Source organism: Phoenix dactylifera, chromosome 1, assembly GCF_009389715.1.
Source record: "Phoenix dactylifera cultivar Barhee BC4 chromosome 1, palm_55x_up_171113_PBpolish2nd_filt_p, whole genome shotgun sequence".
Lineage (NCBI taxonomy): Eukaryota > Viridiplantae > Streptophyta > Magnoliopsida > Arecales > Arecaceae > Phoenix > Phoenix dactylifera.
Window position 1 is genome coordinate 22079356 of NC_052392.1, and position 139559 is coordinate 22218914.

Below are 139559 nucleotides of genomic sequence, written 5' to 3' on the forward strand. Positions count from 1 at the left end.
GATCTTTGTTATCCCTGTGCTGATTGGCCTTCTTTTTGAGCTTCTGGTGATTGTACCAATGAGGGTGCCTGTGGATGAAAGCCCAGTCTTCCTGCTATACCAGGATTGGGCTTTGGGTCTGATATTTCTCAAGATATGGACTAGACTGGTACGCTTACTACTATCTTTATCTATTTGTTGAGTTTCGCTTGTACCTGCAGCTTCATGTTTGATAGCTTTATCATATTCTTTATGTTTTTTCTTTTTTCTCTTTTTTGGTGTGGGTCATGTGTTTAAAGTCTCAATTAAACAAATTGATTTGCACCGTAAACCACTTGGGCAGAGAGATCACATTCCTCTAGCATTTTTAGCATATTGAATGTACTCTGTTGTTATAGGTCATGCTGGAGCAGATGGCACCATTGGTAGATGAAAGCTGGCGTAGAAAGTTTGAAAGGGTGAGAGAGGATGGGTTCTTCCGGCTGAGGGGCCTTTGGGTCCTGCGTGAGATTGTGATACCAATTGTCTCAAAGCTGTTGACTGCTCTCTGTGTGCCTTACGTGTTTTCCAAGGGCATTTTCCCAGTCTTGGGCTACCCATTAATAGTGAACTCTGCTGTGTACCGGTTTGCCTGGCTGGGCTGTCTCCTTGTCAGTATGGTGTGCTTCTGTGCCAGGCGGTTCCACGTTTGGTTCACCAACCTCCACAATTCCATAAGGGATGACCGCTATCTGATAGGCCGGAGGTTGCATGACTATGGGGAGGAAACTCCAGAGGAAAGCAGTGAGTCAGAGATCATTCCACATAACCGAGACATTATCCCAGCTGATGCTGCTCTGATACAGCATGAACGAGAAGCAGATGGGCTTAGGCATCGACGACTTAATCAGCGCCCTAACCACCAACAGAGGTTGGCCATATAAGAGTTTCTCCAGAGGATTTTGCTGCTGCTGCTGTTTGAATTTGTTATTGTATTTCATCCTTGTCGCTAGATAAAAAGTGCTATTTGTAAATGTGAATAGGCTCTGCACCCAAGTATTCATGGACTTTAGTCGTGTGATGTGAGACTTTGGAGGCACTGAGTTTTTAACACATTAGCATTTAGATGGTTTCAGTTAGGAAACTGGTCTGTTAGAACGCTAAATATGAGTTATGTTTTAGCTATGTAAATGTTAGTGTGCAATATTTCTATTATGGGGAATGCTGTGTGTCACTGAATTAGTTTGATATGCTATCGGCCAAGTGTCAAGGCTTCCAGTGCAAGCCAGTTGCAAGCCCAGGATACATGTAGTTTGGGAAACAGGGAAGATCAAATTAACTTGGGCAAAACCTTCAAGAAATAAAGAAATGTAAAGATTATATAGTCATAATTTGTGTCGCATGTAACTCTGCATCCATCTTTTTAAGAAAATGAAAAGACTAAGAAGACAAGAAATTGTCATAATTTATGTCATAATATCATCTAAGCAAGAGTAAAACGGTAACAATATGGGGTTCCCGCTCTGCTTGGATGAATGGTTCTCTTGCTGCAATGCATAAGGGCACTAATGCAAATCCCATGATTTGTTATCTCAAATCACCCCAAAGTATTTTTCCTTCATAAAAGCATTAGTATAGTATATAATTATAGTAAACTTATGTAGCAATAATGTAATGCATGTCTAACATGGCCAAAATATTTATATAGCCATGCACTTAAATTTTTAGAAAATGGAGCTTTTTGAAACATTTGATACGGATGACTTCAGTGACATCAAATTGGGTGTCATTCGAACAAAGAAATTAAACAAAGGTAATAAGACACATTTATAAGGGAGCGAAGTCTGTGTTTATTAGGATTAGAATGAGGGCTGTGTGCAGCTAAATCAACATTTTGAACTGAACAAAACTTTCCAACGGATTAGCAGGCTTGATAGAGTGGGTTTGCGAAATTATTGTTATCTAGTAACAGGTGTCGGATTTTTCATATCAAGAGGACAGCCTTGTCATTACTTTGTATGGACGGGGAGCGTAACAGAGATGCATGTGCTTATTTTGTCTCGAAATGAAAGCAAATGAGTTTGGTGCCAGTATCTTATTAAAAAAAAAAAACCCGAGAGAGAGCAAGTGAGCCAGGTGCCAATAGATGATGCTGTTACTTACACACTGTTTTCAAAGACTAGTCGTGCATGACACTTTCCATGCACAAGGTGGCAAAACCTTCGTTTGTTTTATGGGAGGAGGAAGGTGGGAGCGCCACCATTCCAAGTCAAAGGTGGGAGAACTCGGTGGGGTTAACTTTAAATTCGGCTTTGGAGACGTAATGTTTATCATGGATCCATTGTGTACTAAAGTTATATGTCACAACCATCACGATATATTAATATGTCCAATCAAGCACTGTCTGAAGTCGAATATGTACAAAGGAACGGTTGAGAGATCTTATTTGACATTTTAATTAATGAAAGTGCAAGTCTCGAAACATCACCAAATAGCTGAAGAGGTACGAAAGGAAGGCGATGGACAAATCAAAACGACTGCCAATGTCGCAAAATGAGCCAAAAATATCTGGTTTCTCTCGGCAATTCTAGCCTTTAAAGCAATGCTTGTGCTCATCCTATAGAGGATAGGTTGAGGGATCAGGGGAAATCCATTTCCTGCCGGGAGTATTCTCAGTCTGGCTCTTACTCCTGAGACTTGGCTAGATAACAGTACCCAATCCCATATAACCCATTCCTTCACAATAGGCAGATTAAAGACTCTGCAGCATAATTCAGCTGTTGGAGAAATGCATGTTTTCGGTTAAAATAAACTTTGTAGCATTTATTTCAGTTTCCAAAGGTCAGTACCAGACTTCTACAAAATGCTGTCAGTAACTCACTAGTTTTTTTTAAGTGACTCCGGAGATATTGGCCCCGAACTCCAGAAGACCACCTCATCATCAGTAATTTCAGCTTGATTTCAATCACAAATCTAACGCTGACAAACTATGAAATCAATAAACCTGAGTAGAATATATAAGAGGTGCTGTGTCTCTATAAACTGAGCTTTTATTATTTTATATGGAATGAATCCGAGCTGCATTCACAGTGTCATATGCTTAGCAAAACACGTTATTTCATTCGTCATGGCTTAGAACAGGGGGGTCAATCAAAGCCCATCTTAATTCACAAAAGGAACAACAAAAAGAAAAATATTTATCACATGTTCCTGCGATACAAACAATTAAAAGAGATGGATGGGGAGCAAAGCCTTTCAACGTGGACAATCGAAAAAGGTAGTTAATACACAGATCACAAAAATAGCTTCCCACCCTCAGAAGAATAGACAAGCGTTACAAAAAACTCAAAACAAGCCATAATGGCCAAAATATTTAAGTATTCAAATTTCTTTGATTCAGTAATAGAATAACTGGGGAAATAATAAGCAATGACACCTCCTCCAATTGTAAATTGCTAGATCCATCAATCCCTTTGGCTCAACTTAACAATTCTTTGAGGAAGGTGGCAGCACCAGAATCACTTTACAAGATGCTTCCATGCATTCAAACTAAGACACCAAGCAAGCGAACTAAGTTTCCACTTTTCTCACCAACGAGCAAAACTCTTTACATTCCAAATGGACTTTTTGGCATCTCGTCTTCGATGGAGACTGAAACATAAGCATGTGGCTGAGCATTTGATTGTTTTCATGGATATGTATGGTCGGAATTTACATCTAAAGCAAAACCCTATAAACATGTACAAGTTGATTGCTTCACTAAGTAAAGAGCTTGAAGAAGGGGTTTTTGTCAGAGCTTACTTGCACTCAGCTGTGTTGTTACCCTATAAAAGAAGTTAGCTGTATGGGTCGAGAACTGATGTGTGACAAAGAAAGAATAAGTCATATCACATCCTGTCTCTAGGAGGCTGCGGTCTAGCCCTGGCCCTCATTATTGTTTCATCACTATGCCGGATCCATGCAGACAATTTCCATGGTTTCTGCCACTTCCACTTGAACTGTAGGAGCCACTGATGATGGCTCCTTTTCCATCTCCAAAGCTTTCCAGCTTTTCCTACTACTGCCGTTTTCTTTCCCATTGATAAATGCCCAATTGGGACCATCTGCAGTCAAAGAATTTCTCAACCATTCTGCAAGAAAACTGAGTTTGACATAGCAAGAGCAGGAATCAAACCTTCAGTGGCTGCTTGTTGAATGTTGCAGTCCCTTTGCTTGGGCTATTGGCAATGCCAGCGGTGTATTTTAGTTGCTTCTGTGCAGGAAGTGCAACTGGAGATAGTGGGGTGCTGGATTCATCAGCACAATGCTTCAGTGAACCATTTGAGTTCCCCTGAAAATAATCATATCAAAGTTCAAGGGAATGATCAAAACTCAAATCCAAGACTGCTTGATTTGGAATCAAACAGACTTATCATGAGGACTACATACCTGTTTGTACTTCAAAAAAAAAAAGAAAACTCAGTCCAATAGTGTGTTTTATCCCTCCAGCCACTCAAAAGGTGTAAGTCCTGGACTGTTTATTACCAGATTATCAAACCTTTGATTTGACACCCAAATAACAGGCATTTTTCAGAAAGTCTCCACCCATGGACAATGCTACGCCCCTCTAATCTATAGGTCCAAGTTTCTAGTTGAATAGGGAAGATGATGTCACAACGAAGACGGAAAAAGAAAAAAACACGAGGAATCAAGAAATGCCAGTTTAGGAAAGGCACAATCCAATTGTAAAAATCTTCTGCAGAAGTATTCAAGGCGCAATTTATTACTGTCTTCATTATTTGTATTAAGAAAATGTTCTAATCTCAGCAATCCCTGATGCTTCATCAACACCAAACAACCAATTAATAGAAAAATACAAAAAATAAAATAAAAATGCCAAACAGCCTTTCCTCAAAAAGAGAGGGGAAAAGCCAACAGCCTTCTAAATTCTTGCACATTACGGAAGCCTCGAGTTATGAACTTGTTGATATGACACTAGCAGGCATCTGTTAACTTGCCTCATAATTTAGCATCAAGTACACTAAACTTAATACATAGGATTCCATGAGTGAATTCAAATGCGGGAATGACATGGTCTTTCTATTCTTGCTCAAATAGTTTCTTGGTTTTTAGTAGCCTTAGTTGAATCGCAATAGTTTTCCATTAATTTTGAAAATGAAAATGATGAAAAAGTTACAAAGAATTTTCTCTTGAAATTATGCAACAGCTTCCAGCTTCCAGTCTACGGTAATATGAGATAGTCACAAGACCAAGCCTACAAAACTCTAGGTGTGCATCATTTTCTTAAGCCGGAATCACACTTTGTCTCGTGCTCATTTTCATGATTCAAGCTCCCAATCTAAGTTTCAGATTCCAAATTATATATGACTGCAGGACTTTGGCTGCAGAAGTTTAACCTTCATGGTTACAGTGAGAGATGAAGCATTAATTCTGCCTTGATCTAATCTATGGAATAGTAAGTTTATCCAAGAGTATGCATATAGGCTCACCAAAGATGATGTGGCTAATGCAACTGCAACAGCTTGCTCTCTCAGCTTTTGCTGCTTCTCCATTTCCCTTCTCCGCGCTTCACTCTGGCGGAGGATACCAGAAAGTTCATTCAGCTGCTCTTTCAATTCCTTGATCTCAATTTCCTTCTCCCTCAACTGGCACCTGTTACCAAAGATAAATTCACTATATCACAGACTGACAAGATAATGAAGAAGCAGTCAACAACAAAGAAATGGATATTTATAGATGAGTATCAAATATTGCAAAAAAGAAAAAGACTGCTTACGTTATAATACATAAGATAGAAATGAGGACTTTGAAACAATCAAATTGGCATGGTGAATATAGGAAATTTTCTAATTTCCTAATTTAACTGTAGAATAATTTTAAATATTTTTCCCAAAGTTCTTACTCACTTTTCTGCATGTGCATGCTGTAAATATGGTGGCTCTGTGATGATGAAATTCTAATATTAGTTTTTAATTGAGTAGTAAGTCACCCTCATCAAACCACAATTCAAAAAGTACTACATCAGCAATCCCTGTTCTCAAATTAAGATTATTATAAAACATGTCCAACATGGCAAAAATTCAAAACACGGAATAACATTTTTCTCTCTCCTGATTCTTTTTTTGCTAGAACTTCTGACATTCTGGTTATTTTTGTTGATATTCAGATGAGTCGACCTAATTAAGTCTTCACAGATTCAACTTACCAAACACAAAACCAGCAAATAGTTAATTTATTTTGATTAAGAAACCAACAAGATGACTAGAAATTCTCCACATGACTGGTTTAATACTTGAAGTTGGACCTTGCATCTGCTGCAACATTAAACATGTATTGAAGCAAGCTCTTTGCATCTCCCATTGATCGCAACTGATTCCATCTCCCTCGACCAGTAAATGAACGTTCTCGTTCCTCTGCCTCTGAAAGTTGGGAAGCCATTGCTACAAGGGTGTTTGATGAAATGCTCAGCATATTCTCGAGTGATGATATTCTTGCTAACCTTGCAGTAGATGGCATATTGGATATCCTGAACAAGAACAAGAATATTAAATAAAAAACAGCAAGTTAACCTTTAAAGACACTAGCTTGAAACCCTAGTTTCCTCAAATACTATTATGACTACCACAAGACTCTGTCCCAGATTACTCAATCTTAAAATGTAAATTCAAATATATAAGAAAACAATAACAAAAATACTGAAAAAAATTGGACCCTATGGTTTATAATGTTAGTTACCGAGAATTTCCATTCTTTCCTCTTGGGGGACTAGGCCCCCCAGATAATGCCTCCTCTTGTTTCAAAAAGGCAAACTCTTCTGCTAATGCAGCTCGTCTAATGGAAAAGCATAAATATCATCAGGATAGCCATAAATGAAACCGGCCAACAATATGATTGGAGAAAGAAAAAAAATTGCATACACTTGACTTTGCTTCTCATATTCTGCACGAACTTCATGCACATGCACCATGACTTCAAGCTCATGATCTAACCACCGTTGCAAGGACTTCTCATTGATCTGTATTTGAAGATTAAAATTAATATATATTAAGTATGCTTTCTGTCCGACACTAGACATCTTAATATAAACAACTATATGGATCAGTAGTTCAGTACCTGATTGGCTGGAGAATTACCATTTCCAGTGACTGGAAAAAATAAAAGAAACAATATTAGAATTGGACGCTCCACAGGCTAAATAGTCTACTCGGAACTTTTCTTTTATGTCTAGAAATACCAGAGTTGTCACGTGCTGAGGATTTGCGTGCTTCTAGCAACTCTTTCAACTTCTTGGTAGCCATAGCAGCCTCTTCTGTCTTTCTCTGAAGAACCTGTAAATGGATTCTAGAGACTTGATTAACTTCAATAATAAATTGCTGTTAAAGGTCAGGAGAGACCTATGACACAGCATTCACTTTAATATGTTTTTATTGCACAGACACAGATGCACGTGTGCATGCATGCACAAACATGGACCTCCTACAAGTCTACACTTATGTATGCAAGTCAAAACATACTCTCGTCTTGTGATATTCTGATATTTTAGGAATATTCTAACGTTGAATCACTTTATGTTATTCTTATCTTACCGATCTACAACCATTCAGCAACATTCCAAGATCATCCATTTGCCCCCTACTGCACATTGCATTAGTCTCTTCAAACCAATTATGTGACAATAATGCCTTTACAGTGTCTTTTCTTTTACATGTTTAAATCCTTATTATACTTAATTACATAGTCCAGCATCCTTGCTCCTTTCTTTCCAATATTAATTCAGCTACAAAACTAGTCAGACAGAAGACAAGACACTAAGCTGCCTCGATCGTTAAAAACCACCTATCATTAACTTTCCAGCATAAGGGTCACCCATCAACCAGTTGCTATTACAGGCAAATAAAACATTTAGTAAGCTATATAATCATGTAGAACAATAAGGCAATAACGACCAAGGACTGTTAAATGTACACACCCCCAATAAGCTGACAGAGATGGCGTTTTTGTTCTCTTATACACCATGCCGGTGCTGTATAATAAAAATTATATGATTCATGCACAGCGCATGGATGAGCTGGTTGGAATTTCTAGCTGAAAATTGCAGGTTCAAATCCTCATAGTCGCATATATTTGAAGATGAGGGTTGGGGAATGGCTTGGTTAGTGGGCTCTTGGCCCATCCTAGTCGCGCAAAGTCTCTAAAGGATGCGCTAAATCAAGATTTGCCGTCTCGGTATCGGAGCCTATACTGGTGCCACACTAGCACAGTATCGATATGGTACGATATGAAGATTTTTTACATACTGAGTATCGGAACGTCATCTGTACCAGGTACCGATACCGAACCGGCATGGTACGGTATGCTTCCCACCGCCCGGTTCAGGCCGGTATAGCGTACCTTGGGCAAGTACTTTTGTCTCTGCTGTATGAACTTATGAGCTCAAATAGAATGACAGGTTTTAGTATGAAAAATTAAAAATTAAGGCTTTTCAGTTCTTGTGTTTCTATCAAGCTAATCCAGTGTTCAATATAGCATACATTAGCATCTATAGCAAAAATGTTAGTCCAATTAATCTCTGCTTCTATTCATAAATGAACGCAGACTTTGAAGGAATATATCACCTATCAGCTGCTGGATCATCTTCTAGAGTAAAAACAAATTAAGATAATCGAAAGCCCGGAAACCAAAAAAATCACGAATTTAGCAACTGATTTTTGGAGGGCATCAAAAGAAACTTACATAATATTGTTTTCATTAATCATAAAATGCTTTCAGCAAAATAACAAGAGTATAATATAGATATATGTACCAATTTCTGTCGCTGATTCAATGCCTGAAGTTTATGTCGTTCATACTCATTTCTCCTCCCCTCTTTCCTTAACTGCATGAGGAAAAGAATCAAAATCAAACTGTCACAAGATCCAAAGAAATCTGAAAATTTCACTGAAAATAAACAATAAGCAAGAGGGTTAAAATTGCTAGTTTTCATAACAGAAACAATGGTAGAAGTTGAAAACAAAGATGGTAAGCCACATGATATGCTGCTGAAATGAATTTAAGAATAACATGCCAATTGTCAACCACACAATAGTAACTATATGATACAGTTTCAACAAAATAATGCTAACACACATAAATCATTAGAAACACTAGATAACTTAGGCTTCTGTTTGGTATGTTTCTTGTTTTCTGCTTTTGAAACAGAAAAAGTGCAAACCAAGTCACAGACTGCTCATTGTAATGTTCTTTCAAGAAAAGTCCCTGCAATTTCTGAAATTTCTGAATGATTTTTTATTTTTGCTTTTAAAAACAAAACCCCCATACAACAACCTCCTCTGCCACCACTATCACCATCACCACCACTACTCCACTGGCACTGCCATCACCCACCAGCTCTACCGCCATCACTGATACCACCGCGACAACTAGCACCATGTTTACAATCACCACCAACACCATCAGCACCATTCGACTGGCACTTCTGGCCATCGCCGCCGCCATCTACCACAAATGCCCATCATTATGACAACAACCACCACTGCCACTGCTAGTACTACCATGATCATTACTACCACCATCAATGCAGCCACTGCACCACCACCAGCAATGCCACAGGAATCGATTACCACCACTACGATCAACAAAATTATTTTATTGTTTTCTGCTAAAAAAGGGAAAAATATCTGTCACTACCTAGCATGTTTTTGTTTTCAAAATATCAAAAATAAAAATAACAAAAAACTAGAAAACTGGCAACAATGCCAATGCAACTCCTTATTTCCCACTTGAGCTTCAGTCTCATTATCAATTCTCACTTCATTGCAAAAAGGGAATATCGTCAAAGAAATAGTATGATATAAATGGACTGAAGGTGGCAACACCAACCATCCAGCCAATTGAGTGGTGTTCTAAGTACCAATAATAATACAACACCAAACTAACAAAAAGCTGTAATAGGGCATCATAGCAAATTTGGACCTTCTAATGATAACACCGAGCTGAGTATGGGATTTAGAAGTCTAATTAGCTGAATGAGCAGTAACCAAGTAAACTCTCCGGATAGCTATGAAAATTTATGGTAAAGAGAGTGTGCAACCAGGGTTCTTCACATATATATGAAGATGTTACTCCTTCAGATGAATACATGGAAACTTTAAGCATAAGTTCTCATGCCATCACAATATAAGAAAACAAGAATTCATCCGCCTGGAGCGAACTTGTGGACTCATTCCCATTTTCAACAAATTTAATTAAAATGTGGCAGGATTGGAAAGTCTACCTCAAGAACTTGCAGATTTATTGAAAATATAAAAAGGTGTGGCAATGATAGTAGAGATGATGAGGTGGAAAAAAAAAGAATTATAAATCAAATATCTTTGATACACTCTTGACGAAAGGCTATCACCACAATACAAACATGCAATAAAATGTTAACAACGATAATATGACTAATGCAACTTTTGAATCAGAAAACATGCAAGTAGGTGGCATCATGGTGATGCCAAAAATCATGAACATCCACAAACGTAAGACAATGTATTAGAGCATATAGCATAATTTTTCCAACCAACAATGAATAGAATACATAACGGATACAACATAAGTTTTGTATAATAAAAGTAATATAAATTGCTTGTTTTCCTCATTAAATCTAAAACATTAAGATATTCGTCAAAAAGTTCAACAATGTTCGATCAATAGAATATCATCGTCCAGGTCCTTCCCGTAAAAAAGAAAAAAGTATATATTTATACAAGATGGTAGTTCCAGATGAAAATGCTTAGTAGCTTCAAATCAAAACCACCCATCAACATGTGAGAAAAATCTGATGCAGGTTCTATTGGTTCATATTTCAATAACTATTGCTTGATGAAATGCTTCATGATGCTGTACATAATCCAAGAAGTACAACTAATGAAAGAAATGAAACACCTGCAGAAGTTCCTTTTCCCGAGAAGCCTTCCACAGACGAAACTGTTCTGCCTCTTGTTTTATCTTGTGTTGTAATTGAACCTGAAAGTATTAGAAACAATAAGCAGCAGCTAAACAGAACGCCAATAAGTTAGAATAATATGGATGAGAATGACAATGATATAAGATGAATGGTTGAAGCAACAACCTTTTGTGCCTTAATAAATTGAATTTCATCTTGGAGCTTCTTTGCTGCTTCATCACTCTTTTGCTTTTGCTTTAAAAGCTGAACTTGGTTTTCTTGTTTCTTCTTAAGTTCTGAAATCTGGGAAAAGGAAAAAAAAAAAAAAAAACCCTGGGGATCATTTAGTGCGCAAAGGAGTGTTAAACCTTTCAGCCATAAAATGCCCACTATGTTCACCTGTGCTTCAAGGGACTTTAACTTCTGTAGGTGGATATCTGGCAACTTGTGTGCTTGCCCATCAGAGGAAGCAGCAAGGCTTTCTACTTCAGCCAATAATCTATCCCTCTCTTGCTGAAATTATGCCCCCCAAGTTTAGACATAACAGGAAAAGAAAGAAAAATAAATGACTTAAAACCAAATACTAATCAACCTGCACTATCCTCTTCTCCTCTTCAAGCTCCATGAGCTTCTTCCCAAAATGATGCTTAAGAGCAAGAGTGTCAAATCCTCCAACCATTCTCATCTCCGACTGCAGAATGAGACAAAATATTGGCAATGAGAAAAAAGAAAAGGAGCTGAAAATATTAGTAATTCATTTAATTGAATTTCTTTGGACAACATCTGGTCAGAAGTTGCATAAATATACGTCTGATAGGAAGAGCAAAATGTCTTTGCTAGCATAGCAGAGTATAAAAATTGAATGGAAAACAACACAGGAACAAGAGAAGATTGTAAATAATCTAATAGATAATGGAAGGGTTTGCAGGTTTAAGAGTTAGTTTTTTTTTTGTCGTTGTACCTTTAATTGATGGGGAAAACTAACAGAACTTCAATCTCAAACTGCAGATAGATATGTTACTTTCTAAAGTACACAAGATTTTCTTAACTTCTCTTATTTTATATCACAGAAAACTTCCTGCCTATTTCCAGCTTAAGTTACCTGAAAGTCTGTTATGCTTGCTAGCAACGCTTACTAGAGCCATCTTGGTATCATTCATTACTTCATGAGATCATGGAAACCCAGGAAAGCAGGATAAGCCCTCTAGAGTTTTACTCCTTATGTCTGCGCGACATATAACCTGAAATCTGGTACCTTACAAATCTTCTCACAAATCCAAGTTTTATTAAGTAACTTAATAATCCAAGATTTTTTTATTTTACTTAGCAATGCAGATCTCTTCGACTTGATCCTAATACAGAAACTTGCAATCATTTGTCCATCAGAACTTTTTATCAATCCTTCTGTATCAACAGAAGTATCAGTCTAGGAAACATCTATGTTACCTCCAAAACTGTGCTTGATTATGCATACATTTGAATAGAGAACTAACAAACCCTATGACGAGTGAGAAATTTGATGGGGACATCAGAGCCCTTCATCCAGATAATCCTGAGCCCCCGGATTGAGTCAGACCCGTTTATTTGCATATTTATTTTATTTTTATTTCTGGGCTTGTTTGCATTTTAGGGCTTATTTGTGTTATTTGTGGGCTTATTAGGAGTTATTTTTGTGTAAGGGGGTTTTATGTTAATTGCGTTTATTTGGCCCTATATATAGGGGACTATTTTCATGATTAGGGTTTTAATGAAGGATTAAGAATTTTCCCTCACGTCTTTCCCTCCTTTCTTCCTCCTTCCCTTCTCCTCTTCTTCCTCCTTCTCTTCTCCCTCTTGTTCTGTTTCCATTTTAAAGTTACAACACACGGTAGTCATCCCAGGAGTGCATTGTCGCCGCTGCAGCCGTTGTTCCTGGATTTGGTTCGGCATCAAAATTGGAAGATGATCTAGAGCTTGTTATATTCAGAAATAGAAGTCAAACAGAGTGCTTAAAACTTTCGTTACTCTTCCTATTTATGCCACTTGTGTAATATGCTATTACAAGTATCCTTTAGCATTTTTTTTAGAAAAAGAGGAGAGTGGGGAGGACATCCAGCTAAAGTTATCCAACTCCAAATACATGGGGTTCACCTCCCAAGTTTCAAAAGTAGGATATCTTGCATTGGAGGGGTGCGTCCATGGGGGTATCTCCCAGATCACATATTTTATTGAAAGGTATAGTAAATAAATATCATATTTTTAACTTGATAAATAGCTGATCAAAATATAAATGCAAGGCTTCATCTTCAACGGGCAGATATAAACTTACAGAGATCAAAATATACATCAGAAAAAGAAGATGTTTCATATTTGGATTGCACTATTATATCGTTTCAATTGGCATGACACTTTATAATATCAATTTATCTGTTTAATTAGTGCATGCAACTGTGGCAGTTTTATCCAAACATCACGCCAGCCCCCCATCTGCAAAGTATGTGTTTGCAAATATATCCATCATAGGACCTGGCAGTTTCTACAACTTTGCTTGCCATATGTATATTCCAGAACATTTCACATCAAAACATCTATGCTTGGAATTGCTAGGCAGTCATTTAGTATCCAAGCAACCATATAGAAGCCATTGGGAACTCAAAAGATTGTTGCATTCATCTGATTCATATATATCTTGAGGCTAGGGTACAACTCTCACTTTCATATTATTAGATGTGGGACTTCAAAAAAGTCTGTTAGTTTATGGATCATTTGAAAATCTACCATTTAAGTAGAGCATCAAGACCAAATTTCCCTTCAGACTATCATAATTGTCAATATAAAACATAAAAATTGTAAAGCAAAAAAATAATTCTTGTACCCATAATATGGAGGCAGACAAGCAAAAAGAAAAATAACAAATGCATACATGAGTGCAAATTGTTATGCTGGTGCCTGGTAATGCAATTCTATAATCAGTAATATGTCGGGAGATAGTGTAAACTCTGAAGTATAAACCTTATCAATCTTAAACAATGTCATAATTTTATCTAAGAAGACCTTAAGGTTCTTAGCGACAGTAAAGTTTTCCTATCATTTTATTTCAAAACATAACATCTTCAGTAAAATGCTGATTTATTTGGCTGTATACCGTAGAATAATATAGAGTGAACTTCTATTCGAACTAAACACTAGAAATTTTCTAAATGGATTTAAAAATAGGAATGAAATGCCATGCACAAGACATGTCGGACTTGGAATGCTAAAGGTTTCGCACCATATATGGAAATTTTTTCGTGAAATCATCAAATGTGCATTATCATAGCATTTGCCTAATGAAATTCACATCCAAACAAGAATATGGCATTCCATTTCATATTTCAAAATCTTTGCACGAAATTTACTCCATGAATTGTAACCAAAATCATACCTGAACATTTTAAGACATGACTTTAACTAGTTCATGCACTTCGAAGGTTTTTTAACAAAAAAAAAAACAGCATAAATAATCCAGATGTTTGCTGGAATTCTTAAATCACCTCTTTCTGTTCCAATCGCCTATTTAGCTCATTCAATTCCTTGCCCATAGTGTCTTGCAACATTGTATGTTCCCATTCTTTCGCTGCTTCTTCATCAATTTCCTTGGAATTATCGCCTGATGATTAGCAGAAATTTGCATACCAAGTTATGAACTGAAAACCATCAATTTGCAGCAACACAAAAAGAATGTACTTGCACTGAATTCCACATATCTCCAATGAATACAGACTTAGAAAACCAAACACAAGATAAGTGATAGCCTGTTTAACATGTCAAGTGCAACCAGATAATTGCCTCTTAGGGTTTCATCCATTTGGTAGTCAAATGAGTCCATACTCTTCAGGCTCCTCTTCAGCCCTTCTGCTTTCACAAAACAGTTTCCACCTTTCTGAAATATTAAGCATAAAGCAGAATTTTAAGCCATCTATACAATTAATGAAGCTCCTCTATATTATGAACATACATAGAAGAGTCATTAACTTGATTGAAATGGGTAATTAAATAAAATAAATATGTCAAAGCTTGAGAAATTCAGATTAGAAAAAATAAATAAACAGAAAGTACTAAGTACTGTACTTGAACATCTGTTTCACAATGTTCGGTGTGAGCAAAATGACTGCGATACTCATAGAGTTCCCTACAAAGATTATCATTGGTAGATTCCAGCCAAGAAATTCTTTCCTTCAGAGCCTACATATATAAATACACTAAAAAGTTAATACATGCAAAAGAATTCTTAGAATATACATATACATGTACATGCATGCATACATATACATATGCATGCATGAGCATATATTTATATGAAGGGTTGCCTCATTGGTAGCATGAGCTTAGTCTGCAACCTACAAAATAGACATCCTACTCTCCAACTGGTCTTCAAGGTTCCACAGACCCTCTCCTGCCAAAAACTACCCTGACCAGGAATTTGGCAATGATCCTTAGAGTTGTGCTGCTGTAGAAAAAAATTGTTACCTGAATTCCATCAGATGCGGCTCCTCCCCCACGAGCACAAAGTAGCTCTGCCTGCAAATATTCAATTTGCTGACGCATCCTTTGCATTTCATCTGATATTGGATTTCTGTTAACCTGGAAAAGGAAACTAATATAAGCAGATATGCGCATGCATAAGAGAAAACAAGAACATCAATTTCTGCAAGCAAGGTAGCAATTGCTTCATTAGATATATTGTCCTTTATAGACTCACAATGGGCTTATTTTGAATGTTGCGAGCACGATTAGCGTATTTCAGTGTGTTAAGGGTTTCCTCTGCATTAATATCTGCGGGGCTGATACAGGCTGGAAGAAGATGGGATAACACAGTTAGACAGTAGATGGAAGGAAAACAAAGAGAAGCTTTTTATAGCATTTTTTTCATAATATAGTTCATGCAGCAGCCAACATACCTATACTTACAATACAAACAATAATTGGCTGATTAACATCATTAATTAGTACAGCAGCTTCTAGCTACAACTGGAAAGCACTAAAGAGCAGAGGAAAAAGGGGATACAGTTGAAACTGTGGTTCTCTTTGGCCATTCGGCAAAGACAGAACAATCATATTATCATGATTATATATCAATAAAATATATCAATCAAAATAACATGAAAAAATTGTCATTGAACCTGCCTTTTCCAAATCATGAGATGAATGAGGGAGCCATAAGTTTGCACGGCTTTCAAAGGCACAGTTAAAGATAATAAATATAACCATTAAGAACACTTGGTGGCAAAATGTGTTACCTATCATGACAGTCCTGCTGTTTCCACCAAGTGAGTCCTGCCAAAAAGGTAGATAAATAATTAGACAGAAGAAATATGATTCTTTTTACTTAGGCATTCTAATTATCAAAAGAACTTCAGCTGGAGAAGGATGAGGTCATTCTTTTCTCCCTTCATTGTTTTTCTTTTCTTTTCTTTTTTCTTCAATTTATTTTTTTCTTTTTTTATTTTTACAGATATGTCTATATTCACTATAGTCATCCTGTTAGACTAAGTACTCCAATTTTAGCCACCTAGAAAACACACCAACATTATATGCTGTATGCTTGGTGTGGAAACAGACTGATGCAAGGTATATCAGACAGCAACAATTAATCAGGATACAGATGAGCCCAAATCCATGCAGAAAATGTGACCTGGAAATCTGATGTGTAATCATTATAGCCTACAAAAGAGAGCTGCTGCTAGAACGAAGGCACCACTCTATCAGGCTGTGTACGTTTATCGTACAGTCAAGCAGCACGGGATACTTATGAACAGAAACAAGAGTAATCAATTAGTGCTGAGCTGCTGGAAGTCCAAATGTTGCTGGGTTTTTATTTTAAAATTCATGACTAAAGAGTATGTTTGGGGTTGTAATCACTGGAGAGATGTTGGACCATGTCAAGATTTTTTACTTTAGATTCAAGATTTAAAGATGATAAAGGTAATCAGAGTTTTGAGTTCAGATATGAATGCCAATCGACTGTAGTCAACTCCCTGGACTCCTCTTCTTCCTCCCCCTCCCCAGTCTTCAGACACTATTCATGGATTATGGATCAATGACCCATCTACCTTTTGCAATCTTACCCGTTATAAGATTCAGATCAACAATCCCTTGGTCTGTGTGACTAGGCGGGGAAAAATATGTGAGGACCCGTGCGGGCGTGTCTTTAGTCCTACATTGGTTATTCGCTAGGTAGATCTTAGATACTTATACAGGATCAAGGAACCCAAATAATACCTTCCGGCTAGCCATTTTGGGTGAGGTCCTGGATTGTTACAAAAAGTGTACTAGTTTCTTTGTTCGAAGGTTACAACTATGTTTTAGTGAATTCACAAAAAAATGAGCCAAACTATCCAATTCTCCATTTTACACAATCCTTAAATCATATTTTTTTAGTTTCTAAACATGGGGAAGTCATAAAAGCACCCTGTGCCGTGATCCATGGCATGCCCAGCCATCTTGATACTGCATTATGATTAGTCTAAGGAAAAACATTCTCTGCCATTACTACAAATAAGAGTCTGATAAGTGATAGCTCAGCAATGTAAACATAACAATTAAATGCCAAGGTTGCTTCTTCCTGATTGTGCTAGTGGATAGACTTAATAAAATTCAAATTTCGCCGATACAATTGTATTGTCCCTTAAAAACGTACACCCCTCTGCAATCATTTCTTTGTTTCAAACTCCAAATTGTCTCAAACTAGAGTATATATAGTTCAGCACCCTGATAATTATCCATGTGTTATAACAAACATTCACTAGTTGTTATCCTATTAAAATAATAGGCCACAGGCCCACACATCAATCATCATGATTATAATTTAAATAGAATATGATTCAACCTGCAAGAGTCGAGTAAGTTTGCTGTCACGATAAGGAACATGGGCTCCTTCTTTCCTCTTTTTCTCATCCCCGAGAGCACTTATGACATTTCCAAGAGCTAGAAGCCCTCTGTTAATATGAACCCCTGAAATAAGAAAGCAGATGTCATTAAGTGAATTTTCTTAAATTTAAGCAGTGGTTTAAACAAATGAAGGAAAGAATAAACTACCTTCCTTGAATCGAAGACCATCTGAACCTGTTCGCTTAGCCCGCTCTGATCCAGCAAGATCTACTAGATGGAGCTTTGCACATAGAAAATCTTCAGACATATCCTCAATTGGGACACCATCAGCAGTAATAATAGGATCAAGTTTCCGCATCTGCTCCAATGTGATAGTGAAGATGGCATGGGAACGACTATCACAGAATAGATATCCAAAACAAGACATTAAAAGCAGTAGTGAAGTGGAGCACAACCATACATTTTAAAATGGGAAAATAAAATCTATTTAACAGCTTTGACAACAAGGATCTTCTAATCTTGTTAGCTGACTTGAAAAATACATTTCCATATAGATGGAAATTAAATTAAATTATTTTCATTATAACAAAAGATTGTTTGCTGTATTTTTGTCACCAATTTGTACTATCAAGCGTTTTAGGTACCATAATCTTTTATGGTGCCTTTAGGCCTACTTTGTTTCCTTTCCACTCATGTACACGATAAAAATATGATAATCAACTGCATATGAAGAAAAGGAATACTGGAGTTGGATTGATAGCCATTTGTAATGAAAAGTTAACTTATTGTAGTAATCATGATTAAGTTTCAACATATACAACAGATTATGGATACAATCTATTGATTCTAGTATTATATTCTATTATTCAGATTTAGTTCTTGAAATGCAAAAGTAAGAAGTTCGGATACAAAGAAATGGCACCGATGCTTTTATCATCTAAAAGGCAAAATCAACAGGGTGGAGGGAAAAGGCCATTCCTTAAGAAGTGGTAATTGTTAAGAACTGAAAAGAGTTCAAAGGCTATGACAATTTACACAGTAACATGAATTCAGTTGATGAAAAAGGGATCTACAACATAGCATATAATAGGAGTCAGGAAATAAAAGAGATAGAGCACCATATATGCATTATTAAGTGTGAGGACGACTTTCCTATTGAAAGGTGATAATGAAAAGGATATTTCCAGAAGTTGTTGAACAAGGACTTGATCTCTCACTTATGCAGTGAATTGAAAGAAGACCCACAAAGGTTTAGGAGAGAATGTGTAGACATAGAACGTTGAACTTCATATGAATACTCTGAACTTAAAAAAAGAGGATATTAAAGTGTAAGAGTGGTGTAATGGTGCTCTACAAAAAATAAGTGAAGCCTGAGGGTAAAGTAATATTGACAATAAAAAGAGGTCCATTTATATGGTAGTTTTAAATTTTTTTTATATGTGAATATAATGCTTGTAATTTAAGAACACATCATGTATGGTTTTGGAGGTTGACTGAAGAAGTAAGTTGTACTAAGTCATTCTTGAATGTAAATGATAGCAATAAAAGATACTTGATCACAATGAGTCAGAAGCAACAAAACAAAAGCATCAAAGTACACTCCAGATATGACGTATGTGTTTTACTCTTAGTATGCCAAACATAATACGAAATCAGGCATGGTGTTAACCTTGATTGGTTGTTCATGTTTGTACTTCCAGTTGCACGATTTAGTGAACCTTGCTCTAGACAAGCAGCCATTTCCTTTTGGGAATGGACATCAACTTCAGTAGATCCTGCAAGTGTTATGACCCCATTTGATGCCTCACGGATTTGTACTGGAGGTTTCCCAGGTACTGTTACCTTCCCCGCATGTCCATTGCCAGCCTCAAGTTTGCCAGGAGATGCAGGATCCAACAAATCCCTCACTTCTTCTTTTAAAATCTTCACAATCAAAAGTTTTGGTTAACATTCTTGGTATGAGAAGATAAAGTCTGTGCAGTAAAGATAGCCGTAGGTTTATATTTATCAAACTGTTATCACTAAAAAAAAATTAAAAAAGGAAATGTGTGTATAGTGTCTCATTAAGTAAATTATATCAGAGGCCAACAGAGGAACATGAAATCTGGGTGCCAGTAATATAAATTTAAATACTTGCAATACAAAGCCAGGTCCGGAAAGTGTCATAAAGTGCTAAATATGTATGGTTAGATAACACCATAGGCACAACAACCTATATCTATACTATACGTGGCAAACGCATATCTAATGAATAATTAAACATAAAAGGAAATGAGGCCATATATGGGCAACAAAGTGAACTTGTCTCGTGGCATCCTCCAAAGCAAGAAAGGCTGCAAAATAATTGCAACAATTCCCAGAATCACATCAGAATTCATTAATTAATCAAGCTTTCAAGGGATTCTTTTACCATCACAATGACACAACACAAATTGTCTTAGGTAATAATCTCAATGTGGATGTTCTAGATCATGATAAAAAGGTTTGCTTAAACTGCCCCAGCAGTCTGCTTTAGCCATAAATATAATAAAGGAGATGCGAAGTATGAATCACCCAAAAATTTCATTATCAGAAATTACTTTTGTAGGTGGATCAAAATGAAGTCTCTCTCTTTCCAATTTGCACATCATGAAGTTTATGAACAAGCTCATGCAAAGGCCCAGTAGAAATCAAGCTGTCAAATAGAGCTTTCCTGCCTGATAATCTCAAAGAAAAGGCATGGTACCTAATGAGATTACTGCATTGAAACCATCCAGCTCTTACTCTGCCTAACTAGATCCACAAGTAATCCAACTAACTCAAAGAATGAAGAATATGGATATTATTATCATAATATCCTGCAGGCTAGAGCATACCATAAACACAAAGCAAAAACACAAAAGAAGTAAAGATAGCATGACTTATTCTTTTTTTTAATTGAACCTTGGCATACATAATTACGATGGAGGAGTTTTGGTCCCTAATCTTATACCTGAAATGCAAAGATTGAGTTCACCCCTAATAAATATTTTTTGCATCATGTTCTTCATGTTACTACACTACACCAAGAAATGATCAGAACAGATGGCCTGGAATAATCACATAATTCCTTTTGCAGCCAATGTTGTTTCATAGTTGTGATTAGAACAAAGTTTTAAGTGCCACATGTTAGTCCCATTCTGACTGGGCATTGGCATGGTGTGTCTTCTTGTGCCAGTACTTGGCACACACATGCATGCACCAGTACACCTGCACTGGCATAGAGCCATGCCATATGCCAGAACAGGCCTGACAAAGTACATGCCCATCAGCACTGATGGTAGTTAATATTTGGAGGTGAGTCCAAGTACAGCTAATTCACTTATGTCTGTTCAATTGGCTGCAGCAGAACCACCACCACTCCCCTTCAACCATGCCCAGAAAGAGAAAAAAGAAAATGAAAGATAAATTATGATTTAGCCTTCTGTGAGCTATTAGATATATGGAAATAGTTGTGCGCTGTAAGATTTTTAAAGAACACCCAAATGTTGTCTAGAATGGTAAATAATATAAAAATATGATTAACAACAAGAGAAAAAGCCAAACCTGTTCGTTCCAAAAGCTCAGACCATTAAATTAAAATTTGTTTCCCACTCAATATGTTGAGCATTAAACAATCATTTTAAGATAGACATCTGAGGATACATTTTAAGTTTTCCAGCTCATTAAAGACATGAATGCTTAGCCCTGATAAAATGACATTCCATATTTTATTTAGGAAGGACAAAATATCACAAATGTGAGAACATAATATGTACCTGGAATATATATATATATATATAAAATATAGAGAGAGAGCAACTGAGAAAACACATAGAAGACAAAAGTGGGAGAGGTACAGCAAGGAGCAATTTTTATACCTCAATGAATGACACACGCAATTGGAATTCTGCTTGATGTTTCAAGGTCTCCATCTTGTTGAACAATGCATTCATAACTTGAGGGATAAGTCCAGTTTGAGAACCATCCCTACATGCAGTTCCCATGGTGTATGTTTTCCCTGAACCCGTCTGTTACATTACAAAAATCAGATGTTTCAAGGCATCAGGGTACATGCAACAGACATATTACAGTTCATATTGAATGAACCGGCAGGGAGCATGAGATATTGCACTACTTGACCTGACCATATGCGAGAACAGTAGCATTGTATCCTTGGAACAAACCATCAACAAGTGGGGCGATGCATTCTTCAAACATCACAGATGATGGAGAACCTGTACTACCATATACATGATCGAAAGTAAAAGAATGAGTGCCAATTTGGACCTGCACATCAGGAGTTTTTGGTGGAAATCTATTAATAGTGATTTCAATATCTGATAAATTCTAGTAGAATAATTGATAACAGTGGGAGCAGTCTGTCATAAATAACACAAGACATTTGAAACTCTTATAAAAAAAAATATGGCAATAAACCAACTGAAACTGTCCAACTTCAAACCTACAATACTTGCAGAAGGTAACAGAGTATTAACTGTATAACTTCACCATCTTCTACTCTTGACACCCATTTTTAATGCTATAACAGTATAAGCCAGATTTACAAGCATCTCATTTGAGTTTTATTTTTGGGAAAACTTAATTCTGGTGTGCCTGAAACTGATGCAAAAGGTTGAGCACTTGAGCTTAAAGGAAGATTGCATCAGGTTTCACAAGTGGTCGACAGAGATGTTGCAACTTTAACACAAGAAATTCATGGGAAAAAAGAAACAGAAAACAGCTTTAGAAAATGTACTGAGATCATTCATCTAGGCACATGTAAGGCTAAAAAAATATAATCTGCTTTGACATCCAAACCATGCCACCAAGTATGCATCTCCAGTCAGAAAGACACCCTTTTGTTAGATTTGTGACTAACAAGATTTCTAAATGAAATGGCCATGATCAGCGGACCAACAGTAGACATCAGTCTCTTTTAGCCAAACAATGTATTGATATAAGAAAAGACAATAGGCATGGGGGGAACACATTTCTTTTAAAAAAACAAGATCATCATTTGCAACTTCAAGAGCATAGATACATTGCCTTAAACAGATTCACGTGCAAAAGAGTAAATGGCATGAATTTGAATTCTTAAGACTGAACTCTACATGATTGTTGCATTGATGGAGGAGCAGAATCCTGGAAATATGCCATGTAAATGTGAGCTCAATCTTCTGACATATGCAGAGAAAATATTCAAGCAGTAAACAGAGTTTTCTCAGTAAATGTTAGCCTTTATATCATATATTTAACATTTGTAAGTTTAGAAAATTCTGTAAATCTTATTTTGATGAAATATATAAGAAAGAGTCCGACACAAGATCCTTATTAGAGTGGCTATGATTCGATAACATGAGGATCAGGCCTAAAGTGCAGTTCTGGTCTTTTATATATTGGCCCATGTATACTTCTATACATCGGTCTATGTAGGGCAACAAATTTAGAGAGGCATGATACTAATAACTATTTTTCCTTTAATTTATATTATTTGTTGAAACATGCCACAACAAATCTTATCTACCTATCTCTTTCTTATTATCACTATTATCTTCTAATTTATCTGTCATTTTTTCTAATGCATACACATGATTTATTATGGACAATGTGACTATGATACAAAATGTATAATCCATCTTCCTTGCTTTTCGTTTTGCACCTAAGGAGTATCAAAAATTACTTGAGCATAGGAAGCAAACACTAAGATAATTACAATAGGAAGAAAAGATGAGCACACTGCAGAAGGAGGAAGTAGAAGATGTGGCTTGCAAATAATGATGAATATGACGTTGAAATTTTTTCAATCATCGTTCCTAATTTGCAAAGCCATTGAACTCGCGACCATCTATCTTAAGACATTCATAATCTCACCAGATAAACCTAAAAGAACTCTGGGAACGAAATCTTGCACTCATCGCCATAAAGTGCATAACTTAAATAGGTTATCAGGAGTGCAGAAGAGAAGAAAGTTTTGAGTGAGCTGAGAAATCCACAGAATGATTGAAGTTTGAACAATGATTACGAGATTAAAATCTATACGAAATCGAATTTTTCCCTTACTTACCACAAAAAAAAAAAGATCAGAAAAGAATATTAGAATAGATTTTAACAATTCAGAGCACAGAGGGGGAATACAAAAATACAGAAATATAACCAAATCACTGCTCTAACTTTCATGATTAAATGAATCAGAAACAGGCATTGCAGAGCAACCCCCTCCCCCCCAACACGCAAAAAGAAAAAAAGCAAACAAGAAAATAAATAAATAAATCTAAAAGAAGCCAATTCTAGTGGGAATCGCAGCGAATTCATGTCAAATGAGAAGCCATGAACAAATCTATTGACAAAAGGGGAAAAAAAACTATTTGCAAAACAACTGTCCATTCATATTTATCATATTTTCTTTTTAAACAAAGTTAGTTTGCCACTAATTTACCACTTAACACCACAGATCTCCAGCACAATTCGCACAAAAGAGCCACTAATTAATATCAAAAAGCAATGCAAAGGAAAAAAAAACAGATCTTTTTTTTAAAAAAATCAAGAAGACCTCGTCCAAACAAAATAAATGCGATCTGAAATGGATAGGGAAAGCACACAAGAAAAATTCACCAAGAAAAGGTAAAAAAAGTAGAAACCTGCGGCTTCCCGGGGACAACGGCGACACAATCCTTGCAGCCCTGCAGCCGCTCGTCCCCGATGAGCGGCCTAATGTGGACCGCCACCTTGACGCAGCAATCCTCCCCGTGCTCCATCGTCATCTTTACCAAGAACGACCAGAATTACCCTCTCACAACCATAAACCTCCGTATATATTTATATTTACAGAAACGACAACTCGAAGTTTGTTTTCCTAGAAGAAGACTCGTCCCTCGTTTCCAAGGAGCTCCAGATATCTATGAAGGTCGAAGCAAATCGGGCAAGAACTAGATGGAGTGGGACAAATGGGGGATAGGATGGGTTGGGATAGGATGGTTTGTTGGAGAAGAAAAGGATGGAAGACAATAAGAGAGAGAGAGAGAGAGAGAGAGAGAGAGAGAGAGAGAGTGAGAGGATGTCAGTCAGGAGGAGGTGGTGGTAACAGCCGAGACAGCAACCGCAGAGGCAACAACCGCCATCATTCTTTCTTGGACTCCACTGCAAGTCCCCCAAGAAAAGAAAAACTAAGGGAAGGTAGAAGACGAGGTGGTGGTGGTGGTGGTGGTCGTGGTCGTGGTGGTGGTGGGAGGAGGAGGAGACTTCAAGGGTACTCTTTTCCAAAATGCCCTCCTCTGCCTTCTGCTGAGAAGAGAAAACCAGGAAAAAAATGGAGGATTTGGTGCGGTGATGATGAAGGTGGTGGTGAGCGCTTAGGAAGAGAGAGCATGGGGGAAGGTATGCGGTGCTCTTCTCTTTTACCGCAGTCACTGCTACACAACGACATGGCATCTCCCTCGCTTTATCACCAACCGGTGAAAATGATAGCTATTGTTTCTTTGATCTTTAACGTAATATCTTGCTTTAGAATTACTTGATTCATCATTATAAATATTTTGTTTGCTCCAGCTGTGCTGGGCGCGGTCAAGGGTCTACGGTTCTAGACTCTATGGTTTTGGTACCAGATCTGCCTCTGAAATCTCTCATGGGATCCAAGTTGGGGATTTTAAATCTCCATCCACCATGAAATATTTCTCAATTGGGGAAGTTGGATGTAGTTACAAAGATATAAATATTTCTCAATGACATTGGATTTGGCTTGGCCCTCAACAACAATTTCATCAACACCAAATAACTTTGTTTCAATTTGGTGGAAAATCTGAACTTCTCAGCGCCAGTATGACCACGTACCATCCCATGGTATGTTACTATATTATGGAGACGTCATCAAGTTGAGCTTTCTTGTGGTACGATCGATAGGACTGGAAAAATTAATAATAATAAAGTTATTGGTTAAGCTAATAAAATAGAAGATTTAAAGTTGTCGCTGATTTCACCTTTCAACTAATTAATTTCCAATAGACGAGGTGGTTACTGTGACTTATCTACCACTCCATGCACACCGAGAAGGGCGATGACAAGTGGCAAAGGTTATTCCTTCTTTCTTTATTCCGTGGGACAGCTGCGATGCAAGGGCTTTGAGACGCCCCTCAGTCCCCTAGTCCTCCAGGTTCGAGTACAGCTGTGCAAGCGATTCGCCCCTACGCCACATGCCGGTGGGTCTAAAAGAAGGGGAACGGTTGGCAAAGTGGGTAGTGGCAGAACATGCTTTGGAAGTAGGGAGGAACGTCAGCATAGTTATATTATTGTCGATCCTGTCATTATTTGAAGGCTTCCTCAATTTCTTGAGCAAGAAACGAGAAAAGTGAAAAATACGAGGAATATATATATATATATATATATATATATATATATATATATATATATATATATATATATATATATATATATATATATATATATATATATATATATATATATAGGTGAAAGGTGAGGGATATCTAACCACAAGGTGGTAGTCTAGTGGTACTGGGCAGCAATTCTAACCACAAGGTCCCAAGTTCGAATCGCTGCGGCGACGATTAAATTGTGGACCGGAGCTCACTACTTTGGCCACTGCTTGGACTTGTGGTGTAGGACCGCTCTTGAACCGCTAGTAGCCGGTATGAGTAAAACCGGTCGGGGTGCCCAACACACGGCCATTTCTGCCCGCATCGAACATTCTCCTGGCGGGGCGGGGGCCCGGTGGGGCTGCTACGCGGGGGTGGGCTTGTCCCTTCCTCCCCCTACCCCTTTTCTTTAGCAAAAAAAAAAAAAAAAAGGTAAGGGATATCTCGAGATTTGGACTTTGTAATTAGAGACCATTTCGGCAGGTAAATTGCAGCTGGAGGTTGGCGCACCTCCGAGCTGGCAGTTGTTGGGGCAGAGCTTCGGACAGCTTGAGAGGGTATTTCTTATGCGAGACGAATATTTGGTGTCGATAGTGTGTGCTTTGAAGGAGACTCCTCCACGATGATTGATTGAATTCGGAGAGTGGATAGGTACGGAAATGGTCACACGTTGATTCGTGAGACCCGTAGATCGGCCCGGAAGTTGGGCTCTTTTCAGGCAACTCACGTGTTTCGGAAGGCGAGCAGAATAGTAAACTGGATTGCCTCCTTTGTTGCCTGGCACTCTGCAGACTTCATCTGGACGATTATATCAGATATACCCTTTTTCTTATACTCTTTACTTTTTTTTTTGATTTGGCGGGTTGTACCCATGTTAGACTTATATGAAATGCCGTTTTTATTATAAAAAAAAAAAAGAAAAAAAAAGTGAGGGGTGATTTGGCATAACAAAGTGGGTTTTCTCTTTATGGTGTCTATTTTGTAAGCAAAGGGGCACATCCCTGCTGAATGTGCACATGGTTGCCCTGATAAAGGATTGAGTGGAGCCCCATCAAGCTCAATGACATCACTATTGGCTTCAGGGAGCATTCTCCTTCTAAAAAGTTCTTGATCTCGGGTCTTCCATCACTAGCAGTGGCTAATAGAGGATTCCTCTAAAGAGCTAGGTTAAATAGTTTAGCAGTGATCACAACTAAATAAATATCTTGAAAGCATGTGTTATAGCTTGTTGCCTTCACTTTTACAATCCCATATATCTGCAAATAGTTCAGAGCTGCAAACGGGTCATTTTCAATCAGATCTAGCACGTAGCCAACTATATCGATCATATCATTGCCTTTTTTTTGGCTGGATGGCATCTATACATAACATGACTGAAAAGTACCAAAATGTGTGTCAATTGCCTCAAATATATATATATTTATTAGGTGTCTCTAATTTTATTATACGCACACGCATATATATATATATATATATATATATATATATATATATATATATATATAAAATCTCTAATGAATTGCTTATGAATGGAATGGAAATTCTATTTTCTTTTATCTTCAGAAAAAAAACCTAATAAGACAAGAGATGCATTATATTATGTTCAAAAGATCCGTACTTTGATCCAACATAATTAATCAAGCGAAGAAGACCACTAGAAGCCAAGATATGTGGTACTTCCTTTTGTTGCTGATATCATTGGCCAACCAGCTAATTCCTTTACAGATTTAGGAGAACAAGCGACTCCAATAAGTATATTTGAGCAGATTAATTTGGACGTAACTCCATTCCCTCCAGTAAGCATATGAAGCATTTTTTATGAAATTCACAAGCACACGCATAATGCAACCGCTCTGGCTCCCATGAAATGATTTAAATACCATGCAGGAAACAAGAAGGCAACAACCAAACAATTCAGTTTTCCTCCGCATTTCCATTTTTCGATTTCTTGTACTCATTCCACCTTCCATGTCCAAAGGACAACTGTAATCCTCGTGCCAATACTTACACAAACAGAGACCGAGAGAGAGAGAGAGAGAGAGAGAGGCACGTGATTTGGAATCTAGGTGGAGATAATAGATGCAAGATAGGAAGCTAAGGTGGGTCTCATCATCTTCTTTTCCAATATAGATAGATATAGATGAGAAGAGGTGAGAGGCAGCCCACCACTAAAAGAATGAGGAAGAATGGAAGCTCTCTTTTTGCACGAGGCCCTGTAATCCCATGATTCCTCTTTAACAATCTTTCTCTATTATTTCCCTCAGCTTTTTCTTGGAACTTATCGGGCATCTAGGCATGGGCGCTTTGCACATGGATTCCTAACGAACCCAGCCGGGCTCATCATATACGTTGGCGAATGGGAGGGGCGAGGGCTCAAAAGATGTCAGTGACAGGGACGGACCAAATATAGGAGCAGCAACACATGATACACCCAGTTTTCGAGACCCTACGGCGGCTCACACCCTACGGTAACCAAAAACAGCAAAATAGATAAAGAATCCGGCACTATGTCACACTTTCTTCAAATAAAATCTTCAAATTGATGAGCCGCATAGGAAGCAATCCAGTCAACTGCACAATTTGCTTTTCTGTGTGGCCTGATGAGCACCACACTTTTATAGTAGTCCGTACATGTTAAGTCGCAACGGTCTGCCCGTCCCTGCTCGATTTGATGGTGTGGTCCATGCAGCAGAAGGGTGTGGGATTGGGTGTCTCAAAAGTTGGCCGATGAAATGTTTCCGAGTGGCGAGCGGATCGACGGCAAGCGTGGCCCGCCCTCACGTGGCTTCGTCGTTGGCTTTGAACTGGGCTGCCACCTTTGGTCCCCCCAGGAAGCTTTCTCGCAGTTATTATCAAGTAAAAATAGAATGGTTATTTCTTTTTATTTTATATATTGTATGTGGTGGTATTAATTCCACGGTATCGTAATTGTGGTACGTAGCTAAGCTTAACATATTATATTTTGTGGATTTCGTACTGGGGTCGCACATGATTTGGTGGGGGTGTCTCCGAGGTGAGATTCTCGTGTTATATTCTAAGGTCGAAACAGCAAAGGTATAGTTTAATTGCTCGATGCTCGTGTCCTGAAAACTTGCATAGAAATTCTCACGTATGTCGGTATGTGCCAGTTGGCTGGCTATGTATTATGCTTGATTTTTTAATCATCTCAGTTATATATTAATGGAGGCATGGAAGAAGAAAGTGGTGTTGTGTACCAGGCCTAGAATTGTCCATCAAATATATATATATAGGCAGGGGCATATAAGAAATTAATTCAACACTCTTTAAAAAAAAAAAGCAAATAAGATGCCAAAAAAATATTCTTTATTTTTTTTAATCTTAAAAATAGTGGTTTGCTTTATTAAAAATAGCTCTTTTTACTTTATTTAACTTTGCCCAGAAAACTAATGATTCTATCTCTGATCCGCTAGCTTAGTGTACGAAAAGAAAGGAAGAAGAGACTACTTCTCCACCTTAGGGGTGAATCAACCTTTCCTTAGCCTAAAGCCTCTTTTACCTTAACAAAACTAACGATATATATATATATATATATATATATATACACACACACACACACATTAAATATCGTAGAAAGAGCAAAAATTATCATTTGTTGTCATAAATCGAAAAAAACAAACAAAAAGCATATATATAGATATATATATCATTATTGTATTTATTTTAACCTTGATGCTTAGATCGAGATATCGAATATGAAATGCTAAGTTTTAAGATTAAAAAAAAAAATTTAACTGTGTCATGCTTACTTAAAAGATTCTTTTGTAGTTAATCATCAATCAAAAAAAAATTATATATATATATATATATATATATATATATATATATATATATATATATATATATATATATTATGACCAATCCTGTTAGTGATATCACAACCTTTCCCAATTTTGTCTTTTAATATTTATCAAAATTTCCTCCAACAAATCAGCAATGTTTTTATTGAATGATGTTTCATTTAAAACAAAAACGAATCTTTCTTTTTCTGAGGAAAGAAAAGAAACAATCCTCGGGATTAATGAGTAATGTTTTTAGTGAATGATATAATACATTACCTCTTCTTCCATGTTGTCCTTATTAGATGACTTTAGAAAAATAAGAGTTCAACAATGTGTGTATAGCTCCCATAAGTCCCATGGGTGCAGAGGTGGCTAGCCGTTTCTCTTCCTTCCTAGTGGTTGACTGGCTTATCAATAATTTATTATAAAAATTGTTCAAACAACATTAAAATCGACATTCCATACGACCAGACCATACCCATTTATCATGATCTACGACACTTAAATTTCTTTTAGAGAAGATGCTAGATGTTTCAAAGATTGTTTTCAACCACAAAATGATTCGTTTTGCGATTCAATAATAGATTTACCCTGACCTGCAGTTCAATATTTTCCTTTAATTTTTCTGCAAAAAGGAAAATGCAGTGGAAACAATTGCATGCGCAAAAAGAAACATTAAATACGAAAAAAATGATGGAGATCACCAACATGGGCAGCGTATCATATATTTTTGCACCGGGCACAGCCAATATAGTCTGCGTAGGGGGCTTTTTTTTTGATAAACCAGCAACTCATTACACACGAATATAAGTACGCCTCGAGCTGTCAGAATACAGAACATGAGCTAGGCCTCATGGAATAGAATCAATGTCATCTCATAGGAAAGCCCCAGAGTGATGAGCTACGAAGGAGGCGATCCAGTCCGCCTCCTCATTCGTCTTCTGAAACACATGTGCGACCTAGAAGGAGTCGAGACTCTCCAGAAGGTGGCATACATCTCTGACTAGTGGGTGTAGATTTGGTCAGAGAGCATTAAAGCCGTTCCAATGGACAAGTATCAGAGCCTTCCCTCTCCTACAAGAAAGTATATCCAGATCAAGCTGGAAGCATCAAGAACTGAGGGTATTCCATGGAAAACTATAAGCCTTGACACGAGCATATATACAGGGAAAAGCATGCAGGAAAAGGCGTGAAGAATATGTGTATACTGTATACATATGAGCTTTCCTTCCACTGGAAAAAGTTTCAAGAACCGGGAAACATCAAGAACAAAGGGTACTCAATGGAAGCATTGAGAACCACGTGTGATCTAGATTATAAATTTACCGTATACACCAAATATTTTGACCACATCTATCTAGCTTTACTCAAAGCAAGCATCAAAGAAACAATACAGCCTCACACTTTGTCGGGCAATAGTTTTATCATTTCAGTTTCTGCAACTAGTGCCGTTGTGTGAGGATCTATGTGGACGTGTATTTAGTTCCATATCAGCTATGCACCGAATAGTTCTTGGATGCTTATATATATAAGACCTTCTTAGGTAAAATTTTAGGTTGTAATAAATAGTATTAGAATGAATCCGGCCCACGATCTATATGCATTAGGAGATAATACAGCATGGGCTAACTATGGTGGTCATGATTAGATTTAATGAATTTGAACCTTGGCGGATAGTTCAAGGCATAAATGAAAGTGTTTTTGGCCCTACATCAGCCTAGATAGATATTAGATTTTTTTTTTTTTACTTAGTCTGGTTCTAACCCTATCTAACCTTCAGCAGATCACACCTCGAAAAACGTGGCACAGTAATTAAAAAGTAACGCACAGTGGCTGAAAGGAATGTCGATGCATGTAGCCTAGAGGACATCAAAACTTGTTCATGTCTCATAACACCAAAATCCTAGACTTCAGCTTCCGAATGGTGGCCACACATGTTGTGTCCATGATTGGCCAACGGATAAGGGCCACGAAGCAACAGCACCATGCGAGCTTGCTATCGAATGGACACAAAAGAGACCACACAAGAAATTGGCCTCGGAGATATATGCCACACTAGAAAAAAAGACCACCTTTTTAATCCCATGATGGGCCCAAGGGCTCAGCCTTTTTGTCAGCCTCCACGCCTTGCACCTGTGCAGATGAACCAGAAGTCATGATGAAAGTTGGCGGAGCAAAGTGCATGAGCAAAGGCATGCCTGCCTCCAACGTTGCATCCTAATTCCTAAGCTAATTGAACAATGAAAGCACCATAAAGTAATAAATTTACAGGGCCAAAACATAGAAAATGAGATTAAGCCAACTGAAGTTTCAAGTATTAGGAAAAGTGTGGTGCAAGCAATTATACAGCAGTCCATGTCGAGTTTAGGTATGACTTCTGAGGATCCGTGCAGGCGTGTGTTTAGTCCCACATCGGTTATTCATTGGGTAGATCTTGGGTACTTATACAGGATCAAGAAACCCAAATAATACCTTCCGGCTAGCCATTTTGGGTAAGATCCTGAGTTGTTACAAATGGTATCAGAGCGGACCCGGCCCATAATCTATGTGGACTAGGGGACACTGCAGTACGGATCTATTGGGGCTAACCTTGAGCCGATCACGATATTTGTAATTAGATTTGAATGAATTTGAACCCTTAGCCTGACGAGGACGTCGGAACTTGAACAGGGAGAGAATGTGAGGATCCGTGCGGGCGTGTGTTTAGTCCTACATCGATTATTCGTTGGGTAGATCTTGGGTATTTATACAGGATCAAGGAACCCAAATAATACCTTCTGGCTAGCCATTTTGGGTGAGGTCCTGGGTTGTTACATGACTAGGGTAAGATGATCCAGCTGCTGAGGGAAACACACGCTTGAGCATCTGAAAGACGGCATTTGCCTGGAAAGTCCAGCTAGCTCAAAATGTCTTTCAATTTATTTGATATGGCAGGCCGGTCCGATGATCTAAGAAACAAAAGTTCATGATAAATGATGATCGAAAAGTTTTCTTGAGATACCAGCGAAGAATGATCCATAAGTTGGGACATATTATAACAAGGAAACCAAATGTAGGACGAGTTGACACACTAAGCCCTAGGATATTGGAGGATGATCGAACAACATGATTTTTTGTAATGTGTTTTCGGATAGGTAAAAAGGCACCTAGATTCTCTCTACCTTATAAACTATCAAACTTTAATTTGTTAATCTTAGGCCTAGCTAGTTTGAAAACAAAATAAAAACTATGGCATACTTTTATACTTAACTGGTGAAGTAAATTCCATAATGAGGTGAAATAAGTCTTGTAATTTATATTTGGATAGTGTTTCTATCTGCATCTAATAGTTACATGGTAGTATGCTGCAATGGTACGCATGAGAACACTGTAGTTATCTTTTGGTTGTGATGAATATATTTAATTGAGTACTCTAGGCATGAAAGTTTTTTCGGATATATACGACATATACATAAATAGGTGATTGAATGAGACTTTATGAAACTGGACCCGAGCTGCTTGCAGGCCGGTGAGGAAGAAGGCTCGGTGCCCACCATGAGCTTCCAAACTATCAACGCATTTAAAGAACTGTTGAAGTAATTATGCGTTCCAGACTTCACTTTGATTCTGTATACAATGCGATTCCTTATAGAATTTCCTAACCAGTGCTAATAATTAATTTGTTTGGTCTATTGGGAATTAACTTATAGGAACACTCGTTGGAGAGGATACAGATCCAAACAACACTAGGCTTAATGAATCCTTAAATTACGTGATATATCAGTTGATCTGCATGCCAACTGCATGGTCATTGTGTAACAGTTAATTTGCTTACTGTAGTTGGCCAACCTTCACTTCGGATTTGGCAGGAAGCCATCTAGTGGCACCAGGAAATGTAGAGGTGCTAACAGTTGAAGTGACCTGAAATCCAATCGAACCCAATGTAAAAGCGGGTTGGAGTTGTATCTTTTTTGTGCGAAAGAATGATTGTTCTTTCTTTCGCAATACTAACCATTGGATCGCATCCTATATAGATCTCGAAGCACTCCAAACTTTTTAGATCATCTTCTTCATGGGTCTTGAAGCGGTCATTTGCACTATCCGACTGTGGATTGTGGATTTGCAGGCAAGGTGAATTCTTCCTCCGTGGGAAAGATACAACCCTTGGCCTGTATAAGCAAGTGTTTTTTTTTTTTATTTTATACTTTGGTCTGGATAGAATATGAATGGTATGGGCCTAGACCTTGATCTCCCTGGGATCGTGGAAGTAGAGTTCTAACGAGATAAGTTTGAATATATCTAGACCTTGGATGAGGATTTTGACAGTGGCCACTCCCTTTTTCTAATACCAATAATTTCTCAAGTTTACTTTGAAGTTGAGGCATTAAGGTGCATTTGGTTCATGACCGGGATCAAAATCGGAATGATTCTATTTTCCGATGCATTTAGTTTGTAACTAGAATCGAAATAAGAATATGATTTGAATACCATGAGAGAGTTAGAATTGAATTTTAGGGGATCGGGGCATATTCCCATTTCTCCCTGAAATTGGAATGGGAATGAGAGTCCCTCATTCCCGTTCCTATTCTAAAGCCCAACTCCCTCCAACCAAACATATCCTAAGAGTATTTAAGGTTGTGTTAGATCGGTTAAGTTGGATTAACTTAGATTTAGCTCGTGCAAGGTGCAGTAGGTTACGGGTTTGTTGGGTTAGCCAGGTTATGAGGGTTAACATGTTGGTGGATATGGGTTGAAAGATCCTAATATGATGTTAGTTGACGTTAGATATGGATCAAGTTTGATATGTTAGTGGCGTAACTTGATCCATCTTGAACCCAACAGGATCAGTCCCATGGTGCCCCGCTACAAAAAACTACTAGATCTCTATCAGCTTCTTTTTAACCATTAGATCAAGCTTATCTCTATGACCTCCCCTTTAAAGGACAAGGTCAAAGTGGGGGCTCTTTGTACCTTTTTTGTGATGCAAATCATCAAGGAAAAGGGAACACCACACGACTCCAATAAGACTAATATCTTGGGTGAAGTACAAAATTTCTTGAATGAGAGACTTCAGAATTTTGAAGTTTTTGCAAAATTTGGATCTTTGCCCTTTCTACTCCACCTCAAGGGCCATATCAGTTGAGAAGATCTGACCAACAAACTCCATGAGTACAAAAGCCAGTCATTTGCTAATTGCGCAAGCAACCAAAATTCCAAAAAAAAAAAAGACACTTTGTTGAAAAAAAAGATTGAGGCTTCTGAATGGAACATCACATGTCACATGACCCTTAATTTGGCCATAATCAATGATTAGTCCTTGGGCAATGTCGATGTGGTGACATCAGCCATTTTAATTGGTTCATTTAGTTAATGGATGTATAAAGTATTGTTAAGTAATCCTACCTAATGTTAGGGGTCCACCATTTGATAGCTTGTCAATGTTCTCAAAGTGATAGCTTCTTGATGTTTCCACCATTTCTTGTTTCTCTCGAAGATGATTGCTTTCAATTTATGCAACAATTCTTCGAGACTATGTGTCACGTGATATGCACAACACCATGATCGATCTTGTCCTCCATAGAATATTTTCTTTCTGCCTCATCACCTAAATTCTTAATAATATTTCTTGATCCCTAGGTTTAGGGAATTTTACACCTTTTTCATTTTTTTGGTGTCTTTCTTAAGTTCATTGCCCACTACAAAGAGGACTTCCTTGACAAAACGGTTGCGATGTTGTCACCACACCGGCTCACCAATTACCAACCATGATCAATAGCTGCAATTTAACTAGATTTTAATCCATTTAGAAGAGTTTCTGGTAGGCTTTAATCATTAGATCAACTTGTGGGGGCGTCTAGTTTGATTCAGGTTTATGAGCCGACCCTCGCACGCTAGACGTGTGCAATGGACCATTGCAATATAAACAAAACCATGGAGTCTTTATCTCCTTGAATTTGTCCTTGAATTGCTAAAACCAAATGGATTCCTCTAAATAATGTTTCTCTTGCAAAGAAATGCAACAAGAATCTTGAGCTAAAGCATTAAGGGCTTCATTTACAAGTAACATGATGCCTGAGAACAAGCACAAGTTTTATTTATTTCTTTATCAATTCCTCCAAAAATAAAAATCAGAAATCCATATCCATTGGAAATTTCTATACCTAAGTACTTAGAGAAACACCTTCCTATTTTTAAATATTGAATCTCCTCCAGCTAGGGAGGAGATAAGACCACTAAACTGTTGTATAGTTGACATGAGCAACTTCAAGACATGTACTTTGAACTCTGCATGTAAGTCTGAAGTGGCATGAGAATTGCACTTGATATAGCATGTTTCACGCTCCTTCCTTCTCACCAAAAAAAAAAAAAAAATCAACATGCCAATTGGGGAAAGCATGCATGAGGCTAAAATGCTGAATCACTTTCAGCATGAGACACCAATAGGTGCAAAAGACACCTTAGCAAGGATGTTATAAACCTATGGCTGCTTATATAGCCAATCATTCCGGTAATACTCTGTGGGCTGGTGATGAGGAGTTGTTCTTGATACTCTGAGATATTTTGTTTTTTGATTTTATTGGGTGCATCCATACTCGTTAGGTATGATCCATCCGTCTTAGAAAAAAAAAAAAAAAGAAGAAAAAAAAGAGAGGATGCTATAAACCTTGCCACATCATAGTGATGTAGCTACTCCGCATACACCATATCATAATACGAGGGGAACGAAGTACATGCTACACTGGCCAACTAATGAACAAAGTTGCCCCTACATGCTCCCCAAGATATATAACTTGCTCCGCTTTCTGTTCCCAAAGAAGTGTATATAGTACTTCACATGTATTAGCTCCAATGGCACCCACCGGCAGCTCCTAGTGCCTCACATGCACTTACCTTTATTCTTCTTGACATTTTATCCAGTTTGGGGCAAGAGAGAACTTTTGCCTCCCAACCCTCATGCATCCCACATGCTCTATCTCTCTCTTTTAACAAACAATCGTGCCATCATTGTTTATCTCACGCCCGAACTTAGAGCGTAACAGATGCCGTATACTCGCAGAATGAATCATACAAACATACAAGGCTACAGATCATATTATAATAATCTCAAAACAACAATAATAATTTTTTGATTCTCAAAAATTTATTTAATCAAGATCTAAATAAATTTTTCTCATAATTAATTGTCCCAAAATAGCATAAGTCAAAATATGCTAACCACTATTATGATTCAAATCAAATAAAATGTTCAAACTAAACTAGTCTAACTAGTCTAAACCTAAAGTCCAATAATTGTGAATATCTTTTTAGCGCACTCGCCCAAGTTCTGAGCAATTATTTATCATGATCTGAAAAATAGAGAGAAAAATGAATAATTAGCTACTTCAGCCCAATAACCTACATAACACAATAAAGTGGGGTCTAAGTATGCCAAATAAATAATAAATAAATAACATGATACTAACTAGAAATAAATCAAATCTTAAATAATATATATATATATCTCTTTTGAAATTTATTATTTTAATTTTTCTAAATTGCTACTAAATCCAATATCAAGCTATGGCCACATAACCAAGTGGCATCGATCATATAGCAGATACAAGGTGCACAAAGTACTTGATAATAGATACCACTATTTTAATTACCGGTGGCTCAATATCGAAACCAGTTTCTTAGATTACAAATCGATAAGGCCAACAAATAATTTTCATTAGCGGAGCCCGATTATAGCCGTATTAAGAATACATATATAAATTTTTTTTATAATTTACCCAGTCATAATTTTCAAATTACAAGAGTATTAAAATACATATTTTAGAATAATTAGGACAATAATAATAATAACATGCCTAACCTGTTTAATTAAATATCAAATAGAGATTATAATCAAATTTAATAAACTAATCTTAATTTTTCTAAAGATAAGAAAACATACTTTGAAGCGTTAGATACTTATCTCTTTTCACTTCAAAATCTCACTTCAGTTATACGAGTTAGGTTCGTCTGTTTTAATATTATTAAAATATAATTAATTTTATCATTATCTTAGAAGCTAAGCAAAGTTAAAAATTAAGATATTATTGGAGGTACAACCTCATGCTCAAATTAGGGTAAAGGAAAGGCACGATCAGTTAGGCGGTGGTACTCGACTTCATAGATCAGTCTGAACAAGGTGAACTGAACTGGTTAAGATTAGATATGATTTAAGTAACCCAATGAAGGTCAATAATGATCAAATTCTAAAGAGATTTGACAAGAGCCGAGGTAACAGACCGGCCTATCGCCCATATACTGGGGTGATTCAGGGCCTCCACTTAGAAGTCAACTTGGATCTGAGCAAAGAAAGACATGATCTTAAACCAAAATCCCTAGGTGAGCTTAGAGAGAGAAGAAGAGAGAGAAATAATGAAAAAAATATGAAGAAGATAAGAAGAGGAAAGAGAGGATGAAGAAGAAGAAAGAGGAAGAGGCCATGGTGAGGTGCTCGTGGTGGTCGACAGCCAGAAGACAGGCGATAAAGAGGCAACCGGCGGCGATGACAGGGTAGCCGACGACAAAAAGAAAATGAAGAAAGGGCCAAAAATGGCGGTTTCGTCCCCCTCCCCCTCTTCTCTTCCTTCATGATCCTCGATGGTGGGGCTCTGATAACGGCCTAGAGCAATATAAGGGACAAGTCCCCATCTCCGGCAACAAGCACCAACTGCGAAGGAGGCCGAAAAAAAAGGAGTTTCAGATCGAAAAATAAGGGTTTGTCGGATCTAAAAATAGAGCCTCTTTTTTTAACAAGAACTCGATCGAAAGTGAAGCTTATGAACAAGGAAACAAGCCGTATTGAAGCGAAAGGAGACGTCCAGAGAGAGAAACTCTGGTTCTAGAGAGAGAAGCCAACGGCTACTGTCCCTAGTTGTTCTGCAGCCTAACGGCTAGTCTTCACGGCTATTTGCTTCTCCGGCGAGGTCACCGGCGGCCCTCGGCGAGGTTCTCCTCCGTGGGGGGCACGGGAGTCTACCGGGGGCTGAGGTGGGGCCGTTGTTTTTTCCCTGATAACTGCTCCTTCCTTTAACTCTCTGTGTGCAGGTCCGGGGACAAGTTTCGCCGGAGCTACGCCGATGGATCAACAGGCGGGCCCTTCGGGGACAAAGACAAATGCGGCAGTGGTGGCGGGCAAAGGTATGGGCAAAGGTCCGGGGACAAGCTTCGCCGGAGCTACGCCGATGGATCAACAGGCGGGCCCTTCGGGGACAAGGACATATGCGGCAGTGGTGGCGGGCAAAGGTATGGGCAAAGGTAAGGGTAAAAATCTTGCGGGACGGGGGGAGACATCCAGGGCTCCGGCGAGGCTGGGGCCATGAGTGACTCACTGGCCCTCGGAAGCGGATGTGGCTCGGTTGAGTCGCCGCTTTCCGACGGTTTTCGAGCCGTCGGAGGCGCCCATCGAGGCCGCTCGCAGGGAGTGGGACGGCCTCTCGGTGGTGGTCCGCAGCCTCGGCCGTCGGGTGCCGGCCGAGTGGGTGGCCAAGGATGTGGCCACCCGAGGAAGATTGGCAGGGAAGGTGGAGGCCGTGCCGCTAGCCGACGACCACCTAGCCCTGAGATTTGGGTCGACAGCCGACCGAGACCGAGCGCTCAACGGCGGCCCATGGGTGGTGGCGGGGCAACTCCTCGCCATGGAGCCGTGGATGCCGGAGTTTGTGCCGGGGGAGGTAGCCGTGAAAATGGCCGCTGTATGGCTCCGGCTACCCCGGCTCCCGCCGGAATATTGGTCGGCCGCGACCATACTGGAAATAGCTACCCAAGCGGGGCGGCCGCTCGCCGTTGACGGGGTGACCGAACAACGGCGAGCCATGGGCTTCGCTAGGGTGAAGCTGGCGATTGATGCCACCGAGCCCCTCCTCCCGGGGGTCCTGATTCGGGGAAAGACGAGGGTGCGGTGGCAGCCCTTCGTCTTCGAGAATATTGGCGACTATTGTACCGGTTGTGGCAGGGTTGGCCACTCGGTGAAGGCGTGCTGTCATTCGGCGCCGGAGCAGTCGGAGGAGGTGGGGGTGGATTTGGGGGCTTCTCAAATAGGGCCGGAGATGGGAACCGGGGAGGTCGACCAAGGGCTGATCTTTGGGCCATGGTTAGTGGCAAACCGACCCCGGCTCCCACGAGGGCCGCCGCCGCCGCCGTCGCCGCTGCCGCGACCGGGGAAGACGGCCGAGCCGAAGGCCAAGGTGCCCTCGCCTCGGCCGCTGTCTCCGGAAGACCGGGCTAGCTCACCGGTCATACCCCCTCTGGACCGCGACGGTTGGCAGAAACCAACCAAGATCGCCCGTCGCCACTCGCCGCTGAAAACGCCGATGGAGGGGGAGGGCGACGGAGCACCGGAATCCCACCGCAGTAGCAACCGAGTCGACTCGGCGTTTCAACCCAGAGTCGGCCGGGTTGACCCGTATGGTGGGCCTAGTAAGCCTGGGCCGGACGTGCATTGGGCTGGCCCGGTCGCGATACCCGGCCCACAGACCGACGCGGGTGGGACCACGGGCCCGTCGGGCAAGCGGCCTAGGGATGATGGGCCGCGAGTCGACAAGGGCCCATTGGGGTCCTTTGGCATGGGTAAGGCGCGCGCACGTGCGTTGCGCGTGATGCGCATGGCACGTGCGCGCGCGCGTGTCATTCGGGTGCCCTTGGCGCCCACGGGAGCGCGTGATTCAAATGGGTCGCGCGCTCCTAGGGGGTCCCGTGCGCCCAAGGGCTCCGTCGCGCGCAGGCCTGGCGGGCCGCGCGCGCCTGCTGGGCCGTGTGCGCCTGGCGGGCCGCCCATGCTGGCTGGGCCCCACGGGCAGTTGGCTCCGAGTGAGACTGTTCGTGAGCTGGCTGACCCCGGGGCTGCTCTCTCGGGGCTTGGTCCTTTCCAGTTTGGCCTTATAGGCGAGGGTATGGGCCCGGCGAGCAGCCATGATGTGATGGAGCCGGAGACTGTAGGACGAGAGAGGCTCGGGTCACCAGGAGCACTGAGTGTGCCTGGCCTGATGGACACCATCGAGGATCCAGCACGGGGAGCATCTACAGTATTCTGGTTTGGTTCCCCACCTCAGGTGGGGGAGAGACCCCGGCCAGAGACCTCTCTGGCAGGCACTGGAGTCATAGTATACCCCCCGCAGGAGTCTAGCCCGGGCGAGTGTGACCTAGGCGGTGGGGCCCATGGGGCAGGGGGTCGGGCTTTAGTTAGCCACCTTGAGGCTGAGCAGCTGGCTCAGGCTGCCCGGGAAGGGGTGCCCCGGGGGGATAGTAGGGAGACCAGTGATGACCGGGTTGCGGTCGCAGGGACCACCAGTACACTGGCGGTGGATCATCCGACGGTGGTACAGAGGGTCCGAGCGGCTGTTATGCGGGCTGTCTCCGGAGTGAGTGAGGATGACGGTCAGCTAGGGGGGATGCACCCCGAGGTAGTGCTGGACCCGATGGCCCAGGGGGTGGATGAGCCTGTGGCCGACCTCTCAGACTTTTCTCCATGAGGATCCTAGCTTGGAATTGCAGAGGGGCAGGTAAGCCGTCCTTTAGGACATCGTTCAGGAGGTTAGTGCAGGTCCATAGCCCAGAGATCTGTTTCTTCTGTGAGACGCGATTGTCTGGTAACGGACTTCGTTGTGTGCAGCGTCGTCTGGAGGCTGACTGGGAGTCCTATGCGATAGACTCCCAAGGGCTTTCAGGGGGTATTTTGGTATTATGGAAGCGGGGGGTGGCGTCTGTGGATGTCTTCCACAACTGCCCCCAACAGGTTATCATGATCATTACCGAGCCTGATGCGGCTCCATGGGTTTTGTGTGGGGTGTATGCGAGCACTGATTATAGGAATAGGAGAGTTCTCTGGGACGAGATTACTAATCTGGTTGTCCAGGGGTTTCCGACCATGGTGATAGGTGACTTCAACTGTATCTTAAGTGCGAGTGAGAAGAGAGGAGGACGACCCTTTACCGATACAGTAGACCGAAGAGAGTTCTGGAATTTTGTATCTCAGAATGGCTTAGTGGATCTAGGTTTCTCGGGACCGCGATTCACGTGGTGTAACAACCAGTCTGGTATGACTAGGGTTTGGGAGCGGATAGATAGGGCTATTGCGAGCCCTGATTGGATCATCCGATTTCCCACCTACCAGGTCAGACACTTATCCCGTATTGCCTCTGACCATTGTCCACTGTTGTTATCAACAGTTTCGGACACTGGCCATCATAGCCCTTTCCGTTTTGAGAAGGTGTGGTTGTCCTACCCTCAATCCTGGGATATCGTTCGGGAGGCATGGTCCTTGCCGGTACACGGCAATGCCATGCAGAGGGTATCACGAAAATTGGAACTAACTAAGAGGCGGCTCCGTCGTTGGAACCGCGAGGTTGTGGGAGATATTTTTAGAAAGATGGAAGTGGTAGAGGCTGCCATTAGCAATCTTCAAAGCAGGGAAGATCAGGAAGGTGAGCTCCCGGAGGCGGATATGATAAGCCTACGGGGGCTACTTGCCGATCATCACTCGTTGCTACGGCAGCATGAGGTTTTCTGGAGACAGAAGTTTAGGGTCCAGTGGATTAGAGAGGGAGATCGGAATACCAGCTTCTTCCACCGGACGACGGTCATCAGGAGGCAGAGGAGCATGATTCGCTCCCTGCAAGATGGGACTGGTCGTCAGGTGGAGGGGGAGGCAGAGGTTAGTCAGGTACTGCTAGATTTCTTTCGGTCCAGATGGACGGAGGATAGAGATCTCGGGGATGTCGGCCAGCTCCCGAGGGCTGATACGCAAATCGGAATGTCGAAGAATGCACTCCTGGTTCGACATGTGACAGGGGAGGAAGTGCAGGAGGCGGTCTGGGCCCTTGCAGGGGACAAGGCCCCAGGGCCGGACGGCTTTCCACCTTTCTTCTTTAGGAGATATTAGGGTGTCATTCGGGTTGCAGTGGTGGAGGCAGTACGGTATTTCTTCAGTCAGGCAGTGATGCCTGATGATTGGAGAGCTACCTATGTCGCGCTGATACCTAAACGCCAGGATGCGAGGGAGCCCAGCCATTTCAGGCCCATCAGCTTGTGCACAACCCTTTATAAGGTGGTGGCAAGGATAATGGTGGGTAGGATGAAGCATCTGCTGCCAGGCCTCATCTGCCAGGAGCAAGGTGCTTTTGTGGGGGGTAGGAATATCTCTGATAACATCATGTTGGCCCAAGAAATGATGTGGGATCTGCGACGGGCCTCTAAGCGAAGAAGCATGATGGCTGTCAAGCTGGACATGGAACGGGCTTATGATAGGATTCGGTGGAGCTTCTTATGACGCGCTTTGGAGTGCTTCGGGTTTCATGAGACCTGGATTGAGTGGGTGTTGGGGTGTGTCCAGGGGTCGAGATTCTCCATCTTGATCAACGGTACGCCCTCCCCTTTCTTTAGATCTACTATGGGGCTTAGACAGGGATGTCCGTTATCCCCATATTTGTTTATCATCTGTTCAGATGTCCTGTCTCGGGCTCTGCGGGGTGCTTGTGCTAACCGGGAGCTGGAGGCGTTTGTTCCCGCCCCAGGGTCTCGGTCTATATCGCATCTACTATTCGCAGACGATTGCCTACTCCTGGCCAGGGCGCGGGTAGAGGATGCACGAGTACTCAGGAGAGTATTAGCGGAGTACTGTGCTATGTCGGGTCAGAAGGTAAACCTTCAGAAGTCAACAATCTCCTTCAGCCCTAGCACTGAGCATAGGGTCAGACAGGAGATTCGGGGGTTACTTGGGATGCCGGCTCAGGACGGGACCTGGAGTTACCTGGGAGTACCCATCACGGGTCAGAGGTTACGGGTGGCGGAGTGTTCTGGTCTGGTGCAGAGGATTCAGAGCAGACTGGAGGGTTGGAGGGCATCTTCACTTTCCATGATGGGTAGATTGACGCTGATTAGGTCAGTGCTAGCTTCCATGCCTGTCCACTTCTTGGCCAACACAGTAGTTCCGAAAACAGTGCTAATGAGGATTGAGCGGCTACTTCGGAGCTTCCTGTGGGGGTCGTATGGAGGGGGTCACGGGATGCATCTAGTGGCATGGGAGAGTGTCTGCCTACCAGTGAGTGAGGGTGGCCTCGGGGTCTCGTCTCTGGTGGAGCGACGTGAGGCGCTGATTGCCCGACATGCAGCTCGATTCACGCTGGAGCCACAGGGTTTCTAGAGTCAGACCATGGCTACCAGATATGGCCGTACTGGCACTGCAGGGGCGATTCGCAGTGGGCGTCGCTGTTCATTCATGTGGCGAGAGATTGCCAGATATCTTCCCATGGTCGAGGAGAACACTAGATGGTTGATAGGAAATGGGCAAAGTATTGATGTGGTTGGTGATCCATGGGTGGGTGCCCTACCCTTGAGACGCTGGCCGACTATGGTTGACATTGAGGCAGTGGAGGGACTGCGGGTCTGTGACCTCCTTGTCCCGGGCGGGACTGCCTGGGATGAGGATAGGATGGGTCACATGTTTGGGGCACACTTGGCTGAGAGGGTTAGATCCCTTCCGATCCCGGGGCATGTGGGTCCGGATACCCGGGTGTGGAGCACGTCGTGTAGGACCGGAGTGAGGGTGGGGGACCTCTCCCGTGTGCTCCGGCCAGAGCATGAGCCAGGGCCGGATTGTGCCTGGATCTGGCGCCTAGGCCTCCATCCGAGGGTCGCACTGTTCTTATGGAAGGTCGTTTGGGTTCGACTTCCGACAAGAGCAGTATTGAGCGAACGGGGTTTGAGGTTGCCCCCAGAGTGCGTGGCATGCGGAGCTGATGAGTCGGTGGACCATGCACTGTTTCAGTGCATATGGGCGAGGGCGGCGTGGTGTGCGGCGGGGCTGCCATGGGATGGTTGGACCCGTGGGGACCAGTTCCTACGAACTATCCGCTGGTGGTCGGGTAACCCATTGACTCGCCAAGAGGCGATTAGAGCGACCTGCACAGCATACCAGATATGGCTGGCCAGGAATGCTCGAACCTTTGGTGAGCAGAGCAAGTCGCCTAGGCTCGTGGCGGAGAGCGCCCGGGCGCAGGCGGCAGAGTTTAGTCATGCTTTATCCTTAGATGGACTTTTGATAGCTCGGGATATCTGGGGTTCCCTTTCTGCCTCGGCAGCTCCTCACACGGTGTTTTTCACCTGGGAGCCCCCACCTCCAAGCTTCCTCAAAGTCAATTTTGATGGGTCCGTGCTGGATGGTGGCACGAGAGGTGGAGCGGGTTTTGTTATTCGGGACCCGACCTCCAGGGTAGTGGCGGCAGGAGGCTGTCAGGTATTTGACTGTACGGTCCCTGGAGTGGAGCTGAGAGCTGCCTGGGCGGGTCTTCGACACGCTCAGCACGTGCTCTCAGCTAGATCAGTCATCTTGGAGGGTGACTCGGCTACGGTCATTAGTTGGATCCAGGGGGGTCTGAAAGCCGAGGCTGCCGACCATCCCTTGCTCCGCGATATTGGGTTGATGATGAGGGACGGAGGGGTGGTCCAGGCGAAGCATGTGTTTAGAGAAGCCAACGGGGCTGTGGATTGGGTGGCCACGTATGTAGCACCTTATGGGCTGGGGACGGGGAGCTGCCTCGGGAGCTCCGGGATGTTTTGTTTTCCGATTTTATTGGGTGTATCCGTACACGTGTTGTATAGATCGCCCGGTTTAGCCAAAAAAAAAAAAAAAAAGGAAACAGAAGAGAAGGAGATCAAGGTCTCTTACTTGAGCTTTTGGCGAGGGATTGCTGCATTTTTCGACGAAAATAGGGAGCTCATGTCATCAACAATCAAGGGAGGAAAAAGAAGAAGACGTCGATGGCTTAAATAAAAGTGGAGGCTAGGTGAGATCCCATCCTCCGGCACGGTCCATGGAAGAGAAGGGCTAATCTTTCTCTGTCGTGATCTACTAGAGCACTGCCATGTTTCAAATCCAAACAACCTTTGGGCCTTCATGGGCTTCAGGCCGGGCCAACAGCCGGGCCAATGCGGCCGGGCCTTGCAGTTTAGGCCCAAACCCTCACGATCCAAAGCCATGGCTGACCGGTGCACTCGATTGTTCCTTTAAAAAAAAATAAAAGCTACAAAGCTAGAGATGATTCTAGTTTAGGAATCATTATTGCGAGCAATCATCACTGGGGCATCACCCGCTGGGCTCTCTTTTTCTGTACATGATCTTGTCCCAGCTTTTACATCATCTCTTCTAGGACAATGGATCGATGAAAACAATGTCCACTCACCTTTGTTAGAGGCCCAACTAGGATAACTTCAGCTCATTAAATCCTAACTCAAACAACTCTGTTGGAACAAGTTGATAGTTGCCAAGTGAAAAGGACGACTATATAATATTTGAATTACCAAAAGAAATTATAATATTTGAATTAGCTGGATAACATTGGTTCTTGGTTCAAGTGAAATTAGTTTTGATCATTCAAATTGCATCTTCATAATACTAGCATTAGCATATATGTTATATAAGTGTCGAATATTATCGCACTTTGCTAGCAATTTTTCACCAAATTCTAGAAACAGAGGATGGATAACTCATATCCTTGGCTTTCTTTAGTAGACATATGACTACTCTGCCTATTTGAATGATACAATTCTTCCAGATTTTTTAGGTGTCTTTCTTGGATTTTTACCCTTTCTTCGATACATCATAGGCCTACAATATCTGTAATGTAACTGAGTAAACGTAGTTGCTTCTCTGTTTGTATAGTGAAACTGAGAGCTAGGCATATGTGTTACCTTAAATTCCCCCCCTATAAACTTATGTTAAAATAATTGTAGTGAAGTGCTAAATCTATGAGCAGTATAACAAAAATTGTGCGCGCGCGCATGCCTTGCAAAGTATAGCTTTATTGATGTTTGACCGCATACTTAACAAAATCAAAAACATTTATTACGATCCTTTCTAGGCAAGAAAAAAGTGCCAGAAAATTAGTTATTCTAAATTGCTAATATTAAACCAAGATAAATTTATGGCTGCTAAGTTGGTGGTTAATCAGCAATTTTTATTATAATTTTTTTTTCTGTTAAAAGAACCGTTATATTAGAAGTATTTATATAAAAACCGTATTTTATGAGAATAGAAAAATAAAAACCATATTTATTTTAATAATAAAATAAAATAAAATTTTGAAATTACTTTTTTATCATCTTCGTGATCGCCTTATAAATGTTCTTTTTTGCGCATCTACCTACTAAGAATATTTTAATCATTTTAATTTGAAATCGTTAATTTTTTAACGGTATTAGATGAGGTGGATACATATACAAAAATAAGAATAAAAAAAAGAGGAAAACAACAAAATAAATATTTTACAATGATATATATGCAAATTTCAATTTTGAGAGGATATTTATGCAAACTTCGATATTTAGGAGGATATTTATGCGCAAAAAAAAACTCTTTATTATATTATAGTTATAATACTTCTATCTCTTGTCATTTGCCTTAATTGAGAGATCCACCGTGATTAATAGAGAAAACAAGGTAGATAAGAAAGGGGAAAAAAAGAGCCTGCGCTTCTACTAAAACCTGGAAGTTTCTCGCAAAAGCAAGAATTCCAAGCAGCCACCGTCTAATGTGATTATTGGGAACGCCGTCATCCTACCGGTTTTAATCCATTCTCTCTTTGCCCATAAGAAAAGAACGAGAAGCAAAGCGGACAAATTAATTAGATAGATATAGAGATCGCAAGCTTCCAAGCCTTTCTTTTATCTTTTTTTTTTTACCGTTTTCGCCGATCGCTAAGCATCCACGCTCTGAAGGAAAATTTTGCAAATCGGTGTCCACATGACACGTGGATTCTGCTGATAAAAATATGAAAATAGATAAAACAATAATTCAAAATGTGAAAAAAAAAGGGGAAAACTGGATTAAAGAAGGGGCGGTGGAAGAATTTACCAGAATTCTCTAATCGACACAGAAGAGATGGGGTTTTAGGAGGAGGAACGAGGAGAAGGTTTCGCATTCACGGAGTATGAAAACCTGAGCAAATAGTGAAGGAAAAGAAACCGATCAAGAACGATGGACGCCATGGATACCGACACGGCGAGCAATACCCGGGATATGGGGGAGAAGGATGCCGGGGACGGGCCGGCCGGCGGCCATCGCCGCGACGCCCACGAGAGCGCGTGGAATCTACTCGCCTTGGCCCGCCAGCTTATCGACCAGGGGAAGCCCTCTCTTGCTCTCCAAACCGTAAGCTCCCGTTCTCTATTTATATGCAAAAGAAATCACTTTTTTTGTTTTTCTTCGGAGAGTCGGAAAGAACGAATTTTTGTTATCTTTAAATCCCGTTTGTTTCTTGGTTTATCATTTTATTGATTAATGTTATGTTATTTCCGGCATAGCACTGATTCGTCTTTGTGGCAGCAGCTTAAAACATCGAATTTATGGGATCTCTTTGTTTACTTTTGAACCACATATCCTGTTCTCATGATTTGATGCGTAATGGCGTTGCTCAATCTTGTGACAGGGGTCGGGGGTATTAAAAATTTAGATGGAATCATCACGATACGAGTTCTTTTGAAAGCAGTTTTTAAGATGGCATTTGATTTGTTTGCTTGTAATTTGATGAAATCCACCTAGTCCAAACTATCTTGGGTAACAAATTAGAAATTTTAACTATGTACTCAAAGGAAAAGTGATGAATTGCGAATTAATATAACGAGAGAGAGAGAGAGAGAGAGAGAGAGAGAGAGAGAGAGAGAGAGAGAGAGTAAAGAATAGGATTGAATGCAAGTTAATTATTGTATTTCTTAATGGATACATTTTTGTTCTTGTTATGGAGCGGATGTCTGGGTTTTGGCTGGAGGGTTTGTAGAAAAGAAAGGTAGGAAAAATTTCTGAATGGAAGTCTTGCAATGGGATTTAAGGATGTGAATTGTGATGATGTATAGGGCTTTAAGTGAAAAGGTGAAAATCATAAGGTGCACAAGGTGGTGCTAAACTTATGGATGGGGGTTGTGGTTGTTAGGTAGAGGTGTCGTTGCTAGATTCTGGGAGAATGCCGTGGCACTGGTGATTCCCAGGATTAATTTTCCTATTGTTGTGGATTTTCTTAGGTTCACTTTTAATCTGGTAAAAAATACAAACCATTTTAATATGATGGTTGGGATCTCTCAGAGGAGAATGAAGACTGAATAGTCAGGTGGGATCTTATATCGTATGTTGTAGAGTATGGGCATGGAGCTTCTCTCCTATTCAAAAATAATTCAGTTATTTGATTTTCTTGAAAGTTAGCATCTAGTTGTTGCTGATGTAGAGATCCACTTTTAATATTACTTGGTTCTCTTGTGCACCTGGATGTCGAAGGAGGAAGAGTTAATGATTGAGTAAATAGGAAGAGCTTAGGCTATTGAATAAGAGAATGTAATAAAGTACTAAAGGAGGGAATTTGTTTTATAATGAAAACTATAGTCAGGCCTTATGAAGCAGTATGTTTCAAAGATTTACATGTCGCAACACCTGGAACTTAAAGTTGAGAAGGTTTTGAAGCCTCTCATGACAAAATATTTGATTTTATATAGTCACAAATGGTTGAAATGAGATTATTGGCAGCTAGTCTCCTTCAGAGCAAAGGAGCAAGATATTCTTGGGCCTAGAATAGGATATCTGTAAGGACTTGAAGGCTGTAATGGAGGATTTCTTTCATTTAACAAGTGGTCAGATTGAGATTATGCAACTTGTCTTCAGAGAGAGATCTGTCCATTATGCCGTTAGTTTTGGGCCTTACTGAATTTTGCTTTACATTTTACCTAGTTCAACAAATATCAAAAAAAAATTTAAGATAATATTTAAGTAATTAATTGCATCCCAAATTTAGTTAGCAAAATAATCCTCCCATTGCTATGTCAAGAACTTCTTGTTAGCTTCTTTGGGGTCAAGGAGCTAAGGTCAAATTAGTAAATCATGATTTGTCAAGAACTTGCACCAATGATATGTCAGCTAAGGTCAAGGAGCTTGCTACTTTTGAAATAAAAGTGGAAAGTGAAGAGAATAATGTCTAATTCAATTACAAATGGAACTAGCACCAACTAGCCTATTAGTATCATTTCATCATTATCAAAACCATTTCATTTGCTTGATTTGTAGGACTCACAGAAAGCTGATCTGATATCCATCTAACATGTCAGATGGAGAAGCAGATAACCACAGAGGGATGGGGGTTGCTGGACCAGGAACAAGGGTGACAGGAAAAGGTGGAGAAAGACAGAGAGGTGCCCAAAGGGTAAAAATCAAATGCCAAAGTTACAATGAAATGGATCTCCCTTCTTTGGTTACTTGAAATTGCAGGGGCTCCTTTTGCTAGTGCTTGGAACAGCCTTGATGTCCTAATTGGTCTTGTTTATGTGGCCTTAAGGATAACAGGGCCAGCTAGACATTTGATCAGATTCAAAGGAAGAAATTGTTGGTAGGCAGATTTGGGAAGGCTATTTTTCTAAAATATTTTGGACAAGGGTATCTAGTTAAACATTTAAACAATTGTTATTTTGAAAAGAAGCTCAGAGCCACCAAGTTTGAGAATAAGGTGGGATCCCTGAATGTAGTGGCTGGTGAATCACTGATCAAAAAGCAGATGGAATTGTCCATTGCGATATATAAAAAATGATCGGTTTGAAAATGCTGTACGAAATGAAATGTCACAATATTTTTTTTATACATGTGCCCTTCAAGCACAGAAAAAAGGCACCAGTCCGTCCATAAGTCCACATGTCGATCGCAGAGCCTACATTTTGGAATTTAAACCTTCGATTCGTTTTGTGATATGTGTGAATTTTCATCTCCTGTCCTTTATTTGGTCTAGTTTCATTTTATTCTTGAAGAACAAGAAGACACCTTATAATACTGAAGAATGAAATGAACTTATGATACGATCACACTTTTTATTAAGTTAACCAAGCTCAGGAAATATACTTCATTAAAATTTACTACAAAATGGGCATTATGCAAGTATTAGGGCTCTTTGAAGGAGTAGCACATAGATCGAGACCTTTTCCTCTGTTATATAGGAGGTCGTTGTGGAGGCCCATGGTATTATGATAAAGTATGTTCCCTATAATATGCAGGCTATCAAGCACATCAAAAAAAATTGTACCACAGCATACTAGAAGATGGTGTATCAGGGGCAGAGCCAGGGTTTTTCATTTCGAGGGCCAAAAATATCAAAAATACAAACATTAATTGGTGCCAATCTAATAAGAAAACAATTAACTAGATTTACATCGTATAACCTCATTATGTATTTTCCCATATTTCCTAGTTTTCATATTATAGCTTGCAGATCTGAATAATGTAAAGGAATTTCACCCAATTATCAATAGATTAATAATTAATAAAACCATTGTAATTCCATTTTTTTTTACCTAAAGGCATATTTGACGAGTGAGATAATTTCTTCTAACTTTATATGACATTATATGGTAAACAAAATCTAATACATCACAGTATCATGTTAAATAAAAGTGATAAGGTGATGGTTCTATATTTGTGCTAGAAAGACAGCTTTACGTGATTTACTTAAAAGTAAGGGGTATTAGATGGATGGTTGTGATCCCATCATTATCATTGTTATCTGGAGTAAATTGTATAGTTACTGAAAGAAAAATGTAGAAGATGCTGACGTCTCTCACATATAATAGAGAGACCAGGGAGGGGGTGCACTTGGAGTGATCTTAGGAGTAATGGTAGAAATTTGGGATTGAGCTCAAAGAGATTACATTTGCCAAAAGTTTAGGGAAATGAGAGGGTGTTTATTAGGCAATATCTTAAAAGGGGCCAATCCTTTGGAGAGAAAACATAGGGGCGCTGCCATATATTAATGAATGAGTTTAGGAGGGCCACATTTCAACTAAAGAATTTCAAAACCTCCCCACAAAATCAAAAAAAAAAAAAAAAAAAAAAACACCTTGCAGGAGGGTATCCATTTTAGAATTGTTTTAGTGAAACAAGTAGGAATATTACGAAGGGTTGTTGATGCATTTAATCTCTCAGTTTAACCCCAAAATGCTTCTTAGAGATTTTAAAAGTTAGACATAAATAAGCTCAATTTTAGGCGAGATTGTTAAAATGGTAGTCCAGGAAAAGATAACTGATGTTAGTAGCTGTTGGATCGATTCCTTCAGAAACATGAGTGATTCTTTTAGACAGTAGAAACAGAAACAAGGCTACATTATACAATTGTACAGGATGACATAATTTGGGGGTCAGTTTCTTTATGTGTAATTATGAGTATATTGTATTTCTTAATTTAACTGCCTAGTTATAAAGGTTACTCTCAAATTCTGACTGCAAAAGTGGGAAACAGGTATTGGCAGCCATGAGATCTGAAGGTGGAGAACAAGCTGTCTTCCAAACTCTAAACTGCGCACGTGAGCTCTACAGGAACAAAATGCAGGCTAATGCTGCTGCGGACGAACTGGCCTCCTTGTTTGCAGAATGTGTTATAGCTCAAGCACAGCCTATAAGATCTGACCCACCACAACCTCATGCGGCTGTTCCTTCTACTCTGCTTGATGCTAATGACACTTCCATTCTTGCAATGACTGGGAGGAAGCAGATTATGTTGGAAGCCTTTGCAGATGGAAGTAGCTTTGTCTGTCTGCAGTGTGGAGGCCTTGTCAGCAATCTACGCAAGGAGGAACATCTGTCATACTGGTGTAGTCAGGTCTGATCTCAATAGCATGACTTTCTTGCTTTTCTGCTGTCATATTTATGCATGTATCATATCATCATCACTGGCAGCGGCCTCACCATAATCATATAAAGAATGATTGGTGTTATTTGTGGAACTGCCGGGTCCGTATTCCAGATTGCCTGAAGCACAAGGCACTACTAGTGCATCGATTATGATATAGAAGAGCAGTAGACTGTTGGAAACTTTTGTTTTCTTAGCGTGCTTGTTGCTTGCATGTCTTACACTGTAATAAACAACAATGGGCGCTGGCTGGGTTCTCCAGCTAATTGAGTATGTTCTGACATTAAAGGAAGACTTCTTGATCCATAGTCTTGTCCAGACTCTTGCAATTAAAAGTACTGTTTTTTTCGCAGCTTGATCAGCGGTACAAGGTTGGTTAAAAGTCATCTTCCTGCCTGTAAGCTGGTTTTCAATTAACCACTCAGATGAACATTGACGTTTTTCTATTGAACAAAGCCTGCTAGTGCTGCACATGGCGGTGATGAACTCCTTCGGTTCGTAAAATGGTTGCTGCCACTGCGGTTGCAATTATTTGAGATGAGCTGATTCACCATCCATCTCTTTGGAAATTACACATGAAATTTGTAGTGGCTTTACAGAATTCTCTATGGTTCTGATCATATGTGGTTGGATTTGGTTTCTTCCGTCAATGTTCGACGAGTTTGGTTGCTTTGGCTATTAGAATGGAGTATGCCTTCTTGGGTTGGTTGTTATTTGTCTTAGCTAGTTGGATACTTTTAATTGGACTTGGATTTATGTTATATGGTAATTTAAGAAAGAAAAATTAGTGTTCGGTTGAGTGTTATCTTTGTACTGGAAGGATGAACTGGGTCTGCATGATTGGGTTAATGGAACCTGTTTTGGGGCTGAGAATCTCTGGAGGTTAAAGGATAAAAGGTTAAGGCTTCTTAGGCTTTCGTCAAAGGATTAGAATTAACCTTTGCTGCCTATGTACATATTTGATTCATGTGACAGGCCAAAGAAAGGAGGTTTAATGGACCGCTATGACTCAGTTTATGATATCGTCTTGATTAGTTCCAGACATAGACAGGCTTGTGTGGTTCAAAATAGTACTTGATGGATGGCTGTAATCCTGGATGGATCTATACATCAATGAAAAAACATCTAAATTAACTCAAAACCAAAAGTGACATATTTTAGAGTTTTTTTTATGCATTTATTAAATTGATAAATGCTAGAGTTTTAAAGAAATGCCACCACACTTGGCTTGATATATATTTTTAGAACATTGAAATCAACTGAAATTTTATTTGTATTGTTTAAAAGAAATCACCACCAGCCTCCTGTACAAAATAGACTTCTATTGTCGGTCCTATTCTATACTCTGTCGTGTTGTACCGAATCTCAGGCTTCTATTGTCGATTCTGCTTCCGACCTTGTAGCGTCCCGTCCACAGTCTGAACTGAGCTTAGTGGGCCAAGCCCATGCTGACTTCTTTTAACAAGTTGAACGGCAGAGTGGCAGACTAACCGAGCCACCTTCTGCTGAGCTCAAGCGGACCACAAGCCCACTTAAGCTGGACCAAGTTCAGCTTGGAATATTTCTATTTTTCGGTCCTATTCTTATTTTTTAGTAATATTACTATTCAGGTAATCTTCCTTTTTTTGAAATATTACCATTATTGGTAATATTACTATTTTTGTAGAATTGCTATTTTCGTAATATTACTATTTTTGGTATATTACTATTTTTTGGAAATATTACTCTTCATGGTAATATTGCTATTTTGGGAAATATTGCAATTATTGGAAATATTCCGTTTTTAGAAATATTACTATTTTTTAGTAATATTATGATTTTGTAACATTACTATTTGTAGTAATATTACTATAGTTAGTAATAGTAATATTACTATTTTTGATAGTATTACTATTATTTGTATTATTAGTATTATTACTATTATTGATATTATTACTATTACAAGTAATTAGTATTGTTACTATTATTTATAGTTTTTTCCAGACAAGCTCCAGGCCAGATCTACTGCGATTGATGTTTAAAGTAAACATCAGGGACAACGTCCAGCTTTACCCAATGGCTGCTGCTATCAATTCGTTGAGACATTTTTCGGAGATCCAACTATATTTGAAGGACAAAGGTAGTAAAAAAAGACTAAATCTATTTAGATAAATAGGACTGAAACAGTCCATTCTTCACTTGGATTAGTTAAAACTGAATTACCCGCAAAAATATTGAAACTCGCAAATAGCCAAATGAATAAGTAAATAATTCCCAAGATACTCAGTCCAAAATGTATAGCTCTTGCCAAAGCTTTTTGCCAATTAGATTGGTCTTACAACTACTAATTTATATTTTTGTGCAACTGTTGTACCTGTATCCGTCCAATAGATGCATCACTATTAAGTAAAATTGAATATATGAAACAGTAACTTCTTTTTACAAATAACGGAATCTTGAAATCAATTGCAAGATTGGTCATTGCTCTCTACCATGTTGTGTTTCCAGTGAATGGAAAATCTGGAACCTAGCAACCAACTACACAATCAAGAAGTCTAAAACAAGAGAGAAGCAGAGGAACTAATGAATCAGCCTAACATTTTGACTAGTGTCGGTAGTATCAACCTCCATGGCTGTTAAAGAAGCGTAAAACTGCCAAGAAGGTACATGATTAGCTCGATAAAAATAGATAACAATAATCATATAAATTTGGAAAATTGCATGCATGGATGTGAATATGAACCACTAAGTTTACTGCAATTCGATCAAACAATATGTTTATGTAAATGTGTAATGCTCACCAAGAAAAGATTTGCTGGCTGATGAAATTAGTAAATAACAGGAGTACCTAATTGTTTCACGAGTCACTGCATGCATTGACAGATTACACGTAACACATAGGAAGCAACCAAAACAAGTATACGCATGACCAGAAGGCAAGGAACACAACTTTATGATAAGTCAAAAGGCAATGCATCAGTTAGTCTTAGATGATTACCGGAAAGAGAAAAATATATGGTGGTCAGTTGGATACTGTACACATCAATTTTGTTTAATCATCACTCCTCAGCACCCATGCTCCTTTGCTAGATACACATAGCTCATTTACAACCTGCAGAAATCAAATGAAGTTACATATAAGATACATATTATGCACATCAAGCAAAGTCCGTCCTCACATATAATGGACTGAAACAGAACATGGACATCCGTATGAGGTAAATGACATGCATCATTCACAGCAGTGGCCTGTATATACAAGAGTATTGTTATATTTGCATGCTTGAAACAATGATAGACAAATCATTCAGCACAAATCATCATATTCATAGTTTCTATCCTACATCTACATAAATCTAGGTATGAAATAAGCCTACAAACACGAAATCCAACATTTTTAACAAAACTATTCCCTTCAAGCATATCTTGAAAATGAAGCTATTAATTAGTGAATCTGCGATCATAAATCACTTCAGCCTTCTGATCCAAATCTTAGGTTCTTTCAACCCCAACACATCATTCTAAACCTATTCTCATAATGCTTGGCTTTTAGCCTACATGAGGAGGTTAAAGTAACCTGATATGGCTGCTGGGCTCCAGACGGAGCCACGAGAAATTAATTCCATATCTTCAACACTTACCGTAAGAATAAGTAAATTAGAAGTGTGCCATTTTCTATGAGAGTAGGAACATGGACTTTCAATTAAAACTTTTAATTCATAATATCAGAAAAAGTTTGGTAAGACAAGTAACCGAACCCATCGAAGAAAATATTTGCAAATAAGCTGCGCATCCAAAAGCCTTTTAAAAGGCCTCCATATAACCTGAAAACTTATTAAAATAGGTAAATTAACCTTGGCATCCTTGCTAAAATAGAACTTTTTGCAGCATAAAATTTTTGACACAATAAACATGTAGCAGTTATGCAGTACTTGAAACTTGGTATTCCAACAATTCTTCTAACATCAATTGTCACTAACCTGATTATATTCAGAATCAGTAATATTCCTTTTGAGACGAAACTCCGCTGCTTTGGAAATTTCCTGTTTCTTTAATTTTGCATTAGGTTCCTTGCCCCGAAAAAGGTCAATCACAACATTTCTGCCCAAAATTGAAACAAAAGGATAAGAAAAATAAAAAGATTAATGCAGTTTTACAGATAAAATGAGAAGAGAATTGATCTTATGTAACCTCAATGGATCAAGTGTTGGATTCCCCATAGACTTTAAAACATATAAACCATGAATATTCGCAGCAACTTGACTTATAACAGACTGAAGCTCAGGTAAAGGAGCATCAGCACCATTTTTTGCAGCATTAGCAAGTGCTTTAGTTTTAGCATCATCTCTTGGACGAGAAGAACTGGAAATTGCCAGGTCCCTTAATCCGCTGACAATTGAATTTAAGCTGCAAATGCGGACAAGATTCATGGAAGGTGGACAATCAGTTTAGAAATAGACAATTAACAAACTTCATAGAAATAGGGGGCAAACAATGTTTCAATACACAAGGATGCTGTTTTCAGACTTGGATACTATGCTTAACTTCAGTACGCAAGAATCTGCAATTGCACGCTGCAAATGTGTATGTTACTTGTACAAAAAATATTGAAAATGACCAGATTTGCCAAAGCAACATGGATCACAAGCAACATTTGCAGTGCAAGTACAGTACCAGTATCAAAACGATAGTTGGTATGAGGGCGTACCAACTGCTGGTATGCCGAACCAACCCCCATAATGAGTGTACCGACACTATACCAACATGGTACTGGTACTTGGGTCCGATACCAAGATTGCTTACCTTGGTCAAAAGTGTATAAGCATGCAAAATTAATTAAAAAAATGCATGTCATCCCTTCCAATGGTGGTGAAAACAACCAAAAAGTGATGTAAGGCTACCAAAATGTGAGCCTAAGCTCCTTATGTGGATCAGATTTTGTGAGGAAAAGCAGAAAAAAGGAAAAAAATCTATCAGATAATTTCTAATGAATTACTTGTTCAAAAAGTCTAGCTGATCGCTTTGTAGTACCTCAAGAGTTCAAATTTTTACGAATCATTGAAAGGATCTGCCTATCAGGTTTCAGAAAGTAAAAAAACAACCTAGAGGAACAATACCTTAAAAATAAAACAAGTAATTCAGCACATACATATGAAAAATAACAAACTCCATGGTACTCTTGCATGTGTTGCTTCCTGCCCTTAGTGTCTAGTTCATGGATTAGCTGTCATAATATTTAGTATGGAAAGAACAGAGAATGAAGGGATGAGTGATGCATAAGGACAAGAACATAATCGGTATGCAAAGATAATAATAGCCATACATGTCAAAATATTATGTTAACAAGTCGTCATAAGCATTACCTACGGACCCTTTTCTCTTGAAAAATTTTAAAGAGTGCCCTAGGAAGATTTTCTCGAGTTTCACTGGACATTGTTGTTCCTGCTGAGCTCATTGTCCCTTCTTTACTTCTGTTTGCATCAGGATCAACTCTCCCTAAGGCACCAGTGTTTTTCACAATATTGGGACTCAACGAATTTTTGGTCATCATATGAATGTTTTTACCAAATCGACGTAAATTATCCATGAACTGCTCCTCGCGACTTGACCAAGCACATTCTTGTTCCTTCACAATATCTGGATAGCGCTTCAGGAATGAAATATCGGTGGCCTCTTTAAATTTCCAGTCACTAAAGACAGACCTTTCAACAGCTAATGGGCTCAGTATATGCTTCAAAGGAGCAGATCTTAATGTCTTCAGGTTGTCAGAGTGAATCACAGGGTTCGTACTGAATAGAAAGAGAATGCGGTCTCTAGCTAAAGCATTAAAACCTTCATAGAGCAAAGAGCTCTTGGTAACCCATAATCCTTGTACCAAATATGCATGTAGCTGAAGCACCTTCAAAACATCTTTTTCTGAATTGGTAGGAGCAAGATGCATGAGAGCATCAAAACGGTTCACTTGAGAACCCTGCATTGAAAAGCAGAAAACTGAAACAAAAAATCTTGAAATTTAAAAAAAATGTTGAATGCTAATCATAGCATCTCACTTAAATTAGGAAAATAATATTGAACAAGTGTAAAAACTATTACTTGAGCAAGTTAGTCAAATAAGTTTGAAGTACATATTGGCCGATAAAGATGCAAATCAATATTGGGGCAAAAATAATGAGGAACCACACTGTTGATCAAGATCAACAACATAAAAAAAATCCAAAAAAATCATCTATTTTATAGGTTCATTGTCTAGGCCTCAAGTGGGTCAAATAAACTGAGAGTCAATACAGCTCATTATACAGACCAAAATGTTTGGATGCTTTTAAAGAACAAATTGACATACAAAGTTACATCTTTCCCTAAAACTATTCATTCATGACTGCAAGATGTGCATGGAAGAAATCTCCAATACATTTTTGATTTGTAAACATTTGGATATTGTAGATCATGATCAATAATATGGATTATCAATTTAGATGGCTAATCGCTGTATATCAGTTGGCAGGAGTTGAGCACCAAACCAATTGGAAGAATAATACCTTATATATCAGCGATCAGCCATCTAATTTGAAAATTGATACTACTAAACATGATCTACAATATTTAAAATGCCTAAAGGCCCAAAATCATATGATCTGAAGATTTCTTACGCATCAGGTGTTCATAATCAAGGCTAAGACATGTCCATGATATACAATATGCAACATACTTGTTATAAGAGTGGATTATTAGCTCAATATAGGGGTGTGTACCTTCACACTACCTGCGCCAGCTTGTGTCAATGTGTATCAACATGTATTCATCCACATCAAAGAGCTATATGCACAATCACAAACCAATATGTAGTGGTACAAGTGTGCCCCCTACCTTCGTGTCTTAAAGATGTACTCGACCATGATGAACAGCCTTGTTTCTATTCAACACAGTTTGAAACTTGTACTCTGGATTCTTTCAGGCCTTATATTGTATAAGCAATTAAAGGCTTAATCTATAAATTAGACATAAGATGCTTCTGACTTGAAGCATAGCTACTAGTTCCTTGCATTTTTTATCATGAGTTAAAAGATTATGAGTTCTTAATAGCAAAAGTATTTGGCTGTTGTTACAAATTATTGAACTATGCAATGCACATATTACATATCAATCATTGTAAGATATCTAGGATGATACAAATTCCTTGTTTTGAAATTAGTTAAGTATTTTGTTCCTTTTGCTTAAAGCTTGTCTATGCACTAGTATAAGGTAGACAAAATTGGTGTATCTAAAAAAACACTGGATAGATCAGTGTCTTAGCATGCCAGTTTTAAATCATTTAATGAACTAGCATGTCTTTCCAACACACAGGAAGTGCCTGTCCAATCACGATATGCGAACCTTGAATAGCACAATCGTGACGCCTCAAAATGCATAACTGACAAGGTTCTCTAATTAATGCACATCCAGATCTATTGAATTTCCGTTCTTGTATCTTTTGAGCAAGATTTAGATTAGCAGCCATTATTTCAGCTTCAGCCAACACCAATTATATTATATATGACAATCTGGGATTTAAACAAATATCCTCTTAAATGCCATTATACAATGGCAAAAATTGTTCTCATTAGACTTTTTCATGGTTTCTCAAACAAATGCATTTTTTCAGAAAATTCAAAACTCCCACTAATTCAAAAAAGTTCTTTTTATATCATGAAAAATCCTAAAACATATTTTACTTAATGAAAGTGACATGAGCAAATAATGATGTTATTTTCCCATTAGAGTCTGTTATGTCCCATTATGCAGCTAATGATGGCCACAATAACAGTAAATATTTCACTCCCAAATCTCCAAGCTATGGCTAAACTAGGCAAATAGCAGCTGTTATTTCCACTATAATGGTAACTAATGGTTTTAGAGGTTCCAATTTTCGGGTTTCTTTTTGTTATTAAAACCTAGCTTGTAAGAAGTGTATAATAGGTCAAGGATGAAGATACTCTGACAATATGGTGCATCATACATTTTGCAAATCATTTTATGCCCACATGAAACACAGGTAAAGAACCTGCATAACAATTTTTCCTAACTATTTACATCTTGCGGATATGATTAACATGTGGATATTCAATATGTACGGTCATATCTTATTTTTCATCAGTTAGAAACCTATTGATTGAGTTATAGCCTTAGCATATATCCAAAGGCATGCACTTATTTTCCTAGGGCATAGCTTAGTTACACCACATGCCAACATGGCGGACCATCTAAGTATACTCTTCTTTTCAGTGAAAGGATAGAAACTGTTTGTTGAGTTCCACATTTATAGTAAATGCAAGTAGGCAGGACAATTCCCAACAATGGATCAAAAAGATTCTCTCTTTTATGAGTTAATTAAGTAATCACATGGCATATACATAACCAGTATCTGGAGTTTGAAAACTTTGTATTTAAGCACTTCATTTGTAGTAGATCATGACCAGTGTGAGCCATTAATCTGGCACTCGACTGTGTTAGCATCACTGATACACCATGTAGATATGTATGTATGTATCTCTGCAACTTCTTGATCGACCTTTGGTGATCAACAACTCTCACCATAGAGTGTGGATCAAGATCACTGCTTATTTTAGCTTTTAGAGTAATGCAAATAATTGCGTTGTATATTTTCTGACCTCTATAACTACAAGGATACCACACATAGAACCAACTTTGATGCAATTCTACAAACAATAAGTTGTTAATCCATGACCACAGATTTAACAAAAAGTGTCCAGTCAAAATCATGTTCTGCATATAGTAAAAGATGCATTATACGGATAGTCTCAAATAAGTTGTAACAGGAGATTAAACCTCAGTTAACCACTTCTTCAGCCGTTCCTCCAGTGGCATTGAGAGCAAGACCCTGTAGATTAATTAAAACATCAGCAGATTATTATAACTCAGCACAATAGTATGCCCCAGTGCTAGAAAAAGCAAAACTTCTGAAAGAGTAATAAAGACGCAGAAAACTGTGGATCATTAACATGGTTTAGAAACAAATTAGACTGCAGCTTAGATAGTAAAATGTTGGAATGGTGCTAGTTGGTCCACCTAACAGATATAATTAGGTTGAAAAATAGATCAATTTATGAAGCCAGTATTATGAAATAGTAGGCTGGAAAAAGGATGTTGACTTTACGCAAGTAGGCCACTTTTCAAGATCAACAACTAGATTCTAAATATCCCAAATGTTCTCCAGAGGTGACTATAAGTTTTATACAATATTAGGCCTATAAAAGATCAAATGGCAAAACAATAACCCAGATATAGGTTGCCTTCACTGCCAGGAGCCCCTTATACTTGAAACTTAAATAATATAAGCTTCAGTAAGTTGACGCATAAGCAGGACAATAAAACCTATAATGACAAAAAAAGCTAATAGCCAGTTCTTAAATCATATTTACAATACATAAATGTCAATTAATCAAACACCAAAACCATGGGCATTTTTAACTTCCAAAGAGTCATGCATATTTATTGGGATAAGAAACAAGCCATGCATTTTTACAAGGATAAATGACCTGAGACAGCATGCCTACAAAAAGGAGAATAACATGCAGAGTATCTTTCTTTTTTTCCATAATTTAGACAACCTTATTATGGTAAACTTCAAATGATCTGCAATATCTTTTGATTTAAATTTACTTTATGAGTGTAAATGATGATACCACTCCTTAGATCAGTTTTAATATCCAATATACAGAAGTATAGTATACTGATATATTATATCTGCCTATCTAATAACATTTGCATAAGTATCTGTAATATTTTTCTAACGAACAAAAAGCAAAATTAGAGGTCAGAATTTAATGTCAAGAATTTAAATGTCATGCATAACAAATGTAATGAAGTAAACTAGTACATCTTAACAACACAAGTTTATATGGCAGAGTGCAAGAAGAATAAAACCATTGACAATATGTTACATAATCCTGACCATGATATGGGTTATGCAACATACTCCCATCCCATCAAACAATGGCAATGACCCATGTACTAGCGCATCATTCTGAAAATTGATGTAATGTCTACATATAAAATTTTGTATTTAAGGACTTGCACCTTCTTGGAGGCCCTTTAGTTCTCTTCTTGTCGGTTGATGTTCCAGGGCACAATGTGTTGACATAATCAGACCTGCAAGAAACAATTAGAAAGCAATGCTCGAGGTTTCTTATAGAATTTGACAGGTAGAAATTGTGCCATATAAAAACTTTATGAACTAATTAGCTAATCAAAAAAGCTTACGGTTGCATTGTAAATTGTATAAGATTATTTTCTTCTGCTGCCATTTTCTGGTGGTATCTCTCTGCAAAGGGACTATCAATTGGATGGTACTCCAGCGAAATCCATGGCTGCATATACCCAAAAAAAAAACACATGTTAATTTAAAATGGAATAAAACATATATGTGTGTGGTGCAAAAACATGCACACGTATGGAAGCAGAAATCTGAAGCATGCAGACTACAAATCTGAAGCAAACTTCTTCCACAAGCTCACCTTGCTTGAGGCCACAGTTCAGATCTAGGATTTTGAATGAAACACCTGTTATGGCCATTTATTTAACACTGAATTCTCGGCTACTTTTCTAAAACTATCTGTATATTTTCCCTTGAGTCCAATCTGATGCATCTCAATCCCTTACTAGCATCCATTGGTCATTTACGAAAAGAAATTAAGAAAACCATAAGGATTTTTTGCGTAGATATCCTCCTAAATATTGAAATTTGCATGAATACCCTCCTAAAATTGATATTTGCATGTATACCCTTATAAAATACTTGTTTTGCATGTATACTCTTTATTTCTCTTTTTTCTTGCATATGTGCCCACACCATCTAATGCTGTCAAAAAATTAGTGGTTTAATATTTAAAATGACTGAAATATCCTTAATGGGTAGATATGCAAAAGAAAACATTTATAAGGGTATATATACAAAAAATACATTGCGACGGTATTCATGTAATTTCACATATTTAGGAGAGTTTATGTGCAAAAAATTTTAATTTTATTTTTTCTATTTCTACTTGTTTTAACCCTCGGATTTGTCTAGTGCCTGCTCCTCAATGTTTTTCATAAAAAGATTGCTTAAAAAAATTGATTCGATAATTAAATAACAAAAAGTTATAGAAGTTCTTTCACTAATTATGGGATTAATCTACTTTATTCTTCTTTATTTATAACAACCTCTATATCTTATTTCATTGAAACATAGCTTATAATATTTATTGTTATAGATGCATATATAAGGGCATACATTAGAATATAGAAAAGGATTAGAATCTCTTAAAGGCACACAATAGATTACAATGATCAAGCTTCCTTGCTATTTCTATGCTCATGGGTGAAAGAACAACATCAATCATTCCTAAACAAAATCATTGAAGGACTTCGAATCCTTCAGACTTATTAACAATCTCCACCGCCATGTAGTAGAAGGTCACCCTAGACAAATCCGAGTGTTAAAACAGGCTGAAATAGAAAAAAAAATAAAATTAGAATTTTTTGCATATAAACCCTCCTAAATATGTGAAATTGCACGAATACCCTCGCAAAGTATTACTTGCATATATACCCTTATAAATATTTTCTTTTGCATATCTACTCATTAAAGATATTTCAATTATTTTTAATTTTAAACCGCTAATTTTTTGACGGCGTTAGATGGTGTAGGCACATATGCAAGAAAAAAAGAAAAATAAATGATATACATGCAAAACAAGAATTTTATAAGGGTATGCATGCAAATATCAATTTTAGGAAGGTATTCATGCAAATTTCAATATTTAGAAGGTTATGTATGCGAAAAACCCAAATCATAATCATAACCATCCAGCATTTTCCCAAATATTTCGGCTCAGGTTTATGGATCCTCATTTGTCACGTACTCCTTTTTAGGGCCACCTTTGATATTAATCCTTCCTCAAAACCTCCATCCGTGTTGCCCACAACCTCCAATTAGAAGAAAACACTTCATATATGACCATATGATCACATGTATGTGTGTGTACGTATAAGTTATGTACATGTACAATCATATTACATGTATATACACATGCATAGATATATAATTACACACTTTTATGCATACATGCATGCATAGATTTGTATGCATGTATGTGTGTACATGCATACATGTGTGTATGAACATCATATACATATGCATATATACATATTCACAAATGCATACATAGGTAATTATATATATATATAATTTTATTTATAATTATGTAAACAATCTGTTAGAGTAAGTGGCTCATATTAAGTGGTATTCTTATTTGAGTGGTACACTGGTATTCTAACGAAGCGGAGCGAAGCAATGGGATATGTTTATCTTTGGGATAATTATATAGTGTTTTATTCTAACAGGGATGCTGATAGGGATTGGGACTCTAGGGCTAGGGTTTAATAATAAATATCTTGTAACCCTTGTTACTTAAGAGATAGTGAAAGTTACGGCCGTTTTGCTCCCGTGGACATAGGCACATTGCCGAACCACGTAAGTCCCCGTGTTTGATTTCTTCTTCCTCTTCCTCTCTCAATTCTGTGCATTGTTCTGTCGCCGTTTGGATCCTGTGTTTTGCGCAACAACTAGTATCAGAGCTCAGGTGTTATTTCCTGCGGCCGTGGGCAGCGTTCTTCACGTGGGGAGATCAGAGGGCGTCCGTCTTTCTCCCAAGCCGAGGAAACGCAAATCAATCTTTCTTCCCTATGGGTTCTCTCTTGAAAGCCGCAAAGAGAGGAAAAGCGAAGATCTTCCGTGGGTGGTTTCCTTCTTCACGTGGGTGCTATTGTCTAATAGAAGGTCACGTCGTGGGGCATCAGAGGGGGTGCTACATTGCTTCCCTCTGCTTCACATGGGAGGGCTTAAGGGGGAGAAGACTTTTCTCATCACGTGGAGGTGCTTTCTTCTTCCCAAAGCTGAAAACGTTCTCTTCTGTTCTTCCGACGGCTCCCGAGCGGAAGGAAGGAGAAAGGCCCCTGTGGCGATCGGCCGGACGTGAACAAAGGAGGTGGTTCCGATTCAGCGGCAGAGAGGAGATCCGCCGCATCCTTCCATCGTCGTGCGCCGTCACGCGCCTAGATCCATCCGAGAGAAGAGGGGCCGTGCGTCTCCACCGCCACGTCCTCCCATCACCATTCGCGTCCGTCATCACATGCCTAATCCCGTGCGTAGGAGAGGAGAGGATCTCTGCCTCCTGTGGCAGGATCCAAAGGAGCAGGATCCAGAGAAGGAGAAGCAAGGAGAGGAGGATGCCGACTCCGTGTGCGCTGCTGCCGCGCGTCTGATCTGGAGGAAAAGGAGTTTCCCCGAGCACATTTCGCCCGCATTGAGCGTTATTTGTTATTTTTTATTTTTCATCATATATTAATTTTCTCTATTTTATTTTTGTAAAAAGATAAAATGGCACGGATGTCTTCTGCGAAGTTTGATGTGATAAAGTTCGATGGAACTGAAAATTTCGAGCTATGGCAGAGGAGGGTGAAAGATCTGTTAGTATCGTAAGGTATGATGAAGCCCCTGTATGAAAAAAAACCAAATGATATGGGTGATGCAAAGTGGAAGGAATTGGAGGCGAAGGCTGTTTCAAATATATGGCTTTGTCTGGCTGATGATGTGATGTATCATGTCATGGATGAGGAATCTCCGGCGGCAATTTGGTCGAAATTGGAGAGTCGGTATATGTCCAAGTCGTTGATGAACAAGCTCTATCTTAAGCAGAAATTGTATGATTTTAAGATAGCAGAGGGTGCTGATTTAAGCCAACATATCAACGTATTCAATCAGATTATCAGCGATCTGCAGCATGTTGATGTGAAGTTCGAAGACGAAGATAAAGCGTTGATGTTATTGCATTCTTTACCCGCTTCTCCAACGTACGAAAATTTGGTTACAACTCTGATGTAGGAAAAGGAGACCTTGGAGTTAGAGGACGTCATTGGAGTCTTGTTAGGTTTTCATCAGAGGAAGAAAGCAAGTGATGAGAGTTCTCAGGGAGAAGGCCTAATGGTGAAGGGTAACCAGGAGCGTGGAAGAAGCAACATAAGGAATGGGTCGAATCGCAGTAAATCTCGGTCTAAATCCAAAAAAAAGAAGGGCTTAACGTGCTACAAGTGTGGAAAACAAGGTCACATAAGGCGGAATTGTTCTGAGAAAAAAAAAGGGTAAAGATGGTTACAAATCTGAGGAGTTCTCTAAGTCTACAAATATAGTGAAAGAAGACAGAGATAGCAGTGACGGTGATATACTTTCAGTTTCATCCAGTTCAGATCATCTCACGGATTCTTGGATTCTAGATTGAGCATGTTCCTATCACATGACGCCCAATAAAGATTAGTTTGACACCTACAGGTTAGTTAATTCTGGTTCTATTTTGATAGGTAATGATGCATCTTGCAAAGTCATTGGAATAGGGAATATCAGAATTACTATGTTTGATGGTGTGGTTAGAACGTTGTATGATGTTACACATGTTCCAGATTTGAGAAAGAATCTGATTTCATTGGGTACCTTAGACTCTAACGGATTTTGTTACAAGTCTCAAGGTTGAGTAATGAAGGTTAGTAGAGGTGCTATGACAGTAATGAACGGGCAAAAAGTAGCAGGGAACATCTATAGGTTGATAGGGACTACTGTTGTAGGTGGAGTTGCTGCTGTAGAGTCTGGATCTGATAATACAGTCTTGTAGCATATGCATTTGGGTCATATGAGTGAACATGGTATGCTGGAACTGCATAAAAGAAATCTCCTGAAGGGTGTTAAAACTTGCAAACTGAATTTCTGCAAGTATTGTGTTCTTGGAAAATAGAATAGGGTACAATTCAGGACGGCCATGCACAAGACAGGGTATTCTTGACTATGTTCATATAGATGTCTAGGGACCAGTCAGAGTAGCATCACGAGATGGACATACATATTTTGTATCTTTCATTGATGATTTCTCGAGAAAGATCTGGGTATACTTCATGCAGTACAAGTCAGAAACATTTGCCAAGTTCAAGTTGTGGAAAGCTGAAGTAGAGAACCAGACAGGAAGAAAGGTCAAATGCCTGAGGTCAGACAATGGGACTGAGTACACAGATTCAAAGTTCATAGAGTTTTGTGAGCAGCATGGGATTAAGAGACACTTCACAGTACGCAAGACACCTCAGCAAAACGGTGTGGCAGAAAGGACGAACAGGACTATAGCAGAAAGATCACGGTGTCTCAAGTTAAATGCGGGGCTTGCAAAGAACTTTTGGACAGAGGCAGTGAATATGGCATGCTTCTTAATTAACAGGTCACCCAGGGCAGCACTAGATGGTAAGGTTGCAAAGGAGGTATGGACAGGTAATGAGGTAGACTACTCAGGTTTGAGAGTGTTTGGATGTCCAGCCTACATGCATATTCCTAGTGAAGAGAGGTCAAAGCTAGACCTGAAGTCTAAACAGTGTATCTTTCTGGAGTATCAGAAAAGGATGAAAGGGTACAAGCTTTGGGATCCGAAGGCGTTTAGGTGGTGATCAGCAGAGATGTGGTTTTTGATGAGAAAGCCACATTGAAAAGTACTCAGAAAGAAGAGAAGCAGGTGCCAGAAAATTGCAGCAGAAATGAGCAGGTGGTGCAGGTGGAGTTAGAGAGTTCTGTCAAGAAGAATAATGTTCAGGGTACAGAAACTTCTACCTCAACAGATCAAGAGGATCACAATATAACCATAGACAGACCCAAGCGCACTATCAAGCCACCAACCAGGTATAGTTTTGAAGATTTAGTTTCCTATGCATTAATCACTAGCAGTGGAGATCTTACTACTTTTCAGGAGGCAGTACAGCCAGGAGAAGAGCAAATGGATGGGTGCTATAATAGAGGAGATGGAATCTTTGAATAAAAATCAGACATGAAAGTTGGTGGAGCTTCCAAAAGGGAAGAGAGCGATAGGATGCAAGTGGGTGTTCAAGTTCAAATCACGTCTAGTAGCAAAGGAATACTCACAGAGAGCTGAAATCGATTATGATGAAATTTTCTCCCCAGTGGTCAGACACACTTCCATCAAGGTAGTGTTGGCATTGGTAGCACATTATGACATGGAGTTAGAGCAGATAGATGTAAAAACAGCTTTTCTTCATGGTGAGTTGGAGGAGCAGATTTACATGCAGCAGCCAGAAGAGTTTTCAAAACCTGAACTGGAGCACTTAATATGTAAATTGAGGAAGTCACTTTATAGGTTGAAACAGTCTCCGAGGCAGTGGTACAAGCGCTTTGACTCCTACATGATTCGGATTGGCTGCAGAAGATGTGAGTATGACTGTTATGTTTATGCGAGGAGCCTTGATGATGGTTCTTTTATTTTTCTGTTACTTTATATGGATGATATGCTGATTGCTGCAAAGAGTATGAATGAAGTCAACAAGTTAAAGACTTTGTTGAGTAAAGAGTTTGACATAAAAGATTTGGGCGCGGCCAAGAAGATTCTTGGGATGGAGATTCGCAGGGACAAATTCCAAGAACTTGTGGTTATCTCAGGATAGTTATATACAGAAGGTGTTGGAGAGGTTCAGCATGGATAATGCGAAGCCAGTAAGCACACCTTTAGCGAATCACTTTAGATTATCTACCTCACAGTGCCTGAAGACAGAGAAAAAAATTGAAGACATGTCAAAGGTTTCATATGCTAGTGCAGTGGGATGTCTGATATATGCTATGGTTTGTACTAGGCCGGATTTGGCACATGCAGTTAGCGCAATGAGCAAGTTTATGGCTAATCCAGCGAGACAGCATTGGGATGCAGTCAAATGAATTTTCAGATACTTAAGAGGTACTACAGACTATGGTATCATGTTTGTCAGACAGCAGGATGATCCTTCAGACGTGGGGTATGTTGATGCAGATTATGCAGAAAACTTGGATGACAGAAGGTCGACTACAGGCTATGTATTCACTCTTGTAGGAGGGCCTATCAGTTGGAGGTCCATGGTTCAGTCTCTCATTGCACTATCTACGACTGAGTCAGAATATATGGCAGTGGTTGAGGCTGCCAAGGAAGCATTGTGGTTGACGGAATTAGTCAAGGAGCTGGATGTTCAGCAAGGTGGAGTTCAGTTGCATTGTGACAGTCAGAGTGCGATCTATTTGGCGAAGAACCAGGTGTATCATGCGAGAACCAAGCACATAAATGTGAGGTATCACAAAATCAAATGGTTGGTTTGTTCCGGTGATATTGCTTGAGAAAGTTCACACTTCTGAAAATGCAGCAGACATGTTGACAAAATCCGTTATTGCAGACAAGTTCAACCATTGCTTGGACTTGGTTAACATCTCTAGGTGCTAGAGAGGAGGTGTTCCAACCCATCAGCGTCAGATGGTGTCCCAGGTTATTTTTTTCTCCTAAGGGGTGAATATTTGCCAAGGTGGAGATTGTTAGAGTAAGTGGCTCATATTAAGTGGTTTCTTATTTGAGTGGCACACTGGTATTCTAACGGAGCGGAGTGAAGCGATGGAATATGTTTATTTTTGGAATAATTATGTAGTGTTTTATTCTAACAGGATGCTGATAGAAATTGGGTCTCTAGGGCTAAGGTTTAACTATAAATATCTTGTAACCCTTGTTATTTGAGAGATAGTGAAAGTTACGGCCGTTTCGCTCTCGTGGATGTAGGCACATTGCCGAACCACGTAAATCCCTATATTCGATTTCTTCTTCCTCTTCCTCTCTCAATTCTGTGCGTTGTTCTGTTCGCCGTTTGGATCCTGTGTTTTGCGCAACACAATCAATGTGAGGATCACATGGACATCCTAAGGCTTGCGTATCACTCGGGAAGTTACCCAAGCACCAGGCCAAAAACCATAACAACAATGGTTCTTCATCTTCCACACAGAGGATAAGGTGGAATCAGATCCCATGCCATTTTTGGCCCTTTTCCACAAATACAACTACATAAGTCTATGAAAGATGTAATAATACATCAACAACCTTAATATCAAGCATGTTATGGTCTAATCTCCTTTTCTAGCTCCTACAACAGTCTGTAACAAAAAATTTCGTATGGTTAAATTTCTCCAGATATCATTTTAAAAGTTACTTGTAACACATCTCAGTATCCATGATCAACGTGATGCAACCAATCACAACAATTATCTTTGAAATAAATGCATGTCACTAGTAACAATTACAAGATGTCAATAATGTTCACCATCTCCTGAACACAAAAAAAAGGAAATTGAAAAGGAAAAAAAAGAGGAAATGTAGATTGTAACAAAGATGTAGAGAAAAAAAACTAGGAAAAATTGAAGTCCAGCACCTTGATTGACTACCATTTTACATTTAGTCCCTGTTGACAAAGTTTTTTCCCAGACTTTATTTTGATGGTCATTTTGCATTTAATCCCTGGCCCATTGATAAGCATGTGCAAAATACGTATGACCATGCATAGAACAGGCATAATAACTGTGTGCAAGGGACTAAACGTAAAATGCTAAGCTAGGCTAAACATATAATGGCAGTCAAACAAAGGACTGGATGTCATAAGCTTAGCCAAGAATTCTCACCTCATAATCATTGATGTTTTCATTTGAATCCTCTGAAACCTTCTTCCCCTGCTAAAAGACACATAATTTTAAATATTTGGACAATAATATCAAAGCCATTATATGGAAACAAAAGTCTATAATATGGAAAGCAAATTAAGAAACAATACATTAATGTGTTATATGATGGCTATTTTACTCAATACGGCATTTACAGCATGAGATGGCTTGTTATATAGATAACATAGTTTATCATGAAGAACCATAGCAAATCTAAATGTGTTTCAAATTTCCAATTACTCTTACATAGCCAGGAAAAAAAATTGTAGTGCAGTATGCATGTAAATATCATTATAGATGTCTTGACTTGAAATCCACACTAAACAAGAAGCAACATTTCGCTAGAAGCCAACTAAGTCAATCAATGCAAAACGGTATAGCAAGACCAAGTTAGCTACAACAGCTATTTGTTTGAGTCTATCTTTTGAAGCAACGGATCACCAACCCACCAAATGAAAGTCAAATTCACAAGCTTGGCAGATGGTCTATCTCACATAATATTGATAAATGATACAAGGATAAACAACAGTCTCGGAATACTAAGCTGGATTTACATTAAAACTAAAAAGAGGATATCAAGCAATATAAATAATCAATAACTTATATCTCTCCATTCATTATTTCATTTTATTTTTAAACACTCATCTGATATATTTTTCCTTAAATATTTGCAAGATGCTTTCCCTTGAACTGGGCAAGAGGCTGCTAAGCCCTGCCATAGTTCGATTCAAGCCTTGATTTTTAGGCCCAACCTAGTCAAAAGGCAGAACATTCAACAAAACCCAGCCTAATATTGATTCAACACAATGGGCTTTTGAACTGACCGAAGCCCATTTTTAGCTGTAGGTAAGAGGGATATCATTAATTTGATTAAAAAGATTAAGCCAGAGAAGAGGAACAAGTGAAAGACTTCAATAAAAATATAATTAAAAAAAATCAAAAACCTTCTGTGATGAAGGATATAATTGGCAATGGATTTGATTTTGAGAGTTAAAGGCTTGTTGATGATAGTTACAATTATGGTTTATGACTTTATGCAGCTACACAATTTTCAATATGAATATACTTGATATATGGGATGGAAATTAAAAAAATAAAGGAAATCATAGAGATAGAATACCAAAATGGAGCATAAACATTTGTGATGATGGCAAAACATTACAAGTATAATCCACCTCAGAGTAAGTAACCCACTACAGTGACCAGATTTTGAAGGGGTAAGCATTTCATTCATGTTAAGAGAGAGGTGTTTAGAAAAGATAACAACAAACTGAAGCTCACCTGCCTAACAGATGGCTTTGGAGGTTCTGGAATTTCATCCGTAGACTTCGCACTACCTTGTACACCTTTTGCACTATGTTTCCTTCCCTGCAGCCCAGCATCTATGTGACTCATTGACGGCCGAAGCTGCACAACTGCATGAACAGGATTCAAGTGCAACTGAAAGATAAAAGGAGAAATGAGTTCTAAGTTTCCTAATGATCAAACACCCAATTGGCCGTATAAATGTTACACACACAGCAAAGAATTTAAAGGCACTTGTTTAATCATTATTTATAAAAATAATAACACTGCAAATATATTTATAAATAGAGCTACCAAACTCTTGGGCGGCAATTAGAATCAGACCACATCTTATGACACCGAGCATCAAAAAGATATAACCATTTTTGCTTTTAGAACAGTGAAATTACCTTAACCCGATTCTTTTCTTTTTTTTTTTTTTTTGCATTTTGATTTTGAGCAAAAAAATTTAATATTTGATGTATAGGAGAAGAAACAAAAAAATAGGATAAGTATATGAGATGGTTGGGAGTATTTGACAATTAGCATTACTCTTTTGTCTTTGACTATTTCTCATAGACTGGTATGATTGTCTTGTTCAAAACATGGAGAACAGAAACTGAAAAAATACCATCAAGGAAAAGAAAGAAAGCAGAAGGTGTCTCTCACCATATCATCAAAATGAGTGTTCAGTGAAGTTCATAACAACTAGAAGGCATATCCAGAAGTGCAATTGTCAAATACATCTTGCACTACAGTTGTCATCAAATTGAGGATTAAGCTTCTCGCATGCTAGTGATCAATTTTCTTTGCCACTAACTACGGTTATTCTCATGGTATGCTGCCTCCTTCAGCAATGGTCCTGTCACCCAATATTCTGTAGCCTATAATCTCAGTAACAAACTCCAAATAACCTGGTTATTGTCCTTCATTAACCCTTGTTGGGCCGTCTGGTCTGTGTTAGACAATATGGGGCAAGTATATTTTATTATCAACAATTGACTTAGGCATACGCTCATCACATCAGGAGTTAAGATAATGTGTTAATCATTATGTATCACTATCATCTGAAAATTCATTCTTCCAATTCAAAAAATTTATCCCACTACAAATCAAACAAATTTAACTCCCACATATCACAGGAATGAATGTAACTGTAAGAGAAATACATCAAGACAACATACAAAATCATTTCAATTGGACCTAAACAAATCAGTCTTTAAGTAAAAAGAAAAAAAATGATAACCAGATAAACAATAAGAAGCACATTTACATGATTAGGCATTTAAACTGTAACATCTATTGAATTTAAAGGTTGCCTCCATATTGAGCACGCAAAGATGAAATGAAGTGATTTAAAGGTGAGAAAAATATAAAAAGTTTGCTAACTCTACTACATAGCTTACCTGGTTGCCTCTCAGAATTCCGACAGCATAGCTAGTTGCAAAAGAAGCCTTTGATGATGACAAAGTCTAGAAAATACAAAATATAAGCAGGAGGTTATGCAAAAGGTGGACTGGAACTTAAGAATCAGCAACAGTAAATTTTTCCTAAGAGATTTAAATATGTGTCTATGTATCAAAGTTAGGTTACAGAAGGGGAAGAACAATCATAATTTACAATAGATCTTCTTACTATAAAGAACAACAGCAGATTTGCTCAAAAAAAGGTGGGGGTGGGGGAGTGGGGAGAGCATCTCGGTGGTGCAGCATCACTCAGGTATTGTGGGATGAAGTCCGCAATAATAGGCGTTCGGAGAAATGCACAAGGAGAGCAGAACGGATAACAGCATGCAGGTTGCAATACTCAGGATATTCTATTACAGGAGCCATATTTGTTGATCCCCTAATGGATTTTGATGAATACAAAACACTAGAGTATAATACCATTTATCTTAACAATTTAATTGAGAATTTCATGTGTTTTATTAAGAATATTGTTAAGAAATGTCTAGGCAAGTTCCCATAATTTTTATGGATTTATTGAAGAATTTTTGAGATGAAGAAAACAGATCAGGGACAGCCGAGACGTCTCCGGGTTGTCTCAGAGACGTCTCTGGCACAAACAGGAAGAACTGGCACGTCCGGAGACGTCCCCTGAAAAAGCGGAGTCGACTCTCTCAGAGAATTCCAGAAGACTTGTTTTTCGGAGATATAACGGCGGAGTCGTCCCCGAAGCAGCGGAGTCGTCCCCATGCAAAAAGCGCAAACAAGCGGAGACGTCCCCGTAAAGCGCGGAGACGTCCCCGGAGCGCCTGGGACGCGACTGACAACTTTTTCAGGTAGATTTGAATTTCAAACGGTCATATCTTTGTGTCTAACGGCTATATTTGCTTTTTGGGGTATAAAAGGGACCTCTTAAGTGCTTCTAAACAACTTCTTACCAACCCAACACAAGATCATTCAAGAGAGAAGAAAGAAAAAGAGGTTCAAGGGAGTTAGAGCTTTCAAGAGGAGAAATCAAGTGCATTCAAGCTTTCCCATCTGATTTCGAGCTCATCTACTCACTCCCACTTGGCAATCAAAGCTCGAATTCAAGCCAACAAGATCCACATCAGAAGAACCACCATCATCCACGCTTCCAACGGCAAAAAGGGTTCTTCCGATTTTATTGTTTCTCATTGTTATATTTGCTTCTTAAGAGCTTTCAAATCTTTTGTAAAACGTTTGAATATTGAGCTTGTTTCAGTCAAGGGACTTGGAACAAGGGATAGGCGTCCCAAGCCTAAGTTAAAATTGGGGGATTGTAGGGTTCGTTGTTAGCCCGGGGTAAAACAACGAGTTGGGTAGTTCACTCGAAAAACTACCGGATTGTAGGGTTCGTTGTTAGCCCGGTGTAAAACAACGAGTTGGGTAGTGCACTCGCAAAACTACCGGACTGTAATCTGGAGGATTATAGTGAAATTCCCAAGAGGTCTTGGGGAGTGGATGTAGGTGCTGGGGTGCACTGAACCACTATATGTTTGTTGTGTTTGTGATTGTCTAACTTGCTCACTTACTTACTTAGATAAATTGCTTGCTTAACTCTTATCCGCGCATCCTTTAGTTGCAAGCATATTCAATTTACTTAATCAAGTCTCACTCAATAAATCAAACTGTTGCTAAGTTTAAATTCCACTGTGCATCTATACAACTTAGCATAATTAATTGAAAAGTGTTAGAAGTAGCCTAAAAGTTTTAAAAGACCCAATTCACCCCCCCTCTTGGGTTGTATCCACTGGGCAACAATATTCATTCTGAATTGTCACTCAAGTACCCAATCTTGGTTCCCAGCACTTCTGATCTAAAGGTTTTATTACTTCATCGTTTCTAAAGTTATGCCTCATTTATAGATTTTAAATATAACCAATGAACGGCAACAATTTTATGTGTTAGTCTGAATCATAGCATATCTATGACATATATCACGCCAACAGCTTGTTGACACAATGCATGGATCAAATGTACTAACAAATGATAAATCATGATTCTACCTTGAAACAAATGCTCAATATTAAGGCAACCCATAAATAAGTTTCTCAGTATACTGCCAATAAATGAGCTTTTGACAACACTGTAACTACATTTGCAGCACCAACAAACAACATAATGTTAGTGTGTAAACTAGTAATATTTCCCCTGTAACTCTCAATGGAAATTTTAGCTAATGTATGATGCCTATTAGATTGTAATGTTATGTGCTATAATAAAATATTTGAAACTATGCAATAACATAATAAACAACAATTAGTGCAGTTACAAATGGCAGTTTATGATGCAAGATTTCTAGGAATAAGCAACAGTTCTCCCTGCAGTTCATAACATGACCGTAGACTACTAGAAAACAATTTAAATTGGTTCACAAACAGAAGGCACATTTTGCATGTAATTGCAGACCTATTCATGAACTTGTGCATCTTTTTGCAACAACGCATGCCTAAAGTCAACATGGTATTGCATGGTCGCAGATGCTGCCGTATAAGCGCAATATGTGATACTTTAATACCAGCTTTAAAGTTGTCAAAGAGGTAACGAGCATTGTTAAGACAGGTCGAAAAGGTCCGAATTCGACCTTGCAAGTACTTGGAAAGGTGGATGACAATGTTTATCATGTAGGATAACCATCAGAGTTTAACATGTCCTGCAAATTCAAATCAGCGGAGAGTAATATAAAATGGATGATGGTGTGCTAAATGGGCAGATAAGACTATCGCCATTCCAAAGGAACCAGTAAAGCATATACTATATGACAAGATTACCAATACTAGAGGCCAAAAGAGTAACCCTACTTTAGAAGATTCTTGGATCTTGCAAGCTAGAAAGGTAAATGTAGAGTTCCTAATATACTGGTATTTGGTTGGGAATATATGGCATCAACTTATTATGTCTTCAACTATTTTTTGGATTTATTTAAGGAAGAAAATTAAAGTTTTAGTTAGCTGAAAGTTCCCTAAGAAGCTAGGAATTTGAATCTTAGTTGTCTAGGGAACAGAGCTGATTGAGAAAGTCAATGTTGGGGTCTATTGGAGTCCTATTATAATGAACTGTGTTAAAAATGTCCTTGTTATGTAATAAGGTGGTCTAAGAAAGTCTTGGGTTGATTAGAAAAATGAACCAACACCATTTGGATGACTCTAACAGAGGGTTGGCCCAAATTTTAATTTTGAAGATTGGACTATGAATTAAAAAATATATATGCAATCATAATCATCCATCCTTTTTACAATTATTTGGGGTCGGCTGTATATATACATACATATGTGTGTGGGTATAATATACCATGCCATATCCCTTTTTCTTCCATATAGTCCCCATATTAAATTTCTTTTTCCTCGGATCTGATTATTAAGGGACAAAAAATGTCATTAGATTCAATCATCATGACTGTTCCTTCCACATTAGCCAGAATCAAAGCCTTGCTATATGTTGATGATAAAGATCTCTGGGGAACCGCTAAACAAAGATTGAACATGTGGGAGGAAGAAGAGATAAAGAATTTTGCTTTCATTTCTCCCGTTTTCAAAACCACAGGGTTACTTACGGAATGTAAAATCTTTCTTGATGCTGAAGTCCTATAGATGTCAAATAAATCTTCTATGCTAGGATATTGAATGTAGAATGAGAACAACAGCAACGACAATGTGATGTGAGGTTTCAACATGTAAATCACCATCATGAAATACTGGTGAGGCAAATCTAGATGAGATAACAAATTAACACAAAATATGATAGCTATTTGGAAACCGTAGATCAATCACAACAACTAAACAAATTTCATGGGGCAGCTAATGAAAATTCAATAGCTAAATGGAAATCATCCAAGAAACTGAACCTAAAGCCCGATATTTTAAAGATTTTATGGTTGAAATCATCCTACCCCCCAAAGACCGCTTCGACCTCTAAACATTCATAAGAGAAGCGGTCTTTACAAGATCTGTCCATTGTTAGTTCATAGGAAGAACAAATAGTGAATGATCTAGCTGTCAAAAAATCATTGATTCATTGTTGTTCCTGACTGCATCTCATCATCAGCACTATCTTGCATTAAGAATCCAGCAACATTTATCATCTGAACAATCTAGTATTAACCTATTGCATGAATTCATTGTGATCAAAGGTTATAATGCATTCGAATGAATCAAAAAGATCATACTAGGAGAAAATCAGCGCAGCAAGAAGCAAATTAATATATATACATATAATAGTAAAGTGGATACCCATTTTACTATCAATGAGCAGAATATGGTGCTTAGGTACCTTGTAAGAAATAAAGTTAAGTAATGATAGAATCGACGCAACTGATACCATATATTAAACAAGTGAAAATCAGAGATAAATTACCCACAAGTGATACAAGTTACAACTAACATCACAAAATTCTAACTCTGAGAATATTCATAATTACCTGTTTTTCTATCCGCATCGGTTCATCAACATCCCGGTCATAATTTTCACTATTGACATCTAGACTCAAATCAACTTCAATTTTCGATTGCTTAGGCTTCACTCTGACCTGGAAGAACATGAGACAATTTGAAGAATATTAGAGCACAAGGGTACAAGAGCAGTAATTCCATTTCAAGGAACAAATAAATGAGCATATACAAGTTAAAATAATAAAATGCATGCAACCAATATTTCTACTATGTCATGAGTACTCTATCATGATAATATCAAATTCATTGGGAACCATACCTCTTCACATCTTTCATCCAATTCATATGGCCGCCAAGAAGGTCTAAGTGGATATTGCATAACATAAAGCTGCAAGGGCAAAGATTCATACGCATAGAGTCAATATAACTGAAAGAACACAAACAAATATTTTACTTTGATCTGAGGTGGAATGCAGTTCAAGCATATACAGAGCAAAGCGGTGGTAGAAGTTAAAAAAACACCAGCCACGAGATACACAGCAACTAATTTAGTGAAGCATTAAGAAGATGTTGAGCTTTAACTTGCAGCATGTTCAGTGGGCTTGAACAGAGCATAGAGTGATCCTGCTCAATGTTCATGAATACTCAAGTCCAGGAGAACAACCCCTATAGACATGACATGTTTGAAAATATACAACAAGAGTTCCCTCATTTGTATTAAATTTTTTTCAATTTACCCTTAAGTTTGTTTTCAAAGTCCTTGTTATTTTACTAGGTTATTTATTGTTGGTTAAGTTACTTGTTAGATCAAATCTTTTACATGTTTAAAGATGGTGTTAAGCTGGAGACTTTTTATAAAAAATTTAAAAATATTTTCTTTATTAAAACATGCCCTTTTTTCCCCTCTCTATGTAAAACCTGGTGACTCAAACCAGTAATGAATAGCCAAGCAAATTCCAGTCCTGCTCATAATGACAACACACAGCAGCTGCATCATTGCCATCCCAAGAAAACCCCCTCAGACATGTACTTATTCCCGTCCACTTCACATGCTTGTAGAGAGAAAAAGATCCCCTGCTCAACACCCAAACATACAACAAGCACGCTCATTCACTTTGAACCAATCTTGTGTTTGCCACTGAGGTGGTAGCTTAGTGGTACCATGGCCTTACTTCCACCCCCGTGGTAGCAACCTGTGTTTAGTCCACCTAACTCTAATCGATCTTCTCTTGCACAAAGAGCTGCAGCCCAAACTATGTTTCTTTTTGTTCTTTCAAGGCTTCTTTCAATGCCCAAAGAAAAAAATAAAAAGACCAAAAAGGGTTCCATCCAGTGTTTCCAATAGATCAGAATGACGGCAAGCCGACAAAGCAAAAAAAAAAAAACTCAGTTTTCTTCACTGATAACTTCAAACTTATGCATGTTTTACATGGTAAAATCTTTTACATGTTTGCCCAAGTTGATTAATTCTATGACAAGTGGTCTTAAGTAGTCGTTTTCAAACATGCCAAATATACTCGGATTCTTTAAATAACCAAAGTATTTCCAAATATTTAGAAATCAAGAAACCTCTATTAAATTTCAGATTTTATCATTTCTTTTTTCTTGTTGTGTTATTCTTGAACATAGAACTCGAGGTCCTTGAAAAAGGGTTCAAGATCCACAGAATAACAAACTGATCAACAAAGGGAAAAAAAACTTCTTGAACATTAAACAGATGGTGCTTGAAAAAAGATTCGCGATTTCCATAAAAGTAACAATCTCATAACTAAAAACAATAGTTCTTGAATCGTTATTCATTATACTATCATCAATCACAAGAATTTAGCAGTAAGACCCTTACACAAGTGTCCTCATCGAGAGGGGCAGGAGTAAAGAAGACATCAATCTCCCGGACCACCGTGTCCTCCCCATCGTCGACCTCCACTGGTTCGCTCTCCGCCTCCTCTGCGCCGTTGGGAAAAGAAAAGGAGCTCGATGCCGGTTCTTGGGAGGCTTCATCCGCCTTGAACATGGCGACATCGTCCTCGTCCTGCTTCTTTATAGGAGCCAACGGAGGACGAGGAGGAGCGGGGAGGGGTCCCGGGTCGGTGGCGGAATCGGCCCTCATCTTACCCTTGATCTTGGGCTGGAAGCGGGCGGGCCTCGCCGGCGCGTGGCCGGAGCGGCGGGAGGAGTCCGGGAGGTCGATGTCGAGGGCCATGTCGAGGTCAGCGTCGGATGAGGCGAAGGGATCGAAGGGCTTGTCGTCGCCGTCCTCCATGGCTCGCGTCCTCTCTCTCTCTCTCGAGCGGCCGAGGAGGAGGACGAGGAGGACGAGTCGGTGGATGCGGTTCGCTTCGTCACCAAGCCCTCCCTTGGGGCTTTAAACCCTGGCAGAGTTGAGAGAGGGAGAGGGAAGGAAGAGTCCGCACGAGAATAAACGAGGAAAACCGAACCCTACGGGAAATTGGTCCCGAATCAAGAATTTAGAAATAGGCTCAAGATCATTGCAGTTGGACTGGGCCTGCTGGCCTCGGCCCAGTGAGTTGGATGTGCGTGAGGATGATGTGCTGGGCCTGCTGGTAATACGTTACGTGCCATGCACTGCATTTGCGCATCAGCAAAATTATGGACGGCTGTGATCTCATAAAATTTGTTTCGTATTTATGGGTTAATGAGGTTGAAGAGTTAACTCTCCACAGAACTCTAGAGTCCAACCTCGATGAGACAAGAACTCCTCGTCTATAAAAAGAGATCGAGGTATCAGATACGCAACACATACCGGCATACCGCATACTCTACTATACTCTTCTCCATGTCTTTTCCTTTCGCTATTCCTCAACGCCCTTTCCTCTATAGGGCCTCTAATCAAATTAGCTTTGACGAACTTTGAGCTCTTCCTTTCTTTCTATATGCAGGTCATCTAGCACAAATCATCGCTTCTTCTTCCTGTGCGGATCCACCAGTGACCTTCCACCCACCAAACTGGGTTTGGGTGACAATAACATGGAAGAGGGCGAGATCAAGAAGCTGGTCAACAAAGTCGATGATAATTAGGGCAGAGGTGGACGATGTTGATGCCACGCCCTAAATTCGGGATATAATACAGCCATACTATCGACGGGTACCACCCATGATAACATGAAGCCAATAATCATAATCGGCATACAAATATACCTCATATAGAAATATAACAAAATAATCCAAATCCATCGCGAACAAAATATAATAAAAAGATCTAATTTCATCATCTATTAAATAAATAAATAAATAAATAAATAAATAAGAGTGAGTTCAGAGCGTCTAAATCCAAATTTAAATACCTAAAATCCATAAGCTTAAAGTTCAAAAAATTACTAACGACAGATTCATAGACAACTTAAAGAACTAAAATTCTATTATAAAATTATCAAGCTTGTTAGCACAAACTTCAAGTCTGGACCATCCTTTGTTCTTATTGATGCTATTCATATGAAAAGTGAAGAAAAAAAATGTGAACAACACAGTAAGTAAACCTTATACTTCTTACTAGTTTTTAAATTTACAAGTAAACCTTATGCTCCTTACTAGTTTTCAAACTTGTAAGTAGATCTTACAATTTTTTTTCAAATTATCATATTTTTCGTGCATATGATTTTGTCGATAAAGATATCATATTTTTCTTAAAATTATATATCAGCATATATATTATGAAAAGCATGCTTTATTATGAGAAATAGCTCCATAAATATTTTAATGATAACTTATTTATGAGATATGAATCTAATCATGTCATTAGTGTTTTTCATCTACTTATGTGTATATTTTAAGAAAAAGATATAAGTATTTTAAACGCTCTCAAATAGCTATGTATTACCAACCCCTTATAATTGGAGAAGATTGACACCCAGAGCTAGCATCCATACGAAACACGGCCCTGCTAGTGGGTATAAAGTTGGTATATGAAACATGAATTATTGTCGATTATGAAACATGGCCCTGATACGGGTATAAAATGATTGTAGTACGAATATCTATGATAATATTTTGAACTCTGATGTGGCTAAATGGCAGAAGAATGATTTACAAATTTATTTGCAATATAAACTTGAAATTATATTTATGAAAGATTGATATTTGTTCATGCATGATTTGCTTTGTGATTTATTTTAATATATTATACTATAAAATATTTTATTTTTGCAATATATATTATTTTATTTAAAATGATATATTAACATAAAAAAACTTATATTTGATCCAGTAAGGTAGTATAAGGTTTACTTACTCAGCTGTGTCCTTTACATATTTTTTTTTCTTTTTATTTTTCAAATGAATAGAATCAGTAGAAACGAAGGATGATTCAGGCTTGAAGTTTGTGCTAGCAAGTTTGACGATTTTTATAGCAAAATTTTAATTCTTTAACTTGGCTATATATTTTAGTTAGTAATTTTTTGAATTTTAAGGTTATGGGTTTTGGATATTTAAATTTGAATTTAGTCGCTCTGAACCATTCTTATTTATTTATTTAATAGATAATGCAATTAATTTTTTTTATTATATTTTATTTATGATGGGTTTGCATTATTCTGCTATATTTCTATTTGAGGTCTATTTGTATGCCGAATGTTATTGTTGGTGTTGCGTTACGATGGGCAGTACCTATCGATCTTGATAATATGGATGTGCTATATCCCAGATTTGGGGGGAGTAGCCACGTAACATGGAGTGATAAGATGAGGGCTTGAGAATCGGAACAAACACCTATCAAAGAAAGGCATGATGTTGGGATAAGCTTGGTTCAAGGTAATCTGTCTCCAACAAATCTAAAAAATTCAGCCAATAACTAGCTGCTGTTTCAACCAAGTACTTGCGAAGTCGGTGCGTGAGTCAAGATGGAATTGACCCCTCCTGGTGACAGGAGATAATGCCCTTGTATTCAATTTAGCAAAATCTTGGCCAGGATAATTCTTGTGAGGAGTCACGAGATTTGTAAAGTTGGAACATATTTTTGGATGCACTAATTAAAGAGTTGACAGAACTCTGAAATCATTCTAGGCATTTGGAGTCATAGGGATTAATTATATGGTAATCATAGTCCAAGGGTTCCAGAATATTGCATTGCAATTATTCGGCCTATCCGAATGTCGAGTACCCTTGCTAGATGGTCACTTTGATTACTATAGAAAGTCGTTCTTATGCTACCGGCTTAAGTTCGAACCTATGAGGTCACATGCATAGAAGTTTCTAGGTTGATCAAATGGCTAATCAACGATTAAGAAACGTCCAGGGGTACATCGGTCAATTCGATTAACAAATTACCCTAAGCAAAAATTACAGTAAAATAATTATTAAATTATTGAAAGATTAATTAGCAATTAGATTGCTAATGAACTCAATTGATTGAATGATTGAGCTTAGGTTAAGCCAAATTGAATAAGATTCAATTTGGGCTTCATCAGGGTCTGACCTAATTAGATTGGGTTCGATCCGAGTAGATTGGGCTCGGCCCAATTAATCGAACTTGATCAAATTAGATTGGGCTTGACCCGAGCCTATTAAAAGTCCTTATTTGATAAGGATTCTAAGCTCAAAAATTCAGAAATTAATAAGAAGAAGAATCTCTAAATTTTAGGACCCTAGCTTTTTTTTTTTAAGAAGAAAGATACCTCATCCTTATCCCTAAAATTAGTGATGCCTCTCTTCTTTATTTTTGGCCAATTTTAGGTGTGAGGAAAGAGGAGACGTGGGGCTATTTTCTGAAGAAATATGGCACCACAAACCTTCCTAAAGAGATTAGGATGAAATCCCTAATTTGTAGGGATGTATGGCGCAAAAAGAGAAGGTGGCGTGTGGCTGAAGTTGGGGTGCATGAACCCCTAATTTTTAGGGAATCAAAGTGCACCAAAAAGAGGGATAATCATCTCCTCTTAGCTACCATATTTTATAAAATTTTTGGGATTTTTATCAGCCAAAATTCATTGTCTAAATGAGGTGTGAGGCGTGGGGGTCTTTTGGCTATAAAAGGACACCCACGCCTATGGTTTGGGGGTGAAAATTTTTTGAGAGACCTAGAGATTTTAAAAAATTCTGAAACTGGCCACCTCCCCTCTTCTCCTTTCTCTCCTTCATCTCCATCCTTCGTCCCTTCAAAGAAAAATCAAAGGTTGAGTGCTTCGAAGGAAAAAGGATCAGCCATTGTAGCACCTCTGCGCGAGCTAGCACTCCTACGGAGGAAGATCTTCCTAGAGCTTCACGTGGACTATCCGTAGAAGCCGGATACGTGTGCGGCCATAGAAGGTGATCAAGGCATTATCAAAGTCCTCAAAGTAAAAAAGGTATGAGATCTGATCTCATTAGAAATTAGGATTAGAAATCAACTAGGTTTCTGAAATTCTACATGACTACATGTTAGACATAGAATCATGCATACTTATTTAGGATAAATGTTTAAAATTTTGGATCTATTTTTGTTGTAGAGATATGATCTCTAGCATGTATAAAAATTAAATAGTTTAATTCATGCTTCTGCTGTAAAATTTATAAAACTATATGCATGCGACCACTAGGATTTCTAATAGTGGTATCAGAGCCATAGGTTCAAAGTAGTTTAAAACAAGTTTTCTAATCCTAATAGTCAAGTAATCCAATTGGAATGATCACCAGGCCATTTGGTCATAGGAGAAAGAAGGGTTCATAATCCTCTTTTTCCATTCAATGAGATCTCTTATGGCGTGTAGGGGTGCTATTGTGATCCAATACTTGAAGATGAACTACAAAAAGAAGATTGAAAGTAATTTTAATCTTTGTAATTAAATCTGAAATCATAGATATGTTTAGATTAGATTTAAAAGGGATTTATGATTGATTTAATTGTTGTTTTTAAATGTGAAATCAAATCTGAAAAAATTAGATGTATATGATGTATGTTGTTTAGATTAAATTCATGTTAGTTTGTATATATGATATATGAACATAAACCAAATAAGATTTAAACATTAATTAAATCTGAAATCAGTATGTTTAATTGACAAACTCAGATCTGAAAATAAGTTTTAAGAACAAAAAGTTTGTAATTAACATGTAATTCAAGAATTATACAATGATCTGAAATTTTTCATAAACCTGCACTTAATTGAGAATTAAGTGATCTAGAATTGTGAATTGGAATCTAATTGACATTGCATAAATCATGGGAGTTTTTGGGTTAGCTCAAATCAAGTTTTAATGAACTGGGTTAGACCTAGGGATAAAATCAAAGATGGACTAATTGGAGGAATTGATCAAATCTAACTAAGTAGTAATTAGATTAGGTCAAGGATACTCAAATCAAATACAATAGTTGTACTTGATCAAGTCCATATTTTTGATTAGACCAAATGGAACTTGATTGAGGCTCAGTGGTTGAGCCCGAGTTATTAGGATGGTCAAAATCAAAATTGATTAACCAGTCGGTGTCTAAGATAAGTTTGGCAGTTTTGACCAGTGATTTTTAATTAGGAGCTACTCGCACTGATTCATCTTTGTCGAGTTAATGGCATATCCCTCCCACCGATCTTACTTACCTGGCTGACTTGGTCAATTATTTTTTCTTAGATTACTTAATGATTCGAGTTGACCTATGCCTGTAAGAAAAATCAGTGTGACTTATCTAGGTGCCTAAGAACCGAGTTGAATCTAGTTCATTTTTAATCTGACTTGGTGAAGTCAGTGGGAGGATCAAGATTAACCGGTTCTTCTTTTCTCTTCTCTCTATTAAATCAAATCCTCTAAAGTTATTAGGTCCCTAAAATGAAATAGTTATAGAGATAAATAGCTCAAAGCCTCCCATTAAGTTGAATGATAATGGGTCCAATGGTTCGATAATCATTGGAGGCGCCATATGCCTGGTGCTTATCGGCCATTGGAATTATCATCCATAATATGATGATTCAATTGTTCTCTCTAATAGGTAATCAGGTTAGCCGAGCCACACTCGAGTCTGGCTATTTGTTAGTGAGTTACATTGAATTTTGTCATGTTAATGGTTGGACCTAACTAGGACTTTCAGTGGAGGCGCCACACACCTGCTGAAGAGGTGCCTAGGGCAAAAATAATACTAGAAATTGTTTAGATGAAACAACTGATTAAGAACCTACCCATTGATGCACATGGGTTAGCCGAGTCACACTCGAGCCCATATGCGATCATGTGGATTCTAGTGCCCACTAAAGAATTTGGAAAATTCTTCAAATTGAATGTAGGGGTTAACAATTTGTATAAAATAATAGGAGAACCTTTAGACTAAAGTCCAAGTCTCTGGGTCTAATTAATTCATATACTAATAAGGTTCATGATTTTTCTTTATGCCGAAATGGCCACAAAATTGTCGCTCTGATCCCTGTTAGATAGCGACAAGCTGACATGACCAAACTCTAACAACGGGATTAGAAAGCTTAAAATAGTCTTAGAGCACGAATGGACTGTACGTTTTGACAGATCCGGCACCTAAGCAGCCTGCACCCAATGCCTGAAGAACGGTCCGAGAAATTTATTAGAAATGGCTCAATGATCGAGTCACAGTCTGGTGTATTATTCTGGTTGCGATGAGCGATGAGTTCAATCGTAGATTCGAGAACGCTCAGCCCGAAGATATGCTTCAAATGTTGAATGAATCTTTTGGCATTCCCGACGACGTTGAAAGGCATAAGACGACTTCTACCATTTTCAGTGCCCGAATGAAGGATGGGGCTTCAGTTACTGATCACGTATTGTACATGATCGAGTTAATTGAGCGCCTAAAAACTTTCGAATTTCTCCTGCACGATCAACTGGGGAAGGATACATTCTGAATTGCCTCCCAGGATCTTATCGCTCACTCCTTACTCATTATAGAATGACAAAGCCTGCAGTTAATTACCACGGATTGCTAGGATTACTGCAGACCTTTAAGAAGGACCATCAGCTCCAAAAGGAGTTGGTGCATGTCGTGGGAGGATCATCGGGAGGGCGTTGTCCCTTTAAGAAAGAAAAGAAGAAGAAAAATAAGAACAATAAAGTGCAACGTGCTAGGACATCTAGGCAGAGTTAGACCAAGAAGAAAGCTGACCAAAGTAAGGTAAAATGCTTCTACTACAAGAAGCAGGGGCATTAGAAGAGGAACTGTCCTCAGTACATTGCCTCACTTGATTCGAACAGACCTAGCAAGAGAAAAGAACAATCGGTTGCTGATCAAGGTACTTATATGATAACACCTTTTAATTTCTCCATTTGTGATAATTCGACCTGGGTATTAGATACTGGAAGTCCGTTTAACATATGCAATTCGTTGCAGGGACTTCAAGTCAATGAGAGATTTGGAGACAGCAAAAGATTTCTGAACGTTGGAGATGGAAGATCAGTTCCAATTCTAGCTTTAGGAACTCTAAAATTAGTTTTCAATTCTCATATAATTGTCTTGACTGATTGTCACTTTTGTCCGATGTTTTTATTGAATATTATTTCTGTAGGCCTTTTGGCCAAGAATGGTTATGAAATTTCAATAAAGAAGAGTTATTGTGATATCATTATGAATGATGTTATTATAATAAATGAACAATTGAGTAATGGTATTTACATGTTATCGCAATATGTTAATATAATGTACACGTTAAGTAAGTACTCTAGAATAGATAGTGTCTCCGACGTCTACCTTTGGCATTGTAGGCTAGGTCACATTAACAAGAAAAGGATAAACATGTTAGCTCAAGAGGGTATCCTCAATGTTGATGATTGTAAATCATTGACCACCTGTGTATTCTATCTTCTTAGAAATATGACCAAGTCACATTTTACTGAAAAAGGTGAAGGAGCCAACGATATATTGAGCCTTGTACATTCAGATGTATGTGAGCCAATGAGCACAAAATCTAGAGGTGGATATTCTTATTTCATTACGTTTATAGACGACCTATCTAGGTATTGGTATATCTATCTTATGAGACATAAGTCTGAATCGTTTGAAATGTTCAAATTATTCCGTAATAAAGTAGAGAAACAAACTGGGAAGAGTATTAAAACTCTTCGGTCAGACCGAGGAGGTAAATACCTCACCAGTGAGTTTATGACATATCTTAGAGAGAATGGGATCCTCTCTCAGTGACTTCTCCTGGTACACCTCAATATAATGGAGTGTCAGAAAGAAGAAATCGAACCTTATTAGATATGGTTCGATCCATGATGGGATATGCTAGTTTGTCAATCTCCTTATAGGGATATGCGCTCGAAACAGCTTCCTATATGTTGCCCAGATAGACAACCCAAGAGGGGGGGTGAATTGGGTTTTAAAATAATTTTGCAATTAAAACGTTTGTGGATGACTAATTAATACTTTTGCAAGATGATTAATTAGTTGCTATGTGCTGTGAGTGAAATGAGAGTGAGAGAGAGAGACACAAGCAATCACAAACACAATCTTTATAGTGGTTCGGAGCTAACCCTTGCTCCTACGTCCACTCCCCAAGTCTCACTTGGGAATTCACTATAACCCCTTGGATTACAGCCGGTTGTTTTACAAACTCACAACCCAACTTGTTGTTTTACAAGCTCACAACAAACTCGGTCGGTTTTTCCAGGCTCACCGACTAAAACCACCCCGATTGTTTTTCCGGGATCACAATCGAACCCTTACACGTTGGTTTTACCCTCGGCTCACCAACCAACCTCTACACTCTTGATTCAATCTCCTGATTGAATCAAGCAAAGACAAGATGGAAAGAACAAGGACAAATAGAAAAACAGAGCTTCTAAAAAATAGATATACATCAATATAAACTAGAGAGAAGTTAAGAGCCCTCAAACACGTTTGAGTTGGAGTAGAGTAGGGCTTCTTGAACTGTGAGTCTCCTCTTGAATGTCTGGTCCACTTGAAGGCAGGAGGAGACTTCTTTAAATGCTGGGAAGAGGTAGCTGGATGGAGTTAATGGCGCTCTTCCTTTTTTTCTGTTGAAAACCAGTTGGCAGAGATAGGATGCTTGATTTCTTTGAGTGGAATAGTGCTTCTCTGCCTTGCTACAGTCCTCTGTGGCTATTTAAGCCATCCCCCATGGAAACTAGCCGTTAGACACCTTTTTCTGCCCGTTCTGCACACTCTGCACATCCTGACAATATGTCCGTTGGGGTCGGAGTCGACTCGCGCGATCTGGAGTCGACTCGGCTGTAGCGGGAGTCGACTCATGCTTTTCTGGAGTCGGCTCGGCAACTGTTCCGGATTTGAATTAAAGTGACCTCCGCGACTGGGAGTCGACTCGACTTAACCCGGAGTCGACTCGCCAACTTCTGGAGCTGTCTTGCCATTTTCGGAGTCGGCTCATCCCATGAAGTCCATGGAGCTAATTTTTCAACTTGGCCCACTCGAGTCGACTCGACAATCCTGGGAGTCGACTCGGCGCTCAGAGCCCGAACTCCCGATCTTCTGTCTTTTGGCTCGTCCAGTCTTGGAGTCGACTCGAACTGTTCCAGAGTCGACTCGGCTCTCAGTTTCCGAAACACAGCCTTCTGCCTTTTTGATGTAGCGCTGCCTTGGAGTCGACTCGAGCTGTCTGGGAGTCGACTCGGCTCCCAGAGACAATAATTCGGTCTTCTGTCTTTTTGGGGTCGCGCTGTCTCGGAGTCGACTCGCGCATTGCGGGAGTCGACTCGGATCTCAGAGTCCGAAAACTGCTCTCTGACTTTTGCCTTGTGTACCACTGAGAGTCGACCTGCCAACCATCGGAGTCGACTCGCGTTCCACAGGAGTCGACTCGAATCTCAGGGTCGAAAATCGCTCTCTGATTTTTCTGTCTGTAACTCCTTGGAGTCGACTCGGTAATCATCGGAGTCGACTCGCGCACTTCAGGAGTCGACTCGCTGACAGGTTTTGAGTTGAGTCTTTCTGTTCGTCTGTCAGTTCTCAGTCGGAGTCGACTCGTAATGATTCGGAGTCGACTCGAGCCCGTGCCAGTGATTCTGATACGCTTGGAGTCGACTCGTAATATCCCGGAGTCGACTCGAGTCTCAGACTTTGGTTCAAACTGACTTCTTAACTTATCCAAAATATCTTGAACCAAGTCTAGAAATACTTAGACAAGATTTTCACTGAAACACTCAATTGAATTCATTAGTAAACAAAAGATATACTCAAATGCTTTGAGCTCATCAAAATCAAATAGGGTTTTAATCAATCACTCCACAATCTTCTCCTTTTTGATGATGACAAAACATTGAGTATATGTAAAGTGAATTGCTCAATAAACAAGGAAATGAAATCTATAAATGAATTCAAGTGTCTGGTTTTTTAATTTATCCAAACTTGAAAGGTGTGAAACAATAAATTTTGGAGTTAAAGCTCCCCCTTTCATTTGGAATTATATAAGCCTTCATGTCATGCACTCAATTGTTTATCTTATATATATTTAATGATTTGACTTTCTTAAAAATTCAGATTCTCCCCCTCAACATATGCATTCTACTTTGTTTTGATTCTCTAAATTTCCTTTTAATGCATTAAAGTTTTTGAACTGAAATTTTTAGTTTTTAGAGGAAAAATCTGTCAATTTGTTCTTGAGTAGGATTCAACTAATCTCCGAATATTCCTTGAATAGATTCTGGAGATTACTCCATTAGGAGCCCCAACAGAGAGATAATGAGCCTCGAGGTACCAAATCCACTAAGAACAAATTATGTTTTAATTTTTGATTTCTTTTATGTTGATTCCATTTACATATCTATTAAATATTTCTCTCCCTTTTTGTCATCGTATCAAAAAGAAAGTGAGTATAACACTCAATCATTTAGAGAGCAAATTGCACAAAATTGAAGAAAATATGTCTACTCATTGTATTGATGTGTATGTAAATACATTTGTGAATACAATAAGTAAAGCAAAAAGAATACATGTCAAAATACAAAAAGATATCTAAGGCTTCCTCGAGGAGGATGCGGCTCCCCGGGGCATGCGCTCTGTAAGTAGTGTGACTGCATTGGTGACGTGCTCGAGCTGTCGGATAATGGCCGAGGTGGCCCTGCTATGTGTCGTATCAAGCTCGGTCACCGACTGCTGAAGTGTGTCAAGCTTGGCGATGAGCACATTCGCCAAGCGCTCGGCCCCCTGGGTAGTGGTTCCCATGTCGTGTCGCATGTCATCGCGCATCTTCCGAGTGGTGCTCGTGACATCGCTCATACTGGAGAACTGGGCCTGAATCAAGCTCCTGACGTTGTAGATCTCTTCCCGCACATGGGCTGTCATCTCAGTCACGGCTGACAGGGAAGGGACCAACGCTGAAAAAGGTGCAGGAGAGGGAGCAGTCACTGTACCTCGGAGCTCCCTAAGCAGGTCGTCCCGGAGATCTCTAACTATCTCCTGCCGCAACTCCCGGAACTGCTCAGGAGAGATCCGGACCTCCATGGGCTGAGTAGGTGGAGCTGAGGAGGAGGGTCCGGCAGAGGTGGTGGGAGCAGAGGTGGAAGGAAAGGTAGGATAGTCTGAGTCTGGGTCAGGACTGGGGGAATGTCTGGTGGTATGTGTGGAGGTGGATGATTTCCTAACCCAGGTTCCCTCGACCTTCCGAAACCCCATCCTGTGTAAGGTTTCCGGACGCATGCGATCTGTCCATCGCAATGCGCGAGAGGGTTCCCCCTCAGGAATGGGAATCTCGGCCTCCCTAAACAGAAGAGTGAACATCATGCCATAGGGGAGGGTGAGCCTAGGTCTATCTAGTGGCTCACATAGGTATCTAGACATCATCTTGGAAAAGTTGATTGGGGTGTCCTGGAGGATGTAGAACATAAGAGCTAGGTCTCTCTCAGATACAAAATCGAAGCGGCCTTCGGGAAGAGGGACCTAGAGATGATACTCAAGAGGAGTCGCATCTCAACTGAAAGTGAGCTAGCGGACACCTCATCTAAGGGGGACCGAGGTGGATGTCCTAGAATGGCCGTAAGGGCCTCAGTCCTATCCTCGGGGTGTGTAGGAGCCACCCCTACTTGTGGAAGATGGAGGACCTGAGCAATGATATCCTCCGAAATGAACAATGGGACACCGGCTACCGTGCCCTCGATACCCCCATCGCCCCTATGTACAGTACCGTAGAACTCCCTAACTAGGCCAGGGTATGTGGGGAGATCTAGGAAACAAAAATACTCTAAGCCCTGGGCCGGTCTCTCTCCTATAGTAAAGCCCTCCTGGGAGAGATAGTCGAAATCGACGTATCTCCCGGTGGAGACCGCTTTCCCGGCGCACGGCCTCGAGGGAACCTCCCTCGGCGGGGAACGAGCCGGAGGTTGTGGCCTCGCAGGATCGTTCCGAGCCTTGGAACGCCGCTCGGCACCGGTCGCGGGTTGGGGTCTCTTCCGGACAACGGCTTTACGAGGCATTTTGACCTAGGGAAGAGGAAGGAACCTAAAGAAACGAGGAAGATGGACGGGAAAAACCTTAAGGTCGGCCGGAGACGCTCTAGGAGTCGGCTCTAGGGCTTGTGAACAGTGGCGGCGGTGAATAGAAGTGTTGAGTAAACGATGAAGTTAGGGTTAAAAAATCGGATCCCGACTGCGAGTCGACTCCTCTGAGTCGCGAGTCGACTCGACCTCGAGTCGACTCCAAAGTATGCGCGAGTCGACTCTCCTTATGCGCCTATTGACCTCGAGTCGACTCCCGACTGTATGCGAGTCGACTCCCCGTTACGAGCCGACTCTGAAACTTGCTCGAGTCGTCTCGAACTCTGGCACGCACCTAAAAATCATGCTATGTTCGTGCCGAATGAGAGAAAATCACTAAGTTATGATTTGATTTGATGATCATTGTAAAGAAACTCTAAATTAGCCACAATCTAATCATCAAAATCAATGAACTAGTGGAAAATACCACTAGGATGGATCAATCACTCCCAATCCCCTCCTAAGCACACTAAATCTCTCTTCACTTAAGGGTTTTGTAAAAATGTCAGCTAATTGATCATCAGTGCAAACAAATTGAAGTATCACATCACCATTCAGTACATGATCTCTTATGAAGTGATGTCTTATCTCAATATGTTTAGTTCTTGAATGCTGAATTGGATTTTTAGTTAGGTTAATGGCACTTGTATTATCACAATTAATGAGAATTTTATCTTGTTTAATGCCATAGTCTTCCAATTGTTGTTTGATCCACAAGATTTGAGCACAACAACTCCCAGCTGCAACATATTCAGCTTCAGCAGTAGATAATGCAACCGAGTTTTGTTTCTTGCTAAACCATGAGATTAAGTTTTCTCCAAGGAATTGACATGACCCGCTGGTGCTTTTTCTATCAAGTTTATATCCAGCAAAGTCTGAATCTGTGTATCCTATTAAGTTTAGGCTAGATTCTTTAGAATACCATAACCCTATATTTTTTGTTCCTATTAGGTATTTAAAGATTCTCTTGACTGCAATTAGATGAGATTCCTTAGGATTAGACTGATATCTAGCACTCATGCAAACACTAAACATGATATCAGGTCTACTTGCAGTAAGATACAATAAAGATCCTATCATACCTCTATATAGTTTCTGATCTACAGATTTACCTGATTCATCTTGGTCTAATTTGCATGATGAGCTCATGGGGGTGCTGATTGACTTGTTCCCCTCCATATCAAACTTCTTAAGCATCTCCTTGATGTATTTAGCTTGATTGATGAAGATGCCTTCTTCAGATTGTTTGATTTGAAGCCCGAGGAAATAATTCAGCTCTCCCATCATGCTCATTTCAAATTCACTCTGCATCAAGTCAGCAAATTTTTCGCAGAGGCGATTGTTAGTAGCACCGAAAATAATATCATCAACATAAATCTGCACTAACAACATATCTTTGTTTTTCTTCTTTAGAAACAATGTTGTATCTACATTACCCCTAGAAAACTCATGTTCTAATAGAAATTTGCTAAGCCTCTCATACCATGCTCTAGGTGCTTGTTTCAAACCATAAAGTGCCTTGTTCAATTTATATACATGATTAGGGTATTGATGATTTTCAAAACTAGGAGGTTGTTCTACATATACCTCCTCATTAATATACCCATTTAAGAATGCACTTTTTACATCCATTTGAAATAATTTGAAGTCCTTAGAGCATGCAAATGCTAGTAAAAGTCTAATTGCCTCAAGTCTAGCTACAGGAGCAAAGGTTTCATCAAAATCTATACCTTCTTCTTGATTATAACCCTTTGCTACTAGTCTAGCCTTATTCCTTATTACAATTCCATTTTCATCAAGTTTATTTTTATAAATCCATTTGGTACCTATAATTGAATATTCAGTAGGTCTTTCAACTAGATTCCATACTTTGTTTCTAGTAAATTGGTTTAATTCTTCTTGCATTGCATTTATCCAATTTACATCTTTTTCGGCTTCTTCTATGTGTTTGGGCTCAAAATGTGAAACGAAAGCTAGATGATTGTTTAAGTTCCTAAGAGATGCTCTAGTCCTAACAGGTTGAGATGGATCATCTAGAATTAATTTCTTAGGATGCCCGTGAGCAAACCTCCAAGCCTTAGTCAGCCCATGATCCATAATAACCTCTTGGCTTGATGATGCATTTCCAATTAATTTTTGATTATCATCTTGTAATATTATCTCATCTATCTTCTCTTCAAGAATTTCACCATCATCATCAAAATTAACTCTCTTGCTAGAAGAGATATCACTAAAATCATCAAAAACAACATGTATGGATTCTTCTATAACTAGGGTTCTTTTATTAAAGATTCTATAGGCTTTACTAGTTGTGGAGTACCCCAAGAATATACCCTCATCAGATTTAGAGTCAAATTTTCCTAGATTATCTTTTCCATTATTATGAACAAAACACTTACATCCAAAAATATGAAAATAGTTCACTTTTGGTTTTCTGTTTTTCCAAAGTTCATAAGGTGTTTTCTTTATGATGGGTCTTAATAAAACTCTATTTAATATATGACAAGAAGTATTGACGGCTTCTTCCCAAAAGTACTTAGGGAGGTTACTTTCACACAACATAGTTCTAGCCATTTCCTCTAGAGTTCTATTTTTTCTCTCCACAACTCCATTTTGTTGTGGTGTCCTAGGTGCAGAAAAATTGTGTGTTATCCCCTTTTTACTACAAAACTCATCAAATAAATGATTTTCAAATTCGGTACCATGGTCACTTCTAATAGCTATTACTGAAGTATCTCTAGCATTTGTTACTTCTTTATGAAATTTCTTGAAAATTAAAAATGCTTGATCCTTATGGCCTAAGAACATGACCCAAGTATATCTAGAATAATCATCTACGATAACTAGACCATATTTATTTCCATCTAGACTTGTGGTTCTAGTTGGTCCGAATAGGTCCATGTGTAGTAGTTCTAGAGGTCTAGAGGTAGAGACACAATTTATAGATTTAAAGAAGTTCCTTGATTGTTTGCCAAATTGACATGCTTCACATATTTTATTCTTTTCAAACTTTAATTTTGGCAAACCTATCACAGAATCTCTTTTAACTAGTTTAGATATGGTGTCCATGCTTGCATGACCTAACTTACGGTGCCATAACCAACTAGCATCATTATCCTTAGTTTCATTAACAACTAAACATGGGTTGTATTTGGCAAGATCCTCAAGGTCTACAACATACACATTTCCACGTCTTATTCCTTTAAAAACTAAACTATTGTCATTTGGGTTTGTTATGATGCATAGTGATGGTTTAAACATAACATTATAACCTCTATCACATAATTGACTAATGCTTAATAAATTATGCTTAAGACCATCAACATATCGAACATTATCAATAAAAGTTGAAGGAATAATTTGTACTTTACCTATACCAATGATGTGACCTTGGTTATTGTCTCCAAAGGTCACAACACCTCCCTTCTTAGCTTCAAGGGTGAAGAATTGATCCTTGTCACCCGTCATGTGTCTTAAGCAGCCACTATCCAAGTACCAACAATTTTTGTCGACCTTGGCTGCAAGACACTCCTACACAAGCAAATCATATAATCTTAGGTACCCAAGTTTTCTTGGGCCCTTCATGGTTAGTAATGTTGGTTCCTTTTGAAACCCAAACCCTCTTAATTTTTCTTTTAGTTTTTCCTTTCCTATAATTACACACATTTGCTTTATGTCCTAAAGTTCCACAACAAAAGCAGGTTATTTTCTTAGTTTTACTTTTCCCTGCTTTAACAAAGAAGTTACTAAGAAGTTTTTGCTTATGTTTAGGTTTATACCCTAAACCCGCTCTATTGAATACCGCTCGTTGACTATTAAGTATCATATTCAATTTTTCAGAACTATATGTAAATTTTTCAACCAAGGGTTTGTATTTTTCAAGTTCTTTAGTTAGTGTTTGTTTTTCTGCTTTTAGATCATTTAGTTCTTTTGTGAGACTCTCATTTATATGTTTATTGTTTTTGGGTTCTAATGTTTCTTTGTTCAGCCTTTCATTTTCTTTAGTTAAGGTATTATTCTTTTGTATCAAGATTTGGTTGCTTGTTTTAAGTTCTGCATTTTCTTTGATAAGAACATCTTTATCCTTAACTAATGAATCATACTTACGGAGATGAGTTTGGTTAGTTACTTTTAGTTCTTTGTTTTTAACGTTTATTGTTTTGTATTCATCCATTAATTCATTGAAAGCATCATATAATTCATCGAAAGTAAAATCTAAATGTGGTGCGGATGTTACCTCATTTTCATTGGCCATGAAGCAGAAATTGGCCTTTTCTCCTTGTTCCTCATCCGATGATGATGATGATGATGTGTCGGAGTCCGATAGGGTGGTGACAAGGGCTTTCTTCTTCTTGTACTTGCTCCCCTTCTTCAGTAAAGGACACTCAGCTCTGATTTGTCCCGGCTTCTTGCACTCATAACATCCAATCCCTTCATTTTCCCTTTCCTTACCTTTATCCTTTCGATAGAAATTTGAGGGGCCTCTCCTTTGATGAAAGGACTTCTTTTGGTTGATGAATCTTCTGAACTTACGTATGAGAAGAGCCTCATCATCCTCTCCCTCGTGATCTTCTTCTTCACTGCTGCTACTGCAAGACAAGTCTTTGTTAGATGATGTAGATTTGAGAGCTATTACCTTTTTCTTATGGGAGGACTCTTCTTCGCTGTGTTGCTTCATTGTTAGCTCGTGCGTCATTAGGGATCCAAGAAGCTCCTCAAGTGGTAGCTTGTTCAAGTCCTTGGCTTCTTGGATTGCCGTCACCTTGGCTTCCCATGACCTTGGTAGACAGCGAAGAATCTTCCTGACAAGATCACTGTTAGTATAGTTTTTGCCAAGGCTTTTTAGGCCATTGACAATGTCAGTAAATCTAGTGAACATGCAAGTGATTGTTTCATTAGAATCCATCTTAAATAGTTCATACTTATGAACCAATATGTTTATTTTGGATTCTTTGACTTGATTCGTGCCCTCATGGGTCACTTCAAGTCTATCCCAAATCTCTTTTGCAGAATTGCAAGTAGAGACTCTATTGAATTCATTCCTATCTAATGCACAGTAAAGCACATTCATTGCTTTGGAATTGAGTTGTGCCTTTCTCATGTCATGGTCATCCCAATCCTTTTCGAGTTTGGGTACAGTGACACCCTCTACATAGATGGATGGGATGTATGGTCCATTTACTACAATGGTCCACATCTCATAGTCTTGGGCTTGGATAAATATTCTCATCCTAGCCTTCCAATATGAGTAGTCGGATCCATTAAAGAATGGGGGTCTTTGGGTGGACTGACCCTCAATGTGGGAAGATCCAAATGGGGTTGTCATTTTGATCTTTTACTCTTAGGATAGAAGAGTTTAGGCTCTGATACCACTTGTTGCCCAGATAGACAACCCAAGAGGGGGGGTGAATTGGGTTTTAAAATAATTTTGCAATTAAAACGTTTGTGGATGACTAATTAATACTTTTGCAAGATGATTAATTAGTTGCTATGTGCTGTGAGTGAAATGAGAGTGAGAGAGAGAGACACAAGCAATCACAAACACAATGTTTATAGTGGTTCGGAGCTAACCCTTGCTCCTACATCCACTCCCCAAGTCTCACTTGGAAATTCACTATAACCCCTTGGATTACAGCCGGTTGTTTTACAAGCTCACAACCCAACTTGTTGTTTTACGAGCTCACAACGAACTCGGTCGGTTTTCCCAGGCTCACCGACTAGAACCACCCCGATTGTTTTCTCGGGATCACAATCGAACCCTTACACGTTGGTTTTACCCTCGGCTCACCAACCAACCTCTACACTCTTGATTCAATCCCCTGATTGAATCAAGCAAAGACAAGATGAAAAGAACAAGGACTAACAGAAAAACAGAGCTTCTAAAAAATAGATATACAGCAATATAAACTAGAGAAAAGTTAAGAGCCCTCAAACACGTTTGAGTTGGAGTAGAGTAGGGCTTCTTGAACTGTGAGTCTCCTCTTGAATGTCTGGTCCACTTGAAGGCAGAAGGAGACTTCTTTAAATGCTGGGAAGAGGTGGCTGGATGGAGTTAATGGCGCTCTTCCTTCTTTTCTGTTGAAAACCAGTTGGCAGAGATAGGATGCTTGATTTCTTTGAGTGGAATAGTGCTTCTCTGCCTTGCTACAGTCCTCTGTGGCTATTTAAGCCATCCCCCACGGAAACTAGCCGTTAGACACCTTTTTCTGCCCGTTCTGCACACTCTGCACATCCTAACAATATGTCCGTTGGGGTCGGAGTCGACTCGCGCGATCTGGAGTCGACTCGACTGTAGCGGGAGTCGACTCATGCTTTTCTGGAGTCGGCTCGGCAACTGTTCCGGATTTGAATTAAAGTGACCTCCGCGACTGGGAGTCGACTCGACTTAATCCGGAGTCGACTCGCCAACTTCTGGAGCTGTCTTGCCATTTTCGGAGTCGGCTCATCCCATGAAGTCCATGGAGCTAATTTTTCAACTTGGCCCACTCGAGTCGACTCGACAATCCTGGGAGTCGACTCGGCGCTCAGAGCCCGAACTCCCGATCTTCTATCTTTTGGCTCGTCTAGTCTTGGAGTTGACTCGAACTGTTCCGGAGTCGACTCGGCTCTCAGTTTCCGAAACACAGCCTTCTGCCTTTTTGATGTAGCGCTGCCTTGGAGTCGACTCGAGCTGTCTGGGAGTCGACTCGGCTCCCAGAGACAATAATTCGGTCTTCTGTCTTTTTGGGGTCGCGCTGTCTCGGAGTCGACTCGCGCATTGCGGGAGTCGACTCGGATCTCAGAGTCCGAAAACTGCTCTCTGACTTTTGCCTTGTGTACCACCGAGAGTCGACCTGCCAACCATCGGAGTCGACTCGCGTTCCACAGGAGTCGACTCGAATCTCAGGGTCGAAAATCGCTCTCTGACTTTTCTGTCTGTAACTCCTTGGAGTCGACTCATACTACTCCGGAGTCGACTCGCGCACTTCAGGAGTCGACTCGCTGACAGGTTTTGAGTTGAGTCTTTCTGTTCGTCTGTCAGTTCTCAGTCGGAGTCGACTCGTAATGATCCGGAGTCGACTCGAGCCCGTGCCAGTGATTCTGATACGCTTGGAGTCGACTCGTAATATCCCGGAGTCGACTCGAGTCTCAGACTTTGGTTCAAACTGACTTCTTAACTTATCCAAAATATCTTGAACCAAGTCTAGAAACACTTAGACAAGATTTTCACTGAAACACTCAATTGAATTCATTAGTAAACAAAAGATATACTCAAATGCTTTGAGCTCATCAAAATCAAATAGGGTTTTAATCAATCACTCCACACTATATTCTTAATAAAGTTCTGAGTAAGTCTGTGACTAAAACACCACATAAGATGGGATAGGGCGTAAACTGGTGCTCACTCACATTAGGGTTGGGGGTGTTCGGCCTACGTCAAACGTTTGAAAGCAGATAAAAAGGTGGAGACCTACAAAGCCCATTTGGTTGCCAAGAGATATCGTCAACATTATGGTATTGACTATGACGAAATGTTTTCTCCCGTGGCAATGCTCAAATCTATTCAGATTATGCTTGCGATGGCAGTACATTTTGATTATAAAATCTAGCAGATGGATGTGAAAACAAGTCTTCTTAAATGGATATTTGGAAGAAGATGTGTATATGATACAACCTAAAGGTTTTATATTTGTAGATGAATCAAAAGTGTGCAAGCTTCAGAAATTCATATATAGATTAAAGTAAGCTTCTTCGAGTTGGAACATACATTTTGATAAAGTGATTAGAACGTATGGCTTCATTAGGAATGAAGAAGAACCTTGCATATATAAATAGGCTAACGGTTCAGTGATTGTATTTCTTGTTTTATATGTAGATAATATTCTCTTAATCAGGAATGACATCCCTATATTACAAGGAATAAAAGTTTGACTATCATCACAATTCTCCATGAAGGATTTGGGAGAAGCATCCTACATCCTAAGGAGAAAGATCTATAAAGATTGATCTAAAAGGTTGCTTGGGTTGTCCCAATCTACGTACATAGATACCGTGCTGAAAAGGTTCAGCATGATGATTCCAAGAAAGGCTATCTTCCGATAAGCCATGGAATTCAGCTCTCTAAAAGGGATTGTCCGACAACTCTTCAAGAAAGAGAGACTATGAATAGAATTCCATATACTTCAGTAGTAGGATTTATTATGTACGCAATGACATGTATCAGACAAGATATGGCATACTCACTAGGGATAGTGAGTAGATACCAGTCTGATCCAGGTAGCAACCACTGAAAGGTTGTAAAAATCATTCTTAAGTATTTAAGAAATACTAAAGACTAGTGGCTTGTCTATCGAGATACTGACTTGAAATTAGTGGGATGCACTGATTTCAGTTTTAGTCAGATCAGGATGACAACAAAAGTGTGTTGGGTTACAACTTTACCCTTAAAAGTAGTGTTGTCTATTGGAAAAGTTCCAAGAAGCATATTGTGGCTAATTCAGTGTGCGAGGCAGAGTACATTACTGCATCCGAAGCCGCCAAACAAACTGTATGGATGCGAAAGTTCATCACCAAGCTTGGAGTGGCACCCTCCATTGATGGTCCAGTTCCATTATTCTGTGATAGCACTGGGGCCATTGCTCAAGCGAAGGAACCAAAAGCATATCAGCGGACCAAACATATTTTGCGACGATATCATCTTGTTCGAGAGATAGTAGAATGAGGTGATATATATCTTCAGAAGATCAATGGAAAAAAAAAATCTGGCTGGCCCATTTACTAAAGTTCTCAGCACCAAAGAATTCAACGATTACAAGTCAAAGATGGGTATACGATATTGTATCGATTGGCTTTAGTCCAAGTGGAAGTTGTTGGCAATTATGTCCTGAAAGACAATCGTCAGCCTACTGATGATTGAATTTTATATTAATTAATAAAATTAATAAAAGTTATTGGGCAATGTTTTATTATATATTTTGTATCTTCGTGAACTCAAGTACTGTAATGAAGTCCTTAAGACTCTATTAAACGATAAAGGAGGATTTATCTACGAGTCCTTAAACTAATTCGCAACCAAACGAAATGCTATCACTAGGACAATAGCATTATCAAGAATAGGTCGTTGTGTGCCATATACGTTGGTTGTCCTCTTAACCAAGAAGTGTAGAGACACTGATATATTAAACAGGTGAAGTATAGGAGTACATTTCACTGAATGTGACCAATTTCGGAACGCTCTGCTGTCAAGAGATGTTCTGAGTGGATATGGATACAAGTATCTCTCAGATCTGAGATCACCACGATGACTTGCAAGCAACTCACTATACTTTGGTACCAGACTATCTAAATTTCTAATTCAGTGATGGAAGGCTACTAGGTGCAGTCAAGTACTTGCGAAGTCGGTGTGTGAGTTAAGATGGAATTGACCTCTCATGGTGACAGAAGATAATGCCCTTGTGTTCAATTTAGCAAAACTTTCGCTAGAATAATACTTGTGAGGAGTCATAGGATTTGTAAAACTGAAACACATTTTTGGATGCACTGATTAAAGAGTTGACAGAACTCTGAAGTCATCCGAGGCATTTGGAGTCATAGGGATTAATTATACGATAACTATAGTCCAAGGGTTTCAGAATGTTGCTTTGCAATTATTCGGCCTATCCGGACGTCGAGTACCATTGCTAGATGGTCACTTCGATTAGTATAGAAAGTCATTCTTGTGCTACCAGCTTAGGTTCGAACCTATGGGGTCACATGCACAGAAGTTTCTAGGTTGATCAAATAGCTGATCAACGATTAAGAATCGTTCAGGGGTACATCGGTCAATTTGATTGACAAATTATCCTAAGCAAAAGTTGCAGTAAAATAATTATTGATTATTAAAAAATTAATTAGCAATTAGATTGCTAGTGAACTCAATTGATTGAATGATTGAGCTTAGGTTAAGCCAAATTGAATAAGATTCAATTTGGGCTTCATTAGGGTCTGACCTAATTGGATTGGGTACGACCCATGTAGATTGGGCTCGATCCAATTAATCAGATTTGACCTAATTGGATTGGGCTTGACCCAAGCCTATTAAAAGTCTCCATTTGATAAGGATTTTAAGTTCAAAAATTCAGAAATTGATAAGAAGAAGAATTCCTAAATTTTAGGACCCTAGCTTTCTTTCTTGGAGAAGAAAGATACCTCATCCTTATCCCTAAAATTAGTGGCACATCTCCTCTTTATTTTTGGCCAATTTTTGGCATGAGGAAAGAGAAGGCATGGGTATATTTTCTAAATAAATATGGCGCCTCAAACCTTCTTAAAGAGATTAGAATGAAATCCCTAATTTATATGGATGTATGGTGCAAAAAAAAAAGGTGGCATGCAGCTAAAGTTGGGACGCATGAACCCCAAATTTTTAGGGATTCAAAGTGCACCAAAAAGAGGGATAATCATCTCCTCTTAGCTGCCATATTTTATAGAATTTTTGGAATTTTTATCGGCCAAAATTCATTGGCTACATGAGGTGTGAGGCGTGGGAGTCTTTTGTCTATGAAAGGACCCCCACGCCTAGGGTTTGGGGGTGAGAATTTTTTGAGAGACCTAGAAGTTTAAAAAATTCTAAAACCAGCCACCTCTCCTCTTCTCTTTCCTCTCCTTCATCTCCATCCTTCGTCCTTTCGAAGAAAAATCAAAGGTTGAGTGCTTCGAAGGAAAAAGGATCAGTCATTGCAGCACCTCTGTGCGAGCTAGCACTTACACAGAGGAAGATCTTCCTAGAGCTTCGCGTGGGCTATCCATAGAGGCTGGACGCATGTGCGGCTACAGAAGATGATCAAGGCATCATCAAAGTCCTCAAAGCAAAAAGTTATGAGATCTAATCTCATTAGAAATTAGGATTAAAAATCAACTAGATTGCTAAAATTCTGCATGACTACATGTTAGACATAGAATTATGCATACTTGTTTAGGATAAATGTTTAAATTTTTGGATCTATTTTTGTTGTAGAGATATGATCTTTAGCATGCATAGAAATTAAATAGTTTAATTCATGCTTCCGCTGTAAAATTTAGAAAAATATATGCATGCGACTACTAGGGTTTCCAACATCTAGCTCCAGAGTTATCAATTGAAAATTTTTTGTATTATGCTTGTATTGTCGATGATTACTTTAAATACTGTTGGTTAATTCCTCTACACCTCAAATTTGATTTTTCTTCTGCTTATTTGGCTTTTGAGCGTTATGTCTGTAGGCAGTTTGACAAGAAAATAAAAATATTTCATTCAGATGGAGGAGGAGAATTTATAAATGCAACACTAATTTCACATTTCAAAAACGAAGGGATATTACATCAAATCTCATGTCCAAATACTCCTCAACAGACAGGCTCAGTTGAACGAAGACACCGAGTGATAAGAGAACTTGGCATGACCATGTTTTTTCACAGTGGTGTACCTAAGTAATTTTGGGTGTAAGCTTTTCATACAACAATGTTCTTAATAAATAGATTATCTTGCTCCGCGATTGAGTTCCACACTCCTTACTTCAAGTTTAATAAACGGCATCCTGATTATTCCAATATAAGGGTCTTCGGCTCACGATGCTACCCTTATACTTGGAAAATAAGAAAAACAAGTTTAATCCTAAAACAATCACTTGTGTCTTTGAAGGTTACAGTGACAACTATAAAGGTTACAAATGCTATCACCCCCCTACACGAAAATTTCTGATTTCACAACATGTTGTGTTCGCTAAGAATATCTTCCCATATCGAACAACAACTCAACAAATTCCTCTCCATCCCCTCCCACTACCAATATCTGAATTCAACGAATGGATTGTTTTGCATAACACTCACAATAATGGTTGCTCATCTTTGCAAGATATATCACACCTAGACAGCCCATCTTATATACCTCTGAGTGATATCAATGTCTCCAGAACTCCTTATCAACCAGCTCGAATTATTTCTTCTGTAAGTAATACACCTTCAATAGCTGCTAGCGATATTTCCAGCCTATCCACAACTTCTGAAGAGCATGTAGACATGGTCCGTACTTCACCTACTGATCGGCAAGAACAGCATCAGGATGTTGTTACTGCAGCACCTGAACCACCTTCGAAATCCCTTCATCTTGCACCCGAGCAACTAACTTCAGCTGCTTCCACACATCCCATGATCACGAGACTCAAAGATGGTATTGTAAAACCAAATCCCAAGTATGCACTCATTGTAACCCGACATGATATTCCACAGGATCCCAAAACAGTCAAAACAACACTCCAACACCCTGGATGGCGAGCTGCAATGGTAGAAGAGTTGGATGCTTTACATCACAACAAAATGTGGAGATTAGTTCGTCGCACAGCAGACATGCATGTGATAGGTGCAAAATGGGTCTTTAAACCATAGCTAAAAGCTGATGTTCCCTTGAAAGGTTGAAAGTTCGTCTTGTAGCTAAAGAGTATCATCAAGTTGATGGCGTAGATTACTCCAAAACATTCTCTCTTGTGATCAAACCAGGCACCATTCGACTAGTCATCAGCCTTGCACTGGTTTGTCATTGGGAAATACGTCAACTAGATGTAAAGAATGCCTTCCTCCACGGTCAAATCACAGAGGATATATACATGGTTCAACCACCTGGAATGATAGATCCCGCCTATCCCAACCATATGTGCAAACTTGAACATGCTCTTGATGGCCTAAAACAGGCTCCAAGAGCATGGTTTGATCGATTCAGTTCATTTCTTTTGCAGTCTCGTTTCTTTTGTAGTCTAATTGATCCATCCTTATTCATTTGTCACTCATCTCATGGAATACTAATCCTCCTTCTTTATGTTGACGATATGTTAGTTACAGGATCCAGCCTCGATTTGCTAACTAAGTTCATTGCAGTTCTAAATAAAGAATTTGCCATAAAAGACCTCAGCACACTTCATCACTTTCTTGGAATGGAAGCCATTTCTACTTCAGACGGTCTTCACCTATCCAAACTTACTATGCTTTCACAATTCTGGAACACCAATGGAGAGCAAAACTAGTGGTCTCAAGGATGACACACCGCTTGAAGATCCAAGTTTCTTCCGTGGTTTAGTTGGATCTCTACAATATCTCTCACTCACTCGACCAGATTTAGCATTTAGCATTAATTTTGTGTCACAATTCATGCATGCTCCCTGCTACTCCCACTTAAAAATGGTTCGACGTATTTTACGATATGTAAAAGGGACGTTAGATCTTGGATTAAACTTTAGCTCACACTCTACACTTGATCTCTTTGCCTTCTCTAATGCAGATTAGGCAGGATGTCCTAACCCAAGACGATTTACCACTGGATTTTGCACGTTCCTTGGCCGTAATCTCATCTCCTGGTGTGCCAAGAAGCAGAATATTGTGTCCAAATCCAGCACGGAAGCATAATATAGATCCATGGCTCATACCACTGCAGAACTCATGTGGCTCACCCTCATCTTGCGTGACTTGCGTGTTCCTCGACGCACTTCTCCATTTTTTTTTGTAACAACCTGAGTGCTCTCTATATGACAATTAATCTGGTTTTTCATGCTAGAAGCAAACACATTGAGCTAGATTATCACTTTGTTCGGGAACGGGTTGCTCTTGGTCAAATTGTCACATGCCATGTCGGAATAACTTGCTGATATCTTCACCAAACCTCACCCCAAAGCCGCCCTTCACCATCTTTGCGACAAGCTGTGTCTCACGCCCCGACACATCTTGATGGAGGGTATTAGCGAAAAACCATCCGATCTCAAGCCACGTAACATGGAATGATAAGATGAAGGCTTGAAAATGGGAACAAACACCCATCCAAAGAGAGGCATGACGTTGGGATAAGCTTGGTTCAAGGTAATCTGTCTCCAATAAATCTTAAAAAAACCAGCCAACAATCAACTGTTGTTTCAGCCAACAACTAGTTGCTGTTTCAACCTCTTCAGATGTGCAACAAACGGTAACTTCAACCCAAACAATCCACTGGATATTTAAACTTTAAATGCATTATTGTTGTAACAGTCAATCAGAGAGAGCTTATTTCTCACAACAGTCTACGGTCTCAATCTCGTAAACAACATATATATTGATCCATACAGAATAAAAATTTAGTTCTGGTGCTCACGTTTCAGAGTTCAGAAACTTATAATAGTTTTCCAGATTTTCCTCTTTTTTCAGTTATAAGCAGGATCATGTTTTAATAGAATGAGAAGAAAATGCGAACAATATTGCGGTCGTAATTGAGGGAGGAGGGGATTAGGTTTGAAGGAACGGTGCCAAGAGAATTTCTGCTATATTTTATTGACATTCAGCATGCACAAGATACCAAGGGGATTAAGGTCCAATAGCATAGCACTCTCTGTACTCTACCGGCTCCAAGTCTCTTCACTCTTCCCAAGGGTCTCTTCCCATGCCCAACGTTTCAGAATCTGTTTTGCATGGGGACCTGGAGTCTAAAAACGGACATAAATACACAGCAAAAATTGTTGTTTCATCACGCAAACTACTGGCAATTTTAAATGCAAGTCTTATGGAGCAGAAAGAGAGAGATCTGGCTCAAATGAGTTTTGTGTTGGCACTCTTTGCTGATAATGTTTCAATACAACACCAATTAGAACAAGCCATACGTAGCAATGATGGAAGAGTTGGACAAATACAGACACAAGTTATGATCAACAGTGCATTCTAAACTCTGATAAGCCAAAGCACCAATCTATACGCCAAGCGAACACACAAGAAATAAGAGGCAAGGAGACCTACTTTGATCAAGGTAACTGCATGGTTTAAGAAATCTGCCCAGTTGATAATTAACTTCGTGAACACTGAAGTAGGCACATGAGCAAATGGGTAATTGTTAAAGGAGTTTAATTAATTAACTCATCTGCATGGAAAGCAAATCAATACCATCAAATTTTATAAGAAACAAAGTTGAGCATCGTTTGATTCATCTGACTTCTGAAATTCATAACTATGTACAGTTCTGCTCATAACCAAGTCAGCAACAAGCTGTGTAATTCAGGTTTCATAAAGGAGAGGAAGGGCGTGGTATTTCCGATATATCCTTCATTCTCTCCTCACCAACAATTCAATGAATTTCTCTCATGCATTGATCTTCTTGCCTTCAGCACCCGAGAATGCCCAATGAGGTTTAGCAGGGGCGCGAGCCAGAGCCTTCACTCCAAGTGGATTGTCCTTGCTCTGTTTACTCACATCAAGCAACACACAATTAGATAAACAAACAAAATCCAGAATAATATCAGGATATGAAATCAACAAGTGATTTCGCATTAAGATTTTGTCAAGAAGAGATATATATACCAGCTGACAAGTTCCAGCCTTCACATTGCAAACTGGGTAATCATGAGGGCAGCAGCTGTAGTGATCCTCACAGCAGGTGGCACCCTCAAGAGGGCAGCACCCCCAGGCAAAGCAGGAGCGTCCATACTCATAGACGCAGCAGCAGGTGGTGCCGGAGGGGCAGGAATAGTATTTGTCGCAAACAGTTGGGGGATTCACAGGAGAAGGAGGGGAAGGAGCAGGCTTGGGTGGGTTCTGGCCCTTCTTAGTAGGGTAAGAAGGCTCCATGGTGATCCCGCACTTGCCGGTGGATATGTTGACATTGCGCTCCATCCTGATATACCCAGACTCTCCCCAGTCACCACCCCATGAGTTCCTGACAATCCAGTAGTCCTTGCCATTCTCGGTGCCATAGCCAACAGCAACAACACCATGGTCAAGATCAGTCCCACATCTTCCGTTGAAAATTCCCTAGAAATAAACAAAAAAACAAGGTTAAACTGCTAATGTCCTTTCATAGTTTCTTACACAAAAATTATTTGGATCTGATGGACATAACTGTACCCTAGTGTAGTACATTTTAAACCATCAACAGTAACTAATCAAATGGAAATGACTTAAGCCAAATGACTTGCATCATCAGTTGTTTGAGTTGCGAAGTTTCAAGAACTCTGCCAGAACTCTTAATATGAAGATAAAAAAAAGAATCTATATCTCGCGCCTCATCCTGGTCATCCCCGAGCACTGCAAATCAGTTTTAAGTTACTTTTTTGATGTAATTCCCGCCTAGAAAAAAGCCAGAAACCTCCAAAGAGGACCTATTAAAGCTCTTAAGCCGAGGAACGGAGTTTCCATATCAAGAGATATCGATACGCCATGAAAAGTTAACAGCCACCACAAAGCAAATCTTGATGTATCCCATAAAACTAACAGAAAAGGAGCTTTGCAATTGCATTAGATATCAACAGATTCTGATAAGAGGCACAAACCACTTTATGCATTCAAAGAAAACCAAATGTAAGGTTAGCATTGGATTCCTACATATGATTTAGTTCTCGATTTCAGATATAATTTCCAGAGCAAAACAATCCAACAAGTACCTAATCAAAGCCCTCCAACATAAGAGATGCCTGACTTCATAATTACGAATTCCATGATTATCTAAAAATCATTCTAGGGCCCACCACCAGAATGGTGAGGCTAAATCATAACAGGGAAGGTTCCATTCAAATAAGACTCAATAAAATGATAGTATTAAGATCATTCCAACCAAACTTATCATGCGATGCAACAAAAACCTCACCGAGTGGTATAGCTGGAACTCCCGGCCGCCAGCTTCAATAGCGACGCTGACAGGCTGGTTTGCGACAGCCTTCTGCAGGGCCTTCTCATCATTCACAGGAACATCTTCGTACCCATCAATGGAGACAACCTTAGCGTTCTTCTGCAAGGAAGAAGCAAAGAAAGAAACCAATCACAAGCAAAACTCCAAAGCAGCAAACACATTCCTGCAGAAAAATGACCGAAAAACGCACCCTGTACTGGTCGCACTTGCCATCATGAGCCGTGTAGGGGTAGTCCTCCTCGGTGTCGATACCACCATTGTTGATGATGAACTCGAAGGCATAGTCCATGAGGCCTCCGTTGCAGCCCTGGTTGTAGGCGTTGTCGCAGTCCACCAGCTCCTGCTCGGAAAGGGATATCAGATCCCCTGTCACGATCTTGCTGATCCCTTCCACCGCAGCAACGGTCGAGAACGCCCAGCAACTCCCTTCATCACCACAAATGCTTCATCCATCAGAATCCAATTGTTTCCACATCCCGATAATGGATTACAGGTTTCAAACCTTAACCACTAGCTTAGCAAATGGAGGGCAGCGCCCGCATAGAACCTACGCGGACCCGTATCCGTCCGTTTAACGGGCGTTTAGGCTACATCGGAACAGAAATTTTTATGCGCCAATTAAATTCGGCATATGATTTAACATAGATTCAAGAAATCCGGCGACTAATACGAAGACTGCTACTGATTACTGTTCCTCTGGAACACAAGTAGCTATCGTGCACCATCGACTTGGACCCGAGGATCCGAGAGAAAGAGACACCAGAGAAAAGGAAAAAAGAGAGGGCGGTCAAGAGATCAAAACACCATTGAAACGGTGGGTGCAGCTAAAAGTCAACCCGTATCCCAGACAAGGGTAAAATAGTGATTTTATTTTACTTTGGCCGGAAGAAAGGGAAGAGACGGGGGATAACTAACCGCAACTGCCCTGGTCCTTGACGGCGGCGACGGCACCCTTGACCCTCCAATCGACGGACTCCGGCAGAACGTCCCCGGCGTCGTAACGGTAGCGGTCGCTCCCGACACGGGCCCTCCGGCGGTGGCCAGCGGGGCGGGTGCCGAGGTAGACGGCGCGGTACTCCTCGTTGGTCATGTCGGCGAAGCGGTTGAGGCCGAGGCGGAAAGAGTGGTGGCCGGCGTCGGCGTTGTGGGCGTCGATGAAGCGGACGTTGTCTTTGAAGATCTCGAACCTCCGCTCCTTCTCCCCGAGCGCGTTGTACGCCCGTCCGTGCTTCGCGAGCCACCCCTCGTAGAGGAGCCGCATATCCTCCTCGCTCCGCTCCAGCCCCCGCACGCCGTGGGTCTCGTCGTAGCTGATGATCGACATATCCGGCGCGGCGGACGCAGCCGCCGACAGGCACAAGAGGAGGAGCGCCGCCGCCATGGTGGCCTTCGAACCCATACCCGTAGATCAAAGGGTAGGAGAAGAGAAGGAAGGGGAAAGCTGGGACTTTTCCTCTTCGGCGCAAGGGGCCCGGCGGGCTTTTATAGGCGGAGAAGGGGAGATCTAGCTATGGGAGTTGCGTAAAAACTCGAAAAAAATTTACCTTTATCTATTTTTTATTACTCATCCTAAATAATTAGTCTGTGGGAATAATAATTAAAGGCGGTGACCTATCGCATGTGGTTATCGAGAAGTGGGATAATTGGAATAAGTGGGGTTACTTGGAATTGGAGATGGAAGGAGGTGGGCCAACCAAAGCCACCTTTCATCGCGGGGAGGAGCGGGGGAATCGTTTCTCCTCCACTCATCGCACAAACTAACTCAAGTCTTCTCTTTGACCGGTCAACGTACTTTAGCATTCTACCATGTCGTTTACGTCAGATAAATTAATCCACAGTGATTTCGGTTTTTTTTTTTTTTTTTTTTTGCTAAAACGGACAATTCATACTACTCGAATACGAATACATCCAACAGAATCTGCGAACAAAAGGTTCCGAAATGCTCCGGGCACATCAACCCCACCAACCCAAAAGGTGCCTCCTGAGTGGCTCGCAACATACGCCGCCACCAGTCTGCCGCCCCATTCGCCTCACGATATACATGCATAACCTGAAAAGTAAGCCCCTCCCTCATCAACCATATATCATGGAGTAACGGGTGAACTCCTCCATCACTGTGAGGGCCCTTCCGGACCCATCTAATCACTGTGGCTGAGTCACCCTCCAGAAGAATGGAGCTCGCCTGAAGTACCTGTCGTGCATACAGTAATCCCATCCAAGCCGCCCGCAGCTCTGCCCCTGGGACTGAGGTATCGAAGATCTGACAACCCCCTGCTGCCACCATGCTGGAGCTCGGGCCCCTAATAACAAAACCTGCTCCTCCTCTCCTGCCTCCATCCAAGACTGAGCCATCAAAATTGACCTTGAGGAAGCTTAGGGGTGGGGGCTCCCAGGTGAAAAACACCGTGTGAGTAGCTGCCGAAGCAGAATGAGGGCCCCAGATGTCCCGAGCTGCCAAAGGTCTATGATCCAGATCTACAGAAAGAAACTCTACTGTTTGAGCCTGATCCCGCTCCATCACAAATCGTGGGGACAGGCTAGGCTCGCTAAAAACACGGGCGTTCCTGGCCATCTATACCTGGTAAGCTGTGCAGGACGCCCTAATAGCCACAGACCTCATCTCGGTGGAGATGGAACAACGCCGGACCTCCTCCAGAAAACTATCCCTCCGGCTCCAGACTGCCTCCTGAATCCCGGATAACCTCCAAGTCCCCCTCGCCCAGACACACTGGAATAGTGCATGATCCACTGACTCATCTGCCTCACAATACTGGCACAAAGGAGGAATGCTAACTCCACGACGACTCAGCTCCAAGCTCGTGGCAGACGATCCCATGCTACCTTCCAGAGGAATAATGCAACCCTCTGGTGTAGTCCAAACCTCCATATCCAGCCACAGTCCCTACCCAGGTCTGACTCCTGCTGAAGAACCCGAGCGATATCACCAACCTTAACTCTAGCCCTACAAGTGGTGCTCCAAACCCTAATATCTGGACCTGCCGATCCCGGGATGGGGAGGGCTCGAATCCGCTCTGCTAAGTGCTCTCCGAAAAACTGGCCCAACCTGTCAACATCCCACTCTGCCTCCCCAGGCATAAGCAGGTCGTGCACTTGGAGCCCCACAGGCCCCTCGTCACTGATCATCGTCGGCCACAGCCTCAGCGGAAGTGCATCTACCCAAGGGTCCTCCATCACATCAACGCTCCATCCATCGCCAATCAACCACCTAGTATGTGCCAGTGCTGTAGGTATATACCTCCCAACCTCACGCCACATGAAAGATGCCCTCCGGCCGCCCACCACCTACCCAGTTGAGCCTGGCCGACCGTATCTCGCTATCATGACCTGACACCAGAAACCATGTAGCTCCAGAACAGTCTGCACTGCACGTCGCGCCAGGAGTGCCTCCCGCCTCGCCAGCAGAGACCGCACCCCCAAACCACCCTCCCTCAGAGGAAGGCATACTCTCTCCCAGGCCACCAAGTGTACCCCATAGCCCCTCCCAGAGAAGCTCCACAGGAAACTACGCATAAGCCGCTCTATCCCCACCAGCACCATCTTCGGCACACTAGTATGGGCCATAATATAGACAGGCATGGAGCAGAGAACTGACCTAATGAGCGTCAACCTGCCCATCATAGAGAGTGACGAGGCTCTCCAACCCTCGAGCCTGCTCTGCACCCTCTGTATCAAAGTGGAGCACTCCGTCATCCGCATTCTCCTCCCTGTGATGGGGACACCAAGGTAGTCCAGTGCCCCCTCCTGCTCTCGCATCTCCAATATCGTCCTGATCTCCCGTCTGACCCTCCGCTCCGTGCTCGGACTGAAATGTATGGATGACTTCTGGCGATTGATTCTCTGCCCAGACGCCGTACAATACTCCATGAACACCCTCTGGAGGGCTCGCGCATCCCTCACCCTCGTTCTGGCCAGAAGCAGACAATCATCTGCAAAAGGTAAGTGACAGTGATCTCGTCTTCTCAAACTTTTTTCTAAAACAGTAAGTATAATTTTAACGTCAATAATGCGTGATTCTCGAGGAGATTGGAAAGCCGGGATTCTCCCGTGGATAATACGTGGCCGACGGCATTTGGTTGACGCAAGGGAACAGAGTCTTTCTTTTTCTTTTCCGGTATACAGCAGAGTCTTTCTTTAGTAAAGAAATGCCTTGGCGAATCGGAGGACGTTGGAAATGGAGATCACGGCGAGTCTTTCGTTATTGCAGGTGGTGGCTGGCGAGCACCAGCTGGTTGACGGGATGGACCGAGTATTTTTTTTATAAAAAAAAAACAAGGCAAGGTTCGATGTTGATAGGCAGCATAAGGATAACCGCGTATAAATTATAATGCTTTATCCCGGATAGCATAGCCACCGTCGGTACTGCTGCCACGGTAATCTCGCCTATAAATTTTCTTATCCTTTCACGTGTCCCGAAACCGGATATCTTTATTCTTTTATCTCATTTTTCTATTTTGAAATTCGAAATTGCGTGATTCGTAGATGAGGTTGGGAATCGGCGGTTGGAATCTCGGCGGAATTGTCGTGGATTCCACGTGGCACAATCGGCTGTCTAGCGTGAAGGGTCGTGCGTTTTTTCAAATAAAGAAAGACTGAATCATAAAGTTGTAGACTGGTAGCCGACTCCTCCGGTGGACCAGCCTCTCTTCTCCTAATCTTCACCGTTCTCGGGGGCCCTTATTTACTATTGACCGTTAAGATTCTAATCAAGTCGATTATTGATAAATTGAGAGCATTAGATGTCGCCGTCATTATGTACTTTGTTGTGTTCTTGATCTTATTGGAGATAGCACGTCAATTTACTGGATTTATGTTCTAACTGCCGTTGCATAGATGAAATCGTCTTTCTCTATTTGAAGGTTGTTAAAATCTATACATCGTTTCTATTTGACAAAGAGTCTTGTTTGTAGTTAAATTCACATTCCTGGCATGGATTATGTCTATTTGGCATCGACTTATAGCTGATTTATCCTAAGTCTGGAAACACAATTTTGGTATGGAACTAACTAAATTTGTTCTAGGTCATCATGTATGCAACTAGAACTTACAAAATGTGGACATAGAGGATAGATCATGTAAACCTTTACCTTAGATTCATATTATGTTTTTGGTGGTTTAGCTATAGTATGAACATGTTGCTTAAGAGCACGGAAATTAAAGTTTACAATCTATCTACTTGTAGTAGAAAGACTCTATTCTGAACCGTAGTCCATCTAAATGAAACCTTAGCCTATCGAACCTAAATTCGGGACCATCTCGCCTAGACTCTAACCCGTCATCCAACTCAAACCCTAGCGCGTCTAATTCAGCCTAATCCTAATCTTTGCTGACCATATCAACTCTGCCCCTATCCAAAAAAATCTAGCTTAAATCAACTCCTCCGTTTACAACCAATCAAACCCAAGCACCCTTTCCCAACCAATCTGAACACTTCCTTAGGCCTATATTATTATCTTCTTAAATCCAATTTATCGCAATTTGATGACCTAACATAGAAAATTAAACTATTTAGCCTCTAAAATATCGTACCTATTGTCCAAATTGAATCCAAACCTTTTATGAATTGAATGTAGGTTTGGATTAGATAAGTTGTTATTGGATTCTTTTATATCCTCCGCCAATGAGTGCACACCAAAGAGAATCTTCTCTTATATGTAAAGGTGTGATATGATAAAACCAGTTCCATTTTAACCCATCTTCTCTCTTCTATGGATCTCCGAATATGCCTCTACCTCAACCACATTATTTCCTTTAACTAACCTGATTCTCTCTCCACTCTCCCTTTGCCATGTACTGACCATCACGATATTTTCACATACTCCATCCTCTACATCTTATCCTAACTTGACTAAATGGTAAATCTAAATTTTTTTCTGGCAACCAACTTAATCCATTTGAATGTTAAATTTTCAATATACATTAGCTTGATTTTGATGCCCCATGTTTAGGTTGTACGTTTGTGTGAAGTCAATGGCAAAATTGAAAGTAGCGGGTAGAGCTGATCATGGATCGGACTTGGGTATAGAAAGTATTAAATTTGAAATAGGTCCAATCAAAAGCCCGATTAAAAATGTATATAGTCTAGGTCCGAGGCCCAGCCTATGATCAGCCTTAGTGGCGAAGGAATAGATGTTTATGTAATTTCAGCTCTTCAAATTAACAAAATCATTCTTGGAGGTGATTCCCAAACTGCCATTAAGTAGATTAACAGCAAGAATAAAAACTATAGCCTACCTACTGCTTGTTGATATTTGGCTACTTATGCCGTAGATCACTCTGGTATGTGTCGTATAGAAAACTCCCCCTCTATACATCAATTAAAAGATATTTTATTTGTAGATGCTTATGGAGGTATTATATTTGAATTAACAAAGAAAAAACCTTTGATTTCGAACATGCTAGATAGATTGCTAACTGACCTACAAACTAGGGCTGAGCATTGCCACATTAATCCTAATAATATGATAAAAATGATATTTTAGTGGTTACATAACTGGTCCATGGCTTCCAAAATTCCACAATCCATACAAAAAGTTTGTAAATGAAGAGACAAACATACTCAGAACCCATCATTATTTTACTATTTTTCTTATACGGGAAGTCTCCCCACCGGCACAATTATATTCTAGTTTCATTGAAAAGGAATTCAAGGGCCAAAAAGGCCAAGCCAGGACAAGTCTAAACTCGGATCAGCCCAGTTATTTCTCGAAAAAATAGATTACTTTTAGATTAAGACTGTTGCTGGAAATTGGACCCGGGGGCAATCTTCGGTCGAGGAGAGGGAGCGGCGAGTTCTCACGGCGGGACGGCGGTCCGTCGGCGGGCGGCGTCCTCCGTCTGGGGCGGTCGGAGAGAAGGGACGGCTGGTCCACGCGGCGAGGCGACGATCCGTCAGCTGGCGGCGTCCTCCGTCTGGGTGCCTACACACGAGCCGGTGGCCGGGTTTTCCGGCGCCGGCCCTCCGACGCTCAAGTCAGGGAGGGGGCAAATAGTGTAGAAAGGAGATAAACAGTGTCAGTAGAGTGCATCCATCTCTTTTTTTTTCTCCTGAGAGGCCAAGGCTCCCTTTTATAGGCGGGGGTCGGTTTACCTGCGATGTAACAAGGCGAAGCCGTAGTACGGCTCGGCATGTCGTTCGGGTCGGCGCACGGTCAGGCGGATCATTGCACTGATGTCGGCGGTGAGGGCGTCGTACAGCCCGAACTAGCACGCTATCAGGCGAATTATTGCATTGGTGTCGGAGGTATGGCCGAGATCGGAGACTTATCATAGTTGACTAGACTCTGCTGGGCAGATTTGCCGTGGAGAGCTGAGAGTCCGTAGATGACAGGAGCCATGCGCATTTATTGTGGAGTAAGCCGGAGATCCGCATTTATTGTGGGGTAAGCCGGAGATCCGCATTTATTGTGGGGTAAGCCGGAGATCCGCATTTATTGTGGAGTAAGCCGGAGATCTGCATTTATTGTGGAGTAAGCCGGGGATCCGCATTTATTGTGGAGTAAGCCGGAGAGTTACAGCGACCATGCGCAATAAATGCCAGGGGGGCGTCAGGGTATGGTCCTCGGCCAGACCTCAGAGGCGCACGGCCGTAGTAGGTGGCTGACAAGAGTAGACCTCGAACATCGGGGTTTTTCTTAGGTCGGAGGTCTCGAGGTCGGTCGTCTTGAGGTCGGGCGTTCCGAAGTCGGACGCCGACTTCGGCCGTCCGGGGTCGGAAGTTGTACGGCTTCTTAGGGGCATTTATGTCATTTGGGAAAAAATCTTATTTCCCCCAACACTACCCCCCGACTTCCGAGTTCGAGCGACTTGTGGGCTCGGACGTGGGAAGTAAAGTCTGTCACTAAGGTTGGGGGGCGAGTCTCGTCCGCCCCCTTGCGCTTCTCGGAGCTTTCATGGTGAAACCTGCGCCCTTTGGCGTCTCGAGGCTGCTTTATTCAGTGAGCTTATGATGAAGCTCGTATCATTACGCTTCTTGAAGCGGAGGTGGCGTCTCTTGAATCGCCAGGATCGCTTTACGGTGGATTAATGATGGGGGTCCTCGAGCTCGTCGAGGCGGTGCCTCGATCCCGTAATCGAGGCTTCTCACTCATTAATGAGTGTGCCGTTACGGGGTTTAAAACGGACACGCGGCGTGACCCAAGGTCGGACGCTTCCGATTTCGTGTTACTGGATCATAATTCCGGAGAGGTGGAGGCCACATCGAGGCTCCACGTGTCCCAGATCTTATTAAATGAGGGGAGCGGGGCAGCGTCCGCTCGTTCCTCAAGACGATTTGATTTTGCGGACCCATGATGAGGCCTCGAGATCCGATGGGACAACGCTTCGATTTCGTACCCGATTTATTAATCCGGAGTGAATACGGTGCCTCGGCTTCCGAGGTCGACACGTGGCGCAACCCGATCGGGGGATGGGAACTGACCCCATCGATCTGGGCCGTCAGGGGGGTCTATATAAACCCCTCGAGGTTGCCCTAAAGGTCTTGTTTGGCTGCTTCTTATTTTCGTTGCCTTTCTCCCTTGCTTCCTTTCTCAACCGAACCTTGCCGTCGGTGCCCGGAGCGATTTCCGGCAATGTCCAGTAGGTTCCTACCCCGTGATTGCTAGAGTTCCTCTCTTCTTCTCCTCCCCAGTTTCCATTCGCTATTTTTAACTTTTATTTCGTTCTTCTGTGGGAATGGGTTTGGGTCCTGAGGAAGTGGGATCGAGCCTGTCGGGGGAGGAGTTGGAGCTGATCCGCTCCCGGTTCTTCTTCCAGCCCGGGTTTCGTCTTGAAACTGCGGGGCCGGAGGACAGGGTGACGCAGCCGCCCCCAGGTCGGATCGCGGTCTACCGCGAGACACTTTGGGCTGGTCTGCGTTTTCCCGCCCACGAGTTCGTGAGCCAGCTGCTGGCCGAGTACCAGCTCGTCCCGGCGCAGTTGGCTCCGAACTCGTGGAGGACCATAATCGGGTTCTTGTCCCTGTGCCTCGGGCACGGGATCCCGATCTCGGTAGGCCTCTTCCGCCGGTGTTTTCTGTTAAAGAAGAACCCGGCGGACGCAGGGTGGCTGTACTTCGCCTTTCGGGGCGGTATGTCACTCTTCCAGGGTGCCCCTTCCTCGATTCATGAGTGGAAGGGGAAGTTTTTCTTCCTGGCGTCCGAGGCGCCTTGGGGGTTCGACCCGAGGTGGGGGGACCCTCGGTTGAAGACCCTCAATAAGCTCTCCGAGCCCTCGAGGAGGGAGCTGAGGACCCTAGACTCCGTGCGAGCCCTCGGGAGGGGCAACGACCTGATCGAGCTCCTGCGGGAGGACGCCCTGGCGAGCGTAGGTCTGAGCTCGGCGCGCCCCGAGGGTAAGGGTGGTTACATTATTTTATTTTTTCTTCGTTCTTTGCTTTTACTGTCACTGGTCTGACACTTAACAAAATTTTGATTTCAGATATTCCCCGCCTGCCGACCAGCAACACATCACTTTTTTCTCGCCTGAGAAGGCGAGAAGCCGAGGCCGGGGGAGCCGCGCCCCAGCCTCGGAAGAGGGCGAGGACGGACGGCGCCTCTACGTCGGCCGGGAGGAGTGGCCCCGAGGCGGGGGCCTCTGCAGCCGAGCCGAGGCGGGCGCGGGTCGCCAGCGACGCGGGCCCATCGGCCCTTCCTTGCCCTGCCCCCTTGCCCAGCGGGGGGAGTCGTCCATGGCCCGGCCGCAGCAGCCAGAACCCGGGCTTGCCCGAGGCCCCGAAGCGAGCGGCTCCGGGACCTCGGGCTCGATCGTGCCGAGCTCTTCCCGGGCTTTCCGAGAAGAGTCAGTCGAGCCGGACTCCTCTATTTCCGAGGGGAGTTCGGCTTTGCGTAATGCCGAGGTCGCACGCTCCGTGTTGCGGCGTGCGATGCTCCCAGCGGACCGGGCCGAGTTCCGGAACATTCCGCTGGAGGAGGTCGTCAACGGCACCTACTGCAACACTGCCCGAGTAAGTTTCTTTCCTTGATTGCCTTGAGTCATTGGCGAGTTCATATGCTTTTCAACTCACGATATCTTCGTTCCTTTCTTTTCAGCATATCCACGAGCTCGACGCCTTGGTGTTTATCGCCCAAGGCTGTCAAGAGGAGGCCTGGCGGCTCGGTCAACAGTTGGAGCCGGCCAAGAAGAAAGTCGCCGAGCTGGAGGCGGCATTGGCCGATGCCGAGGCTCGGAGGACGGCCACCGAGGCCGAGCGCCTTGCTATGGCGGGGGCGCTTGAGGAGGAGAGGGCGGCTCACGCCCTGACTAGGTCGGCCATGCGCGGTACGGAGGCGCGCTTGGGGGAGGTCCAGGCCGAGGTCGCGGCCCTCAAGTATGAGGACGGGGTCTCCCGCCTCCGGATCGAGCAACTTGAGGCCCGGGAGAGGAGGGCACTCGACCGAGCCGAACATGCTGTGGAACTCTTCAAAGAGTCGCAAGAGTTCCGCGACATGTTGGAGGAGGAGACGGTGGACGGTTTCCTCCGGGGCTTCGAGAACTTCCGGGTGCAGATGCGTCGGTACTGCCCTCAGTACGACCTTTCGACGGTCCGTCTGAGGGAGGACCTGGGCTGGGGGTCCGACGTGGAAGCCCTTCCTGCCATCCTGACATCCGAGGCGGGAATATATGAACAAGACCCCGCCGAGCCTTCGACGGGGGTGGCCGAGGCGGACGGTGTCATGGAGGCGGCTCCGGCGGCCGAGGTGGACGCCGTCCTGGGGGCGGTGCCCGAAGCTCCTGCTCCCGACCCCGAGCCTGTTCCGGATGAAGATCATGAGGTCATCAATGTGCCGGACGACCCCCCGGATGTTGCTCCCGCCGCTTAGGACTTAGCGTATTTTTCTTTTCTTTTTCGTTGTATCCGGGGTCGGCCCTTGAGTGGCCGACTTCCAATTTTTGTAATTGGCCTTCCGGCCCTTTATTAATGAAAAAATATTTTTGTCATTCCGTGTTCATCTTTCCCTCTGTTGTTGTGAATGAGGCTAGAGCCTTAGCTAACTGCCTCGAATACCTCTAACTTTGTATTTTAATTTCCGGGCTGCTTAACGAAGTTGCCCTCTTTTCCCGGGCTATGTCTTAGCCTTCTCGGGTTCCAGTCATTCCGACCAAAAGGAGCTCCGAGTCTTAGGTTTTTTAGAAAATTTCTCTAAGTCCTATAGCTCGGATCTGAGTGTCGTAAAAGTCATCGCGTTTAGCCTTCAGGAAAATCTCAAGGGCTCGAGGTCGGGCCTTGGCCCTTTAAGTAAGACCGGACTAGGTCTGTGCGTGCTGCTATTCAGGGAGTTTAGCCGGATTTCCGAACTCAACTCCGAACCCCTCGTAGGGAGCGCGGGCTAATAAACAAGTTATTGCCGAAGGTTTTCGTAGTTTTCGTTCTCGGATTCTGCCGAGATTTCGGTGAGCAAGGCCGGAATTTCCAAAGATTGCCTTGGTACCCGTGTTTGGCTGGTACACTCGTGGCCGGGACCACTTTCTCAGCCGGACGTCGGAGTTTACGTAGGAGAGCCGAGTTGGGCCCTAATTTATGAAGCCTTTGTACAAATTGCGGAGACTTGACGAACGGAGCATACATAGCGTAGTTAGGGGGTTGGTCTTAAGCCGACCTATTGGAGAAGCCCGGCTTTGGGGCGTGATAAGACTCCAACGTTGAGGTTCCGCTCAGCAGTATGTAGATAAAATTTGACAAGGAGGGCGTCTAGTTAGATGTACCTCTTGCATTCTCGGAGTTATGCTTCGCATGGTGGAGTAGGTTGCCTCCTTTCCTCGTCGACCTCCGGAGTCATTTTGACTTAAAGGGGGGCTCGGGTTTCTCACGGACCCAACAGCGCCCACCGAGGTTGAGAGGATTTGGTGAGGCTTTATTGAATTGTAGCTCTCTGCGAGGTCGAGGGAGTTTCAGACCCCATGGTAGGACCTCGGGCGCCTCAACCTTGGTCGAGGGATCTTGCGTCAGGTCGGCGAGTCCGTGGACGCTTTGCTGACCAGTGGTGCCTCCCGAGGTCGAGGGAGTTTGGGACTCTACGGTCGACCCTCGGGGCATCCCGACCTTAGTCGAGGGATCGTTCGTCAGGTCGGCGGGTCTGGGCACGCTCTACCGACCTGCGACGCTTCCCGAGGTCGAGGGAGTCTGGTTCTCTACGGTCAACCCTCGGGGCATCCCGACCTTAGTCGGGGAATAGCTCGCTTCGGGGATCGGGGATCGCCGACCGCTTCCGGGGGTCCACTTCGTGGCGCCCCGGGTGGAGCCACCCTTTTCACCCCTTACGGCTTCTTCCCGAGGTCGAGGGAGTTTGGTTCTCTACGGTCGACCCTCGGGGCATCCCGACCTTAGTCGAGGGATCGTTCGTCAAGTCGGCGGGTCTGGGCACGCTCTACCGACCTGCGACGCTTTCCGAGGTCGAGGGAGTCTGGTTCTCTACGGTCGACCCTCGGGGCATCCCGACCTTAGTCAAGGGATCGCTCGCTTCGGGGATCGGGGATCGTCGACCGCTCTCGGGGGTCCACTTTGTGGCGCCCCGGGTGGAGCCACCCTTTCCACCCCTCACGGCTTCTTTCCGAGGTCGAGGGAGTTTGGTTCTCTACGGTCGACCCTCGGGGCATCCCGACCTTAGTCGAGGGATCGTTCGTCAAGTCGGCGGGTCTGGGCACGCTCTACCGACCTGCGACGCTTCCCGAGGTCGAGGGAGTCTGGTTCTCTACGGTCGACCCTCGGGGCATCCCGACCTTAGTCGAGGGATCGCTCGCTTCGGGGATCGGGGATCGTCGACCGCTCCCGGGGGTCCACTTTGTGGCGCCCTGGGTGGAGCCACCCTTTCCACCCCTCACGGCGCCTTCCCGAGGTCGAGGGAGTCTGGTTCTCTACGGTCGACCCTCGGGGCATCCCGACCTTAGTCGAGATAGGAGAACGAGCCGAGCTCGTCTGGTCAGAGAGGACCGTGCTCATAGGTGGAAGTTGATGGAGAACGAGCCGAGCTCGTCTGGTCAGAGAGGACCGTGCTCATAGGTGGAAGTTGATGGAGAACGAGCCGAGCTCGTCTGGTCAGAGAGGACCGTACTCATATCTTGACGTCTCGAACATCCCTATAGCCGGGGCATCCCGACGTCTCGGGGCATCCCGACGAACCGGGGCATCCTGACCTTAGTCGAGGGAATTTCGCGCCAAGTCGATGCTTCATCGTCCTGCGATTCTTCCCGAGGTCGAGGGAGTTTGGGACTCTACGGTCGAGCCTCGAGGCATCCCGATTTTGGCCGGGGAATCTGAGGATCACAGACGACCCAATATTAGAAGGGAATTACAGCCATCAAGATAAGAGAATTGTTTGCGAAAAGGAAGCTGAGTCCATTGTCCTGATTGTCTTGAACCCCTAGGGGTTTTACTGGTAGTACATTCGTAGATTCTCGGAGTTCCAGCTTCGCGGGATCAGGGTCCCCTCTAGGGACTTTAATTTATACGCCCCTGGTCGTTGTACCCGGGCGATCTGATACGGCCCTTCCCAATTTGGGGCGAGCTTTCCTTGCTCCGTCGGTTGAGAAGCCTCGGCTCTCCTGAGGACGAGGTCCCCCACTTTGAAGAGCTTGGGCTTGACTCTAGAGTTGTAGTATTGGGCCGTTCGCTGTTGGTATCTCACCATGCGGACCCGGGCAACCTCTCTTGTCTCTTCGACGAGGTCCAAGTTGCTCCTGAGCTGGGAAGAATTGGTGTCGGGGTCGTAATGCTCCACCCTTGGAGAAGGCAGGCCGATCTCCAACGGGATGACGGCCTTAGTGCCGTATGCTAGGTTGAAGGGGGTCTCTCCCGTGGGAAGTCGGAATGTGGTCCGGTAGGCCCAAAGGACATTGTACAAGTCCTCGACCCACTATTCTTTGGACCGATCAAGCCTAGCCTTGAGCCCCTACAAAATAGTGCGGTTAGTTACCTCAGTTTCCCCGTTTGTCTGGGGGTGAGCAACTGAGGTGAAACGGTGATCAATGCCGAGCTCAGAGCAAAATTCCCTGAAATGAACATTGTCAAATTGTCGACCATTGTCAGATATAAGGATACGGGGTAGTCCGAATCTGCAGATTATGGACTTCCACACGAAGTCTCGCATCTTTTGCTCGGTGATCCGGGCGACGAGTTCGGCCTCGACCCATTTGGTGAAGTAGTCGATGGAGACGACCAGGAACTTTCTCTGTCCGGTGGCCAGGGGAAAGGGCCCCAGGATGTCGATCCCCCATTGGGCAAACGGCCAGGGGGCGATGATGGAGGTCAGCAGAGCTGAAGGTCGGCGCTGGACATTGGCGTTTCGTTGGCACCGATCGCACTTCCGGACGAAATCCGTTGCATCCTTCTGGAGTGTGGGCCAATAATATCCTTGTCGCAGGACCTTATGGGCTAATGCCCGACCCTCCAGGTGATTTCCGCAGATCCCTTCATGGACCTCTCGGAGGGCATAGTCCGCCTCGGAGGGGCGGAGGCATCTGAGAAGGAGAGAAGTAAATGATCGCCGGTAGAGTCTATTCTCGTATAAGACATACCGGGGGGCCTGGCGCTTGATTCGGCGAGCTTCCGTCTCGTCGTGAGGTAGGGTTCCGTCCTGAAGGTAGCAGACGAGTCCGTCGATCCAGCTTGGCTCGGAGTCGATGCACATGGTGGGCTCGGGTTCCTCCGTGCTGGGGATCCGAAGATACTCGAGCGCTGTTTCCTTGGGAAGCTCGCTCATGCGGGAGGTTGCCAATTTGGATAGCTGGTCTGCCCTGAGGTTTTCCGCTCTGGGGATGTATTGAATATTGAAAGAATTCAGGGCAGATATGAGTTCCCGCACCTTTTGGAGATACTTTTGCATGGATGGCTCTTTAGCTTCGAAGTCTCCTTGGATCTGGTTCACTACCAGCTGGGAGTCGCTGAAGGCCGTCAGGTCTTCCACTTTTAGTTCTTTCGCCAGCTTGAGCCTGGCGATGAGAGCCTCATACTCGGCCTCATTGTTCGAGGCCGGAAATTCGAGGCGCAAAGCTTGCTCTGCCACCACTCCGTCTGGACTGGTGAGGATGAGTCCGGCCCCGCTACCCCCCGAGGTCGAAGACCCGTCCGAGTGCAGGACCCATGGCTGCCTCGGGGCCTCCTCTACGGATTCGGGTGGCCTCTCGGGGTCGTCCGGAAGGGTGCACTCCACGATGAAGTCGGCGAGTATCTGAGCTTTGATAGCCGGCCTGGGCCGATATTCGAGGTCGAATTTCCCGAGCTCGACCGCCCATTTGGCGATCCTCCCCGCACGATCCGACCTCTGCAGTATTTGCTTCATAGGCTGGTCGGTCAATATGGCTATCGTGTGGGCTTGGAAGTAAGGCCTGAGTCTCCGAGCCGAGATGATGAGAGCGAAGATGGTCTTCTCAAGTTTAGAATATCGAGTCTCAGCATCCCTGAGAACCCGGCTGGTGTAATAGACCGGCTTTTGGAGCTTGTCCTCTTCCCGGACGAGAACTGAGCTCACTGCAGCTGGGGAGACGGCCAGATATAAGTAAAGGATCTCGCCTTTCTGGGGCTTGGTAAGCAGCGGGGGAGAGGCCAGAAGGCTCTGAAGCTCTTCAAAGGCCTGCTGGCATTCTTCTGTCCACCAGAAGTCTTTCGGCCGTTTGAGGCTCTTGAAGAAGGGGAGGCATCGCTCGGCTGACCGGGAGACGAACCTTCCCAGGGCGGCAACCCGCCCCGCGAGCCGTTGCACCTCCTTAACTGTCTTTGGAGGCGACATCTCTTGCAGTGCCCGGATTTTCTCCGGGTTGGCTTCAATTCCGCGCTGGGTCACTATGAAACCCAGGAACTTGCCCGAGGTGACCCCGAACGCGCACTTCGCCGGATTGAGTTTCATTTGGTACCTTCTGAGCTTGGCGAATGTCTCGTTGAGATCGGCTATGTGGTGTTCCGCCGCTCGGCTCTTTACCAGCATGTCGTCCACATAGACTTCCATGTTCCGGCCGATCTGGTCTTTAAAAATTTGGCTGACCAGTCTCTGATAGGTGGCCCCAGCGTTTTTCAGGCCGAAGGGCATCACCTTGTAGCAGTAGGTGCCCTTGTCGGTGATGAAGGCCGTCTTCTCCTCGTCTTCTGGCGCCATTCGGATTTGATTGTATCCTGAAAAGGCGTCCATAAAAGTTAGCAGTTGGTGTCCTGAAGTGGAGTCGACGAGCTGGTCGATGCTCGGGAGGGGGAAGCTGTCTTTTGGGCAGGCCTTGTTCAAGTCGGTGTAGTCCACGCACATACGCCATTTTTCGTTGGCCTTCTTTACGAGGACTATGTTGGCGAGCCAGTCCGGGTAGGAGACCTCCCGGATGAAACCGACTCCGAGGAGCTTGTCCACCTCTTCAGCTGCAGCCCGTTGTCGTTCCGGAGCAGAGCCTCTTTTCTTCTGCTTCACAGGCCTGCTGGTCGGCCTTACCTGGAGTCGGTGGACCATGACTCCAGGGTCAATTCCCGGCACGTCCGCAGGCGACCAGGCGAAGACGTCAGCGTTGTCCCGCAGGAAGCTGACAAGGCAATCCCTCTCGCGGGCGCCGAGGCCGGAGCCGACCTGCACAGTTAGCTCGGAAAAATTTTCTTGTAGTGGGATTTGAATAAGGAGCTCACCGGGCTCTACTTGCTTCTTCCAGAGGGTGTCCCTCGCATCGAGGGTTTCTATGGGCAGCGAAGGGCCCATCGGGTGGTCCGGCGCCTCGGCTGGTTGCTTTACTGTGTGGGCCGCCATGTAGCATTACTTGGCGACCAGCTGGTCCCCGCGGACCTCGCCTACTCCTTGGTCGGTGGGGAACCGCATGAGCAAATGGCGAGTTGAAACCACGGCTCGAAGGGCATTTAGCCCTGGGCGCCCAAGGATGGCGTTGTAGACCGAGGGCAGACGGACCACCAGGAGGTCCATCCTCACAGTGCTCTCCCGGGGGGCGAGGCCGACTGTGACAAGGAAGCTAGCCTCACCTTCAACCGGGACTGCATCTCCGGTAAACCCAACCAACGGGGCATTGACTCTCCGGAGATGCCCTTCTGTCAATCCCATTTTTTGGTAGGCATGATAATACAAAATGTTGGCTGAGCTTCCATTGTCAACTAGGACACGCTTTACATCAAACCTATTTACAATCATAGAGATGACCACAGCGTCATCATGGGGGGTTTCGACCCCTTCTAAGTCCTCATCCGAGAACGAGATGACTTCACCAGTACGTGGGCGCTTCGGGGGTGCTCCCTGGGCGGCCGTTCCTGCCGAGGCCCGCCCGATCATGTTGATGGTGCCGGCGATGGGCCTGTTGTCGCCCGGATTTTCGGTTGGTGCGACATTCTCCGCCGGCCTCCTTTCCTCAGGTCGGTTCCTCACGAACCGGTTGAGTACTCCCCGTCGGATGAGCGCTTCTATCTCATCCCGGAGTTGGTAGCAGTCCTCCGTGTCATGCCCACGATCTCGATGGAAGCGGCAATACTTCCTGGGATTCCGAGGGAATCCCGTGTCTCGCATAGGAGGCGGGGGTCGGAAGAAGTTCCGACCCTCGATTTCAATCAGGATTTCGGCCCGGGGAGCGTTGACGGGTGTGTAGTTCTCGTACTTTCCCGGGTACGTCCGAGGCCGTGGTGGGGACCTCGGCCGAGGAGGGGTCCTTTGCTGAGATCGCCTCTGCTGTCGGGGCGGACTTCTCAGTCTGGGGAGGTTCTTCTCTCGGCGGGGGGATTGGCTCCTTTGTCGGCCGCGCTCCTCGCGGCGTTTCTTCTGCTTCTTGGAGGCGGGCTCAATTGCCCCCCGCCTGGATGCAACTGCGTCCTCGGCCTTGGCATACTTCTGGGCTCGGGCCAACATTTCAGTGAAGTCGGCCGGGAAGCTCTTCTCGATGGAGAAGAGGAATCGGTAAGAGCGAACCCCAGTCTTCAGAGCCGACATAGCCATCGACTGGTCTAGCTCGCGAACCTCCCATGTGGCGGCGGTGAAGCGGTCCAGGTACTCCTTGAGGGGCTCCCCCTCTTTCTGTTTGATGTTGAGGAGGGAGTCTGACGTCCGTCGCTGGCGCCGGCTGGCAGCGAAGTTGGTGGCGAACTGCCTGCCGAGCTGCTCAAAAGAGGACACCGTATTCGGCTTCAGTCCAGAAAACCAAAGCCGAGCGGTCCCTCGGAGGGTCGCTGGGAAGGCCTTGCAGAGTATGGCCTCCGAGGACCCTTGTAGGGCCATGAGGGCCCGATAGCTCTCCAGGTGGTCGAGAGGGTCGGTCGTCCCGTTGTAGGGTTCCACCTGAGGCATCTTGAACCTCGCGGGAACCGGCTCATCCTCGATCTGGCAGGAGAAGGGGGACTTGGTGGTGAACTCAAAGTCTCCCTCTTGTCTTGCCTTCTTGCTGTGGAGCGCCGCAATCTGACGCTCCAGATGCTCAACTTTCCGGTCGAGCTCCCCCACCCGTGGGATTGTCGCTGTGGTTTGCGCCGGCTCACGGTGATTTGGGGCTGACTCTGCCTCAGAAAGTTGGGGTCTCCGATCGAAACCTTCTCCCAGTAACTCCCTCCGGGGAGAAGCTCGTTCTCCGTTGTTGGCTCTAGAAGAGCCATGCAAGTTTTGGCTTGGGAAAACCGGGCCGTTGGGGAGACACTCCGGCGGGGCCTGAGCCCGTGGGGGGAGCGTAGGTAAGGCTTCCTCGCGCCGCAGACTCTGAACGGCGGCGGCCAGGGCCTGGACTTGCTGTACCAAGGCGTCGAACTGTTCCGGCTGGACCTGAGGAACTGGGTCAGCCGGAGTTGGAGAATTCTGGACAGAGTGTCCAGGGCTTTGCGGGGGACGCCGGGAGATGTTAGAGGCTCCCTTACTTCTCAACTTCATGACTGCTACTCGGTCCCTCCTTCTAGCGCCAACTGTTGCTGGAAATTGGACCCGGGGGCAATCTTCGGTCGAGGAGAGGGAGCGGCGAGTTCTCACGGCGGGGCGGCGGTCCGTCGGCGGGCGGCGTCCTCCGTCTGGGGCGGTCGGAGAGAAGGGACGGCTGGTCCACGCGGCGAGGCGACGATCCGTCAGCTGGCGGCGTCCTCCGTCTGGGTGCCTACACACGAGCCGGTGGTCGGGTTTTCCGGCGCCGGCCCTCCGACGCTCAAGTCAGGGAGGGGGCAAATAGTGTAGAAAGGAGATAAACAGTGTCAGTAGAGTGCATCCATCTCTTTTTTTTTTCCTGAGAGGCCAAGGCTCCCTTTTATAGGCGGGGGTCGGTTTACCTGCGATGTAACAAGGCGAAGCCGTAGTACGGCTCGGCATGTCGTTCGGGTCGGCGCACGGTCAGGCGGATCATTGCACTGATGTCGGCGGTGAGGGTGTCGTACAGCCCGAACTAGCACGCTATCAGGCGAATTATTGCATTGGTGTCGGAGGTATGACCGAGATCGGAGACTTATCATAGTTGACTAGACTCTGCTGGGCTGATTTGCCGTGGAGAGCTGAGAGTCCGTAGATGACAGGAGCCATGCGCATTTATTGTGGAGTAAGCCGGAGATCCGCATTTATTGTGGGGTAAGCCGGAGATCCGCATTTATTGTGGGGTAAGCCGGAGATCCGCATTTATTGTGGAGTAAGCCGGAGATCCGCATTTATTGTGGAGTAAGCCGGAGAGTTACAGCGACCATGCGCAATAAATGCCAGGGGGGCGTCAGGGTATGGTCCTCGGCCAGACCTCAGAGGCGCACGGCTGTAGTAGGTGGCTGACAAGAGTAGACCTCGAACATCGGGGTTTTTCTTAGGTCGGAGGTCTCGAGGTCGGTCGTCTTGAGGTCGGGCGTTCCGAAGTCGGACGCCGACTTCGGCCGTCCGGGGTCGGAAGTTGTACGGCTTCTTAGGGGCATTTATGTCATTTGGGAAAAAATCTTATTCCCCCCAACAAAGACCCACACTCAATTCATAAGTTTTGATTTTATATGTTACATGGCACAGTTTTAAGTTGTGCTTAGGCCAACTTGATCCATATAGAACTAAAAGGAAGGAAAGTATAAACAACTTAATTTTGTGAACGTCACAACATCAAAGGTCCAAAACCCAGAAGCTAGCGATATCAACGGAATGGTTAGCAAAAAAAACTGAAACTAAAATAAACTATCATCCTTTGAAAACAAATTAAACAATTTATGAAATAAAAAACTATAACCACCACAAAAAAAACCCACAAATAAAAAAATATTTAATTTTTTTTTATATAAACAACTAAATTAAAAATATCATCTGTAATTTTTATAATGTAATTCATACTAAATTATCTAATAAATACATTCACAAATAATGACGCAACTAATCTTAGAGTTAGTAATTTAAATTTATACTAAATATAAAAAAATATTAAAAATATTAAATGTGAGATATGCTTGGTTTCAAGTTTAGTATCAAATTTTCGCTCTTGATCGAAAAATTATAAAAAATTATCAAAAATTCAAACTGAATAATTTTTAATTTTTAGACTCATCATTGAAACTATTCTTATTTAATTTTGGATAAAATTATCTCATTCAATTTAGGGATAGATTGAATGAAAAGCTCCACTTAGCGATCACCAAAAAAAAATAACTGAAAGCAAAAAAAAACAAAAAACCTAAAGCTTCAGCTTGGTGGAAAATAATATTTGCTGATTTTTTTATATATTTTAGAAAAGTGGAAGTCGGCATTATGAGCTTCTTCGTCAGAACTCGCAGGGCGGTGGTGATGAGAACGTGGGACGGGCTATCGTTTTCCAAGCCGAAACAAACGATTCCAGCTTCGCCTCCGCGTAGTTTGGGCCTTTACAGATGGGCGGTTTATGATTTAAAATTTTCAAACGGCTATAATGCTCAAAGCAAACAAAATCCAGTTTCTGTCATCTAAAATAATTAATGCATTAAGAAAATTTAATAGACTGCATTAATTGACGGAAGATGGGGAAGAAAAAAAAATATTGGTCTATTTGGATGCAGGCTCAGCAAGCTCTCCATCTGAGCAATAATGAAAGGAGAGAAAAAAAAAAAAAAAATTGTGGAGGAGCTTACGGAAGGCGGCATTCTGCAGAGCTTCCAAACTCAAAAATATAGGGTAACAGATTCCTTTCAAAAAGATGGCTTCAGTGCCGCCAAGGCGGTAGCTCAGTTGGAACGGAGCTCGGCTTCTAACCAAGTGGTTCCAGGTTCGAAACGCGCGGGCGTCGATTAAATGTGGGGACCGGATGCCCCTAGCCTGGACACGGGGTCTAGAAGTGCTACTGGTCGGCTGGTAGCCTTGGTGGTGCCAGGTGTGACGTACTCACACGTGGTTCTCGAGCCGGAGCCCAGAGGGGTAACCGAGCCGGGGTCACGGGTGGGGAGGGTATGAGTAATATATGGCTGGGATCTGGTGCGCTGGGCCTATACCAAACGGCCATTCTGCCCGAATCGAACATAGTCCTGGCGGGGGCGGGGCCCGGTTGGGGTTGCTACGCGGGGTGGGCTTGTCCCTCCCCCCCCTACCTCCTTTTCTTAAGCAAAAAAAAAAAAAAAAAAAGATGGCTCCAGTATCCCAGTTTTTATGGGATTTCGTGATATTAAGTTTCTCTACTAAAGGTTATTTCTCTCACCATTCAACTAATTTCTAGAGGTAATCATTTAAACCAAATTATTTGATAAATTATTCTACATCCAAACACCCCCGGTTGATGATTTCATCAATATCTCAGCAACCTCTTTTTCCATTCAGCTCTTTTAGTCTGTTCTTAAAAACTATTCAGCTATGAAAATAATGACTTAACAAGTTGGTAAATTTTTTTAGCAGTTATACTAAGTTACAGTGCTTGAATATACTATTGAATCACCCATCGCACAAATCTCAAAGCACTACGAATTATGCGATACATCCATCTGCACACTTCTCAAAGCAACTGGTGGATGGACCGATGGTTGATCTATATGAAGAAAGACAGATACTTTATTTCGTGCGAAAGATACAACTCTTACGACAATGGTAGGGTATCAATCAAATCTAAACATAGTTAAACCTAACCCAGCAATTAAGATCCTCTATGATGCATGGACCGCACTATAGGGTGTTGTGCGTCCCTCGATAGCCACCACCAATAGCATGTGCTTGTAAATCGTCTTATTTTATAATAGTTTCTCCTTAGATGATGGTCATTAAAATTGTGCAGCACTCTGTGGTGCTGCCTGCACGCACGGTGGGGGACCCATTCTCCGGGCTTAGTGCCACCGATTGGTGTGTCTCCCGAATCATTTTGTGTTTGTCCTCGCATGCGACCAACTCCATGTTTTCACGCCTAACTATGTCACATGGGCGTAAAAGCTCTAGATATTACCACAATTACGTGCGCTCGCGATACATGACATGTTGCACGTTCGAAGCAAACGATATCTCAAAAATTTCACCATTTTATTGAAGCCATTGGCGATCAAAGCAGGTCCATCCACCGCGGCTCACCACTAAGAATACAGTTTTGGACGGAGAAGGAAGAATTACCATTAGCACTCCGCAAATTAGTATTTTTTTGATTTTATTAAATATGTTCGAATACATATTGTATAAAAATTTATTTTCAGTATATAAAAAAAGAAAAAAGAAAAAATCAGGTCCATCCACACGACAGGTACTAAGCCATGTGGCTACTAAAACAGGACCACGATCTCATCTCCTAGTTCATCAATCACGGTGATAGAGACGGACTTTTGGTTCCGACAACTCATACGCTGGACCCATTCTATTATCAGACCCTCATGCGGACGCTAGCTTCCCACCACCCTTTGCTGCTCTGGTGGTGTCAGAAACCTTTCGGTGCTTGTGGGCAATAATGTGAAGGAAGGCCCCCTCCTCTTGCTTATTTCCAAAGCAGGGCTGCTCCCTCCCAATGCTTGTGGGCTATGCGAGATATATGTTGGATGCTGGTGGGATTATTTTAGACGAGGACTCAGACTCATTAATTGAGCGCCTATGAAAAGGCGGAAGGAGCTAGAGCACCTGCTTCTAAGCGACATAAGACGGATCAAGCTATCCAGGTCGAACATGTTCTTCGAGAGACAAATCAAGCTGCTGACTGGGTCGTCAAACTTCCTGCTCATTATTTCGAGGAGTTTTTATGAACCCAACAATCTTTAGTTCCTTCTGCTTTGTATAACCTTTTGGTAGTTAGCTGTGCTCATGCAAAAGCAGTATGAGCAGCCGATCCACTATTTTTAAAAAAAAAGAAAAAAAAAGAAGCAGAGCTGTTCCCTCGCCACACATTAATTAAATAAGATTTTTCACAAGCAATCATGTTCATTATATTTTTATCTAACAGCATGTTCTAATTTATATTGTAGACGGCGGAAGATTCTTTCCAAGGATGAAGGAGAAATCTTCCAATATATGTGGGATGTTTGCCGATGGTTGCATGGACGCTGCTATTTTTATCGCATGGATGGGAAAAAATCTTCCGATCCTTCTCTGGGGCTGTCCGAACTCTCTCCCTCCGCCGCGGCACGCCCGTCTCGCCGCCATCTCCACCTCCCGCGAAGCCACCAATCGCGCTGAACTCCTCTTCTGACTTCTGGAGAGAGGACGGGTCCGACGGGGTTCACATTTGGGCACTGGTGTTCCTATCTTGGGTTCGCTTGGGTTCCGGGCTGGGGCGGTTCAAACCTGACCAATTGACAGGTCTAAACCGAGGAATCTATCTCAATTTTTCGAAGATTCTTTCGTTGGCTGTTGTGGCTAAAAAACCCAAATAATCGAACAAACCTATCCGTTAGAGAAGAGATGGAACAAATTTGCCGTTCATGTTACGAAATCTGAACATTAGAGCACTTCCCTAAAAGATGGACTTTGAGATCGAATAGAATACAACAACAAAATCCTAAATTCATCTATGTTCACATTTTAGCTAAGCGAGCTTAAAGTGGTTCGTCGTCTCACGACACCGGCGACGATCCCATTCTTTTCTCTCTTTTTTTATTATTATTATTGATATCGGAGCCAAGTTATTTTTCTATACAATTTGATGTTAAAAAATGCTTTTCCTAATAATGAATTGAATAAAACAATCTATGTGGAACATCCCAAGAACTTTGAAATAAAGGACAAATAATTCAAGGCACATTGCTTAAAAATAATTATATACATTGAAACAATCTTGTCGTTAGTGGTATTTTACTTTACATAATGTAATCTTAGAGTATGATTAACAAAGTAGACCCTTGTGTGTGCTAGGAAGAGAGTGAGCTATTTTACTATTCTTTATTAAGATGTTGATGATATATTTCTCATTGGAAATAGCTCGAAAATGAATAAGAAAACCAAATCATGGCTAAGCTCCTAATTTGAAATGAGGGACATGGAAGAAGCATCCTACATCTTAGGTATCAAAATTATTGGAGATAGAAAATTATTCGAGATACTACCCATAGCTTCATCGACCACCCAAAACATAAAATTTTGCACCTTAGAGTAGAACGGACCTTAATTTCACCTTAGGACAAAGTTAACCTTTATCAGCCTCGGATTCTAGCGACAACAACAATGATACGATACGTCTTGGAAGTATCTAAGTCGGAGATTAATATGGAATTTATGCTTGAAGATTAAACCTCAAGCCTAGTGTGGCTATAAAGGGTAAATCAGTCTAAGCATGCAAAATCCAAAGATACTATAAACTTTCATGCCCTAGTGGGAGATGTTGGCTGCTGTAGTCATGAAACCCCAATAAATGGAGATTCTTGGTAATCCATTGCAGCAAATTACTTAGGCCCAAACAATCTTATCATTGAGAAGGGATGGAACAAAATTGTCACGACACTTCTATAAGAGACGGCTTCTCAAGTGAAATGGAACACTACAACAAATTTCAAAATCCATCCATATCAACCGGCTAAGCGGGCTTGAGCGATTCCTCGCCTCACAATAACTATTCCATTCTTCTCTTTTCCTGTCAGTATCCACTTGCACATCAAAATAAAAATGGGTAACACGGGATGCCAAACCGCTCGTAGGTTAATCGGGCGCATTTCGAGTGCAGAAAAGAGATTTGTTCTTGTTTCTTGAGTATCCCTATCTTTTGGCTATCTCAAAGTAAACTTTGACGATAGTAGATCAGTAGATGGTGTGACTGGAGGGGTTGGATTTGTAATCAAGGACCACTATGGTAGAATGCTTGCTGCAGGAGGGCGGCGTATACCAGGGCTTATAGTAGTTGGGGTAGAGTTGCAGGCTGCTTGTGAGGGTTTATCCTATACCAGGCAGATGTTTAATGTTGAACGGATGTATCTCGAGGGGGACTTAGCGGTGGTTATCGACTGGATTCGGAGGGCAGACAGGTATGGTGATGGTCATTCCCTGATCCGGGAGACTCGCAGGATGGCTCAGTTGATAGGCGGCTAAGTACTAACTAAAAAAGTGAACAAGTGGATGTTCTAAGTACTAACTAAAGCTAGCTGCACATTTATAAAGATCATCTAAGGCATATTTACTACGACCCAAAAGAGTGATGTATTGTATTCCGGGCTACTCATGCGTACAGGAAGACCAACTATACTGCGGACTGGGCGGCCTCCTATGCAACCCATCATTTCGAAGATATTATCTGGGACGGACGTGGCTCGGTCCCAAACTCCTGCAATTTTTGCTTCTTTCTGACTTTTTAGACTACACTCACACCCGTTGTGTGTGAGGTGCCAATGTACCAAAAAAAAAAAAAAAAAAGAATGATGCACAGCAGTTAGAAATGCATGCCAGCAATTGAAACTAATGCAATGGGACAATTGGATGTAGCCGGGGTAAGATGGCGGATATTTTCCAAGTCGAACTCCTTATATGATTCATGTCACCATCTCCAAGGATGATCTCATATGGCTTCTAGCCCTAGCCAAACCAGAGCCTGGACACATGCTAAACCACAATACCTGCAAAAAAGAGCTGCCATGTTGTTTTGGGGCCAGTTAAGGCCCATATCTATTTCTCAACTATATCGTGGCTCATTAAGCCCATGTCAACTGTTATTTCCGAAAAGATGGTGAGCTATTTTCGGCTCTAGACTATCCAGGTTATGCTCCCTTCTTCTAAACCAAATCATGGACAAGACCTTGTGCTCGGGTCATCCCTACGCAAGGACCGTACAGATTTAGATTCATCAGGTGTTATTCAGATGACTCTGAAGAGATAAATTATGCCCATGTCTAACAACTTACACTTTTGAGCATCAAATAGCAAACAAAGAATCTACAAAGAGATTTTCTGCTGTAGCTAATCCATTGGCAAATTAGAGGAGTAATCGGTGTCATTTCTTTATCTTCCGAGACTACTTAGGTCGGCTGTCACCGGAGAGGATCTGTATTCCTAATTTCAATGAAATAATTCAGGGTGCTGGTAAAGCGCACAAAAAAACTTCATCAAATTCATAACTGCTGACTTGATAACTTTACAATCAACCGACCGACCCACTGTGTTCATTTCATAGGAGATGCGTAGCATTACTTATTTTCAATTGTTTTTCTCTGCTCCGATAACTTCGCTAATAAACCCATGCGACCTAATGCCAGCAGTGACATGTTGTGCAATATGGTTGCTTGCAAATGCAATTGCAAGCCAAATCGCATCAAATTGCTAGAAATTGAAGAAGGCCAAGTGGCGCACCATGTTACTTATGATTATGGCTGCTAAAGATACCTGCAATGGCCCTTGGCATGGCTATGACAATGAAGACGCCTTAAGATAAACCTAAGATAAGGTCTTTTGTAACAATGTGTTAATAAACGATGCAATTGAGGCAAGGCTCTATCACTGACAATTTGAATTCCACATCTCAAGCTTTATCATGAATGCTTTGTGTTCAACTTAGAGCTAGAGCCCCTTCACTATGTGATTAATCTGAATCAGTGCAGAGTCTCTTACCCAAGAAAATGAAAAAAAAAAGAGGGGGAAAAAGCATAAAAGCTTAACCAAAAACCAAGCCACCACCCCACACTCCAAATAAGAAGGAAAAAGTAGGAGAATAATGATCTTTCATGTACAACTTGATTAATGGGGACCAGTGCTGCACATTTCATCAACTTGTTAGGAAGTGAAAATGGTGGTCGCTAGATGTTCTAATTTTCAAGAAAATGTCTGCATCTTATACTCTCATTACGTTCATGATAGATATAGATGTGATGCTTCATTTTGGGTACTTGGCATTGATGAATTGTACAATTTATGCAAAAATACAAATTAATTGTTCTTACCCTAGAAAAAAAAAACTACATATTGGTTTATTTTTCTCCCTTGGCCTAGACAATATTCAAATGAATGAAATAATGCGAGTCCATTAACAAAGGCAAGGGCTTCAAAATAAGAGAAATAATTCTTTAAAGTCTGACCTTTGTCATTCAGTCCAAATTATTGCAAACACTTGAAGTAATAATTTTATCAACAAGAATGATTGAAGCCTTGAACTTCCCACCAAGTCTGTTTTAATTAGAGAAATAATTTTCTCAACTATTCATGGAATATTGTCCAAGGAAGAGCTAAGGACTCCAAAAATTTCCTTTATTTGTCATAAATTGCTTGAAATAGTGCACGGTTGTCTAGATATATGTTCAACCAAATAAAAAACTAGATGTTTGGTGGTTACAACTTGCACGCCATTGTTTTTTAATATTCTCGAAAGGAAGAGAAGGTGTACAATTTTTTTTTTTTTTAAAAAAAAAAACTGTTATTGGGAAGAAACATATGGTAGATATATCTTCCTATTATAAAAAATAAAAAAGGTACATATTATCTGTTGCTGGAAATTGGACCCGGGGGCGACCGGTGGCTGAGAAGGAGGAGCTCCGACGAGAGTTGGTGGGTGGCGGTCTGTCGGCGGGTGGCGTCTTCCGGAAGACCTGCAAAAAGCCGGTGGCCGGGGTTTCTAGCGCCGGCCCTTCGATGCCTAAGTCAGAGAGGGCTAGTATGTAGAGGGAGAGAAGAATATCTCCTAGAGTTTCAGGGTTTAGCCCCCTCCTAAGAGGGAGGGGTTTCCTTTTTATAAGGGATACAGGATTACCTGTGATGTGACGGGGCAAACGAGTTACCGTCATGATTGAGCACGATCATGTGAATTAATGCATTGCCGTGGGAGAGCAGGCTGGAGTTAATGAGTCGTCGTGGGTGATCGGACGCAGTCGAGTAGGTCAACTGGTTGCCGTGGAGGGCCTAAGATCCGTGGATAGCATGTGCATTAATTGTTGAGTGAGCCGAGGATCTGCGGAGGCCATGCGCATTAACTGTTGAGTGAGCTGGAGATCTGCAGAGGCCATGCGCATTAACTGTTGAGTGAGCCGGAGATCTGCAGAGGCCATGCGCATTAACTGTTGAGTGAGCCGGAGATCTGCAGAGGCCATGCACATTAACTGTTGAGTGAGCCGGAGATCTGCAGAGGCCATACGCATTAACTGTTGAGTGAGCCAGAGATCTGCAGAGGCCATGCACATTAATTGTAGACAGCGGTAGCAGGGCATGGTCCTCGATCGAGCTGCAGAAGAATGTGACCGCAGCGGGTGGATGGTGAAGCCGGGCTTCCGAGGTCAAGAATGTTAAGGTCGGGTGCCCAGGTCGGATGTCTCGAAGTCGAGCGTCTGGTCGGGCGCCAGGTCGGGAGCCCTGAAGTCGGGCGCCTCCAGGTCGGGCGCCTTCAGGTCGGGCGTCTCTAGGTGGGCGCCTCCAGTCACGTGCCGGCGATGCGTTCACGTGTTTTAGGGCGATCCATTTTTTTCCCCAACATTATCTTTTTGAAGGAATGGATTCTTATTTATCTCGATTAAAGAAGATATCACATTCTTGTTTAAAATTAAGTGTTTAATTCAAGCCCTTTGCTTTATTTCTTGTCTGAATGAACTGTCTGGCCTGTATTCACAAAATTTAAAAACTAGATTTTTTTTTTACAAATTAGATCAAAGATATATGATATGAAATGTGATATCTTTGTGCAAAATTATAAGTGATGGTTAATTAACTGTTGGACTCTAAAGCTTTATTCAGTTCGTGCATAAAGTAGGTATAAGGCTGTTGTACCAACAAAAAAAAAAAAGAAGAAGAAAAAAAAGAAAAGTAGGTGTAAGGCTTAAAATGAGGCGAACAAAAGAATAGTTATACTGGTTGAACTTGTTTATGATAGGTATAATTATTCCAAGGCAACTAGTTATAAGTTATTCCTTAGCATAAAAGTATCTTTTATGGCTACTTTTAATTTTTTTATTGATAAAAGAGTCATGATTCAAAAGTTATTCCAAGAAAGGTGTGCTTTAGGCAAGCAAAAATTGCCTAGCTCATGGCACATCTAAGCTTGTAGGTATTACTTTTACCGTTCTCATTTTTCTTATTTCCAAGCCAAATATAGCCTAAAGTTTAAGCCATTAGTAAACGAGCCAGTAATGCAAATCAGACCTGAACACCTCTTCTTGTATGAGGTTGTCAATCCACCCTTCAAACCTAGTTTGGGACCTAATTTCGGCTTGGTAATCAATCTCGACCCATCAATGAATAGGTTGGGTATGGATCTAAAGCTGGATCTACTAAAAATTATAGGTTGGATGTAGGTTCATTATTTTTAAGACTCAACTTAACTTGGTTTTGACTAATAACCTAGTTTAATTATATATTTTGACCTCTTGGCACATGAAATCTTATTCTATAAATCCATGGGGTAGGAAGTCTAAAAATAATTACATATTAAAATATATTTAGGTGTTTATACTGGACTTTAAATAAAGTGCATCTATGATTAACTGTGAAGTATTTGCCTGTCATGATTTAAACTTCATAGACCTGAAAACTCAGTAGGTTCTATGATATTTTTATTATTCGAACTTACATCCGACCAAATCCTTCAATTTAGACATGAAAACCCGTAATCGGTCTTGGTCTCAATTTGTTAAAACCTAACTTGATCTGACCTAGTATGCATTTCTAATCACGTGCGGCTCCAACAATGCACATGAAGGATAAACAAGTCATGAACAACTCATAACAATGAGTTACGAATGCTTCAGCCTTCAAGTAACATCTAAAGTAAGTTAACAGAATAAAACTCAACAAATGGATGACATAAAATAAACTGGCTTGGATGGGAATTTGGATCCATGATGTTGATCTCTCATATCATGTTAACTAGTTATTGGGGCCAAAAAGCTTAAGGGCTCATTTGGTTCGCGGAAAAAGAAGGAAGAACATTTCATAGAAAAGTCTTTTCCATGAGAAACATGGAAAAGTTACTTTTCCATGAGGCAGAAATCACTCTACTTTTATATTTTTTTTAAAAAACCATTCAGCATTAAAGAAGCCATTAAAGATCTAATTTTTATTAAGAGTATAATAGAAATTATACGTAACTTTTT

General features: G+C 41.4%; 6 protein-coding genes across 13 annotated transcripts in view; 3 read left to right on the forward strand and 3 right to left on the reverse strand.

Annotated features, from left to right (window-relative positions):
* Positions 1-1178, forward strand: part of LOC103711508 (probable E3 ubiquitin ligase SUD1) — an 11347-nt gene extending 10169 nt beyond the window's left edge. Inside the window, exons 8-9 of the mRNA XM_008797675.4 lie at positions 2-148; positions 378-1178. Of these exons, the coding sequence (XP_008795897.1) occupies positions 2-148; positions 378-902 (672 nt within the window). The 3' untranslated portion in view covers positions 903-1178. The remainder of the gene's footprint in view (position 1; positions 149-377) is intronic.
* Positions 1179-3104: 1926 nt separating this feature from the next.
* Positions 3105-25170, reverse strand: LOC103711509 (kinesin-like protein KIN-4A). 3 transcript variants are annotated; one of them, XR_604775.4, is made up of 26 exons: positions 24373-25169; positions 21875-22021; positions 21613-21762; positions 19404-19657; positions 17942-18129; positions 17733-17857; positions 16144-16180; positions 15606-15697; positions 15374-15487; positions 14975-15088; positions 14693-14786; positions 14398-14513; positions 11478-11576; positions 11285-11398; positions 11072-11188; positions 10885-10965; positions 8762-8833; positions 7193-7286; positions 7072-7103; positions 6876-6973; positions 6694-6789; positions 6263-6484; positions 5448-5610; positions 4133-4288; positions 3760-4061; positions 3105-3609 (listed from the first exon to the last, which is right to left on the reverse strand). XR_604775.4 is itself a non-coding variant. In XM_008797677.4 (25 exons), exons 1-25 carry the CDS (start codon positions 24493-24495, stop codon positions 3846-3848), a joined length of 3114 nt encoding a protein of 1037 aa, XP_008795899.1. In that variant the 5' UTR covers positions 24496-25170; the 3' UTR covers positions 3105-3845. The 3 variants fall into 3 exon arrangements, 2 of the variants coding, with proteins under 2 accessions (XP_008795899.1, XP_038985794.1); XM_008797677.4 differs by having other exon boundaries at positions 3105-4061; positions 24373-25170; XM_039129866.1 differs by having other exon boundaries at positions 3105-4061; positions 21875-21969; positions 24373-24475.
* Positions 25171-38325: 13155 nt separating this feature from the next.
* Positions 38326-42789, forward strand: LOC120110982. The gene is made up of 6 exons (XM_039127093.1): positions 38326-38360; positions 38958-39155; positions 39274-40262; positions 40794-41285; positions 41403-41410; positions 41521-42789. The coding sequence occupies exons 1-6, from the start codon at positions 38326-38328 to the stop codon at positions 42787-42789; spliced, it is 2991 nt and encodes a 996-aa protein (XP_038983021.1).
* Positions 42790-47736: 4947 nt separating this feature from the next.
* Positions 47737-53813, forward strand: LOC103697109. The gene is made up of 3 exons (XM_008778899.4): positions 47737-48054; positions 52163-52522; positions 52906-53813. The coding sequence occupies exons 1-3, from the start codon at positions 47881-47883 to the stop codon at positions 52930-52932; spliced, it is 561 nt and encodes a 186-aa protein (XP_008777121.1). The 5' UTR covers positions 47737-47880; the 3' UTR covers positions 52933-53813.
* Positions 53814-54818: 1005 nt separating this feature from the next.
* LOC103697108 (DNA-directed RNA polymerase III subunit RPC5) lies at positions 54819-80681 on the reverse strand. 6 transcript variants are annotated; one of them, XR_005513253.1, is made up of 15 exons: positions 80090-80681; positions 78566-78634; positions 78276-78383; positions 73799-73864; positions 72390-72548; positions 71070-71120; positions 62789-62895; positions 62606-62677; positions 61355-61406; positions 57895-58502; positions 56723-56938; positions 56512-56632; positions 55530-55643; positions 55333-55398; positions 54819-55183 (listed from the first exon to the last, which is right to left on the reverse strand). XR_005513253.1 is itself a non-coding variant. In XM_039129876.1 (13 exons), the coding sequence occupies exons 1-13, from the start codon at positions 80507-80509 to the stop codon at positions 55584-55586; spliced, it is 2106 nt and encodes a 701-aa protein (XP_038985804.1). In that variant the 5' UTR covers positions 80510-80681; the 3' UTR covers positions 54819-55583. The 6 variants fall into 6 exon arrangements, 2 of the variants coding, with proteins under 2 accessions (XP_038985804.1, XP_026656933.1); XR_005513250.1 differs by lacking the exon at positions 55333-55398; XR_005513248.1 differs by having other exon boundaries at positions 54819-55398.
* Positions 80682-107470: 26789 nt separating this feature from the next.
* On the reverse strand, positions 107471-110723 carry LOC103724365 (low-temperature-induced cysteine proteinase-like). The gene is made up of 5 exons (XM_008815595.4): positions 110177-110723; positions 109452-109687; positions 109220-109360; positions 107938-108387; positions 107471-107817 (listed from the first exon to the last, which is right to left on the reverse strand). Exons 1-5 carry the CDS (start codon positions 110658-110660, stop codon positions 107719-107721), a joined length of 1410 nt encoding a protein of 469 aa, XP_008813817.1. The 5' UTR covers positions 110661-110723; the 3' UTR covers positions 107471-107718.
* Positions 110724-139559: the final 28836 nt, after the last annotated feature.

Bases quoted from the DNA above. Each gene is read 5' to 3' on its own strand.
- LOC103711509 (XM_008797677.4), bottom strand. From the start codon at position 24,495: ATGACGATGGAGCACGGGGAGGATTGCTGCGTCAAGGTGGCGGTCCAC. The intron at 21,763-21,874 runs GTCAAGTAGTGC...GTAATGTAACAG, and splicing joins CTGTTCTCGCATATGGTCAG to ACGGGTTCAGGGAAAACATA. The intron at 19,658-21,612 runs GTATAAAAATTG...TTGATTGTGAAG, and splicing joins TGCGTGTGTCATTCATTGAG to ATTTTAAAAGAAGAAGTGAG.
- LOC120110982 (XM_039127093.1), top strand. From the start codon at position 38,326: ATGAAGAAGAAGAAAGAGGAAGAGGCCATGGTGAG. The intron at 38,361-38,957 runs GTGCTCGTGGTG...CTCTGTGTGCAG, and splicing joins GAGGAAGAGGCCATGGTGAG to GTCCGGGGACAAGTTTCGCC. The intron at 40,263-40,793 runs GTAGCAACCGAG...TTGGCCTTATAG, and splicing joins AGCACCGGAATCCCACCGCA to GCGAGGGTATGGGCCCGGCG.
- LOC103697109 (XM_008778899.4), top strand. From the start codon at position 47,881: ATGGACGCCATGGATACCGACACGGCGAGCAATACCCGGGATATGGGG. The intron at 48,055-52,162 runs GTAAGCTCCCGT...AGTGGGAAACAG, and splicing joins CCTCTCTTGCTCTCCAAACC to GTATTGGCAGCCATGAGATC. The intron at 52,523-52,905 runs GTCTGATCTCAA...TTTTTTTCGCAG, and splicing joins TGTCATACTGGTGTAGTCAG to CTTGATCAGCGGTACAAGGT.
- LOC103697108 (XM_026801132.2), bottom strand. From the start codon at position 80,509: ATGGAGGACGGCGACGACAAGCCCTTCGATCCCTTCGCCTCATCCGAC. The intron at 78,384-78,565 runs GTATGGTTCCCA...ATGTTCTTCCAG, and splicing joins TGGATGAAAGATGTGAAGAG to GTCAGAGTGAAGCCTAAGCA. The intron at 56,939-57,894 runs GTAATGCTTATG...CCGCATTTGCAG, and splicing joins CAAGAGAAAAGGGTCCGTAG to CTTAAATTCAATTGTCAGCG.
- LOC103724365 (XM_008815595.4), bottom strand. From the start codon at position 110,660: ATGGGTTCGAAGGCCACCATGGCGGCGGCGCTCCTCCTCTTGTGCCTG. The intron at 109,688-110,176 runs GTTAGTTATCCC...GTGGTGATGAAG, and splicing joins CAAGGACCAGGGCAGTTGCG to GGAGTTGCTGGGCGTTCTCG. The intron at 107,818-107,937 runs GTATATATATCT...GTGAGTAAACAG, and splicing joins AGGCTGGAACTTGTCAGCTG to AGCAAGGACAATCCACTTGG.